General features: G+C 34.8%; 1 protein-coding gene across 1 annotated transcript; it reads right to left on the bottom strand.

Annotated features, from left to right (window-relative positions):
- Window positions 1–100,822: 100,822 nt before the first annotated feature.
- LOC138711636 (uncharacterized) lies at window positions 100,823–103,832 on the bottom strand. Its single transcript, XM_069842768.1, has 2 exons — window positions 102,997–103,832; window positions 100,823–102,678 (listed from the first exon to the last, which is right to left on the bottom strand). Exons 1-2 carry the CDS (start codon window positions 103,340–103,342, stop codon window positions 100,823–100,825), a joined length of 2,202 nt encoding a protein of 733 aa, XP_069698869.1. The 5' UTR covers window positions 103,343–103,832.
- Window positions 103,833–144,179: the final 40,347 nt, after the last annotated feature.

Genomic DNA, 144,179 nt, shown 5'->3' with positions numbered 1-144,179 from the left:
TCTTCATTGCACTAATGGGTATAGTTCATGCACCATAGGACACAGCCCCATTTTCTACACATCCTGCGACAATATCTAACCTAGATATTTAATGACCGATGGATTGGTCAAGGATGTCCAGTAGCGTAGCCTACCTCATCACCTGCCCTTAATCCTTTATGTTTCTGGCAGTGGGAACACTGAAAGACCTCGGTGTGTACCATCCATCGATAACGTACAAAAATCACCAAATACGAGAACAAGTGTGTTCGCAAGAGTAATTGATTCTCTGAGACGTAGAGCTGAAGGATGTGAGACAATGCGCGGTATAGAGTATCTCCTATAGTGAGTATTCAAACAAACAAATGAAGACAATAGACTACAATACAACATAGCTCATATTCCAACTTGTATTTTTTAGGGACAAATGTTCATGAGAACTTCATTTCCTGAGTTGACCAATATTACTCATACCTAGTGTGCAAATATGACATAGGCTACTTCTATTTAAACATCCTGCACTGTACGAGGCGCATCCAGAAAGTAAGTTTCTCTATTTTTTTTTAAAACGAACACACACTTTCAGAAAAACATTTATTGGGAACAGGTACAGCAATGTTTCAGCCATTTTTCAACATAGCCACCATCAGAATTGAGACACTTGTCGTATCGTGGGATCAACTTTTGTATCCCTCTGTCGTAGAACTCTGCCGCCTGTGAATGGAACCAGCGTGTGACACGTCTTCAGCTCTTCGTCGTTGCCAAAACGCTCACCTGAGGACAGGAATTTCTTGAGGTGAGAGAGAGAGAGAGAGAGAGGGGGGAGATAGAGAGAGAGAGAGAGAGAGAGAGAGTGGTTCGGCCCATAGACCTGACAGGGCTGCCGATGAATTTCAATTGGCGCAATACTTCGTGCATTAAAGAACTTTATCACCGACCGAACCTCGCAGGTGGCGGGAGAAGGAATAAGAGCTTCCATTTCGGACCACTGCTGCCACGCTACTGGCACCAGGCGGGACCTGTCAGGCTGGCATATGATTGATACGTCATAGATCTGTTACGCATGCGGAATTGACACGGCTAATTACGTTTACTTTCAAGGGGAAAAAATCGGGAAACTTACTTTCTGGATGCGCCTCGTATATTACCGGAAACTCATCACCAGCTTTAGTTGAAGAATTTTCCTAGTCTGAAACACAAAATTCAAAGAAAATCGGTATATTTTACCAAGCGTGTTTTATTAACGTATAAATATCATGGCAGCTACTTTAAATATAAACATATCCCGCTTAATAGTCACTCAAAACCATACAGATGCTGAAAGTTTTGCGGACACTTGCACGTTGCACTCTTTGCAGGATTTTCTACTTCTTACCCGATCCTGGGGTTAATTTTAAGGGAGTTGTAATTTTACGCGGAATTTAAAACTCGCCGAGAAATAATTAAACTCACGGGAAAAGAGAACTGATTTTTTTTTCTTCCACACTACGAAGCAGAAGGCTGTGGGCAGTGTTAAATAAGCACACGCTTCTTTGTTTTGCTGGAATCTCCTTCTACCTACATCACAAGACAAGTAAGTCATAATTGGAGTTAAGTAAAATTCTTATAAGAGAATAAGTTAAATGCTGTGCGAATTACTTATAGGATTATGTTTTTTTAGATTAATGTAAGCCTAATTGTTTATGCACCCTGATACCGGTTCACGTATTTCTAGTCTCGAAGAAAGTTATAATGAGTCTTTATTCTACTTCCCTTTATTCAAATAACGCAGCAATTAAACATCAAGAATATCTTATGATTCAAATTAATTTGACATCGAAGTTTTCTAAAAATTGCATTTTTCACTCATATTGCGCATACCTGGAATGTTACACTTCATCATCTTCATTATCATTATCATCATTACCACAATAATTATCACATCGGACAGATGACTTCTTCTGGCCCCATATAAGCTCTAATTGTGGGAACCAAATATCTTCTTCTAGTCGATTTTTGTATCATATATTTTCCGTGACTATTACACTTTTACTACGTCATACTACTTTTGACCAATAAAACGGTACCAAAGGATGTGTTTCAACCAATCATGCCTGTTTATCGCTACAATTGTATCACTTCCCTAGCATTTAGAAGAAGAAGAAGAAGAAGAAGAAGAAGAAGAAAAAAGAAGAAGGAGAAAAAGAAGGAGAAGGAGGAGAAGTGAATGATGAAGAGGAAGATTTTAAGGAACTAATAATTAATGAAGATATTCATAATACAGTAAGAAGTTTTTACTGTTATTGAAAGTGTGAAAAGTGTAATAACTAAAGCCAGAAAATGAAATTTCACATTGTAAACTACTCTTGCTAGCGGTACGGGAACAAGGATTTTTACTATTTACTATGTGTAGAACGCAATTAAAGTCCAAAAGCGTTACATATTTCATTATCGTTTGGTAAAATTATCATATTTTATAAAAATTTTGTTATATATATATATATATATATATATATATATATTTACTTACAAATGGCTTTTAAGGAACCTGAAGGTTCATTGCCGCCCTCACATAAGCCCGCCATCGGTCCCTATCCTGTGCAAGATTAATCCAGTCTCTATCATCATATCCCACCTCCCTCAAATCAATTTTAATATTATTCTCCCATCTACGTCTCGGCCTCCCCAAAGGTATTTTTCCCTCCGCTCTCCCAACTAACACTCTATATGCATTTCTGGATTCGCCCATACCTAGTACATGCCCTGCCCATCTCAAACGTCTGGATTTAATGTTTCTAATTATGTCAGATGAAGAATACAATGAGTGCAGTTCTGCGTTGTGTAACTTTCTCCATTCTCCTGTAACTTTTTCCATTCTCCTTAGCCCGTATATTTTCCTAAGAACCTTATTCTCAAACACCCTTGATCTATATTCCTCTCTCAAAGTAAGAATCGAAGCTTCACAACCATACAGAACAACCGGCAATATAGCTGTTTTATAAATTCTAACTTTCACATTTTTTGACAGCAGACTACATGACAAAAGCTTCTCAACCGAATAATAACAGGCATTTCCCATATTCATTCTGCGTTTAATTTCCTCCCAATGCCATTTATATTTGTTACTGTTGCTCCAAGATATTTTAATTTTTCCACCTCTTCGAAGGATAAATGTCCAATTTTTATATTTCCATTTTGTACAATATTCTGGCCACGAGACATAATCATATCCTTTTTCTTTTTCGGGATTTACTTCTAAACCTATCGCTTTACTTGCTTCAAGTAAAATTTCCGTGTTTTCCCTAATCGTTTGTGGACTTAATAGACTATATAATTTGCGTGTTTTCCTCTCTTCGTCGGTTTTTCTAGCACTGACACTAAACTGGAATTTCCACATAATATGTAGACGATATATATGTTTTTTAGGAAACACATGAAAAAAAAAGAAAGCCACCCTCATTCTATCAATATTCCTGGATTCTCAATACAAGTGAAATCTGCAAATTTGCCTTAATAAATTCGAGAAGCCGAAACAAAATTAGTGGTTTCTATTCCACCTTTGTTGCATTTTTTGGAATCCAGTTAAAATATTTTCAATGTTGCCATGTCTAAATTTATACCTGCAAATTAATATTTTAAACTGGTTTCAACTAACAGTTTTAGTATCTACTTAATTTCTCCTCCTTTTGCAGCTTGATACGTTTTTCATTGTATAAGACAATATTAACTGAAAGAAAGTGCAGCAGTTTGTAGAAAATATACAACAGTTACTTGAGTTTTATTGCAATTAATCAGTTGAGTCCAGTGAATGTAAGAAATACGTATTTTCTCGTCTGTGTAAAAAATTGAGTTGCCTAGTTCTTTCATTTAGATCAGGATTTGATCACGCTGAAAATCTGTTTAATTATGCAGATTCATTGTATTTTATTTGCTAGCATATTAATTATAGACAAAAACAGTAATCTCTAAAAACTTATTTTGTAAATAAAGGTGTTAATTTTCTCTAAATGGTTTAGTAACGGAGATATTTTAGCAATGAAATATTTATTTTGTATTCTGCCAAAGAGAGAAGTTAAAGATTTTGGAAAATTTTCTTTATATTTTGCTGGTCTGTAGTAATAATGAATGCCTCATCCTTATGATAATTCGTTTTTTTATGCAAATATGTATAATTATCTCATTACACGAGGTAACAAATTTTGATTGATGCACTCATGAAATTGTGGGTTTTTTAGAATGCTGCTTTAAGGGTTCCACACAGTTCCCCTTTAACCTCAAGTATTTACACGAAGTCCATAAATCCTTTAGGTGTTGGGTGACAAACAAAGGATTACATGAGCATAATTTTGGTTTTCTGCTTATAATTCGATTCTGTTTGACAATAAAGCAAACTTGTTATCAATAATGAATGAGAGAGACTCCACTTGCTTTCAGGTCGCAGGCAACACGCCGCGCAACAGCTGTTGTCCAACATCGACGACGTAGAGTTCTCTCAGAGACAAAAAGTTCTACATTTTACTCGTAGTTTCGAAATGAAAGTAATTATAGGGCATAACTGTATAAATAGTATTACGTTAAGCTACATCAGTATAGTACATGGCCAAAAATTGATTTGAAAGCTCTCTATATGTCGTATTTTATCGTAAGATCTATACAGAGTGAATCGTAAGTAATGCCATTTAACCAGGTGGGTAGTTCCTTTAGAAAAGAGCAATAAAAAAGTCAAATACTATTTTACTTTATTTGGAACTAGCCGTAACCGTGCGCTCCGCTGCACCCGTTAGAAATAAATATAAAGTAATTACATAATTAAAATAGGACATTTGATCCAGGGAACATTCGTGTTTGATAGAAGGATAAATCGTTTAATATGTTACTTAATTTAAATTGCATCCAAATAATTAAAATGCGATCATTTTGGTCCAGAGACACTCATTTGGTGCAATGACAATTCCTTTAACATGTTTCTTAATTTGTATTACATGCAACCACAGCTTAATGAAGATTGACATCATTTAGATTTAATGTGTATATTTTATTTTACTTATAGGTTTCCATTGAATTATGGTAATAACTTAATTTTAACCCTTGCTTTCTACGTATTCAGTAAATGGCGCTTGGCCCACTCTGGTTCTGAACTCTTCAAATAACTTAAATTATATTATATAATATTACATATTATATTATATTATATTATATTATATTATATTATATTATATTATATTATATTATATTATATTATATTATATTATATTATATCAGAGGTTACTGTAATAATATTATATCATTATGTCCATCTAGAGAAACTACACTTTCCAATGGTAAAATAATAATTAATTATACAAATCGGTTAATTTAGCTTCCGATATTACTTCATACAAACACAGAGACATTCTCTGTAGGCTATCTTTCATAGCTTTCGATTGTTGCCGTCCAAGGCCCCTTACACACGAAGTCATTTTTTTTTAATTCATTACACGTCCTTAGATGGCAGTTATTTTAATTTTAAAACTCATTTATCTCATTAAATATCAGTCCTATCAAAATTTTTCAAGGAATAAAACTTATCGCAAAGTATTTTTAAAGAAACTTTTGTTATGTAACATTTTTCCATAAATCAATAATAAGCGAGATATTTCGATTTATTTAATTCAGGCCCCCTTATAACCCCCCCCTTTTAAATAATTTATTTTGAATGCCATATACCCTAAAATCTAAGTTACAGCGAACTTAATTTATATTCCAATTTTCATCGAAATCCGTTCAGCCATTATCGCGTGAAAAGGTAACAAACATACAGACAGACATACAAACAAAAATTTCAAAAAAGCGATTTTCGGTTTCAGGGTGGTTAATTATATATGTTAGGACCAATTATTTGTGGAAAATCGAAAATTACCAGAAAAATTTCGGCTACAGATTTATTATTAGTATAGATAGTTTTCCAGAAAAAACGTGCATTTTAAAGGGCATGAATTGTGCGATCATGCAACGCTGGAATCAATAGAGAATGCCCAATGGGTTCTTGTGTTGCTCTGAACAACCCCTTCACTTGGATTGTTTTGAATAGGGAAGTGGAAGGTCAGTCTCATGTACATTGCTTTTAAATTAGCAAGGATGAAGTGTTACTTTTGTGTTTAAACTGTGTTAAAGAACGGAAACTGAACAATGTTCATTTTACGTTAAAGAAAATACGAGTAACTTAGAATATTTAAAATACAGTCCACAACTTAAAAAATATTTCCACACCCACATTTTTCAATTGAACTAATTGAGCCGTAGAGAGCAGAAGTAGTGTAAGTCAAAAATGGGTAATGAGGGTTAAAGTAAACATTCTGTAAAATACAGCGCAAAGTAGCAATTAATATTAAATTTATTTAAATTATTAGTAGTCAGTGGATAGCACGAAGGAAATATTAATTGATACTTTGCGCTGTATTTTACAGAATTTTTACTTTAAACCTCATTACCCAATTTTGACTCACACACTTCTGCTCTGAACGGATCAATTAATGTGAAAGGAAGGGCCTCATCATCAAAAAGGTTGAGAAACGCTTGTCTAATGAATAAGACTTTGGGCTAGCGAGTTCATGCAATCCCTATCCTGAAGTGCAATCGAAATCTCGCTCCGACAAAGGTAAATAAATAAATAGTAGGCTTAGTAGTAACTTAAGTGCGAATATAGAATAACATAATTATATATAGAAGAAAGGGGGAGTAGGAAAAGTAAGTGGAGACGTAGAGATTAAGAGAAAAATAATTTTCTTTTTTGGCACTTTGTTCGTAGTTTTCCCACTTCCTCTCATATGAGTGTATATCTGTGCGCCACGGTTAGGGTTTTAATCCTCAAATATGCATTGGTAAACATTCCAGCAGCGTCACGCGACTAGAGCAATTGCTACAGGTAGAATATTTAAGTGCGCCACGACTACGTTTTGAACTTTCATTTCTACAGTTGAAGACACTGATGACTACTTCACAGATGACTTGATGGTTAGTAGGGTAAAATTGCCTAATTCCGTGATGTCTTTTTTTCGCTGAATGTGACGGGGTTGGGTATCTTGCTATGAAGTTCACCGATGTCTCAAAAGTAGACGAAAGATGCACATCTTTCGAGAAAGATGTCTAGCGCTATGTCGAACGGCAAAGCTTTGACTCACATTCAATTTTAAAAAAGTATCACGGGATTATATATATCACGGAAATAGGTAATTTTACCCTACATCTGAAAGAGACGAAGTAGATTCCATTTGAGATTAAATATTTGATAACTATTTCTCCAGACGTCTAGTTTGCCCCCGTCCCGAAGATGTGGACAAACGTACACTGTATATGCCGTATAATAGTTCCATTCGAAATTCGGTTCTTCTTTTTATCATAACCATCCCAACATGTTTCTCTTCGTTGACACTCTATTAAATAACAAATCTTAACATTATGTAAAAATCCAAAGCAGTTGTCAGTATGTACCAATGAGAAGAATTCATGAAGTCTGTGACAAGTAGAAGCGAATTACGACGAATCTGAAAGAACAGTACGCTGAAAACAGAATAGGAGCAGATTTTCTTAAAAGTTATCTTATGGAAATACATGTTCTAAACTTAACAAAGAGTAATAAATGGCGTATAAATATGAACAAAAAATATACGCTAAAGCATTTAAACCAGTAAGGGTAATTTCCTGACATGGCTAATTTCTTGATCTGTATTGTTAAATTTACTGGGAAATTATACCAGCCATAAATGTACTGTAACTTCGCTGGTATGCTATAAATGAATCGGTTATTTATGAAAGGGCCTAAGTCGCTAATTTTGTGAAAATGGGTTTGTAATGTAATACTGCTTTTTGGGTGTACGTACATCGATTTAGATATGAAGAGGACTAAGTTTCACATTTTGTAATGCTTAGTAGAATTTATGATACAATTTTTATTTCAGCCTTAATTTCAAAATTTCGACCAGTAAGCAGTTTTTCTTAAACTGCTAACAATTTAGTATTCAAGACTTAGGCCTTTTCATAAATAACCCATTCAAAATGGCCGAAGATGTACTAGCCTATATTATAACACTGCGCTTTTGCAGTATCGTGAACAGAGTTTTTGGAAATTGCTTGACGAGTTGTGAGATCTGTAGCTTTGCGATTTTCTTTGTTAAAATAAGAGTCTTTTGCTGTGTTTTGTGGTACAAATTATTTTCAATCGTAAGTACTGTCAATATTGTTGAACAATATATTCCTTTCAATGAACTGATTTTGTAACAGAGCTTTATCTCGGGAGGTTATTTTCTTAGCGTTTTTCTCATTCCATGAGGTCATTTTTTTTCTTTTAATTATTTTTATGCTATAACAACACACTCTAGTGGAAGAAATACCAAATGCATGAAACGTAAAATATTTGTGTGCATTCATAGCATCTCTGACATATTGTGCATATCGAGAATGTGGCAGATGGCAGATAATCAAATGTGGAAAGAAATACAATATAAATGATATGAATAAGACAATTGATTGTGTTTTAAATAAATGAAAACTGCCGCAGAGAAATCTCGTCTTTTTTTGACAAGTTCGACGAGAACCAGAAGGGACCAAAGCAGCAGTCAATGAGAATGACATTTTCCAGCTTCTCAAGTGAGATAAAGAAGTAGACAAGGAAACAGCATCATCTTAAGAGACAATCATAAAAGATCTATGCTTAAACAAAAGCCGAATGATAAGCCTAATGATTTGTTGCGATCTTGTTCAGGAAATTTCGAGGACGACAAGCATGGCGAAAGATAGATTCAGTGCGTCAGTTGTGATCTCTGGTTTCATGAAACATGTCTGTCGAGGTCTTTCCAAGTACCGAAAGGACTTTAATTGTTTGGGTTGTTTGTATGAATCTGTCTGAGGAATTTAAAATTAGACTGAATATGCCTAATTATGTTGAATGTTAGGACTATCACGAAATCATACCAGTCTTTCTAGAGTACTAGATTTTTTGTTTATACAGGGTGATTCACGAGAATTTACCGTCCCTTACGGAGCTTATTTCCGAAGATATTCTGAACAAAAAAAATGTTATAAGAACATAATTTGTTCTAATCTCAGTATTTTCAGAATTACACTAATTTTAAGTTGTTTGTAAAATACCATTACTCTTGAGTTTTAAGGGTAAAACAATATTACAGATGAAGAATGAATTATTCAGGAGTATCATTTCTTTAATTAGCTAGTATTCTGAATCTAAAAATTTGTTGTGAATTCCATAGTTGCTTCGTAAAGACTTTTTTTTTTATTTTTAACTATACAAAATTACATTTTCTTACGTATTTATCTAAACAATTGTTACAAATCACGCCACTCGTGTAAATTCTTTAATATTGTAGGGTACATTAGGATGCATAATTAAACTGTAAAGAATCAAGTTCCTAAAGTTGCATGATATGTAAATTTTTTTTGATAAGTGCGTAAGAATGATGTCATTTTTAGTTAAAAATTGAAAAATAAAATCTGTGGAAAGCAATTAACAACAGTTTTTATGCTTCAAAACACTAGCCAATTAAAAAAATGAACTTCTGAATAGTTCATTTTCTATTTGTAATATGTATATATTTTTTTACTCTTAAAACTAAAGAAAAAGATATTTTACTAACAGCTTCAAATTAATGTAACTTTGAAAATATTGAGATTAGGACACAAGTTTATATGACTTTTTTGCTCAGAATGTCTTCGGAAATAAGTTCCGTAAGGGACGGTAAATCCTCGTGAATCATCCTGTATGTATTGCTTGTTTGTAAATATTGTATAAATTTATTTGAGGTAAGCTGACCTGTAACTTACTGAAATCTAAAAATGTAAGTGAATTAAAAACTTGGACCAATAATTTTAACTACACCTACGTAATTTCGTAGTCTGGTAAAGTGGAAAGAGAAATGATAAGTAACATTAGCCAATTATGAAACCTTGGCGCAACTAACACTATCTTGAGCCGGGAATCGTGACGCATCTACCACTATCTGAGGTCGGAAGTCGTGGCGCACTTAGCACCATGTCGGAAGTAATTTGAGGTAACCGTGGCGCATCTCGGTGTCTCCAGCTCATAGATGTGCCCACCAAAATTCTCCTACTTTCTACACCAGGGTTGGGCAAAATTATGCACTCTGTGCTTGCACGGTGTACTACAAGAGAAGTTTGCTTATAGAGTGCACGAAAACCGGTTTATTCAAGTTACAGTACGTACTGTATGTTTCAAAAGAAAATGTTATTCTACCAAACTAAATCAGAACACAAAGTAATGAAACACTTCCTTAAACACAAAACAAAACATGTCTGTTGCACATTATTTCATATTACTCAATTTCTCAAGATTTGGAGAAACTGTATTAGCACAAGCTATGCGAAGAACTGCCGTTAAAAGCCCACCACTTCTTGTTTGAGATTTGTTTATTTTCGTAATAGAAAATAACTGTTCACATCTATAAGTGGAACCAAATAAACACAAAACTTTCTCACACAGCTTATGCAGATTGGGAAAGCGTCCTCTTGGGAATACGTCATAAAACTGCTTAAGACTCGACCTTGAATCACATTTCGCTCGCATCTCTCTATCACATCGCAGGTTAATCAATTCACACTATAATGAAGGCGGGACGTTATCAATAATCAGTTGCAATCAGAACATGTAGTAAAAATACGCAAATCCATTTCCAGGCAATCTAAATGGTGGAACCTTGATATAAATTCCTCTAAAGACGGGATAGAATGCATGCGTACATTTCGAAATTTTCGTTGTTCAAAATTCTATGAGCTTAGATAAGGATGGGAAATGATATATTTCGCCCGTTTGCATTTGACGTATCCATAACAGCAATTTCTCCTTAAAAGCTGCAATTCTATCATTAAATTGTGTATTAAGAATTTCTTTTTCCTGAATCTTAAATTTAGCTCCTTTAAAAGCTGTGTAAGATCTGTTATAGCTGCTGGCACACTACAACGCGCTGCAGTGCTCGCAGTTGGAAATCCCCGTGCGCACGGAGAGCAAATGCACTCAAACGCCCATCGCTGTTCTACACCTTCCATTAGAGTGGATTGTTGCGTGATCGAAGCACCCAGCATAATCACCACAGAAATGAATAGGTGAAAAATGAGCACTGATAATAAATTAATTGTGTTTATTTTATTTTCCTGAGACCGGCCTGCATTGAGACGAAGATGTAAAACAAACTTTTAACATATGACGAAAGAAGTCAAGTTCTATAAAGAAGGAGCTATGAACTGTTGGAAAAGGAGTGCTGTACTGTAGAGCAAAGTTAGTCTATAATTTAAAGTTACGGATATTTATTTACCCAATGAGGAAGGCGATATATAACAGAATAAACTGCTGACGATGTGGGGAGAAAATGAAGCCTCTGTCTCGTCTCCCCTTCTTTTCATCTTGCGCCCATCTAAATCCCATTTCTTTCTATGCTCTACTGTACAATATTTGCATTTTGCTACCCCTTCCTCTCAACTCCAAACGACTTATAAAAAGTTTCTTCCTCCTCGTCTTCCGTCTTTCCTTCCGTCCTTCCTCACTCACTCAATGCAGTAAATAGTAAAGTTTTGAAGTCGGGGTTTTCTTGCTTAATTTTAATTCGTATTTCCTTTCCTTGGATGTTAATTAGTTATTATGCATGAACTCTCGTCTAAGCTTACGGGCTGCATAAGGCGTGCGGATCATAGGATACATTCATAAAAAAATCCGTAACGAATGTTTTCAGGAAGTCTTTAAATATCACCTACCACTGTTTAATTCAAGGGTCTGCTCCAGTGGGACATTTTCCTAACTGAAAAATTAATTCCATCTCCGGGAATAAATACAAATAAGTATAATAAAATGTAGCGAAATATTCATAGCCCTTCTACATAGAGAATATACGACAGATGGTCAAATGAAACCCGTTTTTCAATCCTTACATGATTTGCTGCCCTTGAAGTAGCATACCAATGATAAGGTAACTAGAGATTGTATTTTGATAACCTCGAAATTTTCCACAATTACTTTCTTTGTTACATTTGTCCTTCTAGATACGTAGCATGCAAAATTGAAGGAAAACAAACTCTGTGAAATAACACAAAATTTGGATCATTGTGCGAAATAGTACGTGAGTAACCACGATATAGGGTCCCTATATCCACTCTATTGCAAAAACTGCAAAATATGCACCAAGATTTTATTCAACATTGTTAAAAGCATACTTGTGGTTTTTGTTTCGTTTAATTTGTTAATCGCTCAGTAACGCCAACAATGCTATATTTTATATAGGGATATTGTGTGCGCTCATTGGCTTACGCAGAATTTTGTTAGGGGAGACCATTATTAAAATTGTTTACAATTTACATTACCAGTATTTAACATTTTGTGTATTATTATTATTATTATTATTATTATTATTATTATTATTATTATTATTATTATTATTATTATTATCATCATCAAATCAGTTTTCACAGGAGGATGTGAAACTAGTTCAGAGAAGAACGTTCGCGACAACATCGTCAGTTTGCGGCTGGGAAGAAACATTTACCAGTGTAAAATTTTTACTAACCTCGCGAGAATCACTACACGACTTTTTGCTAAAAAAATATAAAATCGAAGTAAGCGATCGCTTAGATAGCTATATCAAAGAATCTGTTGAAAAATTAGAGAAAGATAAGCGATTGTGAATAAAAAATACTAAAAACTAAATATGTACTTTTTTTTTAATTTAAAGGGGAGGGGGTTCACACCCGGTAACCCCCTCCTTGCCTACGCCCCTATGTGCACTCAATTTTACTATCTTTAACTAGAGAAAAACGGTTGTTTTCTACTGTCGATATGTAACATACAAAACACTTCAGTTTTTGCACCAGTATGTTATGCAACGAAGGCTATATTTTGATGCGAAAAGGTTTTTGGGGACTAGTAGAGAGCTACATTGAATTTTTTATGAATTATCTGCAGAAAGTGGACAGTGAGAAGTACTTTTCTTCGTACATACATAAAAATACTCGATGACTGTCGCACAAATTTTCGTACGGACATTGTAGAAACCATGCTTAGCCTACTTTATATTTTAGTAATGCTGATATGTGACATTGTAAGAAAAATAAAGAATTAACAAAACGTTTTATATTAAAAATAACATAATACGATTAACTGACAACTTATTTCGCGGAATAGCGACGACTTAGCAACTTATTTCACGAAATACCAGATTTAACACCGATATCACTTATGTTTTTAAAACAGTACAGAATCACATACCGCTGAAATATACGACAGCATATACGATATTTACAAAGAAAGCGACAGTTCGGACTTCAAAAATCATAAGTTTGTGAATGGCTAGAGTACTTGCATTCGAGTCCTTTCTCCGTACAAATAAGAAAAACAATTTTATTATTTCAGAAATATCGACACTCAATTCTTCTATTCATCTCACCAAACTTTCTGCTCATTCATGGTGAGAGGCGGTTTCTTAGCGTATGTTAAATTCTTCCACTTTAATTAATAAAAAATACAATTTTCACAGGAGAATTATAGTCTTAGGCTATTAGCTTTCTTAATTTTCGTAATGATTAATAACGTATTATTTTTGAACAGAAATTAATGTACACAATTTAAACATCGATTGGCTACTATTTCTCTTGTTTGAAAATTTTAATACCAATCTTGCTCTCATGAGTAATAATAAACTGTCCGAAGTAGGTTATAATATATACATATATTGTATGTAAAACTTGAACTCCTATTTTATATAGAAATGGACCCTACTCTACTCTGCTTCCTTCACAATACACACAGCCCGTTCCTGGAATTCCTTGTCACAGGAAGTCAGGAGCAGTCGGAGTCTAAAATCTTTTAAGTACACTCTATTTAGAAATGTTTTTATTGAACAGAACTAGACTCTTGCGGAAGTTTCTAAATAGTCTTAAATGACCAAGTTGTTATTTTTTTCTCATCTCTCTTCTTTTCTTTCCTTTCCTTTTTTATTATCTTAATATATTATTTAATCATTTGTATTTTGTATACCATTTAGTACGATTTTGCTGTTCAACATTTTATGTCTTTTAACTCACATGTATTTTTCTATTAGTATATTAACCGTATACTATATCTCAAGCAAATTAATCGTCGAATTTATCTTGAGCATTTTATGTCTTATAAATTGTGTGTATATGTGTAGATATATATGTGTGTGTGTATATATACACATATATATACATATATATATATTCCCCTTATGTTATTTAACTGATTTTGATGATGTGTAATTTTCTACTTTATTTTATATTGTCCTTACATTATGTAACTGATCTTGACTATTTGTAATTTTCTACTATATTTTATGTAATTTCTAAGGTATTTTGTTTTGTGTTGTTTTGTAATCTATCACATTATTTTGTATTTCATGTATATTATTGAAACCTGGTTGAGTGGAAGAGAAGCCTTATGGCCTTAACTCTGCCAGGCAAAATAAAACTACTACTATTACTACTACTACTACTACTACTACTACTACTACTACTACTACCACATTGCTGAGTTTATCGGATGTGACGTAAACATTTCATGGTACCACAAAATTCTTTAATTTTTCTTATTGCGATATTGAAATATATATGATACACTTAAAAATTGCTTCAGGAAAGTATCATATAATTCGAAATTACATATCATTTTTATAAAACTTATTTTCAAAGAAAAATGTTAGGTTTTTTAATTTTTTAGTCTGGTATGGAAGACAAGCACCCAGAAATACTGTTGAGATGTGTTATACTTCATATATGAGGAAGTATCAATTTAATGGGTATGTCTCGGTGTTTCGAAGGGAGGCAGTGCTGATGTTCTACTTGTGAAAGCAATGTCTTGTTTAACGTCAATCACTCAAACTCTACCCCAGACAGAATTTGTGTTGAAAGGAATTCTCTGGTGGCTGCCCATTTCGGAGAAAAAATTGAACAAACTCTCACGAGCTCACGAAACCAAAAGGAAATCTCAGAGAAGCTAAAGCTAAGAACTAGAGCATTAGTTTCAATTATAGAGACTCTCATAGTAACGTTCTCTATGAGGTCCGACACAGGCGTTTTGAAGATTTGGTCTTGTCGGAAGATGAGACTGTAAAAAGTAATAATCTCAGTAGCAAATTTTTCTGTGATAAGCATGATACTGTATTAGGCCTACGGGGAAAGATTTAAGTACAATGGTTAACTATTGTTGGGTGGTTGGTCCCATATTGAACGAATTAGACATCGGCGCACATTTCAGGGTTTTCTTTGTTTCTTGGTTTCTTATTCAGTTTATAAAGTATATAAATAAATTTGTGTTTGTGAATCATGGATGAATGATAAAAAAGCAATAAAATTAGTGCGGGTGAAATAAATTCTGTAATGATAGTGTGACTTTCTAATTTTTTCTATGTCTTAAATAAAAAATCATTAACGAATTTCGAAGCTATGTATTGGTCCCATATTGACTGTAGTAGTAGTGGTAGTGGTAGTGATAGTGGTAGTGGTAGTAGTAGTGTAGCTAGGAACGGGTTAGCATGTCGACTCAACACTGGCCTATTGTGCATTCTGAATTATGGGATGAATGAAAATGAGTTCTACCAGCCCAGCGGCCGCATGAGACCCCTCACCCGCTCACCCAATGGGTCCCCTCTAAACCCTCGCCTTAAGTTCATACCGTTAAGTTGACTAAACAGTACAGAATTCATTCCGACAGCCCTTCTAAGGTGTCGAAGCGTCCTCGGAAGTGCTCTTAAGAAATGAATCCTGACAGAGGTATTGTGAAAGGCTTAACATCCAGAGACGGTTTCGGAGAGGACGCCCTTCCTGTGTCATGACCTGAATATGCCTATGGAATGAAATGGTGAAAACGAATGATATGATATGAAATCTAAATTATTTTTCTATAGGAAAGAGGAAGGGAAATGGACCGTAGCAATGAAATTTCCAACTCGACATTTGCCTAAATAACTATGGAAAACCATGGAAAAACCACAGTCAGATTTGTCGGTCCGGGGATTTGAACTCGTGCTTAAACGCATGAGCCATCTCGCTCTGTTATTGGCTGTAACATTATAATTGAATGTAAGATATTTCAGATCACAGAATTTGAAATAACACCTATATATTATCGGGTTGCCGAAATTAGTGAATTTCACATTTTTTCTGTAAAGTAATTTCAGTGTCATACTGTACGTCTTGGTAAAGAATATATATATATATATATATATATATATATATTTATTACTTAACACTCCTGTCCGTCTACAGATTTGAGGAGTTATTCATAAATAAGAACTTATCGGTGGCTAAGAAGTGATATTTACAAAGAAGGTCATATACTTGAACGTCATTGTTGTTTAAATTAACTACATTATTATTACGTTCAAAAAATTGGACAGTTAAAACTAATATCTTGTCCTGGAGTAGAAAACTTGTAAGGCAGAAACATATATTAAAAGTTTGTTTATTTTGAGAAAAAAATAACTTTTAAAACAATCTTTGTTTGAGCACTGTTTCGAGTCATCATGGGGAAGGAATTTTCTCATGAAATTTCGGCCAGTGTATGGGACCGGCACCCACCCATCATCGTGATGAATTTGAGGAACGAAATCCGGTTTCGAAGCCATCTATTACGGCTGGAGGGTTATCGTGTTGCCCCTCCGTACTTGTTGGATGATCGTTCTCCTCTGCTGAGGCATATAGATGTGAGGCTAGTAGTCGACTGGTGAACTTTGGTCTTGCATGGGCTGTCGCACCAAGGTGTTAGGTGTCAGTTAATTTAAAGGACCTCATAAGGTACAGTAGTTTTCTGTTGTCACTACAAAAGTGACAGCGTTATGGGAATTATAGAGACAACGCCAAAAATGACAAAGCAACTTAAGTGCCCAAAGAAAATTTTTGTTACCATTGATGTTATTTTCCCAGTAAAGTTTCACCTCCGGTATGGATAAGCAACACTTTAATCTTGTGTCTTTTGAGTCCTTGAAACTCGAACAAAGCTATAAAACTCATACAGATCGTTTGTATACTTGACTCGTACTCATAGGTCTGGATTATGTTTCATTACGGGCACTGAATCAGAAATAAATAGATTATGAAACAATTACGCGTTTTGCAGGACGGACAGAGGTTTATGTAATGTGATTACGGCCATAGAAATCCCATCCATTTTCAGGGACCATTGCACGTAATGTGACAAGGCTCTCCCTCCGTCGGCCTTGGGAAATCCCTCACTCTTCTTCCGCCCCTATGAGGTTCCTAACTGCCGCAACAACAGAAAGAAACTAACGTAATTGATGAAGGGTCTTCACCCTCGGGGGTAGAGGGTTGTTTGACCAGTCATGAAACTTCTGTTTGTTGGGAAGAACCAATTCCAATTGCTTTCAAGATATCACGACAGTCAAGTAGTTACCATGATTTCTAATTAGTCGAGAGTACGTGGGATCAAAACTGGGGAGCCCATTTATTTTAAGTATATCTATGCAGAATGCTCTGCACACAATTAAAAAAAATTATGATCACTCTGAGCGACCACTATTCCACAGTAGGAATTTTACCATAATATACCAAAAAGCATAATGTGACATTTACAATTACTTTACAAATATTTAATTTATTAATGTTGCTGTTTTTATAGTTCACATATAACATTCATTCATTACTTTTGATGATACAATTTTAAAAAGTTCTTTTTATCGTTCAGGCACAGTGCCACTTTGCACATTGAACACAGACGGCACCTCTATGTATCCTCAAGAGGTGGTTGCATGGTGGTGTGCTATAATTGTAGCGAAAGAAAGAGAACTGTGGTTTTTCTAAACAACCACTATGCTGCAATGGGTTAAATACATAATGTGATTCTAGATTGAGAAAACACTTTGGAAATGACAGACAGGCTTTTAACTATACAAAAAAAAAAGCGCTTGCAACTTCAGTATTGCATCATCCTATTTAGAGTTAGTATCTTGGCTGTCCTTGAAAGATTATTTTCTTAAATATATAGCAAAAAACAAAGTTCTTAGTAATATGTGACGAACTCAGCTCATGTCAATAAAAAAAGGTAAAGGTATCCCCGTAACATGCCATGAAGGCACTTGAGGGGGATGGACGTAGAGCCCCATTATCAGTAAAAATTACATAAGGTGAGAGGTATATTAATGCACGACTAATATCCAGGAATATAAGTAAAAAGTTAAATATTCCTGTTCAAAGAAGTTGTTTCCCAACAATTATGATAGGATTATATGAATATATAAAGTGTTACAGTGGAATACCATTTTTTTTTTTTTCGTTTTGGAACTTAAATGTTTTGAATACTCAACGTATAGTATTGAACTGTTTATTGCTGAATGCCCCTGTGAATGATACTCCGGATTTAGAAGTTCGTAAGATGCTAGGAAATGTTTGAAAAAATAATTTACTCAAAATCTAACACATTTTATTCATAAAAATAAAGGTACAAATAAAGAATACTATTAACAATTTACAAGATTTAAAAATTGCAAAGTCAAAATGACCTCGACTAAGAAAAGCTACTATAAAGCAATTGGAATTTGGTACAATTTCTATTTACAATAGTCATACATACATTGCTACAAACGCAGGTCATTTCTCTTTTTAAGAATATTATATATAAATAGTCCACCGTTGAGGGGTTAGCGAGTCCAACTCCGAACCCAGCGGTCCCGGGTTCGATTCCCGGTTAGGACGAGTTGCCTGGGTGAGGTTTTTTCTTCACTCCTATGGATGAATATCAGATAACTTTATCAGGGATTGGAACTCCACCCATCTTCGCCACTTCCTTCCCTTCCCCATCATCCTTTCCTCTTTACCCCGTTTCTGGGTTTTCAGATCACTCTATAGGCGGCCTCCCGAAGCTACTGGCTCTCTCGACCGGCCTCCATGGAATGTAGTTAAGCGACGTTGGATGGATTCTGCAACGAGCACCCGAGGCAAACCTCTCGGGGGAGGATTTTCGCCTCGGACCGACAGGGGAGCCTTGGGGGAAGTTGTGGAAGCAGGAATGGTATATGGATTTCTGTTGGCTGTAGGGCCCGATCGTTAAGGGAGTCATGTGGTTAGGTCGGTGCGTGTAGGGGATCTGTGGCACACAACTCATTCCATATCGAGGGTTAGCGCAATAGATCTCAACAAGTCGCAGTGCTGGGCCATGCGTGCCCCCTCAGTTAAATTTCATTACATATATATATATATATATATATATATATGTATATATAAGTGGTGCCTTAGTAGTATCACACCTGTCTTAGGACAGTTGACTAAACAAAATGAACAACAACATATAATTAATATTTCTAACATTGAGGAATAACAATATATATTCAAGAAAAGAACTTATCGCCACGATTTTCTAATTACGAACTAATACATTCCCGCTAAAGACAATATCAGTGCTTAGTAATTTGGAAGGCTTCCGCTAGAATACAACACGCCTGAGGTCGTATAACACACTAATTCACATTTGTACCTATTTCATAGAGAGTAACTAAAGTGTGTGTGTGTGTATATATATATATATAATAAAACACAAATTTCAATAATTTATTAACTATGTTCTTGGATTGGAGTGAAGGCGTAATAGATTTTAGTGTTAAAATTGTCTCACATCCCCCGTAAATTTGGAAATTTGTGGAATTTATTAGAAAAGACAGAAATAATTTATTTCCGAAGTAAATCACATTCAAGATTTTTCGCCTTTTAAGATCATTCGTCCTGCGATCCAAGTACTAGCACGGTAACTTCAGGACCACGAAGAACTCCTCATTTTCTGTCGGTCATTGAAAGGACAAACATTTTACCTTCCTGGTTTGCATCTCAGACTTACTTAACTCGCAGATACAATGCAGTCACTTGTTGCTTATGGTCCGTGCCATAACGCAATTTTAAAATTGAGCACGATTCCTGTATCCCCGTGGCACGGATCCCACACGGGTCTACACGATGCGACGGCCCGCGAGGTGAATAATTAGAAAATAGTCTACAGGATATCACACTGACAACGAGGGCAGATCGATACAATGGTGACCACCAAAATGGTCTCTGCGTACATCGCGTCTGTCTAGACTACAGAAATTTGATGTGAAGGTTTGTGCTATGAAGACAGGTCAGGTCAGAGGTGGTCAGTTTAATGTGACGTTCTGCTTCATTTGTGGACAGAGTCACTTGCTTGACCGCCGCGATAAATACGATGAGATCCTTCCGTCGCCGACGCCTGTCACATCGTACAAGTGGCTGTCCCTGCATGCCAGTTGATTTAAATTGATTAGGGCTTAATTATTCTTCTTTAACGACGGCGCGGCTCCTAATTACGCTGGTGATTGATGGTGATAGGATACGATAATTTTGGTTTCGGGTACTTGGAAGAACCACATTTATACAGCAGCTCATTTCTTTATGATTAATTATAGACCTACGTATGTTTATCAGAGATTAATGGGCGTGATTATTTAAGAGACCTAGGTCATGCATATCATGTGATTTATAGAACATTTTAGCATGGAATGTAAGTTGTTGCTGTGGGTCAATTGACGGCATATTGCGCTGAGATTTAACACATTTTTAAAGGACGAGGTGTGAGACTTGTCTTGAACTTGTGTTATATTGTGTTTAAATTGACAATTATAATAGCAATTATAATTTGATCGATATTGGAATTGCACAAGGTACAGTATTAGGACCAATCTTATTTATAATATATATTAATAATTTGTTGAAAATTGATCTAAAGAAATATGGTGGTAATATATTTTCTTTTGCAGATGATACTGTACTGACATTTAATGGGAAAAATTGGGATAACACTTATTTAAGTGCTAGCAATGGAATTAACGTAGTGAAAAATTGGCTTGACTCTAATCGCCTGTCTTTAAATACTAATAAAACTACCTATATTACATTTTCTTTAACAACGAAAAGTTTACCTTCACATATGAATAATTATCACTTAGTAATACATAATATTTCATGTAATTAATTAACAAATAATTACTGCAATTGCCCACATCTAATATCTTAAACACAAGTCAAATATTTAGGAATTATTATAAAACAGCATTTACGTTGGGATAAACAAATTGATTTTATGTGTACAAGTATAAGAAAGACAATTTATAAATTCATAATACTTCGGAATTTTATCACTAAGGAGACATTGAGAATAATATTTTTAGCTTTAGTGCAATCATTAATACAATATGGCATAATAAATTGGGGCGGAGTAGCATCACCTGATTTTTAATAGATTAATTGTATTACACAGAGGATTAATAAAAATTTTGCGTAACCAAAAATATGGATTACCCAACAAATTTAATTTATACAGATTTTAAAGTAATGACAATTGAAGAAATTTATAAATATAGTTTACTAACTTACTACCACATAAATCAAATAAAACGTAAATCTAATCGACATGAATATCGTACTCGAGGGCAAAAGTCTACTTTTCCATTAATTGAGCCTAAATGTCATACAAGTGCAGCTCTTAAACATGATACTACTTTCGGCCCAAGACTTTATAATAAAATTAGAAGCCATTTTCCAAATTTGAAATATTTAAAAATTGAAGCTTTTAAAAAAGAAATTTATAAAATTATTCATGATACATAATATTCACAAATGTGTGTATTTATTTATCCTTTATTTCTGTCGACTATATTCATATTTTTAGTGTATATCACTGGCTTCTGTCTGGTTGTCAATTTATATTAAATGTGTTTCTTTCTCTCTTTTTCTCGTTATTCTTTTTTTTTTTTTTGCTCTTATGTGTTATTTATGAGTTTGAATTAAGTTACTTACTGTATTTAGTAAACTGTCCTTGTAAATTTTATGTTATATTATTGGCTAAGACCACACCCTACACGAGCCTGGCTCTTAGAGTAGTGTCTAGATACATTTTTGTTAAATAAATAAAGTAAATAAATATATGCACACTCCGCAGTTAACACAGGTACCATAATTTATTAACGATTTTTAATTTTAAATTTGGTTATTTAACGCTGTATCAACTAGTAGGTCTGGCATGGGAAAACGAAGAGGGAGGTATAGTACAATCGTTGAATTAATAACCTAGCGGCAGACTTTGGTTATGTATTGAATATATCATTTTTGTAATGTCAAGCGGTGTTGTCACATTTTCGTTGTAAAGAATATCCCTAGTTACAAATACACAAATATATCAATACATTGATTTGTACCGCCAGCATCGACACTGAATAAATTTTAAGCAATGAGATGACTTTTAATTAAAGTCGAAATTAAATTATTACTAACCTTTTTTTTTTCATCCATAAGTTCAAAATATGACAGTGTTGTTATATACTCCACGTGTAGATTATTACTTGATATCGGCACGTCCATTGAAAATGCTAATACATCATTGGTATACATATGTTGCTGCTCTTGAGAATAGAGATATATCTGAGAAAGCGTTATCAATAAACAAATCCTTATTCCTTCAAAAGAAAACGCCGTCTTTGAAACCGGCTGGGTATTAAACGCTGACACTATATTGGATGATCGAGTTCATTTCGCTCACAATATTCCGGACGTAGCTGCTTATGTTTACACTTTATATCAACGTGTAACTACATGGACTAGGCATATCTTCCGCTTAGAGGTGTGCAAAACTAATGCTTCATGGAATAAAATTAGATTAAACATTTCATATCAAGTCAAACACGTATTGTAAGCATTTATATGTTCACCAAGGCTTTAAACTCATTACAAATAAACACCTATGTGCTTTAGATCGTCTACATTGTTTTATCAGAACGAGTTTGTCTATAGTGTTTACATTAGTGAAGCAGATGCAATATGATCGTCTGTTAGACATATACACACAGTATTTTTAATCTTGTTCATTTAAGAAAAAAATCCAAAGGTTAACATCATTTAGCTGCGAAACTACGTAAGATATAAAACTTGTCATTGGGTAATAATTTATACTTGCTGGTTGCACGTGACTTTTAAGAGGGGTATTATTCTGTAACACTCAGCTATGTGTTTTGAAATGCGTTTCCTGACCGCACTGCATTTTGAACTAGTAGTGAAAGTAAAGACTACTTAATAAATGGACTACTTAGTAATTAATGCGCAAACTAACTACATGATAAAATTACAATTGTAAACTAATATTATTTGAAAAACGCCTTTAAATGCATGGCGAATTTCATTGTACATAATTACTAATTTTATCTGGCTCTGGCGGACAATATGCAAAGAACAACATGAACAAAACATGTTCACAAACAAAATTAAAATCTTTGAATTTAAATTAATTTAACTCCTAATATAAAAAATGTGTATTTATAAGCATAATACCATTGTAGAACAGATCTCTAGTCTTAATTATGTACAATAGAATCCAAAAAAGCATGTGACTGAGCATGAGACCAGAAATTAAAACTCTCTTAGTTTTACAGATATTAGGAAGAATGAAACTCTTATTGTCGAAATTTTTAAGGAAAGAAACAGTCTCAAAATTTTACAAAATAATTCCATCCCGATATTTCTGTATGTTGCTGAAGGCTGGAAACTAAACAACAGCGTAACGGAATATAAGTGGCTCAAACTAAATATAAGTTAAGCCACTAGCAGGTTACAAAAGAAATACAGTATATAATCTATTCGATCAGTACTACAAGTACATATTTTAATAGATTTGTTAAATTTGTACAGAAAACCATGGCGTGACTCTTGTGAATGGATCCAAATCGTGAAAACTGGAAGAAGAATTTCGAATAGGCCTGAACTATATCTTAATAAATCAGAGTAGAACTAATAGCCCTAATGAAAATATGGAAATAATACCGAAAGCATAATAATGATGTCAAGATATTATTGTTTGAGTATAAATAAATTTTTAAGTACGGAATAGAAATATATAAAGAACTTCCTGCTAGTTCTGCTATATATAAACCAAAAGTTTTGTTAGTTTTAACATATATTTTTTCCTTGCGTGGAATCAACTTGCATGCAGCTGTACTTAAAAAGATTTATGGTTAGGTACGTTATGCATATTTACTTTAAATTTTTTTTATGACTTTTCAGAACATAATTCTCTTTCTTAGGAGTACATTTAATTTGTTTTCTGAAACGTACTAATACATGTTTTTTCCACGTAACTCGGTGAGTTTGTCTGTCTGCCTATCCTTTTGTCTGTTTGTCTATCATAGTCATTCCATTCTGTCAGTTCCGGCAGCTCAGTTGGCATAATTCAGAATGACGGATCTGTAGCCCTGCTCTTGACTCCATCGTTCCAAATAGATTATAATATAGACAATGAAGATGAAATAATTTTTTCAAATTAGTGGTTCTAGATAAATTGAATACAGTCAGTCATTCATTTCATCATGTCAGTAAGTGATAACATGATAACACTTTACTTTAAACCACTCTACTTCAGTCTGCTTCTTCCCACTTCATCCCAATTCACTCCACTCGATTCTAATCAAATTGTTCACTCTCCCACAATCCAGTTCACTGAAAACAAGTTTAATCCACTCCACTCTACTCCAGTTCACTGCGCTTCAATCCAACCCAATCCATTTCCGCGTCACTCCAGCCCAGTCCACTCCTCTTCATTCCAGCCCACTCCATTCCTCTTCACTCCAACCCAGTCCATTCCTCTTCACTGCAGTTCAGCCCACTCCGCTTCATTCCACTCTACTCCAGTCTACTCTGCTTCATTCCAGTGCTGTACACTTCATTCCAGTCCAGTGCACTCCGCTTCACTTCAACTCAGTTCACTTCGATTCACTCCAGCCCAGTCCATTCTGCTTCACTTCAGGCCAGTCCACTCCGATTCGCTCCAGTCCAGTCCACCCCGGTTGACTCCAACCCAGTCCACTCTTCTTAATTCCTGCCCAGTCCACTCCACTTCACTCCAACCCATCTAACGATAATAAATAGGATTTCTGTTTGATAAGTAGCACAGTAATAATAATTCCAAACATCTCTATTAACACAAACAGCTCATCCAACAGTAACAGTTTAAGGAAATGGATTAAAACAATAAATATCAGACAAATACGGCATTATAAACGAAAACTATGTTTTTGGGAGTTCATTTTCATATTTCGTTCCCACTCCGAAATATTTAAAAGGAAAAGTTACTAAATAATGAAGTTTATTATAACATAGTTTATACACTGCGAACATAGGACGTTGGCCCTTTTGGTAACCAGGTTAACGTCGGTCGCACCAATTAATCTTATTATTTCTCACTTACGGCCAAAATATTGTGAGAAACCTTAGTCCTTTCGCTAATTGATGAAAAATATGGTATAGAATTACGTGATAAACATAACTCATTTTGTGAAAAAATGCTACGTTAGCCCTTATACATATGAAGCGATGATTACGTGCCCTTTTTGAAAGAATATCAAATGTGTAGCTCAGCGTTTTTAAACCTTTTTCAACATGTGGAATATCAAAGGTGTAATTTGAACTCCCGCGGCACACTGATATAATCTAAATCACTGGTTGCGAACCGGGAGGGTGAATTTAAATTAAGGTGACTTTTATTTTTTAAGGTGATATGTGTTTATTTATTTCAATTTTTTTTTCAATTTCAATTTTATTTATTTCAAATATACAGAATAAAGAAATATAATTACAAAACAAACAAAGAGAAATACAAATAAAATAATACAAGTAATATAAAAAGAAGATACAGTAGTATTAACAAAATTTGAGACCGAATGAGCAGCGCTCGTGCTCGGTCGCAGTTCAGATATAATATTAAAATAAAAAATAATAATATAAATAAATAAGTAAAATAAAATAGCAACTAAAATATAATTACAGCGGCAATGGAATTATATAATATAATATTAACACTATAGAAGAATAATATCGCACGTGAAAAGTAGGACTAATATATATTTCAAAATTATAGAATACAAATATAATATAGGTTGATTAATTCATACACATAGGCTATAAATTTATTTAATCAAATTGGAGATATTAACACGTTTCTAATTTTCTTGTTATATGTTAGTGGGTTACATGTTAGAAGTTCTGGGTGTAATTTAGTTAAAGCATTGTACAACCGAGGGCCAAAATTTATGCTATGCTTTAGACCAGCAGATGTGAGACATTTAGGTTCTACTAATGTTGAATTAATATTTCGTCTTGTGTCATAATTGTGTGTCTGTAATACAAACTTATTACGATTTTTATGATAAAATTTTAACAGCGTATACTTATAAATTTGTTCAATATTAAATACATTAAATTCAGAATAAATTAATTTAGTTGGATAATCGAAACGTTTCTTCAAACAAATTTTAATTATTCGTTTTTGTAGTAAATTTAACGGACTAAGATTAATTTTTGTACTTCCACCCCAAACAATTATACCATATTGAATGATAGACTGAAAAATGGCCAAATAAACATTTCGTAGAACTCTAATAGATAAGTAGCATCGAAGATCAACGAATTTATAAATTGTTTTACGAAGCCTCTTACAAAGATAAGTAATGTGATGAGGCCATTTTAAATTCTGATCAATAATGATGCCCAGATATTTGACATACGTGGCTTCTTTCAAAGGTGGACATTTACAACTTTTGGGATCTAAACAATTTTCACTGTGTATTATTAGTCTATATTTATCGCTAAATTTTAAATTGTGAACACTGGCAGCTGTTAACGAAAAAGGAACTAAAGTTGATTCAGATATATTTAAAGAAAGGAAGTTGGAATTAAGCCATTTTTTAACAATGTTAGCACCTATATTAGCATTTCTATATGCTTCCTGCCAAGAAAAACCACTGAAAATAACTACTGTATCATCCGCATATGAATATATAGATCCATTAAATTTTTCTAAATTTATATTTAGCAGATCATTAACATATATTAGAAATAAAATAGGTCCCAAAATTGTTCCTTGCGGTACACCTATATCAATATATTTGTATTCACTAAATTGATCTTCAATTTTGGTCATTTGCCTTCTGTTACTGAAATATGATTGGAATAATTTTAAAACTATACCTCTAACTCCAATAGTATGTAGTTTGTCCAAAAGTAAATTATGATTGATAGTGTCAAAAGCTTTCCGTAGATCCAAGAAAATACCCAAACATTTGTTTCCGATATCTAGTTCATTGATAATTTTCCCAGTAACATTAATAAGAGCATCATCAGTAGAAATATTATTGCGGAAACCAAACTGATTTTTAGAGAGGATTTTATGTTTTTCTAAATAATTTATTAATCTATTCTTTAAACATTTTTCAAGCAATTTGGAAAATGTTGGAAGTAAAGATATAGGTCTATAGTTATTTAAATTATTTTTATCTCCAGATTTGTATATTGGAATTAGTATGGCACATTTCAAAACATCTAGGAATATACCTTGCACAAAACATAAGTTAAAAATATGAACCATGGGTTTTAATATATATTTCATAATAATTTTGAAAGTATTATTCTTAATTCCATCTACACCAGGAGCAACATTATTTTTTAACTTCTTAACCAAAATAATAATTTCATCTTCAGTTACAGGGAAAAGAAACATGGAGGAAGCTAAATGTTCATCTTGTGTCTCATTTTGTAGAGAAGAGTTAAAATTTGACTTATTAATGTTAGAAGTAACTTTGTGTCCTATCTCTGAAAAATAATTATTAAATTCGTTTGCAATCTCTTTTCTGCAATTTAGCATCATAAGTTACTCCCTTGGTTTGAATTGTAAGTTTAGTTTAAATGTAGTTCTGTTTGTAGATATGAATTGTTTGTCTTATTTGAACTGTTGTATCAGTGATGCGTGGTGAGTCAGTGAAGTTATAGTTTTACAGTGCAGTGCATAGTTTCGATCAGTAATAATTTATGTGAATGAAATGCGTTCTATAGTGTCAGTGAAATGTGTTATATAGTGTTAGTGAAATGTGTTCTAAAGTGTCAGTGAAATGTGTCATAGTGCCAGTACAGTGAGAGAGATGAGAGTAAAGTGAAAGATTATCAGTACTAATGTGAAACTTATGTAGGGCCTATACATATGTAGGTTGTAATGTAAAATTAGATTCACTTATGAATTAGGTTATTTTATGTGTTATTGTATTGTGTATTCTAATTGAATTGTGTTATCTCATTGTACTGTTTATTGTATAATTGTATTGTGTATTGTAATTTTAATGTGTATTGTTTATATTTTGTGTACCACTGCCACCGGGTGCTTGTCCACTTGCAGTGTAAATAAGTACATGCATACATACATATTAAATACAAATGTATGAGATAAATGTATTTGCATTAATGTATAAAATAAAATATTTCCAATTTTACATGCATTATTTTTTTAGTCAACATAGGGGGAAATGGCAATGTCATGGAAGATGAAAGGGCGCATGGGGCAGAAAAGGTTCAGAAGCATCGAAAAAAAACATGTAGGGTAAACATTGGTAATTTCGTGATAATTTCATGAAAACTAATTTAAAATGCAAATGTGTAAATATATCCTCATTCCGATTTTTTCATCTAAAAGACGATAACTTGCTGTACAAATTTGGAGACATAAAAGATTGGATGCGTTCTTGAATATGTGCCAAAAACCACTTTTACAACTTAAGCTGAAAGGTTGGTTATTTCGTAATAACCTTGGTAATTTCTTGATATTACATTGATAATTTCGTGAGAGGTAGAAGAATTGTGGAAAAATTCATTAAAGTCAAATAAAATTCTCATTTATTGTTACAAGACTTCAAACATAGTAATTCCGTCTAATATTCATAACAAGAAAACATAGAAATACATATCAACACATAATAAGAATGAAATCAAAGTAAAAATTGAAATTGAAAAGGGATCTTCTTTGCCCTGAAAGGGTGAACACTTTTATTACGGACTTTACTATAGCCTATATTAATAGGGTAACTCCAAAAGTAATGCATAACTTTTGTTTAAAAATTATATTTTTATCCTACAGCTTTGCTATTTTCACAGAATGTAGATGCATCCTTAAGGAACGAAATGTCACTTTTCCACATAATTCCCGTCCCTTTCAACTGCCTTACGTAACTTAGGAACGAGGGCCTGTAGACCAGCACGGTAAAAGTCTGGACCAACACGTCTGAGCCACTCTTTAGCAGCGTGCACAAGGGAGTCATCTTCTAACCTCGTTCCGCGAAGGGATCTTTCAGTTTACCAAAGAGATGGTAATCGCACGGTGCCAGTTCAGGACTGTAAGGCGGATGTTTCAGTGTTGTCTATCCGAATTTTCTGATCTGGTCTGTGGTCTTGTGACTGACATATGCTGTGCGTTATCGTGCAATAGCAGAACATCCTGCTTCTCCCGATGTCGTCGAACACGACTCAGTCGAACTAGAAGTTTCTTGAGATTTGCAACATACCCGTCAGAATTAATGGTGGTTCCGTGTGGCATGATGTCCACAAGCAAGAGTCCTTCTGAATCGAAAAACACAGTAGCCATAACGTTTCCTGCCGAAGGTGTACTTTTGAATTTCTATTTCTTTGGTGAATTTGCATGATGCCACTCCATTGTCTGCCTCTGTCTCCGGTCCAAAATGGTGGAGCCATGTTCCATCTTCTTTTCACAATTCTTGCAAGTAAGTCATCTAACACCTATCATTGACACTTATCATGATAAAAATTCAAACAGAAGCTACACTGAACCCATTGCGTCTTGGTTTTCTTTTTTGTTATCACATCTTGTCTTCAGATTTCTAAAATTCCTATTGTAATACATTTTATACTATTTTAAAAATTGTAACACTTAATGCTCAACAAAATTTCGCCTCAAACAGCTAAGATTTCTATCAATAAAGCTAAGCCTATATGGCGACTACAGATGTATCTAAAATTCCAAAAACATTTCCTAAATTTTCATGAAGATACAATAAATCTTTGTACCAATTATCATATTCTTACCTTTAGTAATAAGCCTGTAATGTAATTACAAACATCCACAAAATTTGTACGCCTGAGACGTCAACGCAAACTTGCTCTCTCCAAACATAAAAGCTCACTGAAGCAACTACAATAGTCACAAAAAGCTTAGCTGTATGTTTCTGGAAACTGGAAAACATATGCAATCCCTTCGCGGAAATTTGGATCTCGTAACACCATTGGTTAGGTGACAAAAGAGGAAAGTTGGTTAGGTCACAAAATAGGAAAGAAAAAGTATCACAAAATAACCACTGCCACGAAATTACCAATGTTTACCCTATTATTCGCTAATGAAACTAACACACTTTTTATGTTATTATTTTAAATTTATGATAGGAGTGTAAAGTTAATGATCGAAAATTATTATAATACAATGTTGGTGTAATGAGTAGATGTTGTTACGCATGTTTTATTTTTTATTCGGGAAAAATGAAAAAAAAAAGAAAAAAGAGTATTATTACATGTTTAGTCTAGATAATTTAATGCACGGTATAATATATATATATATATATATTTTTTTTTCCATAAAGACAAGTAAAGTAAGATATTTCTTAGATCGGTACGATATTCTAACTTTACTGACCTGTCCACCTAAGCTGCGCGTCAATCATCTCTTCTGTGCCGCTCGCACACCTATGTACAATAATGGCAAGAAAAACCGGACCGACGGAATAGTCAAAGTCGCCGAAATGAGCCACTGCGCATGCCACGCCCACATTCACAAGATAGCGAGTAATCTATTGAAATTGTTGCAGTTTCGACTGCTGACGTAGCCCATTTCAAAGCCATTAGAAAATAAGCTAGTAAAATTCATGTTCTGGGAATAAGTTAATTAAGTAGTAAAATATCGCTGCAATCGAAAAGTATTGCGAATAAATTTGAATAAGGAACAAAAAAAGTGTCCTTCCCAACCAGGATTCGAACAAGAAAGTCTTAGTTACCAGTCTGGAGTGAACAAGGCTCTGAAATCAGCTACAAGGTTCGGTCCGGTTTTTTTTTGCCACTACTGCACACTATTTACTCGTACTGATTGTTGATTTACGTCGCGTTCTCAGAAAGCTGACTCTTGTGGATTTTTTTCATTTTTATTTTCCCAGTTTTGCTAGGACAATCTTTACTATTTTAATTTTCTCGCGGCACACCAGCAGATCATTCGCGGCACACCGGTTGAAATGGCTGCTCTAGCTACTATTACACAATATACCATGTCTTATACACGGAGGACATTGCATAAATTCAGTCGTATCAGAACGCTGTTCACGATCGTCGTAAAATTATAAGTTACAAGTGGGGTTCAAAGTGAAGATACCACTCCAGCTTCTAACTGGCTGACTGACGTGTGCCACAGGTTGCGAGATATGCAGACGAGAAAGACAAACTATCCATTTCCATGTAGTACCATGCAGTGGGCTGAGATATAACACAGATAAGCAGTGTATACTCTTCAAAGTGTTGTGTGTGTCTCCATCGATCCATTCCGTTGCTAAGAGAACACAAGCTAACCTAGAAAGAGAACGAGAGAGAGAGAGAGAGGGAGAGAGACCTTACTCTGGTGCCAAACATTTCCAAAAGGAGATTAATTGGTGTACAATGCCAAGTGGGAGAAGTGGCACAATGCTACGAAAATGCCTTAGTGGAAACTTCGTCATTTCAAGACAAAACACTGCCAGCAGTAGAAGCACGGGAGCTAGCGAAATTACACTGAAACAATATTGACTCGTCGGTGGTGGTAGTAGTGGTGGTGATGGTGACGGTGATTTTACACGGAGGGCGGGAACTACGCGCCTGTTTCCAAGTTAACGGATTAGCACAATTATAGATGGCGTTCATATAGACTCCCAACATCTGTTTCATATTTTGTATACTGGTATTCGTTGTATAATTTCGTTCGCATGAGCGATAGCTGTTGCGTATCTCAGAGACAGGTGTCTTCATTCAGGAATTTCATTTACTCTTAATATCTTGAATTTGCTCTCTGACTATGATGCTGTCCGATTAATTCAACCATTGAATGCATGAAAACAAACATAGCATAACACTGTATTAGACTACCTAAGATCAAAAGAGCTTTGACACAAAGTTTGAAGGAAGAACTACAAGTAGACCGTTTAATATGCACTACATTTTCTGCCTGATTTTAGAGGGTTATTCTAAAGTCAGGGAAGATTATTTTATTTCCACAGAAACTTCTGTTTAAATTATTTCAGTATTGTTTCTATAGCAAATGAAATAAATACAGCACTTGAAAGTAATCTTGAGTTAGTCAATGTCCGTTTTTGTGCAAATTTATGACAGAAAATAATGATTTTGCCTCTATAATTGAAAATTGGTCTTAGTCAGTGTTACTAGAGTGATTCCAATGCACTGACAAGATTCATAACTTTAATGGATTCAGATGCGGATTCTGCAATTTGTCGTCATAATGGATCCCGGCCACTTAATCACTCGTAATGAGTGCACCTCTGCACATTAGTGTGTTGGACATTGTGCCACTGTCACACATCTGTGACACAGAGAATGAGGGTTGGACACTAAAGGGAAACTAAGAGGTGGAGCTTAAAATGAGAGGATTCAATCCGGCATCGGAATTGGAATCCGGTATGGCTTATTGGATAGAGCGTCAGTACGTAGAGCTGAAAACCCGGATTCGAATCCCGGAGCCGGAGAGAATTTTTCTCCGCTCCACCGATCCTTCATCATATGATAATGCAGAATTCCCGCACGGAAATATCATATGTACTTCGATACATCGCAATAATGTAATTATGGGAGCTTGTGAAGAAAAATTGAAGATATTCCGCGAGATTTTGTTGTGATTACTGTTCATTCTCTAGGATAGAGGCTACCAACGATAGAGAAGAATAATTGCGATCATATGTAAATGTTTAGAAATTTGTTCATATCCGAATAAACCCCACGTTATTATGCACAAAACAATATTGTATATTTTTTCATAAATTTATCCCATACAAGTTAAAGGGCTTTCAAATCTTTCTTGACTTCTGAATAATTCTAGACAAATAGTGCTCCACAACTAATACAATAATTTTTGCTGTGGACTTAAATTTGTCAAGGGAATTTTTCGCAGTCACAATCCTACGGATATCATTGTCTTCGCCAATTCGCAAGATTCTCAACCTTATTTATGGCAGGTGCACATTGAACATAGTGTTTCCTACTATCCTTCAGATTAAATTGTTTTAGATAATGCTGGACATTTTTAGTTGATTTTTATACAAGTATTCGTATGATCTTAGATTGCAAAGACCGCAGTATGAATCGGGTGCGATTCCAGATTTCTAATATTTTTAAAACTCAAATTTTGTAACTGTATAATACTGTATTATCTATATTAAAATATTTAATCCAAATCTATAACGGATTCGACTTGAAATTTGAATGTGATGATCATAAATAATACCAGAGTGAGTTTCATCTCGTCGAAATTGTACAAGCGCAGAGCGAAGTGAAAGTGAAGTGTGCGAGGGAAATTATATGAAAATATTGTGTCAGTCCATGGATGATATTTTCTAGAACTATTTCGTCAATAAAATATTCAATATACATTATTAACGAAATAAAAATAACGTTTTCTTCTTTTTTCGAAATTCGTACGTTAGAACGGCCTTCTATATGCTTTAGTACTACTTGTCATCTAATTTTAAGAATTTCAATTACAGTTGAATGAGTGAAAAACGGAATGATATTAAGTATTGAATTTTACTAAACTGAATGTGATCTAAACACAATGAAAGTTATAATTTTAACAATAATAGCTCTAAATAAAAGTGCGAAACTTTATAACATAAGTAGGCCTATTAATACACACTTATGCCTGTATCTTCTAAGTAATAGGTAGTACAATAGGGAATTTCCATCATTTAATAGTAATAGATTTTTATTAAGGGAATGTTGATTAGTTGTTTCGTAGTTTGTTTATAATGAGGTTGTGATGTTCCTCGTTAATTTGTAAGGGCTTCAATGAGGAGGAGCTGTTACTGCATTTTAAATACTCCCCATACTAACCAGGAACAATTGCGAATCAGGTGCGATAATATGCTGAAAATTCCGAATCAGATGCAACTAAATTATTTCGACAATTTTACACTGATACATAGACTTCGGATTTTAGATAAAAACCTATTTTAATCCTTAAAAGATAAGTTCATAAAAACTTGCAAGTAGGGGGTAAAGTTGCCTAATTCCATGATACTCTTTATTCCGTGATACGCTTTTTTCACTGAACGTTACCGGGTTGGGTATCTAGCTAGGAAGTTCACCGATGTCTCAAAAGTAGGCAAAAGATGCACTCTTTCGAGAACGATGTCTGGCGCTATGGTCGAACGGTAAATCTTTGACTGACATTCAATTTAAAAAAAAAAAGTATCATGGAATTAGGGGTATCACGGAAATAGGCAACTTTACTCTACACCATGCATGTAAAAACCCTGAACATTATGCAGTCGCGCACATTGTGCACTGGTCTCTGTGCAATGTGCAGTTCCTATTCCCCTAACTGGAGGGAGTGACTCGGCTTGGAGGGGAACGCGACAGGGCTGTACATTACCTTCAGTAGCAGAACAGCTTTGGTTTCAGTAACACAGATCAGTACGGGTGTGCTCATTGAGCTGTGATTGTGAATGCGTTATGAATATAAAGTGAGGAGTCCACAGATATAACGAAGAAGACAAATCACGAATCATATAATGTAAATGTTACGATGTTTTCCTCAGCTAACAGTAGTTATTTTAAATTGAAAGGCTTTCATCGTATCATGTGGAACTAATAGTGATGTAAGAATTTAAATCAGATTAGTAAAGTTCTCAAAATATGATAGCCTATTCGTCAGCTCTTATTTCTTAATTAGTACTCTCACGGCAAGACAAACATGACAATGATGTTGTTTTGGAGTCTGTACTAACACAGTCATAAATCGATCACCACGACTAACAACTTTTATTTGATAAGCTGATAAGTGATGAGAATACTGAGTGAAGAATACATATGAAGGTCTTGAGTTTGTAAGGGAAGGAAGAAAGCATCTATTTGTTACGCGAAAAAATTTTCTGGAAAAATAATACATAATGGCGAATTTTCCATCTCACGTTACTATACAGGATGTTTAAAAAATACGGGGCATAATTTCAGGTATATATTTCCCACATGTAGACAATTAAAATAGTTCATTACTACATGTGTCCGGAAATGCTTTATTTCCGAGTTATGGCCTTCACAACATTGAAATTCACCGGAACGTTTTTCTTTCCGCAGATCGTTGCCGTCAACGGAGACATTAAGAAGGCACTCTGACAGTTAATTCCGAGGCGAAGGTTACATTCAGTGTTGTGTAGGCGTTAGATTGTGCGACATGTATTCAAATGAAGAGCTGGCAGAGATACACTTCATGTACCGTAAGACGGACGGCAATGCTGCGCTGGCTCGTCGTTTGTACCAGGAGAGGTACCCACAGCGACAATGTCCAGATCGGAAGACATTTGTACGTCTCCATTACCGTCTGTGCGAGTATGGAAAATTTAACTCTCCTGGTTTGGGAAGGGGACGACCAAGATCTACAACTCCAGAAGTACAGGAGGAGATTCTGGAGGCTGTGAACATGACTCCTTCTATCAGCACACGAAGGGTAGCGTTGAAAGTCAATGTTCCTCATACTACTATCTGGAGACTGTTGAATGAGTATCAATTGTATCCTTATCATTTGCAACGTGTACAGGCCCTGTCACCAGCAGATTACCCTGCACGAGTTAGGATCCTCCAGTGGTTCTTGCAGCAGTGTGGTGTAAATCCGAACTTTCCTGCCTTAGTATTATTTACAGATGAAACACAGTTCACACGAGATGGCATAACAAATTTCCACAGTCAGCATGTATGGGCGTATGAAAACCCACGTGCAACTGTTCCATCTCACCACCAGGTGCGGTTCTCCCTCAACATGTGGGCCGGTATCATTGGTGATCGATTAGTTGGATCCCATGTACTTGTAAACAGACTTACGGGGCAGGCGTAAACAAACTTCCTGGAAAACACCATACCTCATGTTTTAGAAGACACTCCACTGATCAATCGTCAACACATTCACTTCTTGCATGATGGCGCTCCTGCAAACTTCAGTTGTACGGCTCGCCGGTACTTGGATCGAAGGTTTCCTGATCGATGGATAGGTAGAGGTGGCCCAATTGCTTGGCCTCCACGCTCATCTGTTCTGAATCCTCTCGATTTCTACTTGTGGGGCCATTTAAAATCATTGGTTTATTCGTCTCCGGTGCCTGATTTGGAATCCCTTCGGAATCGAATTGTGGCATGTTCTGAGGACATACGCAATACTCCTGGAGTTTGGGATCGTGTTCGCAGGTCAATGAGACATCGATGTGAGGTCTGTATTCAAGCAGGAGGTAGACATTTTGAACATCTTCTGTAATGACAATGACCTGCGGAAAGAAAAACGTTCCGGTGAATTTCAATGTTGTGAAAGCCATAACTCGGAAATGAAGCATTTCCGGACACATGTTGTAATGAACTATTTTGATTGTCTGCATGTGGGAAATACATACCTGAAATTATGCCCCGTATTTTTGAAACACTCTGTATTATCTTAATATACTTACGTTAATAAATCTTTAAACCTGACATAAAGAAAATATCCTCGCTTCACAGCTTGCGAAGTACTCTTTTAACTCAATTCAGTAACGCTCCTAACTTGCTGATACTTGCTCAACATTTTCCAAATAAACTATATATAAATTTAAATTCAAGCTTAATTTATCCAATTTATTAATAATAATGTGAATTTATATTAATATACAGCAAGGAAATGATTCCAATGTAAAAGCCTCACAATGTCCTATTGCATGTAATTGGGAGTAAAATATTTTCTTTAACATTTGTGCACCAATGATCCCAATAATGCTTGAGGAACAATGAAAGAGTATTACTTTGAAATAATCAGTACCTACTATGAAAAATGAAATACTGTGTTCGTTTTTTGTTGTTTCGACATTACTGCAATATTTAAATTTTCTTCAAATACTGTATACAAATCGTGTAAATAAATGATTCTTTACAAACGACTGCTTTGTGAATTGTAACTGAGTAAGTCTATTGTTTCTAGTGTTACAATTATTGTCAAATATAAACACTGACAATAATTGTGTTTTTTCCTTCTGCTAAGTATGTTTATAATGTCCAAATGCCAATTTAATTGAACACTAGAAGTGCAGAATAGATTCTTGTACTGTACATCCCTCCCGCTAAGAATTGGAAAGAGCAACACGTGAATGACGCAATCTGCACATACCGGCGTTCCGTTCAGTGTCTGATTTCTGACATGCCTGCTCTACACGTTTCATATAAAACTATGTCTAAAATTGGTATTTTAATAGCACCTAAAAACGCCTATTTTGACAACAAAGCCTATTTTGACTTATTAAGTATGTTTCTTCTCTAATAGGTCAAAATATCTGTTTTTATTTCGAAAATTTGTATTCCAAATTCCAAATGTGTTCCTGGTTCTGTTGGAAATAAAGTACGGGATAAGCTGCAGCAAGTTCTGCAAAGATGTGTAGGACTGAAAGACCTGCGTACTGCTTCAGATATCCTAGCAAGAAAGAACACGGATTTACAATGTAACATTTCTGTCCAACTAGTGTCAAAATTGAAATACGCTTCTGTTACTTCAATGGATGTGGAGCGCTCATTTTCAGCATACAAATTTGTGTTGAGTGACAGACGGCATTGCATTTTAGTTGAAAATTTAGAAAATGTATTAGTAATTTATGTAAGCTAATTATGGACATAAGCGGACAAGTTTTGGTACAAATTGGCTATATTTAACTTGTTTGCTTACCGAATTTATGTCAGAAACTTATTTTTCACATTTAATTGTTTAGTTTATGTGTAACTAGTGAGATATTTATTGTTCTTGTACTTTTAGTAGTAGTGGTGGTAACGGTGTACAAGCATTTAAAATTACTAAATACTAGAAGTAAATTCCTGATGATTTGAAACATGTTTTTAAAGAAAACATTTTTTAGAGCCTATTTCCAATTCTTTAGAGACAATTTCCCACACTTTTAAGCTAATTTTAGGCACATAAAATTACATTTTAACGACCTAAAAGTCCGTACCCTAGTGATAGATATCAATGATTGGTTGAAACTGAACAAATATAAGGGATTGATCACTGATTGCATGAGCGAAATGGCCACAGTAAATATTTCCGAGTCCACACCTGTGGAGTAACGGTTAGCGCGTCTGGCCGCGAAACTAGGTGGCCCGGGTTCGATTCCCGGTCGGGGAAAGTTATCTGGTTGAGGTTTTTCCAGAGTTTTCCTTCAACCCAATATGAGCAAATGCTGGGTAACCATCGGTGCTGGACCCCGGACTCATTTCACCGGCATTATCACCTTCATCTCATTCAGGCGCTAAATAAGCTAAGATATTGATACAGCGATGTAAAATAACCTACTAAAAAAAAGAAATATTTCCGCAACACCTAAAGTGTTTCTTCATTTCTGCTTGATTAGTAGGAGTAATGATTTAATCATCATTATCATAATATCATTATACTTGGATTTGGACCATTGGTTGATCGTTCCAGTCTCAATTATAATAGCCGTTCTGGAGATATTCATTGTCGTCTTATTCCTTTCCGATAAATTCACTAATCTTAAAAGATCAAACACTGATTTCAGTTTAGAAAGAGCCGCTATCCGTTATATCTGTATTAGAAATAATCCAAGTTCTGATTAATCTATATCTTGTTTCCCGTTACTCATCAGAGTCGCTTGTTTCAGTAATGAATTGAGCATGCCCGGTCCATTTAAACCTCCATGATTTAATAACCTTAACAATGCCTTGCGTAGCTTCTTATTAAGGTATTTTCTCCACCCCCTCTTCCCCAAAGTCCATTTCTCCGAGGCCCTAATCCTGAGAGGCATTACACAGGTTCCCTCCCTCCTCTCAAACGTGCCAGATCTTAGAACAGAACCATAGTAAAGGGAATATTAGGCGCCTCTTCATTCTATTCAATTTTGAGGTCATTATTTCACTTCCTATGCCATTATGAGGTAGTCTATTTAAGCATTAACAAATTTAATACCTCCATAAAACTAAACATCAGTACTCTTGGAGATACGTCAGCTATTTTATCTACGCAATTACCGATTGAGTGGTCACGTTCAAACTACTACAATTTCGACATTAGAAACACAGTTTATAAACACTATAATAGCAGGTACTGTCGTATTCTGTCATAATATGTCTTAATATAATATCTTCTGAATTAAATTACTAGAAACAATTTTATTAAACACAGCCATCAGAAAACACACATTTCCTTGACCTTGAACAGTTCTTCCCTTCTCTCTATTCGCTTCTTGTGTCCTCTCCTTTTAATTTCTCTCTTCTCTTGTATTCTTTTCCCTCTTATTTCTCCTATTATCTTCTCTCTTTTCTTCTTTCCTTTTCTCTCCTCTTTCATTATCTTTTCTCTTGTTTATCCTCTTATTTTGTCTTCTCGCTTTTCTTTCTCTTCTTTTATCTTCTCTTTGCCCCATTTCTCTCCTCTTTGCATCTTTTTTCCCTTTTCTCTCCACCTTCTCATCTTCTCTCTCCTTCCATTATTCTCTCGTCTTCCACTTTCCTTCGCTCTCCTCTCCTCTCCTCTCCTCTCCTCTCCTCTCCTCTCCTCTCCTCTCCTCTCCTCTCCTCTCCTCTCCTCTCCTCTCCTCTCCTCTCCTCTCCTCTCCTCTCCTCTCCTCTCCTCTCCTCTCTCGTGTCATCTCCTGTCGTCTCATCTCATCTCCTTTTCCTTTCCTTGCCTTCTCCTCTCTGTTTATTTTCTTCTTCCTTCTTCCCATGTCTCCTCTCCTCTTTTCCCCTCTCCTTTCCTTTCCCTATCCTCTTCTCTATTTTCCTCTCCTTTCCTTATTCTCTTCTCTTCTCTTCTCTTCTCTTCTCTTCTCTTCTCTTCTCTTCTCTTCTCTTCTCTTCTCTTCTCTTCTCTTCTCTTCTCTTCTCTTCTCTTCTCTTCTCTTCTCTTCTCTTCTCTATATTCCTCTCCTTCCCTTCTTCTTTCCTTCTCATCCCCTCGTCTTCTATCCTTCCCTTTTCCTCTCTTCTTCCCTATTTTCCTCTCCTTCCTTTTTCCTTCCTTTCCTTCTCATCTCCTCGTCTTCTATCTTTCCCTTTCCCTCTTGTCTTCTCTATTTTCCTCTCCTTCCTTCTCCTTTACTTTTCTTCTCATCTCCTCGTCTCCTCTGCTTCCCTTTCCCTCTTCTCTCCTCTATTTTCCTCTCCTTCCTTTTCCTCTCCTTTCCTTCTCATCTCCTCTCTATCCTCGTCTCCTCTCCTTCCCTTTCACTCTCCTCTTCTCTTTTTTCCTCTTCTTCCCTTCTGTTCTCCTTTCCTTCTTATCTCTTTGTTTCCTTTCCTTCCCTTTTCCTTTTCTTTTCTCTATTTTCCTCTACTTCCTTTCTCATCTTCTCTCTCTCCTCGTTTCCTTTCCTTCCTTTTCCCTCTCCTGTTCTCTATTTTCCTCTCCTCTTCTCCACTACTATCCTTCTCACTTCTCTCTCCTCGTTTCCTTTTCTTCCTTTTCCCTCTTCTCTTCTCTATATTCCTCTCCTTCCCTTCTATCCGTCTATTCTCCTTTTCTTCCCTCCTATCCACCCCTTCTCCTTTCCCCTCTTTCCCCTCCTATCTATTTTTCTCAAAACTTGCTCTACCTACTTTTATAATTTGTGTGTCAATCGATACACTTAGCTCACTTTTCGTTGTTTATCTTTAGCTACATTTCCTTCCCTTAATTTTAGCTTAACTTACATTAAGTTGCCTTCATCTTAGCGTGCTTATTTTTACATTTACCTTAATTCCTTATAAAACTTTGATCTCTCTAGTTCATTTTATACAACCATTCCATACTTTACAAAGCTCTAAACACCTAACCAGTGGTATTTTATATCCAAGAACTGTAGTTACTGTATTTGTTTACATTAAGCCTATCCTTACTATGAATGAAGAGTGGACATACTATGACCAACGCACCTAGAAATGAGGTACGTGTCCTTCTGTGCGTGAATAACACACCAAATACCCAGAGACCTGCAGCGGTTTGAAACAGCATTGCAAAATGAAAACACCAACCTCATGGCGGCCAGTCCCATTACAATCTGTAATTGGATAAAATGAATTCTTTTGATCTATCACTAGAAAACTGGATGTTTCTAAACATATTGGTAATTTTGTGATGCACCTGTAAACCACTCGTCGTCATAAATACGTAGATGAGACCCAGTGGCCTGTTCCGGTTTCAAAAAGTGTTTATTAAAGTTGATGTCTTTATTCTTTCCTAGCTACGACAAATTTAGTTTCTTTCTTTGGTTTTACGTCCTAGTACTATACCATGTGAACTTCTTTATAAATGAATTTACCAATTTATTTGTAGCCTATTTACTAATTCGATATGTTTTCTTTTCGAGATAAAAAATATTTCATGTGAAACATTTCATAGCATGTTTTGGGAAAACCATTGATTTAATTCCCAATATGCTAAGTGAATATAAGAGAGCAGTGTATTATGATAGTAGATAATTGAAAGAAATTTAGTTCTGTATAAATGGAATGACTACAAAACAAATGTAGACATTTTGAAAGAATTAAGAATGACATCGATCTTTGAACAATAAGTCAAAGTGGATACGAGATGTCAATAGGATGTTCCGCAACAGATATCTTTAGATTACTAAAACATTACACCCTAGCAGGTACAAGAAACCCTGGAAGACTACTGAAGATACTTCTCGACCTCTAATAAGAGACCGGAAAGGGTCAATCTGTGGCACAACTCCTTGCAAACTACATGATGATGTTGTTAATTACGAACTTTAGTGGGAATTTGTAAACGATTACCTTAAACACACGAACATGTCGACATATCAAATGGTAACTGTTGCTGCTTCTGTAATATGAACAACAAAACCCACATTATTGTCCAATGGTGCATCGTAATTCATTTATTTCCTATATTTCTAAAAGCAGAAGACTTACAGTACAAGATTCCGTGAATTCTTAAGAAAGCAACTGCGACCCATGATTACTTCTTAAATTATATTTGTGTCGATTCAACCTAGCCTACTATCCCAATAATTTTGTCCACATAAATCCCTTCACAATCTATATTTTATTTCGATCAAATAGCCATCAACTGGCAACTGGAGATATTATTTTCCTTTCATCTCCTAATGCATGAAGTTAAACCTTACGAAGCAAAGATTGGAACTTCCTGAGGAGGTATTAGATGCTCTATAAAATTAAATTAAATGATAAAGTTTCCCTGATTTTGATTAAGTAGGAGAAAAGTTACATGAATGAAGATTAAATGTGTTCCAGAATCTGGCAGGCGACACCAAGACATTCAAGAGTCTAACAAGTTAATCTTCATATGTTGACTCATTAGTAAAACTAAGTTACATAGAATCCTACTGTAAATTTTCCTAATAAGAAAAAAAAGTACTTAAATAGAATAACCATATGGCCCAATAGCCCACATTCGTGTTTATGTTTTATCATACTATGACATAGTAGGCTATTTATTTAGTTTCATATCTGCGCATTGGACATTGTTTTTACATGTAATGTGTTTTATTGGTAACCAATTTTCGCTTAATCTACAAACAGAGGTAATTATTCGTAAATTAAGCACAAGTGTAATAACAAATATGTTAAAAGAAATAAGTTAAAAATAAGCAAATCAATAAAGTAATGAAGTCCACCACTGTAAAAAACGGTTAGCATGTCTGACAGTGAAACGAGTTCAAATCCTGGTTGGAACAAATTACCTAGTTGAGGATTTTCTGGGATTTTCCCTGATCCCGTTAAGAGCAAATGCTGGGTAACTTTCGGCGCTGGACTCTGGACTCATTTCAGCGGTATTATCTATTACCTTCATCTCATTTAGACGCTAGATAAACATAGCACTTGTAAGCGTTGTAAAATAACAAATAAAAACAAAATAATGAAAGAAGAGAAAATATGAAGTAAAATATAAGAAAACTTTAGACACTTCAGAAAATGGATTGACAATTAAATGAGCTTTTGACTTACACCACTTTTGCTCTGAACGGCTCAAATAAATAATATACAAAATACAATTCCTACTTTCTCGATGTTTTTTTTTCTCTCTCTCTCTCTTAATCTCTCTGTTCTTCGTATATACATTTACAGGCAAAATATATACAGTATTCATGTCATTTAAATTTGTATAATAACGATCGAATCATTAACCTAGTTTATATGAGCCGTTCAGAGCAAAAGTGGTGTAAGTCAAAATTGACTTACATCACTTCTGCTCTGAAGGACTCAAATGGTTAATGAAATGTATAAACTTGTAAATGATCGGTAAACCTCGCTTTCAATAAAGAACTGAGTATTTCTGTAAGTAAGGTAGGTGTCCCTGATATGGCCATGCTAAAGCTTGAGAATTTTTCTAGCCGCCATTTTGAAAAAAATGTGAACCACTTTTTTCTTACTCGTTCCCAGTCTAATGGACTTTCTTAAAACAATTTCCTTTCCCCATAAAAGTAGCTTTAATTGTCCAAAAATTCCCAAATTCTAAAAGTCTACCTAGTGGCCATATCAGGAACATGTGCACATGATATGGCCACCCTTGTTCCATGTTATATACAAATCGTGATTGTTTTCAGTTTGATAGCGCAGTTGTGCTAAAATTAAATAAGTTTGGTGTAAAATGAATAAACATGACACTTAATAATCTTTTTTATAATTCAAAAGCGTAGTCAAAACAGGTTTTTTCATAAAAAATTACGTTTTTTTTTCTTAAAATACAAAATTTTTGCGTAATCCCAGCTATGAGGTATGTAAATTTGTCAGGTGGAAAAATAAAAGTGAAATGTACTTGATATGGCCATGGCGCATTTGATATGGCCATATCAGGAGCAGGTAAGCTTTCACAAAAATCGTTTGATTATGAACAACTCGTGAAAGATACGCCATCAACGACAACATCAATCAACAGAACATTAAAAACTGAATGGAGTACGATGGTTTTCATGAAACAAGTCTTTGAAAAACATCCATAAAACAAAGGAGACTTACCAGAGAAAAATAAGAAGAGGTCACATGAAAACCGCAAAACAGGCAACTGACGCCATATTGCTCAACCTGGCTGGATGGAAAACGATCAAGTGACATACCAAGATGCCCTTTAACTGGATGCTGCTGCAATTTAGCGGATTTTTTGGTTAACTGACTCACAATAGGGGGATGGCCATATCAGGAACATGGCCATAACAGGATTATCCACCTTATATTAAAAAGAAAGGCTTAAAGTCAATAAATATGCTCATATTTTAGACAATTATATCTTTGTCCCCTTTGCTATGGAGACCTTCGGTCCATTGAGTCATGACGCTAAAGTTTTGCTATCTCAAATCGGCCAAATTTTGATCTCCATTACTGGTGATCGTCGTTGCACTACTTATTTGCGTCAACGTTTAAGTATTGCGATTCAACGCGGAAATGCAATGAGCGTTTTGGGTACTCTTCCCGAGTCCAGCCCTTTGGATGAACTCTTTCTCTTGTAAAATTTATTTAGTATCCCGTATATAAATATTTGTATTTATGTTGAATCTTTCGTGCGCACCCACACAAAAGGCAGCGAAGTTCGAGATGACGCCGCGATCTAGTAGGCTCTGAGCATGGGTTGAAGAAACACCGAAACAGCTGTAAGCCGCACATGCTTACACAATTAACACGAGTAAGATCGCCATTTAATCAATTATTTGTATTTAGTTTTATATATTGCATTGTTCAAATTGTTTCCAATTTTCAGGAAATCTGTAGCCATTGAAACTGAAAGTACTTTAATGGACATATAAGCATAATTTCATAAATTTTAAGTAAATAATATTAGTATTTATTATATAATCTGTTTATCTGTACCTATATAATATTGCAATATTGTAAATTTGTAATAGTTAATAAGAAAGTAGGAAAAAAAGGAAGAGAGAGGAGAAAAAAATAACTTGGTCATGTAGAGCAAATTGTTTATACACTTCCGCAAGAATCTAGTTCTATTCAATAAAAATATTTCTTAAAAATTAAAGTATTTAGTGAAAAAGATGTCATTGGTATTGTTGGTACTTAATGAATGAAGATAAAAACGGAAGCTTTGATGAATTTGCGAATAAATTAAAATAAATAGGTGAATTAATAATATATTGAACAAGTTTATTCTGAAACGATTGATCCACAGATCAGTAAAGGACATTTTAATTTTTTATATAATTAAAAGATAGGGATGAGAAAGGAAGGCTGCTAAAAATATACAATAGACAGTTCTTTTTTCTTTCCATTTCATCATAACTAAAAATAAGAATTTGTCCATCGTTTTTTAAATTACTAACATTGAGAAATCCAAATAATTTACTATGACCTATACATATAAGTAGGCCATTTGCAATCAGCAGTTTCTTGTCGATCCACAATTTTCTTAAATTTTCTGTTTCTGGACATAGAAAAATTATTAAGCTACTTTATAAAAATATAATACAAATTGTTTGATTTAAATTACTACAATCTGAATATTTTGAACGAAAATTCTGGTTCTCCATTTGCCAGCTCTAACATCAAGTGCTGGAAGCTTCAAGCGCACTTCTCACTTCTGCCTATCCACTTCCTATCCCCACTTCCCCCCCCCCCACGTTTTCAGGTTTTTCGGTTTTATTAATTCTTGAATAACTCTGACCATGACATTTTCTTGTGATATTATGATCTCATTTCAAGTCTGGTGTAAGCACCTATTATCGTGAGAGTCAACTATCGCATCTCTCATGAAAGAACTCTAGCCGTGTAAACGAGGGTTTTAGGCAAGTGGAATCCGATGTCGAAACTTCCGTAACATATATTTTGCATTTCACTCTCGAGTATAAACGTTTCATTTTAAAATATTTAGGAATGAGTCAAATAGAAAACTATATTTATCTTCGCCTAAATCTGCATCGTGGCGTGCATGCGCTCATTTTTTTTTTACTGTGTACAAACAAATATATATGCTAGCAAACATTTTGAATCAATGTTGCCAATTTAGTGATTTTGTCGCTATATCTAGCGATTTTTAACTGCTTTTCAGCGACAATTTCTTCTATCTTTTCTGTTGCTTAAATAGGGATTTAGCTACTTTTTCAACAATCTCTAGCAACAAAAATAATAGTTTATCTATTGATAATAAGGAATCTAGCGACTTTTCAACTACTGTTTGGCGAATTTTCCGGACCTTCAGTTGGCAACATTTATTTGAATTATTATATTGTAAACAGCTTGAACATAAAATCTTACATTAGTAATAAAATTTAGTAGAGAATAACTTACAATCAACACGATACTGTTGCTAAGCTCTAGTTATATCCATATTATTAACATGTCGTTAAACAATACCGAGGATATAAACATTTCATTATCTCTTTTCTTCCAGGAAATCTCCGTGCAAGTGACGAGTTGCTAAGGAGTTCAGAAGGGTGAGTTGAGTTTGATGATGCTTTAATAACATTGTTATTATTATTGTTCTGATCACTTCGGAGTTCGTACGGTTGTGAAATGTTAAACGAGGAAATAAAGAGAGGGGCTCTGCACTGGATCACATTTCTACCAACATCCATTAAATTTGTGCGCAAAGGAGATGAGTGACGTACGAACAGTATTTTCTCTTATCTCTTCATACACTCCGGTGATGGTATATTTAAAACTAGCGCAGCTCTGAAGACGTTACTATTAAAAGACACTAACTTTGGTAATACTCTTATTCCGCTACAGAAGTGGGCGCTGTATACTCTATTTTAGTATTGGATGTATATGCAGTGCTCGAAATGATCCAGCATGCGACAGAAAACGTGGGAAAACTTTGTTTGTTTTCTAATTTAATAACATTTGTTATTTACGAGGTTTAATACTGATGAATTTATAAGTGTTTCTGTATAGAAATCTAAAGTGTTAAACTAAAGGAAGACTAATGTAAAAAAACTGACACTGCGACTTTTCAAATTGGCCGATGCCCCACAGGAGAAGAGGATGTTTTTTTTTTTTGCTCATCGACGCACTTTTTTTTTGTAGAAATATAATTGCTTAAATAACTTAAATTCCAGATTAGTTTCTAAAAGAAAAATTGATGCCTAAATTTTTTAAAATACTCCCAGGATGCAGTAATTCACCTAAATGGATATATCTCAGCCATTCTTAAAGATAAATTGAACATTTCTATAACATTTTCCACCTTAAAGTATGTTATTTTAAACATCTTGAGCACAAATTTGATATTGATTTCATAATCTTAAGATAAACAATTACATTTTAGGAATGGATTTTAGAGGTAGTTTTCTAGAAATGTGGAAACATATTTTTCAAGTGCAATCAAATAAATTTATGTTAGAGAAAAGTTTCCTGATAGCCTAAAGAATGTCTGTTCCAAATATTTTGCATGTAGTGTTAATAGTTACAAAGATATATAACTTTATGTATGAGAATAAAGTAAAAAAAAATTGAAGTTGCGGGAAATAGCAATAAAATTTAGTGACATATAAAAAGTTTTTCATCAAAGTTTTAAAAATACTAATTAGGCCATCAATGCGCATAAAATGTTATGTAATATTTTTCACTTATCGAAGATCATTGTAAAGATTTTTCTTTATTTACCGGTTTTCCACCATATATAACCATGTAAACCCTGTGCATCAGAGCTTTGAAAATAGTTTCATAGCAGCTGATAAGGATAAAATCATATTTCAGATATAGTTTACATTTCAAAATAAAGCCGTTTTTAAATTAGCTGGTTTTTCACCATATAAAAAAAAATTCTCCACTTAAAAATTTAATAAGCATATTTCATAGAATTTGTGGTGTCTAGTTCATTCAGTTCAACATTTCTTTACAAAAGTGTGGTATTCATATCATGAAATTATTCAGAAGAAGGATAACAATACTAGCCTATATGAAAGTTACGCAACTTAGAATATTACACATTCTTGGATACACTCTTTTAACATTGTATAAACACTGATGAACGTTATTGAACAAGTAATAACTAATTCATTGTGTTAAAATTGTACATTTTGGTGGTAAAATACCAGGTTGACTGGTTTCGACATGATTTGCGTCATCTTCTGAGATTGTACAATATTAACGCAGTGAAGTAGTTATTACTTGTTCAGTGACGTTCATCAGTGAGGATATTATAAATCGTACGTAGTGATTCAGTTATTTTAATTGTATTGTGGATAATATTACCTGTTACAGTACACCTTTCTATCCATAAAAGTTACTTCACTTCAGCACAATTTAGGGTAATTACCTCCGATACACACAATGCAGCTGCGTCTATGACTCAAGATCTAGGGTGTTGGTTTTATGTCTAGGCGGACCGGGTTCGATCCTTGGCCAGGTTGTGGTGGAATTTATCGAGGGTTTTCTCGGGATGCTCCGGTTTCACTTCATCGTTCCAATAACTCTCTCCACTTTCTCCTTATCTCATCTGGTATATACAATAGTTAATAGACTGGCGTGAAGACTTGACGGTGGATACTATAGGTTTCCGATGCTGATGTAAGAAGGGTTTGGGGCTCTAGACCCTGAGACTTATCAAGCTACTCATCTTAGGATGAGATATGGCTCTGTCAGGGCTGAGACAGGATATCCCACCTGTCATCATCGGATTCACGAACGCCACTCAGGCTACCTGTCAAACATGGATAATTATGGCATATATAGGATGGAAATATAACCGTGTAGATTGAAGGGTGCAATATAATACATTAAAATAAATAAAAAGAATTATACATTTGAAATTAAGTGCATGTTGAATTAGAAAATTAGACTCAATTGCGTAATTTGGCAACAACGCATTGCCGTCTTACCCTACGATAATACGTAGCCTACACACCTGTTTGGGACAAATTACGTGGTTGAGATATATTCTGGGGCTTTTTCTCTCAACTCATTAAGAGCAAATGCTGGGTAACTTTCGGCGCTGGACTCTCAACTAATTTCGCTGACATTACCACCTTCATTTCACTCAGACGCTAGATAACCATCGCAGTTGATAAAACGACGTAAAATAATCAAATATCTAGTATCAACTGTAGAGTCCACACCTGTGGAGTAACGGTTAGCGCGTCTAGCCGCGAAACCAGGTGCCCCGGGTTCGATTCCCGGGAAAGTTATCTGGTTGAGGTTTTTTCCGGATTTTCCCTCAATCCAATATGAGCAAATGCTGGGTAACTTTCGGTGCTGGACCCCGGACTCATTTCACAGGCATTATCACCTTCATCTCATTCAGATGCTAAATAACCTGAGCTGTTGATAAAGCGTCGTAAAATAATCTACTAAAATAAAAAAAATCAACTGAAGATTAAGAGTATTGGCAGCATTGTCTCTCAGACACAACTGGGATTTAAAACGTCAAAGTCTTCGAACTGCAAGTGACGGACTAGGCTTACCCCAAACTCAGTATTACCTTGAACAAAGATTAAAACTTTTTACTGGAACGTTATTTTATTCTGCGTCAGAGTCGTGTTGCTTGAATATAAAATATGCTTCCTAATTCGAACACAGTACACTTTTGTCTTGGAAACGGGAGGCTCAAGAAGTCATAATAAGGATTGTAAGAATTCCACATCGCCCCTTCGTGAAGGCTGAAGCGTAGCCATTACGTCCATTTTATTAAGTGTTGACTGTAATTGTTCTGCTGGCAAAATTCCAGAGCACGATTCCATTCGGAGTTCCAAAACTGAAGAAATGTTTAACGTATAATGTCCGGCAGCTTATTACAGGGACACAGACTTTTTTCATAAACAAAGGTCCGATTCCTTTGCTGTGTAGAAAGATAATGATGTGAATGATATATCGGAAGATGAGAGTTATTCAGGGGTTTTTCTCAATATTTTCGATACCATTCAATCTCTTTCTGATAAGTTACCCATTAACTATGTAAAAGGATTTAGGCCTACAGCTTACAAAGAACTTAATTGTCCTGAAATATAGGCTAGGATGGAAAATTCTTTTCAAAAACACTTTGATGGATGATGTTGGTAACGGTATCAAAATAAATTGCCAACAATATTTTGTTAACTCCGTCGTTTACACTTCAGAGTGCTGTTTACAAGATGCATGCTCCATCCAGTCTATGGGGGAAGAAATTTTCTCATGAAATTTCGGCCAGTGTACGGGACCGGTGCCCATCGTGGTGCATTGGGGATAGGTCGCGAAATCCGGTTGCGAAAACCAGCTAAACGGCTGGGAGGATCATCGTACTAACCACACGATGCCTCCATTCTGGTTGGATGATCGTCCACCTCTGCTTCGGCATGTGGACGTGAGGCCAGCAGCCGGCTGGTCGGTCTTGGCCCTTCACGGGCTGTTGCGCCGCGGATTATTATTAGTCCTATTATTATTATTATTATTATTATTATTATTATTATTATTATTATTTATGCTCCATCCATTGTATCTACTGTTTGATTTCGAAGATTTGTAAATAAGGCCCGGAAATCCTCCGAACGAACAACAGATTCACTTTAGTACAATTAATGGCAATCTTAGTTTTCAGTAATTTTAAATTCGATGTTTAGTGATGAATTTTGGGAGCTAGGATTATTGGCATGAATTAAAAAACAATAGCTCCGTAGTTTGTTTACGTTCCTCTCTTTTTATATATTATTATTATTATTATTATTATTATTATTATTATTATTATTATTATTATTATTATTATTATTATTCGGCTTCTAGTCGTCATGAAGAGCAGTCGACTTTTTGTGTAGCTCCGCTGTTTTCACAGTGTTCAGTTATTACTACATTCGTCTGTGTCCTCATTTAAGGCGCTTAGCTAACTGCGTAAAATGCCGGCTAGCAACGATATGTGTTCTAAATGTAACGCTGCTTTCTTCAGCAGACAAAAGTTCCTGAAGTGTGCTGGGCCTTGTGGCTTAAGATTTCATCTGGACTGTCTAAATTTGAGTGAAGTGGAATACGATTTTTTCATGAAGGGAGGCTTTTCCTCCTTCAAGTGTGATAAGTGTATCAGTGCTGCGAAGGCGGTTCATGGTGATAACACTCCTGTGAAACCCACCAATAAGGCGGAAAAGAAGATCATCTCGCCCACTAGAGTACTTGATCTACCTAATTTACAAAGTCCCTTTATGTTCAAGTTGAAACGGTGAGACTCAACAGTGAGTCCATTCTAGATACTTTAACAGTTATTCTTGAACATGTTAAAAATCTTGAAAAAGAAATGGGTGAGTTAAAGAGTGAGAATACTGCCCTCAAATTAAAAATGGCTGAGATTATGGTAAAAAAATTCCTGTCCTAGTAAGCCTGATCAGATTGTCTCTAAATTGGGTCAACAGTCGACTGTTAACCCTGTTACTAAATCATACAGTAGTGTTTTGTCTGACACTGTAAAATCTAGCAATCGTGCGAAGTCAGCACCAAGTACTTCATTTCCTCTTAGTCAACATAACAGTAATGAAGTAATCTCTGCTGTCGTACGCTCTGACGATAGCACTGTTGCGTTATCAAATAACGTTGACTCTGATGGTTTCCAAACTGTAACTCGTAAAAAATTTAAGAAACGAGATCCTAAAGTGGGCACTTTAACTAATAGCAACTTAGAAATGGCTCCAGAGAGAATCAAAACCAAATCCCTTTTTGTTTCTAGATTTAGTCCTATTGTAAACGAGAATAATATTAAGGATTCACTCTTTCATCAACGTGAACTTAGGTCTCTCGTAATAACGAAATTGAAAACTAAATACCAGTCGTATTCCTCTTTTCACATATCAGTTGATGAGAGGGATTTTGAGTTAATCAATAATTCTGATGTTTGGCCTGCGGGATGCCTCATTGCACCCTTTTTTGGTAAACTTAAACCTGACCAGCATTTTGCTCCACCAGGTACTTCAGTTGATTCTAGGGTTAATGCCTCTTAATATTATTCTCTAACTCTCAATGCACAGTTCTAATAATCATCTTGAGATATTTTACCAAAATGTTCGTGGTCTTAATACAAACATTGATGAAATTTTTCAAAATGTAGTAAGTAATAATGATATCATTATCTGTCTTACTGAAACATGGTTATCTGAATCAGTATTAAGTACAAATTTATTTCCTAACAATTATTCTGTGTTTCGAGCAGACAGAACCTACGAGGACACCAATAAAAAAAGAGGTGGGGGTGTTCTAACAGCGATTAACAACCAGTTACCTTTTACCTGTCGGCGATATGATTTAGAAATTATTAATGAATGTGTTTGGATTGAAATTAAAATGGCTGATGGTATTAATTTATTAATTGGAAATCATTACTTCCCACCTGATTTCGGTCATAATCACTTAAAATCTTACCTCAATTTTCTTGAAAAAAAAAAAAACCTCGATACTCATAATTTTAGAATAGTAATTATTGGCGATTTCAATTGTCCTGGTATGGATTGGTTAATGTTAATGTTATGTTTTATTTAACGACGCTCGCAACTGCAGTGGTTATATCAGCGTCGCCGGATGTGCCGGAATTTTGTCCCGCAGGAGTTCTTTTACATGCCAGTAAATCTACTGACATGAGCCTGTCACATTTAAGCACACTTAAATGCCATCGACCTGGCCCGGGATCGAACTCGCAACCTTGGGCATAGATGGCCAGCGCTATACCAACTTGCCAACCAGGTAGACGGTATGGATTGGTTAACTGGTTTTAATCTTAATGATATTCATTACTACTCTAAAATTAAGTCCGGTGATTTATATTCCTCGTCTTGCCTTCTGGGATTAAACCAAATTAATTTTACTGTTTCAAGTAAAAATCTACTTGATCTGTCTTTACTAATATCATTAACAGTACAGTAGAACTAGCCAATCATTCTCTTGTTTTGGAGGACTTTTATCATCCATCTATCTCCATTAATCTTGAAGTTTATTTGCCGCTACCTGATCACTGCCAATCTAGTACTTTCATTAATTATTCTCAAGGTGATTACTTGAAACTCTATTCCACTCTATACAATCATGATTGGAATTCCATATATCAGGCTACTGATGTTAACGTTGCTACTAACACTTTATCTCAAATTATGAACAATGCTATATCTCTTGCTGTTCCTGTCACCTTCGTAAAAAAATCGCACTATCCTAAATGGTTTTCAAATAGCTTGCGTATACTTATTAAGAAAAAGAACAAAGCACATAGAAATTTTAAGAAATTCAAAACTGATCATCATTATCAAATTTTTTCCAATTACAGAAAACAAGTTAAAGCTATGGTTAAATATGATAAATTTAAGTGGTTACAATCCATTGATGAAAATTTGAAGAATGAACCCAAGAAATTTTGGAAATATGTAGAATCTTTTCGAAAATCTAATAATTATCCCACTGAATTATTAATAAATGGGGTTCACATTACTGATCAGAAAGAAATTGCTAATGCATTTGCTAATCAATTTAAATCGATTCAAAAACAGTCTAATTCTAATCTCTGTTTGTTGGATTATAATTCTACTGACTTCTTATCCTTACCTAAAATTACAGTTGAAAACGTTTCATTAGCCATAAAAAAAGCTTAAACCTAATAAATCCAAGGGCACTGATGGCATTCCTAATTTTATTATTAAGGGATGTTCTAATATTCTAATACCTGTTTTAACTTTTATATTTAATTTAAGTTTATTAACTGGTACATACCCTATGCTTTGGAAAGAAGCATCCATTATTCCTATCTTTAAGAATGGTAAAAAAAAAATATTGTTTCCAATTATAGACCTATTTCAATATTAAACAATTTCTCAAAAATTTTTGAAAAAATAATCCACAAACATGTTTCATTTTATGTTAAGAATAAAATTAATTCAGCCCAACATGGTTTTACTAAAGGTAAATCAACAACTACAAACTTAGTATCCTACCTTAATCTTGTTATGCCTGTTGTTGAAACGCAAGGTCAAATTGACTCAATCTACATCGACTTTAGCAAAGCGTTTGATGTTGTACCTCACAATATTTTGATAAATAAATTAGAAAACTTTGGTCTCTCTTCTAACTACGTGAGCTGGTTTGAAAACTATTTAACTAATAGACAATGTTGTTTTCGTCTAGGTGATTCTCTCTCGGACCCATTTAATTGTTTATGTGAAGTTCCCCAAGGATCTACATTGGGCCCTCTATTATTTTTATTATTTATAGATGACATATGTAAAAGAATAAGTTCAAACTACCTGTTATTTGCTAATGATCCCAAAATCTTTCGCTCAATAAATAGTCCTGCCGATTGCCAAACTCTTCAAAATGATATTAACTCTATTGAACTTTGGTCTGATAATAATGGAATGAAAATTAATGAAACAAAAACTTTTTTCATTTCGTACTCACGAAAAACTACTTCCATAAAATTTAACTATTCTCTTAACAACGTCTGTATTATTAGGAAAAATTCTATTAAAGATCTTGGTGTACTACTCGATTCTAAATTATACTTTCACGATCATGTTCAATATATTTATAATCATTCAATAAGAATGCTTGGTTTAATAAGGTCTATAACTTATTCTTTTTCTACTCCAAAGTCACTATTAATTCTATACTTTACTTTGGTTCGATCTAAACTTGAATATGCATCTGTAGCCTGGAATTCCATTACTTCAACAGATTCGGTTAAATTGGAAAGTATTCAAAGAACATTTATTTCCTTATGTGCTTTTCGATTTATACCCAATTCCTCTGACTTTAACTATGAGATTACCTGTAAATATTTTAACTGTTGTAGCCTTTATTCTAGACGTCAAAATCTTGATTATCAATTTCTTTGCAAAGTTATCAATGGTGATATTGATTGTGAGTCTATCATAAACAACATCAGCCTTCGTATTCCTACAAAAGGTTTAAGATTTCAAAAAAATTTTTATAACAGAAATTCAAAATCACTTTCTCCAGTCTGTAGATGCATAAAATATGCCAATTTGCATGGGCACAATTTAGATCATTTTAAGGTATAGTTTCGTTTTGATATTAGCATTTACTGTTCTTGTTATCTATTTTATTTATGTATGTTTTTGTTTATGTAAGATATTATTTAATTGTTTTTGTACCTTTGTATCTTCTGTTTGTGTATTGTGCTGAACTATAATTGGCCTCTGGCTGTTGTTCAGCACACAAATATTAATAATAAATAAATAAATAAATAATTAAATAAATTATTATTATTATTATTATTATTATTATTATTATTATTATTATTATTATTGAATTTCCAAGTTTATAGAACCCTATTTTACCCGAAGGTATATTAGGGCTGCAATTAAATCATACATATTATAGCCCTATACAAATAGTTACATAAAATATATACATAATTATGACATAAAATGCACATATTACATTAAATGTGTATGAGAATGAAAATCATATTTATATTATATAAATACAAAGATATAAGATAAATAGATATAATATATAGAAATAGATACACAATATATGAAATGCAGACATATTGCATACAATGCTTTCCCAGGACATATCACACACAGACTTGTTACTTACAAAAAAATAAATAATAATAATAATAATAATAATAATAATAATAATAATGATAATAATAATAATAATAATAAAGTGAGCATTTCGTAGAAATATACATATTTCTTTTAAGGACGTATATGACATAAAAATGACATGAAATAAACATTACATACAAGTGCATGTTCAACACATAAGACATAGACATATTATATACAATACAGAGAAAAGACAAATAAAAAGGAAAATTACATAAAAATATATATGATATGAAACAGTGACATTATAGCTATTATTATCGTGATTATTACTATTATTATTAATAGTAGTAGTATTTCCTTTTATTGCAGCCTGTTTTGCTATGTTGCATGTTAGATTAATGATTAGGGCTAGGATTTTGATGAAATTGCATCTTTTATCTAGTAAGCCAGAAACATTGCTGCTTTAGTATTTATATGTTATGTGATAAACTCAGTGTTTTAAGACGTATTTGTTAGGGCATTTTTTGCCTGTTTCTACTTATAAGAGCATCTTTTGTTTTATTCGGTCATTTTTTAGACATTTTCATTTAATTTTGGCCATAAATCCCCATTATTAATGTAAAATAATGTTTATTTCCTTTGATATTTTCTTTACATATTTTGTCCATTAATACTCATTACTTTGTATGATATTTTAATCGTTTTTCTACACAAATATTGCCATTTTAACGTAGTACACCTCATGTAATGGATCAGTCCGGATAAGAGTGACCTTGTGGTGGACTACATGGAAACTGAAAGTATAGTAAATCAATGGCGCTACGGCCCATGAAGGGACAAGACCGACCAGCCGACTGCTGACCTCACGTCCACATGCCGACGCAGAGGTGAACTATCATACTTGGAAACTATATCAGATAAAATAATCAATTAAAGCGTACTACTTAGAAAAAATTATGTAAAATTTAATTTAATTACTAATCTAAATGTTAAGCAGTACAAAACCTCTTTTCCTACTAAGCCAATTATGTAAGATCAATTTTTAGGGCATTTTAAGGGCATTATTGAAAGATTTTTAGGTCATAAATACATTGTTTTAGGACATTTTTTCATGATTTATAGGTCATCAAAATCCTAGCCCTAATAAAAAAATAGAACCTGAATATATATACAAACATTATTAACACATCCATATACCCTTTCTAATTGCATTAACTACAACTTCTCTTACTATGGCAGAAACACATAAACTAGTTATTTACAGTGAATTGTGAATATGTGATATGAATTTCTGAAATTCTCTTGAACAGCATTATTTTTTATATAATCTATAAAAGAAGGGACTCATTAATAATATATTTGTAGTCCAACTTCATGCCTGGATATTTTTTTGACTTAGGTAATTTTATAGATCAAGTTTCTTTTAATCCTGTATTATTTTAATTGTAATAAATATAATTATTTTTTAAATGATACAATTAGGCGTACTTCACTGATTTCCCTTTTTCTTCTGTTCTTTCACATTAGTTACACATCTAATATTACATTTATCAATATACATAATTTATTTTAAAATCATATTTTTGAAGAAATTAAAATTTAATTAAAGAAATTCGGAGTTAAAGGAGAAACATTCATTTCAGTAAATAGTTATGCAGTGTAATATTAATCTAGTATTCTACTTTGTAAAACTTCTTTTGATATTGATTAGCCTATCGATGTAAATAAAACGAAAGAAGAATATATCAATTTCTTTTGTCACAAACAAATTCAGTTTCCCTGGATTACTAAACAAGTATCGAAATGTGGAGAAAAATAATTAATATTCCGATGTTGGAGTATATAGGCGTGTACTATCTCCAAAAATTGCAATGAATTCATCTTATGAAATCTTAAAAAGAAAATGAAAAATTATCTTGTCAGTGATAAAGAATTCCAGACAGAATCTTCTGAACAACCATTAGTTATAAAACTTCTGAGTTGTATTCCCAATTCTGTCGAACTAGAGAGATTTAGCGGAGTCGGCACAAACACCTGCCACTACCAACCTTGCAAAAATTTATATTATTGCGCATTACATATTGGATTACTGTTCCTGCTACATATCACATCATTACCTCTAACTCTGTTACAGTATAATCTGGATTTCAAAGCAATAACGCGTATACATTTGCTTGTGTGTCTCGCTTGCGTTTCATCGCGATCCCCACTCACGTTGCCTTGGTGAGCTGTTACTTCCTATACAAGTTAAGAGTGACGTAAATATAAACATATTAAAACAGTAGGTCTAAGTGATTGCATGAAAGCCAGTTGTATCTTTGGTAGTCTGCCAGTTGCAATATCAGTTGTTGGATCTGAAGTTCCAGGATTCAATCCCGACCGAAGATAATGGATTTTAAAATCATTAGTTTACATTCCTCTGGGAGGGAAGTAAAATAGAGCGTCCTATATTATAAATTTACAGAACTCAAAGGAAACCTGTTCTAATAAGGGAACCCAGGATAAAGTGAGTTTATTTATAAATCCATTGAATATGAGCAGAATTAAGTATCATTTTCGATATGCATTTAACTGTTACAGCATCGTCAAGCCGGTAATAGTTTGAAGTACTAGAAATAGTGTTTACGTAATATTTCGTGTTAAGATTCATTCACTATGAAAATTAAATATGAACGTCACATAAGCATAGAAGTTTTCGATCACGTTCTTTAGTGGAGTCATTATTATTAACATAAACACTGACATTAACATTATCATTAGATGATAACATTTAAGTTTGGAAACTCGAAACTTTCATACAAATCTGACTTTACCAGGTATAGCTCCCTGTAAAGATGACGAATTATTTCAAGGGAATAATTGTTCCAGTGCCGGCGGGTATCGAACCCGGGACCTTTCACTTAGCGCGCCAACGCTCTACCGACTGAGCTACCCATGAACTATATCAGACTATACTAGTTTTGTATAATACACGTTACTGTTTCGATAATAGAAAACCACACATTTAAGTCACACAGTAAGTGTGCACTCAATGCTGGACTCTGGCTTTCTGTCAACCCACTGGAATGTAAGGGGGAGGACTGGTATAGTTCCTGGGTAGCTCAGTTGGTAGAGCATTGGCGCACTCATTCAGATGTCCCAGGTTCGAACCTCGCCCTGGAACAATTTTTCCCTTAAAATTATCCGGAACTTTCATGTTTATATAATATGCTTACGCTATTTTAAAACAGCACACGATCTTATGTTGCCGAATTATACAACATAATATGATATAATGACGTCATTGTTATGTTCCCATCAGCGTATTCCGAATCTCACCGGACCGGTAGACGTCAATGACGTCACGCTGCAGCGAAATAGGATCAAAACTGCTGAAAGGTTCGATGGCTATCATGGCGGCTGTACAAGTTGTTGTCTGTGCTACGCTAGCAAGATTTTGTGAAATTTCCTTACTGTCATCTCGTTCAAAGAAAAGAGAGCATAAACAATTTATTTCTTGAACCGGTAGTAATAACTGGTCCGTTGACATGTTCATTCATAAGCCTTTAACATATTGTTTTTACGTTGTGCTCATTACAAACAATACAGCAGAACCAAAGCAGAACACACCGCCATGACACAACAGTGCACGATGTCATTCGTGTGCTAAATCCCGCCCTATACAAGAACCAATGATATTCACTGATGGAGACTGCCATCAACTCTGCAAGGTGATGGAACCGGTGCGATACCGATGGAGCATCAGTGACGTCATCGTTGAAATTCGGAACACCGGGATGCCATCAGATTGCTCAGCCCTGAGATTCGGAATACGCTCATAAGTACCAAGTATTTTTGCGGTTAAGTTGATGGTTCCATGGTGAATGATGTTACGATTTTTAAATTTGACGGTAAAGTTTTGCATTCTAAAGTTAACGCTTGCGTTTTCATTTTGAATGAGGCATTATTGTTGCATCCATACTGTAGTTCTATTTGCATTGTTCTTAGGGTGGTATGCACTGGTTTTGAGTAATATTATTATAATTGTTTTCGATTTTAAAGAAATTTGCCATTTTAAAATAGGACTGGTACGACAGTGAGAGGTCGTAAATGGAATCTTGCTCAAAAGTGGGACATGCCTTCGAAGAGGTTGGGAACCACTGTTTACACTGATTGACATATGATTGAAAACAATAAATTCGTTAAATATACAGAGTGATTCACGAGGAAAGGTGAAAAATTTAGGATACGATATCTTAGGCCATTTTGAGTGAAAAAGTTCATATGAACATAGGTCCGTTTTCGAACGATGGCAGAGCTAGATGCAGTTTTTGGTAAAACGTCTCGTCCCAATGTGAATCAGACGTTACCATATACTGCTGAAGTGAGACAAGTTCACCGATGAATGAGGTAACATTGGAATCTGCATTGTGAGCGAAGAGTATTTACTGTCTATGGGGTTGGATGAAACACTTGGTATAGCAAAGGAAGGTGAAAACGAGAGAGGCGCTAATCGACCGTATTTTGGATGCAGCATAAAGACAACCACGTGCAACTCTCCCGAGCGATGAGCGCGATTCACGCCCGAGCGCAAGAGTGCACTGAAGCAGAAGTAGGTACCTTTGAAAATGTGCGAAAACATCGACCCCCGACTTCTAGAGTATTAGGTATGTATGCAAACATGAATATAAACTTTAAATTTGTCCGTTATCTGTCTCTAAATGCGAGTTCGTACAATGGAATCTCAGAAGTTTTTGTAAAATCAAAGAGCCATACCTCCGTAACCGTTCGAAAACGGACCTATATTCATATGAACTTTTTCACTCAGAATGACTGCAGAATTCACATCCTAAATTTTTGACCTTTCCTCTTGAATCACCCTGTATAGCTAAACTTGTTACAAATAGCTTGTAATCAAATTAATTGAATTTAGATATATCTCAAATTTGTTTGAGATATTGATCTTCGGGATTATTGAATTAAGAATTTTATTCGTCTTCTCTTTTATTTGTCGTTTGTTTTTTTTTCTTGCAGCCGATCACGTTTTGCAGAAACTTCATTTGTGTAATCTTGTCGATGATGACAACGACGATATTTGTCTTTCATTTTCGGAATACAATCTGGATTATCATATAAGAACTTGTTCACATCAACTTACATTACCTCGCCTTTGAACATTAAGATATCATTATCTATTTCAGTGCCAATTGAGGAATGAGATGCAAGTCATAACACGACTCCAAAGACAAGGCTTACGTTCACTTAAATACAAATTAAAGAATCGGCAGACTCCTCCAATAGATTAGCAAGTTAATGCTTGAGGCGCTCCGGGTAATTTCACTTTATCAAGATATACAAGTGCGAAGCCCTCTTAAATAAGCTAAGACCCTCTTCCCCCACTAAATAACCGCGCACCCAATAAATTATCCTCCACTAACTTGTGTATGTTACTTACATTGGAACCAATCGTCAGGCACGTTACTCAAGTTATTACCAAGAACTTCATCTTTCGTGACGCATCGTAAAGTATTTGATGTCATTTAGAAACGGTAATTGAGAACTGGAATTTAACGACAAGCTAGTAGCAGGGAGTTCTACAAGACTATACATACAATTAAAATCTTAAGTCTTTAGACGTAATGAACTCGAAGCAATTTAGGGGGACTTATTTTTGTAGTTGCACTAGGAGTTTTATTCTGAATGGATTGATATTGATTAGTTGCAGGAAATGGGACCTAAAGTAGGATTTTCCATTTTTTTGTTTCTTTATAGTTTAAAAAAGAGGATGAAATACTGAGCATTAAAAAAATTCATTGTTCTAGGTGCTATAGATTTTATAATACTTTACTTATTGAATGTCGATATTACATTATGTACTTTTCGAGAAAAATGCAATTAAAATTTTTATTTGTTTTCTAAGCAACTATAAGAAAGATTTAGGTATTTAAGAAGCATTGTGTAAAACTACGTCCGAGTTTAGTGTGTAAAAAAAAAGCCTACAGGTAGCGCAAGATATCAAAACATACAAATCCAGTTTTTGCACAGCAAATTCGTTATTTTGTTCTCCTGTAAAATTTCCTTTCACGACTTTAGGTCTCTCTACGCGCAACGGGTCACATTAGATTATGTCAGATTTCCTTTTTGTTCCAAAATACACGATTCCATTACAATTATTTATTTATTTATTTATTTATTTATTTGTCTATTGATTTATTTGCTTGCTTATTTATTTATTTATTTATTTATTTATTTATTTATGCATTTATTTATTTATATATATTTATTTATTTATTTACTTATTTATTTATTTATTTATTATTTATTTATTTATTTATTTATTTATTAATACCAGCAGACTTCAGGCCATAAAACGTTTTCTTCCATTCGATCTGAATAAAAATATATAATAAATAAAAATAAGAGCGAGACAGAAAGCAATGAAATAATAATATCACTTATTAGAATGATATTAATAGCAGTCCACACCTGGGGAGTAACGGCTAGCGCGTCTTGTTGCGAAACCAGATGGCCCAGGTTCGAATCCCGGTCGGGGCAAGTTACTTGCTTGAAGTTTTTTCCGGGGTTTTCCCTCAACCCAAAATGAACAAATGCTGGGTAACTATCGGTGCTGGACTCCGGATTCATTTCACCAGCATTATCACCTTCATCTCATTCAGACGCTAAATAACCTAAGATGTTGATACAGCGTCGTAAAATAACCCACTAAGAATGATATTAATAGCAAGCACAGAATGAAGATAAGTTTAGTTAGTAAATGAAATTCTAAGAGTTGAGCAATGACAATTGTGTTAAATAAGAAATTTTGCATTACACATTTTTTAAGTTGCACACCACTTCAGCGGGCCACGCTGTGCATGATGTGTACCTGTGGAGTGTTATGCTATGTCGTGTACTAGGGTGAGTGTATGTGCAATTGTTCGTGTAAATGTAATGTAGGGAATGGATGAGGATATTGATGAAGATAAGGAAGGGAGAAGGGAAAAACCCGGTGCCGACATGTAGCCTACGCCTGTCCAATAGCAGCAAAGGGGCCGTCAGTCTTAATGTTCCAATCCGACAAACAAAAGTGGGATACATTTTCTCTTTATATGCACTGCGGAGAGAAGAAGTCGTATAAGAAAAATATATAATAGATACATATTCAATTATATATCTTTCTTGCACTCTATGAAGATTAAATCGGATGTTGTTATGGTTTCGTTATCTTAAATAAGCACATATTCTGTTATTGACAACTATTATTGATTATTTTCATTTTGTATGATTCTCCGATAAGCACGTTGTAATATAATAATATTAAATTGGGCTAACCGTCTATACTTATCTAGTTTATATTTGGATTAAACATTCACGTTTTCGGCACTTATGTGCCATTTTCAAATGTATGGAATTGCCTTATTACATGATCAAATAGATACTCCTTATGTGTGTGAAATATAAGGTATGTACCCTTGATGATCTACCATCGTTTACAAAATAATATATAAATTAAATTAAAAACACTTGCTAATAATTAAAATCTATACTAATTTATTGTAGATGTAAATTAGTATAGATTCTAAATATTAGCAAGTGTTTTTAATTTAATTTATATATTATTTTGTAAACGATGGTAGATCATCAAGGGTACATACCATATATTTCACACACATAAGGTGTATCTATTTGATCATGTAATAAGGCAATTCCATACATTTGAAAATGGCACATAAGTGCCGAAAACGTTAATGTTTAATCCAAATATAAACTAGATAAGTATAGACGGTTAGCCCAATTTAATATTATTATATTATAATTATTATTGAGTTTTTCATTATAGGCGAAGGCTTTTTAAAAGCAGCACAACTATACCATACAGACATAACAAAAATTCAAGAATAAGTGATCCATGGCCTAGTTATCTAAAAATTGGGGGTCTATTGTATTTCGGTAATTGGAAATCACTGGGTTAGGCAATTCAGTGAGAGTTCCATGAAAGGCTATTGAAGTATTATGTCTAGTTTGTTTTCAACTGTAACTCTAGCATATTAGGTTTATTGATAAATTTAGATGGTTACTTAATTTTCTCGTCGGGAATTATTCTGCTTTCCTGTAAATCTCAACGAGAACAACAGACCCAATTAAACTATTGTCAACTATTCTTACCTGTATACACGTCCTCGTCGGCCTAGTTTATCAATTTGCTGAAGGAACTGAGATGCATAGGTTCTTTCTCCCTCAGGGCGATGGATTTTTAAAGAGAATGAAACCTTTAGCATAGCTTTTTTCTTAAGAGAAGTACAATTGGAAGGCCTATGTCTTATTATACCTAGTATACACAACGTGTAAAAGAACTCTTACTTTAAGGAGGATTTCAACCTAAATTTATCGATCACTTCTCGCCCACAACTAAATGATTTGCTTAAACTCTTGTGAGTGTCTCCCATCCTTTAAAGATAACTTAAGACATTTTTAAATTAAACACAAAACTAATCAGGCCTCCTGTATCTTTGAAATAAAGCAATATCGAGTGCAAGTATTTTTAATGTTTAAACTTCATTCTGTAATTGTGTATCCATTTGTCAAACATGTAGATCTCACAACTTACGAAATGCTAAGTAATATATGTATTTACGATTGCATCATAGTTTTAAGTTAGGCAGGACTTATGTATCTATTCTTTTAACATAGGCCTCCACAAGTAAACGCGAGAGAGTAAATCTTTGCAAGATAGATTAAAACATTTGGTTTCTGTTTAATCACTTCATTTCCCTTGCAAACCCGTTAAGTTTATTTATCTCTGTAGTTTGTCTTCATTATTTACTTTAAAATAATTGTACTACTACTAGTAAAGATTTAACAACGATTAATTCAAATCAAATTGCTGGTTTTCACATATTCTCTGTAACTTCCACTAAACAATGTAGTTGGTGTAAGTGATCTCAGTCTTTCATAGTTTTCTGCCTTACGCCAGGTCTTTCACTGTAAACCGGGCATTCTCCAATCTTCCATATTATTAGCCTTCCTCTTAGTCTCGGCATAAGACCCATATAATTATCTTAATGTTGTCTATCATCTGATATCTTTTTCTGCTCAGAACTTTTCTCCCGTTCACATTCCTTTCAGTGCATCCTTTTGTAGTTTTGTACGCAGCTTCTTCTCAGGCTGTGACCTAACCAAATTCATTTTCTCTTCCTGATCAGTTTCAGCATTATTCTTTCTTCATCCACTCTTTCTAGCACAGCTTAATTTCTTATTCTGTATATCCATTTCACAAGTTCTATTCTTCTCTATATTCACATTTCAAATGTTTCTAACCGTTTCTCTTCACTTCGACGTAATGTCCAGATTTCTTTCCCATACAATGCCACACTCCTCACAAAGCAATTCACTAGCCTCTTCCTTAGTTATTTTTCCAGATATTCGCAGGAGATGATCTTTCCTTTTGGTTTATTTTAATGAGTGAGATAACTTTTAGGTACACAATATTGTACTCATTATTGCATATTATTTCAAAATTATTTTCCAACTAGCATATACGAGAATCCGTGCACACATGTAGAATCCAATTATGTAAAATTATGTTCTAATTGTAGTTCTTAATATGTTAATTTAGCACAGGTATAAACAAATGTAGTAGCGAATATAATATGATAATTCTCAGTTTTCCTTCGATGCTATATTAGGCTAAATGGAATTGATCTCAAAGGATCTGTAAGCATAAACGTCATTGGTTTGGATTAGAACGAACTATAGTTTAAACTGGTAAAAACACACAGAATATTATGTTACTTCTAACTTGATCCCCGACTTTTATGTATTAAAATCGTCGACGAAGTAGCTATACATAATTAAACCGACATACTTTGCATAGGGTCTACTGTTCATGATTTTATAATCAGAATAACATGGAATAATATTCTAGCCTGACTCGTCTGAAGCTATAGTTTACATATGTTTCTTTCACAAACGAAAGCCCCAAGAATAATGGCGTGAATAGAGTAAAAAGACATCCCGTAAACAAATATTTGTTTCCAAAATTTGGAAAACTTCACCTTAAATTTTGGGTACATTCTTCGTACATTATGTTTTATTTTCACACAAATCAGATTTCTATATAACCTCTGTTAGCTTCAGCTATTATAAAATGAGTTCAATATTCAGATATCATGGACTTTAGTGATCTCCCTAATTACCTTAAAAATTTGAAGGGCCAATAAAAAATGTTTAGAACAGAATTAACTAATATTCCTAAACTCATACCTTCTTCTCAACTGATTGACTCATCATGCTTATATATTAAATTAATCTAGTAACTATGTATTAGTAATAAAATTATGTACTTCATATTTTTGTATACCTTCTTTACTTGTTCCACATCTCAAAGCCACAATGACTATGTGAGCTTAATGGAATACAATAAAATATCTAAATATAAAATTCTTATTTCTAGTAACACGAAAATAATGAGGAAACCTATTTGTATGAGTTTGTATTTATTAGCACTGCAAATGGGTATATACCCGGTGGCAGTGGTAACTAATTACACTCAATAATGACAATTAATAATAAACACAATTAATAAAATATACAATTAATAAAAATTAATAATAATAATAATAATAATAATAATAATAATAATAATAATAATAATGACAGAGAGCATCCTAAATTAAATGAAGCACGATCACTTAAAACAACATTTAAAGTAAATCTAATTTGTGTCTTAACCCACGAGTATCGTATGTTCATACATGTACAAGTAGTTTTCAGCACTAAACTCATTTCGCTGACAACTCATTCACTGCACTGGAACTACGACACATTTCACTGATTCTATTCTGATTTCACTAACATTTCAAAAACATTACACTGTTTAAATACTTTGCACTGCCACTGTAAACAATAAAACTTCACTGACAGAAACACACTTCACTTACACAACCCACTTCACTGACAGAACACACTTCACACTTCACTGACACAACACACTTCTTCATTGATATAACACTTCAAATAACAAAATATCAATTACACCCTCTAAATAGTGTGTATAATATACTCGTACTACCGGCTATTAATAAATTCCTTAGGCCTATTTTAAAATACATTTTTGGTTATTGGCAAAACCTTTAGTAAGTCTGCAGGTAAAGCATTCCAGTCCCAGATAGTACGATTGAGAAAACAAAACTTTCCAGTGTCCGTCCTCTGTCTTCTTTCCCTTAATTTATATGAGTGGTTGTTCCTTGAAGAGTAATTTGGCAGCTGAAACCTATTTTTTTATTTCTCTTGAATTAGATCTTCATTGTATATTTTTAAATTCAAATAAAGACTCGTTAATTTTTTAATGAAATTATTATTCAGTAATTCATGCCTATCGGCACTGAATATGAACGAAATCTATAAAACTATTTAGGAGAAACTCCTATCTAAAGATGGTCAGAAATTACTACTATCTAATAAGTTAATTACAAAATTAAGGAAATCTCAAATTTGACTGTACAACATTGCAGTATGTTTCCTTTACACTTCATTTATTTATTTATTTATTTATTTATTTATTTATTTATTTATTTATTTATTTATCTACTTATTTATATACTTATCTATTTATTTACCTATATCTTTTTTGTATTTATTTATTTACTCTGATGGAGATAAGGCAACCAGCCTACCCTTCCACACTACCAGAAATATATAACTAGAAGAAAAAGTGTACATAATCATCGGCATTACCAACATGTAAATTAATCTAATATAATAACTTATAACAAGAAAAATAATGTAAAAAACAACTGCATATAATTTTATTATCCATACGGTAACTGCCCTTAAGAAAAGGGTCGCCCAAAGGACACAGCATATTCTGAATATAGAAACAGCTTCTAATACATAACAATATAATATAAAAGTTTCCAATATAAGCCAAACAAAATATACATAATATCAGAATTTCTGGCAATTCACTCACTGTTCATACAAATAATTCTTGAGAGTTCATTGTTCATATAAGTTGTTTCTGAGAATTTGTACTGAATACTTAACAGCAGCAAAGGCCATCTGATACTTTTGTATATCGTGAAGCATCAATACCTCTAAGAAAAGTTGTCCTTCGTCAGTGAATTTATACAATGTCTGTATTTCCCTTCTGCAGCTTTGTATAGCCGCATTCCTGGGTTTTATCTCTGAATTAAAAGTCTTGTTAGCATGCTTGATAATGGAATAAGAAAATATTCCAGCTGTGTGAATTATGGGACGGCATTGTTGGCAGTTTTAACAGAGGAACAGCGGCCCGCGTCAGATCTTACAGTTCCACCTCTGCCATATCTCACCTCGCAATCCCTGGCTTGTATGCGGTGATGCAGTGTACACAAAAGCGCCTACCGGACTAATAAATTACACGGAAACTGGCTGTTTCAAGCACGGGGCTTCGCGACCTCTGTCGCTCAAGCTTCCAGATTTGCTACGCTCTGGACGTTATTATATGAGTTGAGTGGCAAAATGATCTATCTCCCACCTCTCCATATTAAATTATACGCCAAATGTCAAATTTTATTCTAGCAGACATCTTAGAAATAGGCTACAAGAATTGTGCCATTCAGGAGAGATTGAATACTGAAATGACTCAAACTGAAAGGTAACAATTTACATTTTTATCATAGAAACTATTCAATCAATAATTACTAAATTTTCCAAAAATCTATGCTTGTCTTCCATATCCCACATGAATGCCATTCTTATTGGATGAACAGTGTAGCTTTATTTATGTGTTCTTTGGAACCATTATTTTTTCGTTACCGGCAACTCAAAACATTTCAATTAACATTTCCTCAAAACCTAACATGGGCAATCCACACCTGTGGAGTAACGGTCAGCGCGTCTGGCTGCGAAACCAGGTGGCCCGGGTTCGAATCCTGGTCGGGGCAAGTTACCTGGTTGAGGTTTCTTCCGGGGTTTTCCCTCAACCCAATACGAGCAAATGCTGGGTAACTTTCGGTGCTGGACCCCGGTCTCATTTCACCGACATTATCACCTTCATATCATTCAGACGCTAAATAACCTAGATGTTGATACAGCGTCGTAAAATAACCCAATAAAAAAAAAAATAACATCGGCACAAGTTTGAATATTTTTTCATATGTGTTATGGGTTAAAATTTGAACAGAGAATATTAGATTATCAACAGTAATCTCACTAGAGGCTTTGATTTATCTAGAGAAAATCAAAACTCGAGTGGGATTTAATTGACTATTACACGATTAGAAGAAAGTATATAAAGATTAGAAGTAACGAAGTACTCCAATACAATAAAATATTAATTGATCTTACGAAAATACAACTGTCTTCAAAATGTATTATTGTACCATCTCAACATTACAAATATTACGCTAGATGGCAGTAGTGTGTATGATTAGCTGTTTTCTTGTTATCACTTATGCCAACTATGGAAACTTCATTTTCATTTTTATTAAAACAGTTGCATTCCACTTCAATTATCCGGACCCCAGTAATCAACGTCACTTGACAGATGATTTTCAATAAATCTTAATATTAAACAATCTCTGATACGTGACTATCCATAATAAAATAAAATATAATAAACAAGAAAAGCTTTAATTTAGGACAATGAAATAAAAAATAAGCATGAATATTTTTAAAAAGAACAATTATTATTGAAAGTACAATTTTTAAATTTGAATGTTTTAGTGTTTGATGGTTCAGTTGATGTTATATTGGACGTGTGCGTAAAAGAGTGGAACTCGTTGATGTACATGGTTTATTCCTCAACTTATTCAGGATTTCCGAATGGTGCTCTTCATTTATTTGTAAATAGGGTTTCAGGGAAGATGCATAGCTATGACCAGTGATCTTTATTAATTCTTTTTCTTGAATGCCAATGCGAGTCATATTTGAAACTGCTATGCATCGACTGGAGTAGTTTGTAATTTTCTGTTTTTTGACGTCGAGATCAGTGCAGTTTGAAATGTTAGCAAACAAAGAAACAAATGCTAGGGTAGTGATAAAAACAAAGTAGGGAAGCGATAAAATTAAACAAATGCTAGAAAAGCGATAAAATTATGAGATAAGCAGCCATGATTGGTTGAAAGACGTCCATTCGTACCGTTTTATTGTGAAAAGTAGTATGACATAGTAAAAGTGTAATAGTCATTATAATCGTATGAAATATATTTCTTTGTCATTACATTAATCTATTATCAATGTTTTATAGATAATAAATTCCGCCATACAGGTCGTACCAATTTCATGAATAAAATCCTATACAATATCGAATCAGCGAAGTTCAGAAATAGCATTGTTGTCATATCTGAAAGTGTTGTCATAAGTACCGTATACGATAAATAAATATGAAAATGAGTATATAGACTACTATGTGTATATAAACTGTATAATTACATATACATATACGCTTATATTTCGGTCAATATTTTATTGCGAAATAACGTTACTGCCTGGTCATTAACGCCATTTCCCGTTATTACTAACCATTAAATTCAATGGCCCGAGATTTACCTACGTTATTCACCAAAAATCTCCTGACATTGTTGAAAATGGAAACTAAACATTATTTGTTTTATTTTAGTCTGTTATTTAATAACGCTGTATCAACTACAAGGTTATTTAGCGTCAATGAGATTGGTGATAGTGAGATATTTGGCGAGATGAGGCCGAGAATTCGCCATAGATTACCTGGAATTCACTTTACGGTTGGGAAAAACCTTGGAAAAAACCCAACCAGGTAATCAGCCCAAACGGGGATCGAACCCGCGCCCGAGCGCAACTTCAGACCGGCAGGGAAGCGCCTTAACCGACTGAGCCACGTCGGTGGCCAAAACATTATCATATTCAAGATATTTTAAAAGTGATGGTCAAAATTTAGAGATGAGAAGTAAAAGACGAAAAGAGCGAAAAAAATCCAGTAAACAAAGGTAAGAAAATATACTGTTTACGAGATAATACCATTTCTTGCTGGTTAGGGTCGCCAGTGAACCGAGCGCCTGGATACGGTAAAGCGGCAACATTCATGCTGTGTACGTATGCCACAATCTCCTCATTCCATATCCTTTTAAGTATGAGATAATTATCTAAACAGACGATATGGTGAACGGCGGATACGCAGAGGAGAACCTGTACTTAGATCTCCGGATTAAAGTCCTTTGGATTTTTTGTATATGGTGTTTTGCGAGAAGCCTAGTTTACACAACAGACATCACCACACCTGAATAATTGCATCATCGGAGTGTAGATGCCTTCCAGCAAATAGTTTGATCGAACGCATTCTTGGGTCTTTCAGGATAAGACTAGACAGATGCATTCAGGTGCATGCATGGTCAGCATTTTAAACTCTTGATGTAAAATTCTTCACTTAAAACGTTAATACTGTGCTACATCTTGTTTTCCACAAACTTTACTGTTGTTGAAACAAAAAGGGTTTATTGTGTATATTTAAACACATTTTTGTAGTGTTGAAGTCAAAAGTATGAATTTTAATAATGATTAATAATATAATAATGATTTATTTTAGCTGGCAGAGTTAAGGCCGTAAGGCTGATGATTTAATCAATCCTTCTCTCTTATGAATTAAACAACAAAATATTAAGAACTATTAATTAAACAATAAAATACAAACTATGTAGCAGAATTAAGCTAAAACACATAGAATTTTAATATGTTTCAAATAATGTTAGATAATAGAAAGAGATAATCATGAGAAAATTTTGAAAATACAGCACTATCAGGATGATGTCTAAAAGAAGAAGTAACAATGCAGTCAGTGATAGTTAAGTCAGTATTATTGGAGTGAATTATTAAGAAGGTTGTCCTTTAAGGCGATTTTAAAAATGTTCATTGTCTTGCAGCCTCTAATACTCTGTGACAAGGAATTCCATTGTCGAGAGGTGGATACTGTAAAAGATTATGAATAACAAGATGATCTATGAAGAGGTATACTTAGCGTGCCACAGATAAGTGATCTGGTATTTACGTCGTGGTTAGAGTCTCGTTTAATGTCTCGTGATTAACAATTAATTTAATTAAAAATATTGATTTTATTGGAACTAATACTTAGTATTTAGCGTGCTTCAACAAGCACAGAATGTGCGGACTCTGTCTATTCAAACATTTTTGCACGTTTTCGTTTTTACTTTTCATCTCTAAATTTTTTACAATCACTTTTGAAACACGCTGTATTGCCTAGATAATTACATTAATAGCCAATTCTACTTGGATAATGTTCATAAATGAAGGACCGAGGCTAAGTAATAGGTGTGCTAAGTGTTTCCTTTTTTCGGTAAACAGTGTGTTGTTTGTAACTTATAATTGTTTTCACAAAATACTGGCCTTTTATGAATATGAGTTGAAGCAGCGAAACAGAACACTTACAACTTGGTCACGAAGATATGAGAAATTAAGTAATTGCCCGTGGTAATAGTATTATTATCAACACCGTCAAACTGTCTATGATGTTGTCGTTACTGATAGGATATTAACGTTATTTCCCAATAATGGTGAAATAGACGGACTGTAGAAGTCGTATATTATATTCCTATTTATTTCAAAATAGGCTATAACTCACATGGTTATGGATCTTTGTGTCAATGCAGTTATGTTTATTGTCTGATATATACAGTACTATATTCTTTGTCACAAAATAAGCGACTCTTATTTGCACACACTTTCCTTGTTTCTTGCGGTGAATTGATAAGATAGAGGGGGTGAAGTTCAAATAATATTTAAAATTACGGCGAGCCGCAATATCGTTAAGTGAAGAAGGGAAGGGGGCAAATATGTATCTCAAAACAAATTGAAGAGGAAAGTTTTGAAACGAGGGGACATTCAGTGTGTCTTGAAGCTGCCTTTAAGTACAACATAAAACAGAAAAATTACATAGAAGTGAAGTCCTTTTATTGCTCAGCCAGTCCCTATGTTATTCGCCGAGCACCTGCTGCCTACGATGATATTTCTCCAAGAGTGTGTGTAATGTTTTCGAAGAAATGTTCTGCCAGCGAACAAAGACCGAAACACACAGCATTCTCCCAGGTAATGGTTCTTAAATTGCTTGACTTTGTCGTCGTATATACAATATATTTGAACTCTTATTTGGGAAAGGAAACAGAAAGTAAAATTTGAAAATAGTTTTAAAGTTCTTTGTGAAAAAGTAATAACGATTATGAAAGTGATTAAAACAACATCAATAACAACAACAACAACAACAACAACAATAATAATAATAATAATAATAATAATAATAATAATAATAATAAGAATGAATAGTGGTATTCTAATAATAATAATAATAATAATAATAATAATAATATAATATAATATAATATAATATTCTTAATTTCTGGCTTTTAAAGAACCTGGAGGTTCACTGCCGCCCTGACATAAGCCTGTCATTGGTCCCTATTCTGAGTAAGATTAATCCAGTCTCTATCATCATATCCCACCTCCCTCAAATCCATTTTAATATTATCTTCCCATCTACGTCTCGGCTTCCCCAAAGGCCTTATTCCCTCCGGCCTCCCGATTAACACTCTATATGCATTTCTGGATACGCCCATACGTCCTACATGCCCTGCCCATCTCAAACGTCTGGATTTAATGTTCCTAATTATGTCAGGTGAAGAATACAATGCGTGCAGTTCTCTGTTGTGTAACTTTCTCCATTCTCCTAACTACATCCCTTAGCCCCAAATATTTTCCTCAAACACCCTTAACCTATGTTCCTCTTTCAAAGTGAGAGTCCAAGTTTCACAACCATAAAGAACAACCGATAATGTAACTGTTTTATAAATTGCAATTTTAGGTTTTTTGACAGCAGACTGGATGATCAAAGCTCCTCAACCGAATAATAACAGACACTTCCCATACTTATTCTGTGTTTAATTTCCTCCCGAGTATCATTTATATTTGTTACTGTTGCTCCAAGGTATTTGAATTTTTCCACCTAATATAATATAATATAATATAATATAATATAATATAATATAATATAATATAATATAATATAATATATTATAATGTAATGTAATGTAATACAATAGGCTATAATATAATGTAATATATAATGTAGTGTAGTGTAGTGTAGTGCAGTGCAGTGCAGTGCAGTACAGTACAGTACAGTACAGTACAGTACAGTACAGTACAGGGCAGTACAATATAATATATCCTCTGATAGAGATTCTGGCTCATATGTATATCTGTTATCAGGCAGTACATCTCACTTCACGATATGTGTCAGAGGAAGAGCAATTGTTTGTATGCATCTGATGTCTGACTAGTGTAATATGTATCTAGTCGGCGAAGGATGTATACAATGGAGGGGGAAAGGAACTAGGCATCCTACCCCATTATCTCCTGGCTTAGTAGCCTCATAAGTTGTGTATTCTTGGTATCACTCGTGAGGTTCAGATCTGTCTTCAGACAGTTGACAAAACAACAACAATATAATTTGTTCTTTATTTTACAAGACTTTATCATCTGCCATGATTATATAGCATCTGAGTGAGATGAAGGTGATAATGCCAGCGAGATGAGTCCAGGGTTCACCGTCGAAAGTTATCTAGCATTTGATTTTAAAGTTTTGAGGGAAACCCCCTGAAAAAAACCTTATCCAGGATTTGAATCCGGGTCCGCTCGTTTCACGGTGAGACATGCTAACCGTTACTCTACAGTGATGGATTATTATTATTATTATTATTATTATTATTATTATTATTATTATTATTATTAAAGTTTCGCTCGGGCGCGGGTTCGATCCCCGCTTGGGCTGATTACCTGGTTGGGTTTTTTCCGAGGTTTTTCCTAACCGTAAGGTGAATGCCAGGTAATCTATGGCGAATCCTCGGACTCATCTCGCCAAATACCATCTCGCTATCACCAATCTCACCGACGCTAAATAACCTCGTAGTTGATACAGCGTCGTTAAATAACCAACTAAAATAAATAAAAAAAACTATTATTATTATTATTATTATTATTATTATTATTATTATTATTAAATGGAACGTACATTGTGTTAAAAATTTGCAGTAGTTATATTCAAGGTGTAAATTAAAACAAAATACGTGTATACTGTAATAATGTAATTGAAATTTGGGATTAATACGGTCAATAACTTTGTTGTTTTTCTATGCGTAATTCACTTCTAATACTTTACATTAGTGGGATGGGGACTTGTGTGTGAATCTGTAGTGTGAAATTCTGTTTCAAAAGCTGACACGGCAAAGTTACGACGTATCCAATGAAAATTCTTATATTCATTGTACTATTGTATTCATTTGTATATTTATACTAATGCTATATTTGAATGAATATTCGTACTGTATCTATGATAGTTTAACCACATAATATGTATTACGGTAGTAATAAATATGAATACTGGTGGTAACATGATAAATAAGGAACGAATATCGATGATTTTGCATCTTTGTTCTCATGATACTAGAAGGATATTTTGTAGAAAATAAATGAGGATCATATCAAGAGCGGTGAAATATAATTTTTTGATACATACTGTACAAATATATATATATATATATTGCATTTGTTTCCATTTTTTCGGATTGGCATTTTGTAAAGTTTATAATAAATTTTAAGTTTATTTTAAAGAAGAAGAAAACAAAATTTCTCTCATTTTAGCTATTTTTAATGCACTATGATTAAAATATTACTGTAGTAAACATCAATTTTCATAATCTTCAGAACTAAATAGCCATTCTTGAGAATCTAGGACACTCCTTCTTTTCCTATATATTCATAGTTTATATTGCTTCAAAGTTGGACTGGTTTAACCACAACACAAATCTTAATTTGTGAAAGACAAAACACTCTTTTAAACGGTGTTATGGAAGGTGTGGTGTAATTCAATCTTGAAAGAAGCTTCTCGATGTATAGTTGACAATTGCCAGACCCCCACCTTTTAAAATCCACAGAATGTGTTTATAACTAACTGCAATGTAATATTGAGTGGAAAATAATTTTTTACCAAGATCAATTTAAAGGTACCTAGTTTTAAGTCAGTTTTAGAGTATTTTAATTGATGTTTAGGTCCGAAAGTTATCTGTTTAAGGCCATTTTGAAAATAGTTTTAGATCATTAAAAATCCGTGGCCTACTGAAACAGCTTAGTTTTTACAAAAGGCTTAAAAATTATGAGATGGTATCTTATCTTCTTTAATGTGTTTCATGTATAACATTACAGTGTTATCACTTTGTAGGCCATCATTTTTGACTTGCTACAGTGCTTCTTAAATAAAATGGAGATAGTCCCGTCTCGTCTTACAGTCGACTATTTCTACCCTCATAATGAGGCGCAACAAGACTTCTACACATAATGTCTACTGGCGAAAAAACCAGTAGGAAGGCAGGAGGGCCTACAATTAGTCAAGTAGTTGTTTGTTGCTTGCATATCTGCTTCCTAATCTCTTGGTACAAAGACTTGCACCGCGATATTCTGGGCTCTTTTGTAATCGGAGGCAATAAATTTTCCAGGCTTCTCACTTTCTGACGAGTTGTAAATGAATGCGTTGCCAGGAAACGCGTGTCTGCATTCAACATTCCGGAGTTATTAAATTGTTGTTCAGGTGTTGAGTCGGGCCCTCCCTTGAAGGCGTTAAGCGTCAAATGTCACACAAGTCGTTGAAAAATGTTATCCAATTTTCTTGTCCTCTTCTCCCACTTCACAAGTAATTGTTTGGATGTTAGAAGCCGGATATTTGTGTTAAGATTACGTTTACGAGATATGTTTGTACTGTACTGTTGCCTTGTATTGTTAATTATAATGTGATGAATAATAGGTGGCTTTTAGTTTTGTCAAGACAGTGAGCGTAGAAGAAAGAAGCGCAGAAAAATGTAAACAAATCTACAAGAAGTATTGAAAAGGAGGAAATAAGAATGGAGCGATGGAAGAGAAAAAAAGTGAGAGGAGATTCATTGAATTCCTATCATTGCATGAACGTTTATGCTGTTCGTGATTGTTATTGTGAGCATGGTTGGGATTGTAAGGATCTGTGCAATTTTAAATACAAATTTGATATTTCATTTCTGTCTTCATACTTATATTTAAATCAACTACTTCATAATAGCTTCTTCATTCCATGAGGTCTAGTCACAAAACAACAACGCAATTGATAGCTAGTGAAAATTTTTCACATAGAAGAGATAATTTTATTATACACTGTAGGTAACTCATCAGTTGTTTTTTTTTTATTTTTTTTTTTTTTTTTGCTCCGTGATTTTAAGTGTTTATTTTAAGAGTTAAGTTGATGAATAGAGTTGTGATAAAAATACGTTGTGAGTTGGTTGAAATGTATGACGCCACTGAGTTGTTTGATATAGTAAAGATCATTATTACAGAGAATTGGATTCATTTGTAAATTATGCAAATCTGGCTTTCAGGTAGTAGCTCCCTGTAATGCAGGTTTGAATAATTTCAAGGAAAATTTGTTCCGAGGCCGGGTATCGATCCCGGGACCATTCGCTTAGTGCACGAATGCTCTGCCGACTGAGCTACCCCAGCAACTATACACAACACTGTCATAATTTTTCTTTTATATCCACACAACTCGAATGGGCTGACAAGGCGCCAGAACCGAACTTTGAATGCACAGAAATTCTGTGTGATTTAAATTGTGGCTTACTGTTAACATACTCCAGTAACGAATATATTATGCAAATTTGGCTTTCAGGTAGTAGCTCCTGTAAAGCAGATTTGAATAATTTCAAGGCAAAATTGTTCCGGGGCCGGGTATCGATCCCGGGAGCCTTCGCCTAGCACACGAATGCTTTGTCGAGTGAGCTACCCCAGGAACTATACACGAACCGTCCAATTTTTCCTTTATATCCACACAACTCAAATGGGCTGATAAGGCACCAGAACCAAACTTTGAGTACACACAAATTCTGTATGATTCAAACTCGTGACTAGTGAATCATTTGTAAATTGATACCACATTTAATAACTCAGAATTAGACCACGTTAAATTAACATTTTCTGTGTTTATACTTCGCGCATTTATTAATAATTCTCATTTCTGTACGAATAATTATTTTTTAATAAATTACTATTAATATATATTCATCGTTAAGTTTTCAGAAGTTAAAAATGTTTCTCCTGAATCTTTTCCTTTTCATCTGATACTGAAATCACAGATCTACAGAAACTGTTTCTAACGTGCCCCCCTTGTATAAAGAGGTAAATCACTGAAATAAAAAGCACCAATATACATTATCCGTTTATTAATTAATAGGTCGTACGTATTAAAAAATGTGAGGGCCACCGTTACAGGATATAGTTCCTGATGACAATAAGTATAATATCATCCTATCGTCAAAATCACTGGTTGGGAAAGGGATTGGGTCTCCTTGAAAGCAAATCTTGACTCTGAAAGGGACTTACTTGAGGCTATAATGGGTTCAGCTCACTGAGTGGGCTCTATATTTTTAGAAATTAAGTGCTTACAATGGGGCACTGTGATGGAAATCTCCAGTTATAGGCTTTGTACTCCATTGTCCTGCCGCCCATTGTATAATCCTCATGTAAACTCAAGCACATAGGAAACTTGCATGTGATTGGCTCCTAATAGAAACATTCGGTACTTCTTGTAGAGCTCAAGAAAATACTGGGTGTTCATTTCAAAGTGTGTCATGACGTCACTGTTGTGAGTCAGCGATTTGAAGCTAGTTTCACCTTTTATGTCAGAGAAGTTGCCTATTAATCAAGGTGTTCAATCTGAACTTGAGAACGTGTACGGTATAACTTGAACGTCGTAGCAACAGATGGCGGTGCTACCATAACCTCTTTCGAACTGTGTTTTGCGCGGGCAAGTCGTACGCAGGGTATTTGTTATCATCGGTTGCGTACGGCAACATTCCACAACACAAATCAAATGCTCCTTGTTCATGTTGACCGTCGAAGTTAATGTCAACAAATACGCAAGTAATCGTCTTAACCCTCTCCCCATATCCCGACATTAAGGAAAAAACTTACCTCAGTACGTGTTTCCAAACAGTTCACATTCCTGCCACTACAGGCGTTACAGTATGTATCGGCAAGTACTCTTCAGAATGAACGCCGTACTTGCTAGGCAACTTCTTTGGCACATAGGTAATACACCTCTGCGGAAGTGTAGGACGATTGAATTCTCTAGGCGTATCGACTAGCCACATGACGGCATACAGCGAGCCATGACACACTTTGAACTGAACACGCAGTATATACTTGTAACAACCTTTGAAGCTCAATACATATTTGGAAACTTTGTTTTGAAACATACTGCAACTGGTTATAAGCTGTGTCTATATATTATATCTCTACTCTTCATATAGACAAATTGAAATGTTCTTTTATCGGAGTGTTATGATACAAGACCGGGTCCTTTTCACACTTTTTCTGAGAAAAGCCAACCAATGACTGTTTCAGCGTTCATAGTATTTTAAAATGATTTAAACGTAGTTAAAATATAGCCAGTAAATTTCTCTGGAACTTACACATTCAAGAATAAATCTCTTTATCTGTAACTTTTAGGAAGGAGTAGCAGGTAAAAATGTTTTCTCATTCTGTTTCAGAAATTAATTTTGTTGTATTTGAGAGAAATATATGACAATAAAACTATCTAAATTTTTCTGAGTTACAGATATCATGAGTAGCCTATAACTTTGAAACCCTCCATAAAATTACAATAAACTTGACTCAAATTATATATGACGTATTAGCAATAACTAGTTACATGTTATACATACATACATACATACATACATACATACATACATACATGTTCTGCCCATGAACAGGTCTTTAACTGCAAACCCAGCATTCTCAAATCTTTCCTATTTTCTGCTTTCCTCTTAGTCTCCGCATATGATCTATATATATATATATATATATATATATATATATATATATTAATATCGTCTATCATATGATATCTTCTTCTACCCCGAACTCTTCTCCCGTCCACCATTCTGTCTAGTGCATCCTTCAGTGGCAGTTTCTTCTTAACCAGTGACCCAGCCAATTCCTTTTTCTCTTTCTGATCAGTTTCAGCATCGTTCTTCTTCACCCACTCTTTCCAACACAGCTACATTTCTTATTCTGTCTGTCGATTTCACACGTTCCATTCTTCTCCATATCCACATTTCAAATACTTCTATTCGTTTCTCTTCATTTCGTCGTAATGTCCATGTTTCTGCCCCATCCAATGCCACATTCCATACAAAGCATTACACTAGGACTAGACTCTTCCTTAGTTCGTTTATGTTGTTGGAATAATGAATTTCCAACAATCATTGACAGAAATTCACCAAAGATTCTCCTCTGTAATTTTTTCTTCCAAATTCATATTTTTCAACTGTTCTTCCATCTTGTCCTTCTTCTAATACTACGTTCCAGTCGCCCATTAGGATTATGCATGCTCCCTTCTTCTCCTTCTCAACTATCTCTTCTATCTTGTCATAACTTTCTTTATCTTCTTCGTCTGCTAATCCACTATAGGCATGTAAATTTGCACAAGCACCAAGTCTATTTTCTTCACTTCAAGTCTCACCGTTATTAACCGGTCATCTACATAACGCAATGATCTCGCTTTTTCTTTCACACGAGGTCCCAATAATACACCAACACCATGACTTCCTTTATACTCACCACTTGAATAAAACAACTTAAATTCATCACTCACCAACTCACCACTATTTTCCCACTCACTACCTGTACTTTGAAATAATATGACAAAGCAAGAATTATAATAACAGAAATGAAATGTTTAAGGAATATAGCTAAACACACATGCTGTAGCCAACATGTACGGAATGAAGAGGGATAGAAACCCCTTGATGACTTGAGTCCAGAAGAGTCATACGGCCTAACTACGATAGTATAATGAGTGATGCAAATAGTGACTTCTAAACTTTCACATTCATATTATTTAAGAATAAATATTTCTGAAACGAGGGATTTAACCTATTTATCCTCAGAAATAAGTCAATTTCCTTTATTATTAAGTGCCTAGGAAACAGTACATCCCTTTCTCGCACTCAACAACGGTAGACTCACCAAATTTAATGAAAATTCTTCGGTGCGTTTTCATGATAGAATTTACTTAATTTAACCCTTTAAATAAGTTTTCCCAAAGTTGAGACTTTCATCCCACTCCGTTAAAATTCTTCGGCCTGTTTTCAAGGGAGAATATACAAATAATATTGTATAAAAAAATTGATCGTTTAATTTAACCCTTTAAATAATTTTTCGCAAAGTCAAGACCTGACTAAATCACTTTTTCTAACCCGAAGACGGTAGATTCAGTCCATTTCATTAAAATTTTTCTGACCGTTTTCAAGAGAGAATTTACAAATAATACTGCATACAAGAATTGCTCGTTTAATTTAAACAATAAAATGAGTTTTCCTAAAGTCACTATCTATCTAAAAGTCAAGACCTATCTAAATCGCTTTCTCATACCCGAAAACGCTAGATTCATTCTTTTCATTAAAAGATCCGTTTTCAAGACAAAATTTACAAATATACAAGAATTGCTCTTTCAGTGCTGCTCATCGGAGTGACTACTACCGCGGAGGAATCGGAGATTACGAATAAAGCTCTCCACCGGTGATCTCCGGTACTACCGTAGGTGGAACAGGGGACATACGGAGGGATGCGGGGCTTCGGAGCGAAGCGACAGTTAGCTCAAGGACGACCGGCGCGTACGGACTGACGGTAGTTGTGAGTGAAATAAAATGGCACCAAATCGGATATCCGTCGCATGGAAATTCTTTAATTTAGTTGAAGGTAATAATAAAGTCGCACATTGTAAACTTTGTGGGCGAATTTACTCTAAGGGTGGTGAAACTTCGAAATTGTTAGACCATTTGAAGCGATCGCACAATCACGAACTTGATGAAAACAATTACACAAAACATTTGATACGATTTCTTTTTAAATTGTTTTAGTGCTGTTGTTCCCAAAGGCTCACAGTTTATGAAAAAGTCTTGAAATTTCTCTAAAACGTAACTTTCAAGGCAATAAAAAACATATGAAATATTTACAAGACGACTTGAGTTATATTTTACTGTTTAGATAACTTGAGTTATATTTTACTGTTTGGATTAAAATATTTCTGAATGAAACTAAAGAAACATCTGATAATAATATAATTACTATTATCCTTAAGTTGATATCCACTTATATGTTTATTACAGAGCAAGAGTGGCTCGTTTTAGAAGAGGCAATTCAAATACTGACACCCTTTAACACAATAATCACAATCCTGTCCGGTGAAGAATCTGAATAAATTATGTTGGACAGTAAACTTTATCCCATTGATAGCCCACGTTTCTTTTGTTTCATTCTGAAACTCCCTTAATATATTTTACGTTAACTAAACCGATTAGAATAACAACCCTGTTTGCGATTAAACGAGAGTTTGTAGGAGAATTAAAGTACAAAATGTTTACATTAGCTACTGAAAAGCTTTACTTTTGCGTTAGTTTTGCAGTTAGATTGAATGTTATTAATTTGATCAATGACATAAAACTAATACGGCTTTCCACATATAGGCCTACTATGAATTTCAAAACTGGAAAAAAAAATCTGTCAGCTAACGTAGCACTTTAAGCAACACAAAAAAAAAGACTCGAAGAAAGAGAGAGAGATTAACATAAAAGAGAGATTAAGCAACAACTAATTAGAACTTATTTTAAAAGATACGCGGACGTCAGCGGACTCGAATCACTACCTGATCCGATTAAAGGAATGCTAAGCGGAAAGTGTAGGCCTATGTATGCGCCACAAAACATATACAAGCTGCGCGGCATCAATCGGAGGTAACAGGAGGTCTCCGATTGAAAGCGCGCAAACAATCGATCCGGAGAAAACCTAATCATAAGCAGCACTATGCTCGTTTAATAGTGTTTCATAAAAGTCCATCTTTTTCGCCAAGGACAAGAGCACTATGTTTATATAGAGTATAAGTGAAATAAACCTGCAGATTTCCAGAGCGAATAGCTCATGTTGTATGTGCCAAAACTTACTTTTATCAACAGTAATCTCACTAGAAGTTTTGATTTATCTAGAGAAAATCAAAAATCGATTGGGTTTTAATTGACTATTACACGATTAGAAGAATTATATAAAGATTAGAAGAACTAAAGTACTCTAATACAATAAAATATGAATGGACTTACTAAAATTCTATTTCACTGATGTTAGCTTCACCAAAATTTTTGAACGGAGCCGCCATTTTCAGTTGACTATATGCGGTAAATAAATGACGTTCGCAAAGCATGTTTTATAGTACCGTAAAAAATTTGCAGTTTGAAATATTGGCAAACAAAGAAACAAATGGTAGGGAGGTGAAAAAACGAAAAAAAAGTATATAAAGATTAAAATAAATAAAGCAGGCCTACTCTAATATAATAAAATATATATTAATTTACTTACTAAAATTCTATTTAACCAATTGTTACTTTCACCAAGACGTTTGAACGGAGTCGCAATTTTCAGTCTGCTATCTATGCGGGATACAAAAGACGATCGCATATTTTATAGTACCGTAAAAATGTTGTAGTTTGAAATGTTGGCAAACAAAGAAACAAATGCTAGGGAAATGATAAAAACAAACAAATGCTAGGGAAGTGATAAAAATAAACAAATGCTAGGAAAGTGATAAATTTATAGTGATAAACAGCCATAACTGGTTGAAACATGTCCTTTCGTACCGTTTTATTGGTCAAAAGTAATATGACGTAGTGAAAGTGTAATAGTCTTTTTTCCAAATGTTTAACACTCTATTGCAAGTAGGATCGTGATTTTTCTACATATCGATAGAATAGGCCTATCTGATAAAGAATCATTTTTTCCTGTGGCGTATTTTCTTAGCATGGACGGTTTTCGTGTACGAGTAAATTGAATTTAAGTAACACTTATTTCGAGCCACTAAACAATACGACAGTCAGAGAGGGAGAGGTTCACCTAAGGAGATAGATCTGAATTCGTTCACCTCTTACATCTGTATTACGAGAAGAAAGAGCAGTGTGTTAGCGGCGATGTTACCAGACTGCTGAAACTAGCAACTTAATTTTCTAATTGACCGTGCATTTAATCACAAAACGTAATATAGGTTTTCTATTAATTTAAGTCTACTCTATCGTCCCTTTCAATCTGCAGAGTTATTTCACTTCCATTCTGTATATATTTGTTATCTAGTGAATAATCAATAATATAAGAGACATTTTAGCTACAAAATTCGTTATGAAAGGTACCTGGCAGAACTGTGACAGACAGTCGCTCTGCATTTACCGTCTGTACCAGCCCTCACTACTCTCTGTTCCGTGGGGCCGGGTAATGAATTATAACTCGGTACCTGAATAGACACTTACTGCGATGAGCCCCACTCCCCCTTTACCCTCCGGAAGCCCGTGTTTCCGAAGCCACAAGTGACCGCCGGGACGGCGCGGAGTTCAAGAGTTTTCCTCTCGGCAGAGATCCTTTCTCTTTCGACCGATTGTTTTGCTGTTCTCATATTTATTCTCCTCTCTGAGGAGGACAGACGAGGAAGACATCGATCTGTTGCTTGCTTGCTCGACTCTTCTCTTTCTACTTTGAAGTTTCTTCTTGTGTTTGATGTTCCAATGTAAGTCTTGTTACACCAGTTGGTTGCCCTGCTCGAAGTCCTCAAAGAAACTTGTTTATTTTATGTCTTACATTTAATATTCAGATCTAAATTTCATGGTCCTCCGCTGTGTATCTGTGGTAATGTTGGTGGCTGCCAACACAGCGAGCTCCAAGAGTTCAATTTCAACGTAAGGGAAATAGTTAATTATTCAGAAGACATTAAGGGATGTGTATGTAAATGTATGTCAAAGTGACGGAATTCATAGGATCCCGTTATTATCCATATAAGGATTTTGAATATGAATAAGGTTGAAATAAATCTAATCCAATTTATGAGTTAAATTTTAATCATAAATATTTATTTATTTCTTCATTGAATATATAAGGTAAAGGTTGGTAATATTGAGATACGAGTAATATTGTGATAGTTATTTTTTAGAATTTATTAAAATTTTACTGATCGACAGAAGGACCGGTTTTGTGCAGAAACTTGTCCATAAACATTCCCTTAATATGTTGATTCAATAAACCGATCTTCCTCTCATTCAGTAAAATTGTAATAAATTCTCAAAAAGAACTATCACAATATTACTCATATCACAGTATGACTAACCTTTACCCTACCATATATATACAATTGCTTATGATGGAATCACTGTTTTTCATCTGAATTAGTTTCTTGGAGAGCCGTTAGTATGAATCTACGATATTTATTTATTTATTTATTTATTTATTTATTTATTTATTTATTTATTTATTTAACAAAAAAACAGATTATTAGTGGTAAAATATTATATACAAAAATTATAAATTAACACACAAATGTAGTATTATGCAATCATCTAACAAAAACAAAGTAGGTTTACTGTAGATTTTTTTCAAAGTGTGATCCTCCTAATTGAGCGGTCATCAGGACAGAGCACCCTGGGGCACACGGGACTGTTCCGCTTATCCTTTACCCATTTCAGCGAATGCTGACGACCACTATTCTAATTGAATACAGGGTCTACACCTCATAATTATTGACTGCCTGACCATCGAAAACATATCAGGAATTTCGTTTAACTCAAAGGCTGTAGTAACATCCAGTACCACAACATCTTCTGCTGAACCAACTGCAGTACGATAAACTTCAATCCTCACAAGAAAAGCTTAAAGGGCTTAGATCAGGTGACCTAGCCGGCCAGGATATTGTACTTACTTACTGGCTTTTAAGGAACCCGGAGGTTCATTGCCGCCCTCACATAAGCCAGCCATTGGTCCCTATCCTGAGCAAGATTAATTTTTTATTTTATTTTAGTAGGTTATTTTACGATGCTTTATCAACATCTTAGGTTATTTAGCGTCTGAATGATATGAAGGTGATAATGCCGGTGAAATGAATCCGGGATCCAGCACCGATAGTTACTCAGCATTTGCTCATATTGGGTTGGGGGAAAACCCCGGAAAAAACCTAAACCAGGTAACTTGTCCCAACAAGGAATCGAACCCGGGCCACCTGGTTTCGCGGCCAGACGGGCTAACCGTTACTCCACAGGTGTGGACAGCAAGATTAATCCAGTCTCTGTCATCATATCCCACCTCCCTCAAATCCATTTTAATATTATCTTCCCCTCTACGTCTCTGCCTCCCCAAAGGTTTTTTTTCCCTCCCACCTAACACTCTATATGCATTTCTGGATTCGCCCATACGTGCTACATGCCCTGTCCATCTCAAACGTCTGGATTTAATGTTCCTAATTATGTCAGGTGAAGAATACAATGCGTGCAGTTCTGTGTTATATAACTTTCTCCATTCTCCTGTAACTTCATTCCTCTTAGCCCAAAATATTTTTCTAAGCACCTTATTCTCAAACACCCTTAACCTATGTTCCTCTCTCAAACTAAGAGTCCAAGTTTCACAACCATAAAGAACAACCGGTGATATAACTGTTTTATAAATTCTAACTTTCAGATTTTTTGATAAAAGACTAGATGATAAAAGCTTCTCAACCGAATAATAACAGGCATTTCCCATATTTATTCTGTAGGATATTGTACTATGTTACCTAATCCATCTAACATGAAAATCATTGTCAAGATATTCGAAACCACTGCACTGTTTGAGTAAACGATTTGTAAACAGAGTGCTTTATGGTCTGAACTGAATTGAGGTACAGTGTGAGTACATACATTGTGCAGAAAGTAATTTTATTATTGGACATTTCCCTAGACAATTTCGCGCCCTGTTGCTAAGACACATATCGTTTCCGTATTTCTGGTACAGTATATGAGCTACTGTCTCAAAATACTTAAAATGATGTCTTTCAGTTAACACAGTTGAATTTAGATTCATCTTGTATGTATAGGCGCACAATGGATCAAAGCAAGCCTAAGTGCTAGGATCCGTGCCGGGGCCAGACTTCGGTAAGGCAAGCCAAGGAAGATAGTACGGCCAGCCTTCCAGCCCCGGAAAAACCAGGAAGGCGGCACAAAGCAGTTCCCTATCAGTAGGGCTAGGATTTTGATAAATCATGAAAAAAATGTCCTACAAACAATGCATTTATGACCTAAAAATCTTTCAAAAATGCCCTTAAAATGCCCTAAAATTGATTTTACATAATTAGCTTAGTAGAAAAAGAGGTTTTGTACTACTTAATATTTAGACTTAGACTAGTAATTAAATTAAGTTTATGCTCGACCATGCCGAAATGTAGTAATTATACACCTGGTAGTAGCCCTTTAATGGACCTCATTAAAGTACACCTATTCATTAAAGTTCAGGTGTTCCACCAATCAGAAAATACCATTGTAGCAATATGAAAGCGCAAGTATCGATTATTCTCGGATATGCAATCGAAAGACAACTAGCGCGAGATTAGACAAAGTAAAAATGGCGGACACTAATGATAACGAGCTGTAACTTACACCGCCGGAAATTTTGGCAAAAGCACTCGATGTGACTAATAACTTATTAACTTATGGTCGAGCATAAAAAGTCGTATGAAACTTGACTATAATGGTGATTAAGACGCTCGTATGAAAATTATGAAACTCGCTTGCGCTCGTTTCATAAACATACTCGCGTCTTAATTACTACCATTATAGGCTCGTTGCATAATGTACTACTGTATTATTTAATTTTACATACTTTTTTCTAAGTAGTACACTTTAATTAATTATTTTACCTGATGTAGTGTCCATGTAATCCACCACAAGGCCACTCTTATCCGGAATTAGCAGGTATAAAGGAGTGTATATTGAAGGGGTGGTTGGACTGATCCATTACATGGGGTGTACTATGTTAAAATGGCAATATTTTTGTAGAAAAACGATAAAAATATTATACAAAATAATGGGTATTACTTACTTACTGGCTCTTAAGGAACCCGGAGGTTCATTGCCGCCCTCACATAAGCCCGCCATTGGTCCCTATCCTGAGCAAAATTAATCCATTCTCTATCATCATATCCCACCTCAATGGGTATTAATGGACAAAATATGTAGAGAAAATATCGAAGGATATAAACATTATTTTACATTAATAATGGGGATTTATGGCCGAAATTAAATGAAAATGCCTAAAAAAAAAATCAAAAGATGCTCTTATGAGTTGAAACAGGCAAACAATACAAAAGATTCCCTAACAAATATGTCTTAAAACGTTCAGTTTATCACATAACATATAAATACTAAAGCAGCTATGTTTCTGGCTTACTAGAAAAAAGATTCAATTTCATCAAAATCCTAGCCCTACCTATCAGTCTCCAGTCTCCAGTTGTAAATACCGTCGAGGAAGTCCACTGAAATTTGCTTGCTGTAGAATTGTGTTTAAATCTGCGAATATCATATCCAGTGCAAGTACGTACTTAAAGTTACAAAATTTGCCGGGGAATAGGTAGCTAATAGAAAACTTAGTTCCCTCTTCTCCTGAAAGTTTGTGACTCCCGTCCTCATCATGTGGAAAACCACCGGCTTATCTGTATGCATCACTAGAAGTGCAAATATTGATTAATTTTTTGAACACCCACCAGGGAGTACGCCTACAGGTAGTCTCGATTTTTTAAATCCTTTATGAAACCCTCGTCATAGGGGGATACAATGTTTACACGGAACTGAATATCGGGCTCAAAATGCTGTGGAAATATGAGGGTGGTTGTCCACGACTTATTAGAGAGTACTGTTTGTTTACCGTGGGAGGCACAGAATTAAATGTGGCATCGTAAAATTTTGACGTATCGGCCACTTTTTGATATGCTCTTGGTCAATATTTGGGTTTACTACATACAGGGGCTTCAGTATATAATTGACAGCATGCGGCAAAATGCACGCTCAATTGCTATTGTTTTAATTTAAAAATGGTATTGTGATCATATTATAAATACCGAAATATTGATTAAAAAGGAAAAGGAATCCCTCGCATTTCATTCTCGCCAACCACATACTGTCTGACACGGAAAACTGCTTTATATCTCAACAATATTTGAATGTACAGTAATATTCCATAAAGTTCATAAATAAGCCTATTTTGACTTAAAACGTATAATTTACTCTCTACCTGCAAGGATGAAAGATTATAACGTATTGTCATGACATATTTTTATCAGAACTCTTACATACAGTACTTCGTGGTACCGTAACATGGAAACAGAAGTGTAAGATTAAATTAGTGCCTCGTGGTTTTTACACGCTGCGCTGTACGTCTCTCTCCATTCTTTATTCAATCTGTCATTCGCCACGAGGTTTTTCACACCATCTGTTTCACTTTATTTATTGAATAGGTGTACTCATCCTGCCTATAGTAGTATTTAATTCTTAAATCCATCTTTACCCAATCTAAAAATTATTTAACAAGAATAGAGATCATTCACGCAGTCCAAGAGTTTTCATAAATACACCATCAATTTTAGTAGGCTATTTAACTAAGCCCTATTTATATCTAAGCAGTCCAAATTTAAGCTATACTGTACTACAATAAGACTGCAGTAACTTATTCCAGTGAAACATGGGTCCTTAAAAATTACATAAAACACAGACTACTAATTTTTGAAAGAGCAATACTAAGAAAAAATGTTGGTCCAACTAAAATGAATTATGGTACATGGAGAATTAAATATAACAGAGAACTGAATGAGCTGATAAAGAAAAGGAAAATAATGAACCATATAAAATCGCTAAGATTAGAATGGTTTGGTCATGTAAATAGAATGGAGAATAATAGACTGGTCAAACAAATATACAAATGGAAACCAATAGGCCCTAGTTAACAGAAATCAAGGTAGACCAAAAAATAGATGGGAGGATGATGTCCTGAATGATTTGAAATTGATGAAGGTGGAATATTGGACAAAGATAGTTGGAAGCCGTAAGGAATGGAAGAAAGTTGTTGAGAAGGCCTAAACTTTCATCTGAGAGTTGTAGAGCCTGAAGAAGAAGAATGTAACTAGGCCCCACTCTATATTAACTACAAGGTTATTAGCGTCAATGAAATTTTATTGGTGATAGCGAGATGTTATTTGGCAAAATGAGGCCAGAGATTTGCCTTGGGATTATCATCATTCCAGGTCCCCAAGGGACTCTACATTAGCGGACTGTACATCGGAGCGAGCCCGAAAGTTAGGAAAGAAACGAAGATGATGACGAAAGAGGGAAATTTACCAAGCAGTTCTGCTTCATTTGCTTCAGGAAAATCCTGAAAAAAAAAATCTTCAACCAGGTAACTTGTCCCGAGCAGGATTTGAACCTGGGCCACTTGGTTCCACGGTCAGACATGCTAAAGGCTGATCCACAATAAACCGGGAGTGTAAACGGCAACGAGAACGGAAATATTTTTAAAATAAATGTATTTAAATGTGAGCATTCACAATTAACGAGAAACTTGCCGGAGTCCGGGAACGGGAACGTGAAAATTAATTGTCAATTCTTACATTTATTTTAACAATATTTCCGTTCTCGTTGTCGTTGTTTCCGTTCCCGGTTTATTGTGGAACGGCCTGAACCGTTACTACATAGCGGTGGACATGCTACTGCTGCTGCTGCTCCTGTAACTACGTCCTGTTCCCTTTAAAATCCTATCGTTCTCAGCCAGGTTTGAACCGAGGAACTTCGCATCAAGTGGCAAGTACTGTAACAAATAAGAAACCAAAGACGAGTTTGTTAAAGAAGTTGAAAGTATGAAACAAAAGACGAGAGGAGAAGAGAAAAAGAGGTTTTAGAGTTCTATACAGTCTTACTTATCCTATTTGCACCCTCTCTTAAATGGTTTCATCCTATTTATATAATTCTTCTTAGTTAAGAGTGCTCCTCCTTTTTAATACCTGGCAACTTCGAAAGAGAGAAGATTAAAAAATAAAAAAAGGAAGAAAAGGTGCAGAAGTGGGAGAACGCTGAGAGAAATTAGCTACCAAGCATGAATAATGTGCTTGAGATAATAGCGCAAGAGTAGAACAACTTTTTCCATCCGTCTTTTCATTGTTCGCTTGCATACTCTCCAATTTATGCCGTCATTAATATAATTATTTCAGAGGGAAAGAAGTAATTATCAGAATCCCATTTTCTCCTCTCCTGTAAAAGTTGAATAAGCGTTTTTCTGGATTATCAGACACAAACAAGAGACTTTGGAGAGACAGTAAGGGGCAGAGATATCCTCATTTCCTCATTTACAGTATTTAATATTGTTAGCACCGTGAGCGCATGGATTAGGCCGTCGGCTTTGAAAGTGGAGACCCAACTTCGAAACTCAGATAGTCCATATGGAGTGCCAGTGGACAGAAAATGTGACTGGACCGATTATGTGGCATTATTCAGTCTTCCTTATCATTGAGCAATCATTATATTATAATAATCTCCACTGTTGAGAAGAATTGAGTAGCAAATTGTATCCGATCCAACAATAAATCGTGATGTGAGAATAAAAATTTGTATCTGCATTTTCTATAATTTTCAGGAGAGAGACTTCAAGTTTGAATTAAAAAATTTACTTGCCATTTCTAATTCAATTCTTCTGAAATATGCTTACATTAAGAGAAGATAGTCTATGATAAGATTTTCATAATCAAAGGTCCGCTATATTCCCGTTTCTGAACAAATTATTTTCCAGATAGAATCTTTTTATGCCGAAGAAAAATTTAAGTGATGAGTTGTCAGGTAGAACCTATGACGGTTATAACTTAAAGAGAGCAGACGAGAATAAAAGTGGAAGTTAATATAAATTATGATATCGCAAGACATAAATTAATATTAGGATTAACATGATTTTAGTGTTTAATTAAAAATTAATACTTGAACTAAATTGGTATCATCAAGTGAATTGAGCAGGGGCGTAAAAACGCTGTAAGTGACAAATTTGTGAAAAGTGAGATTTCTATATACAAATACACTAACTTTACCTTTTGTTTAGTCTTTCATTGTTTTGTAAACCATTTAAAAATTCTACTTACAATATTGTTACAGCCCATACTTTAGTTATTATTATCAATAATAATTTGAACTGAAATTAAAATAGTATATTATGCAACGAGCCTATAATGGTAAATTTCCATACGAACGTCTTAATTACAATTTATTATAGGCAAGATGGATGCGCCTGTTTTTGTTCGACCATAAATAAATGCCTAAGTTTTGAGTTTTCACAAATATCTTACCTTGTTACTTTAGTGATAACGAAATGGTAAACATGCGTGCATTTTCAGCGTGTTCTCGATTATTGCAATAGATGGCACGATTGTGACTGTCTTTTCAGCGTATTCCGGAGTAGTGCAACAGATGGCAGGCGTGTACGCCGTATTTATTGATTGTGGAAGGGCTTGGTATGGAGATTTTAACCTCAAAGCAACACATTAAAACACAGGAAATGACATAAATTTATTAGAATATTAAAATTAACATGAACAGAATTTATTTTATTTTAAATACCTACATGTTGTTGACTGTGCAGTTTGTGAAATTTATCTGGGGAATGGCTTCCAGTGGAATATTTGAAGTTGGGTTAATGTTTATTTGAGTGATTCGATGAATGTCACTTCCGAAACTCGCGCCTACCATTTTAGATTAGTTCTCTCAAGATTTGCGGGATGTTGCGCTTACGGTATTAGTCAATATCGCTTAGTTGGAAATCGATAGTTGCAATAATATAGTAATGAATAGTAACACTTTAATGTATGTAATTATGTTACAGTTACGTCACATGTAATGAGTGTATTATATACAGTATTATGGTCGAGCAAAAAGATAAATAAAAATGAGGTATATGTATTATGATATAGAAAACCCTAATTGTTAAAAATAATTTAGAAATAAATTTAAGAATGCTTAATAAACCTTAGGTATGACCATGTTAGAAGTATAGTTAGTGACAGAATTTTACAAAATGAATTAAAGAGTAACAAATAGAAGAAACTAGGTACTTATTCTTAATACGGAAAGTTATGTACTGTTTTAATAAACTTTCATAATATTTTATGTCTTTCTGAGGCTTCAATTCAAAATAAAATTGATGTCTGTAGCCTTCTCTTCACTGATCTTTATTTTAAAGAATAATTCCATATTAAAGGAAAGATGCAATAAGTTAAGTCATTTTTAGTTTCCAATAGACACAATACTCGATACATCAACTTTGTTTTCACTATCGCAGAGGAAATGATTGTAATAATTATTGCTATTTAACTTAATGATAATTAATGAGCAGGAAATGTCATCTGCTGTTCAGTGTCATAATGATATGAGATAGATGTACCAAACTGACTGCATTAAAATAATGACTTCAGATGTAATTCATGAGACTAGAAAAACATTTATATTCCGAATACATTCAAAGGTACTAAATTCAAATGATTAATGTTTTCGTTATTGAAGGGTTATACGTGGTAAAAATGTCATTCTGATAAACTGTTGAAGTACTTCGTTTCATTAGCAGACAATGAAAAGTCTGCGGTCTGTCTGCATAATCTAGATAGCCTATAAACTTTTTTATTCGAAATTGAATCTTCTTTAGAGTTTGAACCTTTTCCACCGATCTCCACACAATAAACTAAATTAGTTATAGATACAAAATTTGCTGTAGGAAATAATATTGAGTCTCAGCTACAGTATATGATTTGCTATAGAACTCAATTTAGATAAAAATACCATATAGACGGAAACGTTTATTTCACATATCACGAAATGCCAACACTCTCGACGTTTTCCTGAATATCTCCTTGTAATTCTGAGTTCCGGTTATCTTCCAGGACTAATAATTTGAGTAAGAAGCAACCGAGCATGGCACTTAATACACTCACCACCTTCCAGTGCCGAAATCAAGAGTATGAAAACTCTAACTCCCTGCTTTCTAACTCAAAGACGCGGCTTTCTCCTTCCGTGACTGTGTCTCAGATTATTGAAATTTATAGATTAAGTTCAAAGAAGTGACATATCGCCTTTAAACCTTGTCACTTTAGAGCATCGAGCTGAAATTTGTCAGAACTAACTGTCGGCCATTGTATAATCGCTTATATATTTTTCATCTTTTCGATACTGAATACACCTCTGTTCAGTCACGTCCCTGTTGTAACATATTATAAGATTTGTTGTTTGATACTATTATTATTACTGGGACTTTATTACAGAAAACTGCGAACTTATATAGATCATCTGTGTTAACCTCCAGTTAGGCGCACTGCCAACCACAAAAGCTGACTGCCAAGGTTTGTGAAGTAGCTATCTAGGTTTGCAAAAGGCAATCCCGTTGATCTCTAGATTAAACCCATCCGCGTCCCATTCTATGCATATTTGGATACATACATACATACACACATACATACATACATACATACATACATACATACATACATACATACATACATACATACATACATACAAACATACATAGACATGAAAACTCTCGTACTTGAGCACACACACATTCACAATTCCGCACATACAATCTAGTACTTTCCTGCATAAACTCTCGTACTTACGCACATACGCCCACAATTGAGCGCATATACTCTCGTACTTATTACTTGCTTATGTACATACAAATCTCTTATTATATATCTGCCGGGGAGTGGTTTTTCTTGATCGTGGGCGTCAGAGAATTAAAAATTATCATATTCTGCTATCTCTGTCCTCCACCGCAGACTGTGACGTTGCATAGAGGGAAATCATAATAAAATACCTGTACACCCGTACTTGCGAGCGTACACACACACAGACACACGCACACATTACCAGAATTAAGAGAATACAGTCTAGTACTTGTTTGGAGAAACTCTCGTACTTGCGCACACACATTCTCACAATTGTGCGCATTCACTCTAATACCTGCTCGCATAAACTTCCATAAATGCACGCATACACCAGCGGCGGATTTTCAGGGTAGGTAAAGGAGGCCAGGGAGGCCATACCTCCCCTAATATTTTACCAGAATACAATATCACAGTATTCACTGCAGATAAATTAAGATCATAGACAAGTTATAGCGAAAGGCGGACATTTTTTTATATTAATTTTACTATTCAATACGGGTAAGATGTAAATTACATCAATCCGAATACATCAAGTTGACGATGCCCGCTGTAACCTGTACAATCGGCGTCGATCAGCAGGCAGTGTCAATAAGGGAACGGGACAACAGAGGCAACATATTATGACTCTCCTTCCCGATAACCATGACAACAGCCGTTCAGCCAATAGGATACAGTAGTTGGTTAGCGGATTGTTTAAACCTAATTAGAACCCGCGAGAAGAGGCACATTTGGAGAAAAACTGCTCAATTTGTGGCTAGCCGCTGACAAGTGTAGTGCTAGTCTCGGCTGATTTCAGCTAAGTCCGGCTGTATTGGCAAGCTCTCTCACACTTTGTCCTTGATTTTAGAAAATCGCGTCATGTATTGTTAGTTATTTCCCTCTGCTTAAATGTTTAGTTTTATGTCGGTAGATATTTTCTATTGTTTGCGGATGTCCCTGTTATTCTTTTCCCTTCTTACGAGATATATTTATTTATAGTTACATCATACAAAATGCTTTGATAGTTTAAAAATAAATGCATTTTTGTGTCTAGTTTCATATAATAGGTCTAATAGTTGTTCACAATGTTGTGACCTAATCTGTTGTAAAAGTATGCTGTGGCAATGAGACAGTAATTGTTGTTCAGAATGTTGTGACCTAATCTGTTGTAAAAGTATGCTGTGGCAATGAGACCGTAATTGTTGTTGTTCAGAATGTTGTGACCTAATCTGTTGTAAAATTATGTCATAGTAATGAGACCGTAATTGTTGTTGTTCAGACTGTTGTGATCTAATCTGTTGTAAAAGTATGTCATAGTAATGAGAACGTAATTGTTGTTCAGAATGTTGTGACCTAATCTGCTGTAAAAGTATGCCATAGTAATGAGGCCGTAATTGTTGTTTAGAATGTTGTGACCTAATCTGTTTTAAAAGTATGCCATAGTAATGAGACCGTAATTGTTGTTGTTCAGAATATTGTAACCTAATCTGTTGTAAAAGTATGCTATAGCAATGAGACCGTAATTGTTGTTCAGAATATTGTGACCTAATCTGTTGTAAAAATATTCTATAGCACTGAGACCGTAATTTTTGTTGTTCAGAATGTTGTGACCTAATCTGTTGTAAAAGTATGCCATAGCAAATGAGACCGTAATTGTTGTTCAGAATATTGTGACCTAATCCGTTGTAAAGGTATGTCATAGTAATGAGACCGTAATTGTTGTTGTTCAGAATGTTGTGATCTAATCTGTTGTAAAAGTATGTCATAGTAATGAGACCGTAATTGTTGTTGTTCAGACTGTTGTGACGTAATCTGTTGTAAAAGTATGTCATAGTAATGAGACCGTAATTGTTGTTGTTCAGAATGTTGTGACGTAATCTGTTGTAAAAGTATGTCATAGTAATGAGACCGTAATTGTTGTTCAGAATGTTGTGACGTAATCTGTTGTAAAAGTGTCATAGTAATGAGACCGTAATTGTTGCTGTTCAGAATGTTGTAACCTAATCTGTTGTAAAAGTATGTCATAGCAATGAGACCGTAATTGTTGTTGTTCAGAATGTTGTGACCTAATCTGTTGTAAAAGTATGTCATAGTAATGAGAACGTAATTGTTGTTGTTCAGAATGTTGTGACGTAATCTGTTGTAAAAGTATGTCATAGTAATGAGACCGTAATTGTTGTTGTTCACAATGTTGTGACCTAATCTGTTGTAAAAGTATGTCACAACCGTGACCGTAGTTGTTGTTCAAAATGTTGTGACCTAATCTGTTGTAAAAGTATGCCGTAGTAATGAGACTATATATTTTTATAATACATTCATAAGTCACATCTTCGCCTCCTCTGTTTTTATACCCACCGTCCGCAAATGGAATACGCTCTCGTACTCGCCCATATGCACTCTCGCACTTAGGTTTACGTAGCCTACATACACTCTCGAATTTCTGCACATACACAAACTTTCACATTACATACTTACTATTTTACACTTCTCATCATTTTCTCGATTTTAATTTGACTTATCATTCTTTCATGACTCTGTCATTGCTGATTTATGTCCACATTTCAATACATTTAAATAAAGTATAAGTACAGAATGATTATTTTTATATTCAAATTTTCCTTAAATTCACAATTACCTCCAAGATTTTTATTTCTATTTTTTTTAATTCTCAACTATTTAGTTTCATCTATTTCCTTCCTTACCGTTAATTTCTACAAATCTTCATTATTAGGCCTACAACAGTTTACAAATTTGCACTTGCGATCAATTTGGTAATTTTTAATAGGTATCTGTTGATAATTTTGAACAAGTTCATTCGAACAGATGCACCCGCGCAAGTTACCAAATTGGCTTCATAACAATGCCCTAGTCTGTAATCAGATTCTCATGAAACAGAAAGATGTAGATGAAGTATTAACACGTCCTTTTATCAGAGCCGCGACTGGAAACAGTACCATGTGACGTCACTGGGATCAATCGCCCTTGTACTGGTCGCTTAGCTCTCAACTTCAGAGAGGCTTATTATAACAGGGAGAGAAAGTTAAGTATTGACTGGAGTGCTGGGGGAAGAGGCCCACGCTCCCGGAATACGTAATTCGGCGGTCCATTCCGGAGTTCATTGAAGTGCCTCGCAGAGGCTCCGCCCTATATATTAATTTGGAAGAGGAGCGGACATAATTCCAGGGGGGTGATCAAAATGTTAGGGGAGTGCTTATGAAGGAGATGAGGTTCAAATTATCACATTTTTGTATTTTTTCTACACCAAGAACAGCGTTAAGGACGCAAACCTGTGCAGAGAAGTTTTCAGACGAATTGGGCGACTGTCGATTCATCCCTTTTAAGAGGAAAAATTGGTAATGACTTCAAAATATTAGTTATGCATTTACCTTCAAGCACTGGAACAGTTTTGATTGTATACATTTGTGGCTTAGTGGTAGCGCGCTGGTCTTCAATCAAGGCGATCTGGGTTCGATCTCCGACCTGGCCTTAATTGGAAATTGTGATGGACAAAAGAGAAGCTTCATATACCAGTACTTATATAGAATGTACGAGGGAGAGTCAAAAAGTAACCTTAATAATTGTGTTATTAATTGAATATGTACAATAAGACTACAAACACTCTATCACTTTTCAACATAGTCCCCACTACGTTCAATGCAAGTTTTCCTGTTATATTATATTGAAGTATTTGTAGTCTTATTGTACAAATTAAATTAATAAAAGAATTATTAAGGTTACTTTTTGACTCTCCCTCGAATAAATAAGCTGCAAAGTTTTTTTCGGTTTAATCCCGTTTCCCTCTTTCATACTACTAACACACTATACCTCTTTATCACAGTATGATATAGGCCTAACTAGTAATATGCTGGGATGAAGTATTGGTGTTAATATGAGTTTTCGTTACTGATACAGGATTTTGGGTCTTAGGGCTCTCATGATTATCAAGCACTAGTCTGGAAATAGATTTGACGGTGTAAGAACTGAGACAGGATGACCCATATGCAGTTCGTAATAATGAACTTACCTGAAAGTTCGTCTATTCCATAAATCTTAATATGGGCTTTGACGAAATGTCGTTTAATATTGAAATGACGAGTAGAAATAAATTGGATGAGACACAGTAAAGAAACAATTCATTCATCTTCTTCAACAACAAAATAATCATATTCCCATTTCCTTTTGAAGTAGTATTTCTTCACGGGTTTAGATTTTGCCATGTTCCAGTTCTATTCTTGACTCGAGAATTATCGCAGATACAGGTGGAACTGAGGGCCAATGAATGCCCACGTGCACGGATCTTTCCTGATTCATGTCTCAGAAAAGCCACTCCTGCCTTCATTGTTATAATTATAGGTCGTCTTGTATTCGTCGTTACTATGATGATAGGCCGTCACTATATTCTTTATTATTATATTCTTGGTCATTGTGTTCATCATACACTCGTTATCATATTCGTCTTCATTATATTTATCGTTAATATCTTCGTCATTAAGTTATTACATTTGTCTTCAATACATTAGCAATCGTTGAATTAGTGGTCTTTGTATTAGTTTACTATATGTTAATCGTACTCATATTCTTCTTCATATTCGCAGTCTTACATTGACGATCTTTTCATACTTACTCATTATTTTCGTCATATTCGTCTTTCGTATTATTTCAGTCATTATATTTCCGTTCATTATATTTTTCATTTAATTCGTCTTTATTATATTCGTCGTCTTTATATTTGTTGTCATACTCGTCTCCATTATACTTGTCATCTTCTTCACATCCGGTATTACATTCACCGTCCTTATATTCCTCTTTGTTACTTTCACATTTACAACGTTCGTCTTCATAACATTAGTGTTTATTAATTCGTCTTCTTCTATTCGTTGTCATTATATTTGCATTCATTATAATTTTCATCATTACTGTATATATTTGTCCTCACTACATTTGTCTTCGTTATGTTTATCTTCATTATACTTAATTATTTCTCCTAGTTTATTTGTGTTCATTATATTCGTCTTCTTTATATTCTTCATTATGTCCGTCTTCATTAGGTTCGTCTTCATTACATTACTCTTCTTTAAATCAATCTTCATTACATTCGTCTTCAATGCGCCTTTATTAGTCTTCATTATATTTTGTTTTCACTATATTTTCCTTCAATATATAGCATGTCTTCACTATAATTCGTATTCGTTATAATTATCGTCAGTATATTTGTTGTCTTCATTATATTTGTCTTCATTTTATTTATCTTCAATCTATTTGTTGTCTGTATATTCGTCTTCATTATGGGTATTAAATTTGTCTTCATTATATTTTATCTTCACTATATTTGTTGTCTGTTGCGACGGGTTTTACCTGGTGGTGGCCTCTTCTTGTTCTGCCGCGTCGCCGGCAGAGGAGAAGTCCACTAACTCAGTCATACGTCGGTGGGTGATGGAGGATCTTGTCCCCCGGTAGAGGAGATCTCTTCTCAGGGACCTTGTGGTTTTGTGGGCGTAGGATGTAATGTGATGTTGGTAATTCCCACGAAAAGAAACCAAGGAGTAAAGTTCCACTATGTGTATTTATTCGGCTCACTTCCCTTGCTTGAGTCCAAGCGACGGAATACTGGCTGTTGTCATTCCGTGTGTTTTCGGCGTCTCGTCTAACGCCAGTTTAAAATCGCTGCCGTCAACTTATTGAGTAAATCACAAAGCTAAAAGGTGCGAAATCTACACTTTATCACTTCGTTCGGCTGGGAAACGGAGAATGATAAGATATACACGATCGGAACAAGTGCCGGAAATATTATTAATACTCACGCGATCGGCTCACAGGCCGTAGACTATATAAGTGAGTAAACACGCCACTGGCCGGCAGTCTTCTGACCAAACACACGATCGGCTCACTAGCCGGTAATATTCTGAGAAAATACACGCTCGGCTCACAGGCCGGTAATCGTCTCCGAAAATACACACTCGGCTCACAGGCCGGCAATCGTCTGGGTGGGCACGCTCTCGGCTCACGTCCTTTTAAATGCTCACTAAGGTGACGCGCTCACCAGACGCTACTATTGTTTGCCAGATACAAACAACGCTACCAACGCGTTCCTAGACAGGAAAAACCCCTTTATGCTATACTAAAGTTCAGTAACCTACCTCGCGTCTACTGGTTTTAAATGCGTTAGGCGCCTGTCAGACTGAGTGAATAAAGAACCTATTACGCGGTTCGCTGATCCCTGTGGCGTAGGTTAAACAGACATCTCAAAGAAATATAGAAATATCAAAATGAAACTATACTATAACTTATATAGGAGAAAAAATATCTTACTATTGCCGGACCACCCGACTACAGCTTCAAATGCCCCTTTCTCAACAATGGAAATTCCCTTAAAGAATTTTCATTGTTGGGAAATCTCGCCTTCGACAATGCCATTCTACCGTTATTCCTATCGCGATCAGCCAGGATACACGCCATCTTGCTCAGCTATACAAATTCTAAAGTAAACATGACATATATGTTTTTAAACAATCTCTCTGTGCACACAGTCATTATTCAAGCATACTTGTTAATCATCCCTCACACTATTTACATACATTATCTACAAAATTCATAAGATTCTTATTTACAGTGTCACACATTATTCCATCACGCATCCGCCTTGCGTACGCAGTTATACTGCGCCGCACTGTACATTGGTATCCTGCCTTTACACAATAGAGTCTAGCTCACCGTTCCAACTTACGTATCTATATTTACATTGTCTTGCCGGAATGGTCTTAGCAGCTGTTTATGGTATCTACCTAGAACCTTGTTGTTGTCTAGGTCCTTCACTTCGCAGGTATGGTCTCCAAACTGAAGGATCTCTACCCGGACTTGCTGATCTGTCACACTCGTCGCTACGCGTGGCTGGCATCCTATTGTCTACCTGTTGCGCTGCTACCATTAATGCATTTCTGCGGTCCCTTCCTTGTTCTTGTCTCCGCCAGTCTCTCCTATCATTCCAGCCCCTACCAAAATTAGGCTGCCAGAATCCTTGCCTATATCTCCTATTTCTAAACCAGTGGGGTGGGTTGCTGTCCCTAGGGTGCATATCTGCCTCTCTATCCGGATACCATCTTATGTGATTGATTCTGCGGACTGGTCCGCCCCCATTATTTCTCATCCTATTTACATTACCTCCGTTACCGCGGTCAGCACCAGGATTATTGCGGTTGTACATATTTCTGACAGGTTGAATATCCCTCCTATTTCGGTTTGGACTGACAATACCACTTTGACCCCGACTATTATTATTATTATACCCATAGCCTGGTTGTCTGTCAACTGCCCAACTATTTACATTCATGTTTCCTCGAGGTGGTGAGAGGGCGCCATGTGCCCCTCTCTCCGCCTTCGAGTGGCTGGAATAACCCTGTATACTCTTCTCTGCACAATTAGTTGCGTCATAACTTTCGCCTCCATTGTGTGTCATATCAGAACTGTCTAGCGCGGTCAGGAGGTCAATTGTCTCCCCAAAATCTCGTGGTCCCGCGATAATTAAATTATACCTAATATTTTCCGGGTAATGGGATATGATAGTTTGTATCAATTCAGAATCTGGCATTGGTGGATTTAGACTCTTTCCCTTTTTGACAAGCTCCATAAAGTAATCAATCATCGATATGCCTTTCTTAGCATCAAACCTACTATCATTGATTTCTTTTCTAATTTTCTGCTGTTGCCTCTGCCCCCAATACCGGTCAGAGAACTTTGTTTTGAATTCTCCATAACTAACTTGTGCGTCTAAAGCTACGAGAACCCAATTAAGTGGCCGTCCTCTCAGACTTTTTCTCACGACGGTCATTTTTAGTTCCTCTGGTACCCCTTTCACGTGAAAATACGTTTCCAATTCGCGGATATAACAGTGAGGGTTTGAGAATTCCACCTCATCAAATACGGGATAACCAATTTCATTAATGATATGCGTGGGATACTGTGGGCGACCTAAAGATGACCTCTCGTTTACAATATTTAAATTACATTGTTCCTGATTTCGTGGGTCTTGGTTCTCTCCTACCACATGATTACTTATGTTACTACCTCCTACTATATTTCCTAATCCCATACTATTGCTCCCGCTAGGCGTTCCGCTCACGCTCGGTTCGCTAATTGAATTATCGACAGTGACTCCATGGATCCTATCTTGCATCGAATTCCATCTTGATTCTAAACTCTCTAAGCGTTCTCTCTCTTCCTTTCCCTGGTCTCTCACTACTCGCCTAATCGCCTCCATCTCTCGATCCACCCCTTGTAACCTCTCATCTACCGTTCCTTCTATGGCCGATCTCGTCTTTTCGTTCTCAGCAATTGTGCTGTTCCTCACCTTCTCCTCTAGTTCCCTCATGTTCTCTGCCATCTTATCTACTACGACGCCTAGTTGACTTTCTATTTCCGTATTATTGTCTGCTATCTTTCCCTCCAAGTTTTCTATTCGACTCTCTATCAGCTGGTTTACCTGTTCCCTAATCTCTCTGGAATTTTCTCCCATCCTACTCTCCATTTCTGATAGTTTGCTGTCCATCTGCCTCATCAGTTGTTCAGTCTTTTGGCCTAGCCTCTCATCTATTTGCTTTATTTGTTCTGAAATTTGCTTCGCTTGCTCAGTACTTTGACCTAATCTTTCATCCATCTGTCTCAAACTCTGTTTCAATTGCTCTGAATTATCCTGTTTCATTTGTTCAAAATTTTGCTTAAACTGTTCTGAACTATCTTGTTTCATTTGTTCAAAATTTTGCTTAAACTGTTCTGAACTATCTTGTTTCATTTGTTCAAAATTTCGCTTAAATTGTTCTGAAATTTGCTTCGCTTCCTCAGTACTTTGACCTAACCTCTCATCCATTTTTTTCATTTGTTCTGAGTTATCTTGTTTCATTTGTTCAAAATTTTGCTTAAATTGTTCTGACATTTGCTTCGCGTGCTCAGTACTTTGACCTAACCTCTCATCCATTTTTTTCATTTGTTCTGAATTATCCTGTTTCATTTTGTCGAAATTCTGCTTCATTTGTTCTGTACTCTGTTTCAATTGCTCTGTAATATGTTTCATTAAAATTCCTATCTGTCCTAGCATCGTCCCTTCTTCTCCCTTTTCCTTCTCGCTACATTGCTGGGTTTCTTCGCTATTTCCTATGATCTCGTCGTCCCCCATACTGCTCTCCAATTCTAATCTTCCCTCCATTTCGCTGTCTCCTACGTTCTCCATCCCTCTATTCTCTCTACTTATTATTTTCCTCTCACTCTCCGTCCCTTCGGTCTCAATTCTTCTATTCCTTAATAACATCTGGATATGCCATAACCTATATACAGATCACACAATAACAATCCCCTCCAAAATATTATACACACACAGACATAAATATACGTACAACCCTACACAGAATTATGCGTTAATAAATGTTATCCTCCCTACACACAAAGAAAGTTCATACATGTATAACCCTCCAAAATATTACCATCAACGTTGTCTTCCTCCTCGATGTAGCGTCGACCCTACTCGTCCCGCGTAGCCGTGATGATTTCGCCACCCTCGGTGTCGCCGCTCTCGTTGTCTCGGCGGGGATGCTGCGTCAGCCTCTCTGCTGTCGTCTAGTACTGACGATAATCACGTTGCTGCTGCTACTGTTGTTCTCGTCCCGACGCCTCGGTGTTATTGTTGATTCTCGTAGCCACGCGTTGTTGTTTTTATTCTCGTAGCCACGCGTTGTTGTTTTTATTCTCGTAGCCACGCGATGTTGTTTTTATTCTCGTAGCCACGCGATGTTGTTTTTATTCTCGTAGCCACGCGATGTTGTTTTTATTCTCGTAGCCACGCGATGTTGTTTTTATTCTCGTAGCCACACTGTCTCGGTGGTATTGTTGATTCTCGGGCCCCACACTAGTATTGTTTTTATTCTCGTAGCCCCACGTTGGGCGCCATTTGCGACGGGTTTTACCTGGTGGTGGCCTCTTCTTGTTCTGCCGCGTCGCCGGCAGAGGAGAAGTCCACTAACTCAGTCATACGTCGGTGGGTGATGGAGGATCTTGTCCCCCGGTAGAGGAGATCTCTTCTCAGGGACCTTGTGGTTTTGTGGGCGTAGGATGTAATGTGATGTTGGTAATTCCCACGAAAAGAAACCAAGGAGTAAAGTTCCACTATGTGTATTTATTCGGCTCACTTCCCTTGCTTGAGTCCAAGCGACGGAATACTGGCTGTTGTCATTCCGTGTGTTTTCGGCGTCTCGTCTAACGCCAGTTTAAAATCGCTGCCGTCAACTTATTGAGTAAATCACAAAGCTAAAAGGTGCGAAATCTACACTTTATCACTTCGTTCGGCTGGGAAACGGAGAATGATAAGATATACACGATCGGAACAAGTGCCGGAAATATTATTAATACTCACGCGATCGGCTCACAGGCCGTAGACTATATAAGTGAGTAAACACGCCACTGGCCGGCAGTCTTCTGACCAAACACACGATCGGCTCACTAGCCGGTAATATTCTGAGAAAATACACGCTCGGCTCACAGGCCGGTAATCGTCTCCGAAAATACACACTCGGCTCACAGGCCGGCAATCGTCTGGGTGGGCACGCTCTCGGCTCACGTCCTTTTAAATGCTCACTAAGGTGACGCGCTCACCAGACGCTACTATTGTTTGCCAGATACAAACAACGCTACCAACGCGTTCCTAGACAGGAAAAACCCCTTTATGCTATACTAAAGTTCAGTAACCTACCTCGCGTCTACTGGTTTTAAATGCGTTAGGCGCCTGTCAGACTGAGTGAATAAAGAACCTATTACGCGGTTCGCTGATCCCTGTGGCGTAGGTTAAACAGACATCTCAAAGAAATATAGAAATATCAAAATGAAACTATACTATAACTTATATAGGAGAAAAAATATCTTACTATTGCCGGACCACCCGACTACAGCTTCACTGTATATTCGTCTTCATTATAGGTATTGAATTTGTCTTCATTATATTTGTCTTCATTTTATTATCTTCACTATATTTGTTGTCTGTATATTCGTCTTCATTATAGGTATTGAATTTGTCTTCATTATATTTGTCTTCATTTTATTTATCTTCACTGTATTTGTTGTCTGTATATTAGTCTTCATTATAGGTATTACATTTGTTTTCATTATATTTTCCTTCATTTTATTCGTCGTAATTATATAGGCCTATGTCGCGACGTGTCGTCTTTATATGAGTCATTTTTATATCTGTTGTCATATCCGTCACCATTTCATTCGTCGTTCTTATATTCATTTTCAGTGTATTCGTCGTCTTTATGTGAATATTCATCTGTATATTTGTCGTCATTAAAATAGTCTTCTTGGTATTCTTTGTTATTAAAATTGTCGTCTTGATATTTGTCACCATTTTAATTGTCGTCTTTATATTCGTCATTGAAATAGTGATCTTTAAGTTCGTCATTACAATATTCAATTCAATTTAATTTATTAGGCCATTAGACATACATAATAGGCTTGATCACTGATACATTTAAAAAATATAATACATTCGAAAAACACACACAGTAGGCTATATAATTGAATCAATGTATTAATTATTATAACAAAATATAAATAAATTTATTTATTAAAGAATAATTTCATGCGAATTTATGTTAAAATACTTACCAGCAGAGTAAAAAAGGATTAATAGATAGCCAATAATAAAATCTAGTTTTAAAGCTATTGATTTCTAACTTATATTATTGACTGGAAAGTATTTTCATAACTTATTCATCGTAGTTGCAATAACTTGATCGTCTTTATATTCGTTGTCATTATAATAGTGATCTTTATATTCGTATCCATTATAATCGTTGTTTTATTATTCATCGTCTTTACATTCACCTACGTATTCGTAATTATTTTCGTCGTTTTGATATTCATTGTCATGTCAATCGTCATCTATATATTCGTCTTTGCAGTAGTCATCATTATATTATTCGTCTTTGTCACAATTGTCTTATTAATTGTCATCTATAAAATCGTCGCCTTTAAATGTGTTTATATATCTAAGCCTATATATTTCATTTACACATTAGTTGGCATTGCAGTAGGCCTAGTCATTACAATCATAGTTTTTGTATTCGTTTTAATATACTATTTCTTTAAATTTGTCAGTGCATTCGTTGTCCTTATACTTATTATTGCTGTCATCACTATGTCGTAATCATCTTATTGTTCATCGTCATTATTATTGTAATATTTAACAACTGAATTATTTTCGTGTTTCCTGTTTTCATCACACTTGCTATTACTAAACACTTACAATTATTTATATTTCATACCTTCTGGTCAGAATGGCATAATGTAAGAGTTTTATGCAAGACAAAAAATAAAATACGGGCTATACTCCAAGTCCCTAAGGAAAGGCGAAAGGTCTAAAACTTTACTGTAGAAGATCGAACCTATGTCCATTGGATTTGCAGTCGTGAATGTTGGAACATGGTACTTATAAAATTACTTGTAATGGTTGTTAAACTTGCGATTTAACAACGTAAAATTTCATTATTCTTTTTTTTTTTTTTTTTATTACAGGAGAGAAATGCAATGCAGCTTTTACAAAAGAAATAGCATTAAGATCTCCTTTTGAACTATGCAGTATAAATAGTTGGTGAGATATTTTACCAAGCATGTACTTCAAAATAGCAAGTAAATATGGAAATTAATAAAATCACGATTCCATAACACGTGTTATTCTTAAAAGAAAATTGGATTTGACAAGGCAAGCAAAAAAATTTCAGATCCCTTGGACATAAAACATTCATCTCTGTAAATAAATTATTACACTTGTTCTTTCAGTTTCTTCAATTCTCTTCAGCTTCCAGATCACGTTCCTCAGTCACTTCGGTCCCTGGAGTTTCTTAATCCTTTGTTACCCGCAACTGTCACCACAAACCCCCCTGCCCCCAACTTCTACTACCCTTCGCCACCACCAAAACAGAAAGAAAACAAGTGACTGCGTCTCTGTTCGCAGATTTCACTTTTATGTCTCACAACACAAAACTGACCTCACTGTCTGTCGGTGTTGTAACAAAATATTTTTAGTTACTTAACATCACTCAAGAGAGGGATGTTAACAAAAAGACTGACTACTACGTTTTCCTATGTCGAAGAATGAGGTTTTATTCTTGATCAACACATGATAGATTTTGTAGTGAATTGTAATGCTGTTGGTAGATGTTTTATACTGGCATTGACATTATAAAGTCGCCATTTAACATCAGTAATGAACGAGGGATATTCCATGACGAATGAAGGTAAAAATATGATAGCATAAATAATGGAAAGAAATAATGAGATGAAAGACAGAAGTGCAAAGACAATTAAGTGAAGATTGAGGGGTGAGATGAAAGGTGAAAATATACACGAAAACGATTAAGATAAAAAGAGACTAATGTAAAAAGAGGAGCAAAGGAAAAATATTAGCAAATTAAGTGTTCCTAACTACTAGAACTACCACAACCTCTACTATCACAATAAATATTAGCAGTATGACCACAACTAATAATACTAGATACTAGGCCTACTACTAACAAAACTGCACCTCCTCTACTACAGGTAGCGCCATCTCTACTAACATAGCTGACACCATCTATACTAATACATATGATACCATATCTGCGAACAGAACCTAATCTTTTGCACTCCACAAAGCATCATCCTCACTGCTATTAAACATAATCTGATATTTCGATAAATTTTTAAAGGCCAATTTACAACGAAAATTAAATATAACGTAAGCGTTAAGTTGGAAATGTAAAGATTACCGCAAAATGAAAAAGTCATACCATCAATCACGATGTGAACATAAACATAACCGCAAAGATAGTTGGTAACCATGGAAATATAACAACGACGTCATTTCGTCATATTCTGTAGTATACTTCACCGCTCTGCGATTTTGTACTGTTTCCATATCTCGTAAACATAAACATGAAAGTTTGGAATTTGTGAACTTTTATGTTAACGTCTAATGATAATATTAATGTCAGTGAATATGTGAATAATTGTGAATGATCTCATTTGTTAACCTGTCCGCAAACTTGTGTTTATGTTCAATTTTCATTGTGATTGAGACTTGAGACGTTCCTGAAAATGAATTACTTCTGGTAATCACATGATTCATATCATAACTTCCATGAACGACCTTTCCATTTAGTGTCATATTATGTTCCTTGTCAGTCTGTCATTGTAGGCCTATATATAGCTAATACCAAATAATCACGGACACATCCAAAGGCTATATAAAACAAAATGCGTTACATGATCGGAAAAATATAAGCCTACACCTTTTACAAAATTCATAGCAAACCGTAAGGCACATGAATTAAGCGATTTTGTGAGTTGTGTAAGTACGGTAGTATATTTCTACGCATTTTTGTTTTTCGTTTTTCGATATCTCTCTTTTCTTTTGAACTGTAAACGTTGAGAAGTACAGAGTGTAACAAGAGCGCACAGACAAATATTGGCGAACGTTAGATTATACTTTTTGTTAAGGAAAATATCGATGGCTAAAGAGTGATACCCCGTATCTACAAATATGACCATTGAGTTTATTTACATTATTATGTAGCAAAATTACATTATTATTATTATTATTATTATTATTATTATTATTATTATTATTTTCACAAAATTGGTCAGTTAACTAATATTTTGCCCTCGAGTAGAAGATCTTGCAAAGCAGAAACTTGTGCGTATAGTTGGTCTATTTGGAGAAAAATTAATTTTTAAAACTTCCTTTCATTCACCTTTAAATTTACAGATACGAAGTATCACTTCTTACCTATCGATATGCTCGATAACACTCTTTTCATAAGTTATGCGCCCTTTCTTAAAAGCACATTTTGCATCGCGCAAGTTGCACAAGTAGAGCAGTTCGCAAACTTGTGGCACCAACATGCGCGAGCTTCTTTCTGGGGCTTCGGTGTGGGGGGGTTCTGTGTGTGCAGGCGACTGCTTACTCATAGAGCGTACTGTTCAAACATCCCCCAGCAAGACTTTTGGACGAGTCCATGTAAGTGGATGCCATTTATTCGTCTTTCGCGCAGGTGCCACGAGTTTGCGATCAGGTTCTAGCTGAATAATCTCCGTTACACTGCACTGGTGTAGCTTTTTGTTGGTCTGTGTGGTGCACCTTCAATCTCTATTATCATAGCTGTCACACTGCAATGCGTATTGCCCAGCAAGAAGAACTTCTGACTTGGCCTTGTAGGTCAGGGCGCTGCAGTCTACCGGGCGACTATTTAAATTAACAATAAGATGACGTCACAGGGTGTTGCACATACTTTCCGCGTCGAAATTTCGCCTTGCCTTAGGATTATTGTTCTGTGTAGTGCGCCTTCAGTTAGTCTTATCATCCCTATCACACTACACTACAGTACATACGTAGGTTTATTGTTCTGTGTGGTGCAGGGCTGGCACCAAGAGCGAAATTTTACTCTCTCACTGGAAACCGTAGGCCTATTACTTTTTTTCAACCCCTTTCTTCCACGCCGAACACCGCGCAGCATTGATTCCGATCGGATGAATATTAAGCTTTCCCGTTTAGAGTATGGATTCGCTCCCGGTGCCCAGCCCTGGTGTAGCGCATTAAGTTCGTCTTACCAGCAGTTCTGAACACAACCTTGTAATGCTTGACAGAGTTGGACGATAAATGCTGTGAAGGTATCAAACTGTAATGAAGTAAAGTTTGTTCGAATTCCACATTAACATCTAAAATCAAGTGCAAGACAACCTTGGAGCCAACTGTTAATTAAAGGCGGTAAGGTGGAAAGTACAGCTCCGATTTCATTGAGCCCAACAATGAGAGCGCGTATTGCTTTATCTATTCCAACAGAGTATGTGGAGTAGGTGTTGCGAGAATCTATGTAATGTATGTATTTAATATCTGAGAATGTCTATGTCTTAATCGCATCGCGGTAGCTGTCTCAGAACACGAAGGAAGACAGCGGACTAAATTTCCATTGTCGCTAAATCAATGGGTTGTCGGTGGTTAACGTGGAATTCGAACCTACTATACAGGGTATGGAATTTGAACAGCTACTGTAAATTGTCGAAACATACATGGAAAATTAGATTTCATTTGTGCATAAAAATTACCGAAGATATGACTTTTGGATGCATTGATCCTTCAGGACGTGTCATCGAGCATAAGTTCCAAAACAAAAAGAAAATTCTCTGTGTGATCTAGCATTTCTCAAAGTTTATCGGTTACGTTTTGTCACACCCTGTATAATTTTAACTGAGTCTGTAATGAGAATGAAGTCAACAGTATCGGCTACATTCTTAGAGAGTGCGAAATCGGGAAATGCTGCGGATATTTGAGATAGGGAATGAGAGCAAGTGAGGGGGTGGGGAAATATTGATCAAAGGGACGTTTCATTTTGAGCCGACTGCGAAGCGATTTTCTGAAATGCAACACCTGCTGAGGCCATGACAGGCGAGGAAGACACGTGGAAGTGGATAATATGCGACGAGGGGTTGGACTCGTATGAATCATGATAAGTGTCCAATAAGAGATTTTATATGCTCCGTAATAAACCTCTTCTTCTGCACCAACTTGTTCTTCCGCAGTTTCTTATTTTCTCCTGCATATTTTTCTCCCGAAAATTCTATTCCCACGACTGCTTTTCTCTATTATTTTCTTTACTTTATAATATCATCTTTATTTTCTTCTCCGACAATTCATCCTCTTCTTCTTTATTGTCTCCATACTTGTCATAATTTTCTTACATCTCCTTTTCCTATCGTTCCTCTTCTTCCTGTCCATTAGTTCGTCATTTCCTACGTCTCCTTTACTATGTAATTTCGTTTTTCTCTTTCAGTTATTACTCCAGGATCCTTAACCTTCTTTTACAATAAAATTCATATCGCCTCTCCCTTCCCCTTCTTCTATAACTATAAGTCTGCCTTGATCACTTTTATTTTCTAATCGCTTATTTTCCCCCTTTATTCTATCTTTTATCTCTCAAATCTACCTCATCTCCTTCTTTCGTCTGATCCTTGACAACATTATTCTTTTCCTTCCCTTCAAGTTCCTAATTTTCTTATTATGCCTCCCACTGTCGTTCATAATCTTTTCTTTAATTTTCTTTTCTTCCATATCAGTTTGTTTCTTCTGTGTATTTCCTTGACCTTCCCCACAAATTTTTCTTCAATTTCTCTTCTTCAACTTTTCTCTATTTATCAACCTGTACCCTTTGGATTTTATCAGTTGTACCTTTCTTTTCATTCTCGTCTTTAACGCCATTCTAGTCAATAGGCCTAGAATACATTTTCTAAGTTATTTTTTGACAGTATCTTTCTTTGGTCTCCCTTCTCGCCTTTCATAGATCTATTCATCCACATTTTCCCTTCAGGTCTATTATGACTCTTTCATTTCTCCTGCGTTGCTCTTCTCGTTTTTCATGTCTTCCTCCACCTTCTGTGAGTTCGTATGGATTTCCATGCCTTCCTGAAACTTTCTTGCGCTATCCGTCTGTTATTTCTTGATTTCATTTACTTTCTCCGCTTTATCCTTCACTTTTTCATGTCTTTCTCTACTTTCCATGTGTTACTCTTCACGTTTTTCATACATTCCTTTACCTTCTCTGCGTTAACCTTCACTTCTTTCATGCCTTTCTCTACTTTCTATGTGTTACTCTTCACGTTTTTCATACATTCCTTTACCTTCTATGCGTTAACCTTCACTTCTTTCATGCCTTTCTCTACTTTCTATGTGTTACTCTTCAAGTTTTTCATACATTCCTTTACCTTCTCTGCGTTAACCTTCACTTCTTTCATGCCTTTCTCTACTTTCTATGTGTTACTCTTCATGTTTTTCATACATTCCTTTACCTTCTCTGCGTTAACCTTCACTTCTTTCATGCCTTTCTCTACTTTCTATGTGTTACTCTTCACGTTTTTCATACATTCCTTCACCTTCTCTGCGTTAACCTTCACTTCTTTCATGCCTTTCTCTACTTTCTATGTGTTACTCTTCACGTTTTTCATACATTCCTTTACCTTCTCTGCGTTAACCTTCACTTCTTTCATGCCTTTCTCTACTTTCTATGTGTTACTCTTCAAGTTTTTCATACATTCCTTTACCTTCTCTGCGTTAACCTTCACTTCTTTCATGTCTTTCTCTACTTTCCATGTGTTACTCTTCAAGTTTTTCATACATTCCTTTACCTTCTCTGCGTTAACCTTCACTTCTTTCATGCCTTTCTCTACTTTCTATGTGTTACTCTTCACGTTTTTCATACATTCCTTTACCTTCTCTGCGTTAACCTTCACTTCTTTCATGCCTTTCTCTACTTTCTATGTGTTACCCTTCACGTTTTTCATACATTCCTTTACCTTCTCTGCGTTAACCTTCACTTCTTTCATGCCTTTCTCTACTTTCTATGTGTTACCCTTCACGTTTTTCATACATTCCTTTACCTTCTCTGCGTTAACCTTCACTTCTTTCATGCCTTCCTTTATATTCCCTGCTTCCCTTTTCTCGCTTTTCATACATTCCTTTACCTTCTCTGCGTTATCATTCACTTGTTTAATGCCTTCTTTAACTTTTTCTGCGTTCCTCTTCTCGCTTTTCATGCCTTCCTTTACTTTCCCTGTGTTTCTCCTCTCGATTTTCGTGCCTTCCTTTACACTCCCTATGTTACTCTTCTAGTTTTTCATGCCTTTCTCCAACTTTTGTTCGTTCCCCTACTCCCTTTCATGCTTCCCTGCAATTTCCCCATATTCGTCTTCACAACTTTCATTTCTTTTTCCAACCTGCGTTCGCCTTCTAACCTTTCACACCTACTTCACTTTCCTTGCTTCCCTCTTTTCTCTTTTCTTGCCTTCTTCCAACTCCTTCTCTGACATTGAGTTTTCATTCTCACCATTCACTCTTTTATTTTTTCCTGCGTTTCCCTTGTCACCTCTCATACCTTCTTCCAACTTTCCTGAGTCTTACTTGGAACTTATTACTTTCAGTACCTTTCCTGCGTCTGCTGTCTCTCTTTCATGCATTTCTCCAAATTTTCTCGTTTTTTTCTCATTTTTCATGCCTTCTTCTAACGTAACAGCGTTCCCCTAATCAAAGTTCATACTTCTTTTCACCTTCCCGTTGTTTCTTTTCTTGTCTTTCATGTCTTCCTCGACATTCTATGACCCTCCAAGCGTTCCTTTTATCGTCTTTGATGTTTCTATCCTGCCTTTCTTTCTTTTCTAAGTTCTTCTTTCATGATCTTCCCTTCTTTATCAATCTTTCTTTTTTTGCTTTCCACAATCTCTTATGCCTTCTTCTTCTTCTCTCCTTTCATTCCATCCATCATCTACTCTGCGTGCTCTTTCTTGCTTTTCATTCTTTCCGCAACCTCTCTGCTTTCTGAGGTCGTAGAAGAAGCGAAGACATACGCCGGCAATTAAATGTAACAAGTATGCTGTTAAAGATTAGTCAATATCAATGAAATAATCTCAGTGGAATGGATCACTGCCGAAGTTACTAGTAGACCACGCTACATACCAACAAAATGAAGAAACGTGCAACATTGGAAGAAGCCTGAACTGACAAATTTAGATACCGGTATTCATAAGATGAGAACAAACTAAGTGTGATTTAGTGGACGATGATGATCATGATGATAATGATGATGCTTAATTGTTGCCCAGAATGTGTTTTTACATCCTTAGTGATACTTCCAAGAATTCTAGCAGTAATCAACAGACAGGATATGTTGTCACGTTGGACGTACATTCCACCTAAATATCGTGAAGTTCTTGATACGTTTGATGGATTTGGGACTCTGAAAGTAACTAACACTGTAACCAGTTATATTGATATTTGAAGTGGAAAAAAAGTTAATTTAAAATCTAGGTAACACCAATAAGTAGGTTTTCACTTCTCCGGAATAAAATAATGAAAGTAGTTTTAGAATATCTTCAAATCTCATAGCACTACGAAATTTGCATTAGCTATAGAACTTACTTCGACTATTGAGCATGTATTGACTTCGGGGAAGATTGAGCTCCTTTACAGAGAGTTAGTAGATCAATGGCTGATAGGAGAATGAGCCCTTTGTTACGAGCAGATAGGAAGCCATTTTGTATGAAAAATTGTATGCGAACAAGGTCCACAATTAGCGACAAGTACGGGAGACTTCCATATCCCCGAGTTCAAAGGATTGAACATAATAAATACTTGCAAGGTCTCTCTCTGCTGAAGAAAATTAAATGCATTATTGTGCGACAGGGATAGAAAAGGAAGAGGGAGATCAACAAGTTTATATCGGGCCTCATAAGTAAGCGGTTCCCAGAATTCGGATGAACTGACAAGAGACACAAAATGGATAGCACAATGCTGTGTGTCTCTGCCGAGAAATTCCAATATAATAACACGTAATTTAACAGACAAACACGATTGGTATATTCATTTATTCATTAATCCATTCACTCATTCATTTCCTCATCAATTCTTAATTTCTTCTTTCAATCGTTTATTAACACACAGTTTATTGATCTGCAAAGTAAAATTAATATTCTTTATTTAATTAACTCGTACATGAATTCTATCATTAACTCGCAAATTCACTTTTTAAGTAGTAAATTTATCCAATAACTCATAATTTCAATAATTAATTTGTTAATTCATTCGGTAAATTTTAAATTACTGTAAGTCAATTAACTCATACACTAAAACATTAACTTGTACATTAAAACATTAACAATTAATCATTTTTGCATTCAATTTTTAATTCGTTGATTCCATAAATAATTCGTTGATTCTATCATTAATTCGTATATTCCATCAATAATTCGTTGATTCTATCATTAATTCTTACATTCCGCCATTAATTCGTACATTCTATCATTAATTCTTACACCCCAATAACTAATTCCTAAGTTCAATGAATTTATGAATTCGTACATTAATTCGTATATTTCATTCATTACCTCACACATTTCAATCATTAACTCGCAAATTTCAATCAGTAACTCTTGTGATTCTAGTCATGAATTCGTTCATTCCATCACTAACTTTTGCATTAAATCATTAACTCATACATCCATAATTAACTCGTACATCCCATCAAAACCTCATATATTGAACGAAGAACTCGTATAATCAATAAATAACTCCTAAATTCAACCAATAAATCGTACAGTTATCCTTAAAAAGAATGAGACGATTCTTGGTCGTCGGAAGTTAAAGTTCTACAGCGCGGTTCACTCGATATCGACGTAACGATACATAACATGAGAAATAGTACAAGAATTGTTACAAGGACCACAACAAGGACAAGGACCAGAATAAGGATCACGAAGAAGACTGCCATTTAAGGCCAGGATTTCACAACATAGCTCGAGTCACAAAATATCACTGCTTCACTGTACCGAATGGCAAATGCCTGCTAAGGGATCTACATTCTGGACTGCTGCTGTCACTGTCTTGTCTCGGTAGCTCATATAGTAGCGTGTTGGTTCCGCTGTATAGCCGAAACGTCTCGTGTTCGATCCCGGGTGAAAATTTTTTTTTTATTGAGGTGTAATTAATTTGTTCAGAGTTCCTCGACTGTCTAATTTGTCGAAAAATATGGAATAATTTATGCCCAGTTTCTGGGTTTTACAAGTTGGCTGAACCTCGTCAAAAAAAATAAAACTTACTTGGAAGTTAAAAGTATTCTTCCTCAGACAAAAATCATAAGAAACAAAAAGAGACCTGTTAACTTAAAATCTTGTCCACTTGCCATCAGCTTCTATTACAGATCTAAGTCGATCCGGCATGGATGTCACGAGATTGTGAAATAAGTTCTGATCCCCGGCGAGATCTTCCCAGGTGTCAACAACTTGATCCCACAATTCGTCTCGATTTCGAGGGCGTCGGTGGGCATAGGGACTATCCTTCTCTTTTTCAATTCCACCCATAAATTTTCGATGACATTCAAATCAGGTGACTTCGGAGGCCAATTAATGATTTCGATCTCGGGTCTCCTTTGAAACCATCTTTGAATGCTTGCAGCATAGTGCACGGGATGGCTATCCTGCTGGAAGAGCAATGTCCCTTCGGGAAAACGTTCTCGGGCGAAGGGAAGGAATATATTTTCCAGAATGTGCTCGTAAGTTCCCGCATTAAACCGGCCATAGATGCTTCTATAACGCCAGGTCCATCGTAAGACATCCACCCCCAACATGATATGCTAAAGCGCCCCGATCTTTCACGTCGGTGCACATAGCGCTGGTCATGTCGGAGACCATCCTCACGATAGACACGGACAGGACCTTCGTAATCACTCGAGATGGTTGTTTCGTCGGAGAAAATTACATTTCTCCAATCGAAATCCACTCGATTGGTAGCGAAGGCAAGACGGTCGACAGCTTGTGCTTCCCCCAATATTTCCATTTGCGCAGCCCTCCGGCCCCTAATACCGCGGTTCCTCAACCTGCTGATCACATTCTGTGAAGAGCCGGGAAAGTTAGATACTGCTCTTATTTCGTTAGCAGTCAGAAAGGGGTCCTGTCGAACTGTCTCGAATAAGAGAGCATCCTCTTCCAATGAAGAAATCCGCGGACGCCCAGGAATAGGGCGATTTTCGACCTCCCCTAAATTTTGGTAACGATAACCCACCTCGCGGCTGTACTTCCAGAAACACCGACCAAACGGCCAGCAGATCTAGCCTCATATCCAGCCTCAACTAGAGCTATAACTCGCTGTCTCATGTCACGTCGGTTCGCCATTACAATGAGAAATGAGGGATGACGATAATACTTTAGTGTAGACAATGACTATTTAACGTGATGTAGAATTATTGAAATAAGAGGCATCTTGCATAGTAAGAGTTAATAAATCAACCATAAATTAAATATCTAAATAACAGGATATAACAGGAAGTCCAACTGTTGCGAAACTAATCAAATTAAATCTAAGCTGAAGTAGCACAGCCATTGATAAATGTTTTGTACACAGAATTAGACTGAATTCCTATTCGACAGAACCTATAATCAATGGCTTGTCTGAACATGATAAACAAATCCTAAGTGTTTCCAATGTCACTGAACAATTTCAAAATATTAATTTAAAAACTAAGAAAGGATCGTAAATGTTGTATCTAATGATTATTTACATTTATGTCTACAAAATGAATCTTGGAAAAACGTATATGATACTGGTACTACTGATATTAAGAGTTAATGTATTGCATTTTTCACTTAATTTCATAATCACTTCAGTGGATTTTCTCCACTCAATGTTGTGAAAAAAATTCAAAAGTAAAAACATGTAGATAACGCAGGGACTTCAAAATCTCATGTATTAAAAAGAAGAATCTAATGTAATGAGTTGCAATGTAATGATCCTCATGTTCTTAAATACTGCAAGGAGTACAGTGTAATTTATCAAAAATTATGAAAGAGAGAACTAGAGTATATTTCAATAGAAAAGTACAAAATTCAGATAATGCAATTAAATCTATTCGGAATATTATTACATTTAAACTTGTAGATATCCTAAGAAAGAAAATATTTTTTCACTAAAACCAATGATTATAAAGTAGAGGATCCCAAACCTATTGCAAATTCTTTTAACGTATTATAGTATATAGTACAGAAATATTATTGACAACTTAAACATTCAAGATTTTGCAAAAGATACTGCAATTGGTTACTTAACAGATGCATTTAATAATTAGTATTAATATATGTAATTAGTCAATAACTGCAACAGTGCTTTTCCATTCAATCATAACATGAATAAAATTGAATGCATACTAAATTAAACACTATTGCAAACACGTAGATAAAATAGTTAAAATTAACTGAAGGTCTGAGAATGAAATAATCTAAAGCCATACTTTTAACAAAAATTGTTTTGTGCGAGTGCATTTCTTACACATATGGGAAAGCCATTAATAAAATATTGTAATAATTACTCAACAAATTACATAGCCTAAGGACTCTAAACCTTTGGAAAAGTTTGTCTATTATATATATATATTTTTATAATTTCATTTTAATTGTTAGTTTTGAATATATATGCATTTACATTGCATATGTGTGTGTATAAATGCATTCATTAGATTAACGTTTATAATATTATAACTTGTAATTTTGTATTGTTTGCGATCATTAACACTTAAGCTCAGGACTTTGTAAAACTCTATTTCAACGTTACTGAGCTATTTCAACATTATTTAGACAAAAAAAATAGTTGTGTAGACTAAGAATCGAACTCGCACTCTTCTACACAACACGCAGAAGTCTTACCGTCTGAGCCATTGAAACGACATGAAAGCTTTCCTTTCTGTGTGGAGTGTCGATCTAGTCATGAAGGTCCTTTGTCGATTTAACTACACGATTTATGTATATATTTATCTTTCATTTACGTAATATTATCATATTTTTTGCAGTTTTTTAAGTGAATTTCGGAACGATGCTAGTAACAAACCAAATAGTCTGAATTTAAGTAACTCAATATTCGTTATCTTGTGTATCAGTGCTCTGGTCTCCGATCATGCGCAGTGTCTCACATCTGAGACTTAGGAATATTCAATCGTCTCATCCTTTTTCAGGGAAACTGTACATTAAATCATTAACAAAAACATACCTATATTCAATAACGAATTCGCACATTCAATCATTAACTCGTACATTCCATAATTAACTCCGACATTTAATGGTTAAATTATTCACTCAATCATTCATACATCTTAGCGTTAGAAACGTGTGTTGTGTTACATGACATCAATTCATTGTTAACAAATTTAATTACTTTATTGAGTCTTAATAATAATAATAATAATAATAATAATAATAATAATGCTTATAATAATTATATCCTTGTTTTGCACGTATGCGCTAGGTTATTTATACTACTTTAGTATTATCTCTTGAAGAGTTGTTTGCAAAATTTTTGTAACTTTTTTTTTAATGTCTCATTCATAGAAAACTTTTTCTGAAACTTATAAATGTAATCTTTGATTAGATTCCATCCTTTCATTTTCAATTGTCATTATCGTTAATTGTCTTTATTGATAATTATTGTTCTTGGTTACTTTTATTATAATTTCTATCATTGTTATTATTTTGAAATTAAATTGTCATATGTTGAATTGTTATTGGCCTCTGGCTGTTGCACAGCACATTAAATATTAGTAATAAGTAAATAAATAAATATTATTATTATCACTATTATTGTTATTATTTTTTCTTTGCTGTTATTTATACTCGTTTTAACATTATTTTTATTATTTTTATTGTTAGTCTGCTATTAATATTACTGTTATTATTATTATTATTATTATTATTATTATTATTATTATTATTATTATTATTATTATTATTATTATTATTATTAAATTTTTCTTTAGTTTTGTCGTAGATATTTTACTCAGCAATAGCTTTGTATTTATACTTCTATTTTTAATATTATTTTGTCTGAATGTATTTTGACTCGTATAAATTCTACTGAATTCTAGTTTTATGTCTGTTTTCGTATTTTATATATATTTCTATCTCTGATATTGTGAAAGAGAAGTAGTGACGGTCTCAACTCCAAAATGAATAAATGATCCAACATGACGAACGTCGAAGACAATGTATTTGGTCTAGAGCCGTAGCTGATGAAAAATTGAAATATTATGGATAGCCATGTGAAACACGTATGCTCCAATAGTCTGACAGAATGGTCACTCAAGTGTAGATTTTACCTTATTTTCCGAAGCTGTGTGATGCCAGACAGTTTGTAATTGTAGTTAATTTTTGTGCTTAAACCCCTATTTAGCATCTACCCGTGTATGAATGTTCAAAGTTAGTCTTGTTCCAATGATTTCTAAGTTTCTCCTTGTCAGTTACCTCTATTTTTCCTGTTTATCAAGCCACTGCCAGCAGCAGTGCTCAGTTGGAAGGGAAATATCCCGCGGTAGGAATTCAGTGAGTTTACAATGTATATCATATTTTTTACTAATTAAATATTACAGAAAATTAACAGATTAAACACCAGAAATTATAAAATGAAATTCATTGCTTAGAACTACATGAATTGCAACATTTTTTCCTCGTCTCTTACCCATCCGCGAGTATAAAAGGATTTAAAACCACGGGTTTAGATTGGGGAATGACGATTCACTATAACTCCTAACCTTGCTGTAAACAATGTAACAACAGAGTGTAGCAGCCTTTCTGTTTGTTTTTCGTAAAGTCTGCGAGAAGTAGCTGTGATTATCTCACGCTGTTTTAAAAGAAAGACGAACGGGTCGATGTGTGTATAAGGAAGGGAGAAGTGGTGTTGCGAGTCTCCGTTGTAGCGTGGATTCCAGCCTTTTATCCGGTCACTAGTCAAATACGGAGCAATTTATCATCTCTCGCAGCATCTACGACGCTATTAGCAAGTGTGGTGAAAGATTTGCTGTTGAAACAAAAGATCTCTAGCATTAATCTTGTGGGAGATCTTCATTCTGTGCTGAATCCACTCCGCATCAATACTCAACCGCCCGCCCGCCCGCGCCGAACCCTGCCACAGTTAATTAATTATGTCCAGAGACGAGAGTGATCCCTGTAACTAATTACCAGCGCGTTCCTCCCTCCAACAGAAGGTTCTAGGTTCGATGCCGTTCACGGCATAGCCATAGCTGTGATATTTAGGTGACAGCTCTTCACTTAAGGGAGCCATAATTCGAATCCGGATACATTATGTTGGATGTATAATGCAAGTTGTGAAAATAATAGGACCTATGAATTTATATTTATCAGAGGTCTGCATCGGACGTTTCCGCTCGAGCGCCAAGTAGTTCATAGCATAATCCGATAGGTAGCGCACATGCATGATGGGTAAATTGTCACGAGCGATAAATCCTCGAACGGTCTAAGCCGAGCGTTAGACATTTCGTTCTTGTTACAGTGATGAACTGTGTAGTAACATAGATGTTCATCATTTCAAAACTTTGCAGTGTTTAACTAACCTCTTCATAGTACAACCACAGTCTAATATATACAGTCGCGCAACTTCAACACTTTTTTTGCCAACATTCACGACACTAGCGCTCAAGCGGCAGGCAAGACACTGGTCATAGGGTTGATATAAAGGTATGCGAGATGTTATAATAACGTTTTAATCATGCGTCGGAATAAAAGCAATGTGTGCAATGATGAAAATTGCAGTAACAACAAGTTTAAATCTCCGAATTTGTCGTCCTTCAGACTCCCTAAAGACCAAGAGAAAATCATAACTCAGTCATAACTTATAATCCACGCTGTAGGTAGCCTACGTATTGTGTTCTATAAAACATTTATTAGTTATCAGTTACCTATTTGTATGTCAGGAAGGAGAGTTTAAATAAAAACATAGTAAATACCTGTTACAGTATATTATTGTTTTGCAGAGATCATATGTGTAAATGTGTAACCATTCCGATTTTGGATAATGTATCTACAGTTTTTAATGCAAGTAATTCCATAATTTTTGTATTCGTGTTTTTTTCTTTATATTTTTCAAAAGTTGAATGTTATATTGCATTCAAGTAGGGATTATGGTGCTAATTTTTTCAAGAATTCATGGCGTATTATAATCCTTTTGCAAAATATTCACTTCTTGAATAAATCCAGACTGTGTCGATAAATTTCTGATGTATTGGTGTAGATTCATGTGGCAGACGTATTAAGTTCTCAAGAAATAAAAGAGCCTTTTTAAATTTAATATAAAAAGCAATCTTTTCTGTAATAATTTGCATGACTGTTATTAGTGTTGATTTTACATTACCAGTGATTATTTGAGCCGTTCAGAGCAAAAGTGGTATAAGTCAAAATTAGGTAATGAGGTTTAAAGTAAAAATTCTGTAAAATACAGCGGAAAGTAGCAATTAATATATCCTTCGTGCTATTCATTGACTAATAATAGTTTAAATAAATTCAATTTTGACTGCTACTTTGCGCTGTATTTTACAGAATGTTTACTTTAACCCTCATTACCCATTTTTGACTTACACCACTTCTGCTCTGAAAATAAAATTAGGCCTACATTTTCTGAATTAATTGAAGTTACAATTTTTTCAACAAAGTTGTGTATTCATTTGTTCTCACCTACGTCATAATAACAGTAAGTGCACGTAAATTACGTATTATATAGATAGGGTAAGTTAAAATTAAGCTTATGTGTGAAAACTGGAAATGTAATGTAAAATGCGGTAAACTTTCCATAAAAATTTAAACCATAATATCAGCACTATTAGCGACTCAAAATAATAATAAAAAAAAAATTGAAAAATAATGAATTTCATAAATCAATGTCTGTCAAATTAAGGTTTAAATCTTCCCCTTTTTTATTTTTAAGTTTACCTCAGCGGCCGAGTTTACCCCAATTTGCGGTATGGAAAATAGTTAATTTCTCAGGAAATAGGGATAGAAGTTCACCACGCGATGTACCCTACGAGATATGCCCTACAATTTTGACTCTTCTCACAGGAAATATAGAGTTCCAATGGTTTATAAATATATTTAGGAATGAATTGAATTAACCGTCCACGTACAAACAATTATATTATTTCAAACCATGATACGTGAACAGGGCCATGATTCAGTTGCAAGGAGCAGGAAGAATTACGTTTATTCCCAGCTTCTGAAACTTGTAGATTAACTGCGTGTGAAGTTCTTCCAGAATTCTAAAGCAGAATTAGTAAGAACCATATACACTTATTGTATAGCATAAAAATATAAAATAAATTACGCAAAACCCGTTTTCTGATGTGTTATCATGTGTAGTGTGCACACTTTTAACTTGCCTGCCGCTAGAGGGCTACTGTCGCGCCAGCTGTCAAATGTTGGCATATTTTATACGTATGAGTTGCGTGACTATATCTATTAGACTGTGGTACAACTACAAAACTTGCTTTAAAATGTAATATAAATGTTGTAGGTAAATGTTTTTTTTTCTTCCCACACAGGAGTGATTTTGTTTTTGCCACATCTGATAGATGTTATTGGATGTAAATGTAATTATTATAAACGGAGAACACAATCACGATAATGCAAGAACTGTATCAAGTTTTGTAATAATAATAATAATAATAATAATAATAATAATAATAATCTCTAATAATTAGTGTATAAATCTTTGCGTCTGTAACAGTTGTGCAGCAGAATTATTCGTTTTATTATGTTTTCTGTGACGTTATCTCTGTACTAATATTGTTATTAATCTACTGCTATATCAATAATATTTTATAAAACGTTTCTACATTGCCGCAGTATATAGGCGGAACTCTATGTATGGACCTATATATTATATACGTGGTAAATAAAATATTGAATAATTATTAATTAGCAATAATAACTGTATATCGAAGTTTTTCATACTATTTTATTTATAACTTCATGTTCCAGTTTTGGTACGTTCCATTGACTGTTCCATTAAACGTTTGTCATAAACGCAGAAAATAAAGCCTTATTTTTACCGTGTGAGCAAAACATATGTGTATCTTATCTGTCGCCTTCCATACAAGATAAGACATGTCGGTGAGATGACCTTGTACTGTGCTTCTATTTATTACGAGCGTTTCACGACCGATCGTATCTCACTCGAGGGTGCGACACTCGACCGAGTTCAAGCGATCCAATGCAGCACTCTGGTATTTATGGTCAAAATAGTAAATATTTAAATTGTTGAGATCCTAAACACGTGGCCAAAACTGAAGAACATAGAAATTACTAGAGACAAGCAAATTCAACTATACGTTTCGCAGATGATCATCTCGCAATAACAGGTCCAGAAGATAATTTACAAATTACGGGTCACAAATAAAAAAGAAGTAAAAGTCTATTGTTTAACGATTTAAACTGCAAAACCTAAAATAATAGTGTTTCGATGTAAAAGCCTAAGAAGAGCTAACATATTAACTACAAAATTATAGAGAAAGTAGACATATAACTTATTCAGCTACCTAGAAAGTATAGTTTCGTATGGAAAGATATTAAAATATCTGGAATTATTTATTAATACAATTTTCAAATGCAATAAAGTACGAAAGAGTACAAGAATAAAATTTTACATCGTTCTAACACTTCCTTTCTTATTACATTATGGTAGTAAAAATTGGAGTATTGGACCCAAAGATTACATCAGGACTGAAATATGCCGAGATGAAATTTATGTCAAGAACAACAGGGTTCTGTTGTCAGGCTTCAAGCCAAATGAAGAAATTTTGCAAGAACTTTTTGTCATCTAGTCTACTGTCAAAAAATCTGAAAGTTAGAATTTATAAAACAGTTATATTACCGGTTGTTCTGTATGGTTGTGAAACTTGGACTCTCACTTTGAGAGAGGAACACAGATTAAGAGTGTTTGAGAATAAGCTTCTTAGGAAAATATTTGGGCCTAAGAGGGGTGAAGTTACAGGAGAATGGAGAAAGTTACACAACACAAAACTGCACGCATTGTATTCTTCACCTGACATAATTAGGAACATTAAATCCAGATGTTTGAGATAGGCAGGGCATGTAGCACGTATGGGCGAATCCATAAATGCATATAGAATGTTAGTTGGGAGACCGGAGGGGAAAAGATCTTTGGGGAGGCCTAGACGTAGATGAAAGGATAATATTAAAATGGACTTGAGAGAAGTGGGATGTGATGATAGAGACTGGATTAATCTTGCACAGTATAGGGACCGATGGCGGGCTTATATAAGGGCGGCAATGAACCTGAGGGTTCGTTAAAAGCCATTTGTAAGTAAGTAAAGATATGGTCGCCATTTTCGCCTCTATCATTAGTAGTCTCTCTTGTTCAGAAATAAGGGCATTCAGAAGGAAATCTTGCGAAATATCTTTAAACTTGTTTAAAGTTTCCACATCAACAACAAATCGCAAGGTTCATAGCGCAATCCACTTAGAGTTCTGAATGCTTCCAGTAAGTTGGAAAAATATTACACTTTATAATAACACTGAATAAGGCCATTTCTCATTTTTAGAGACATAAACTCTTATTTAATTTGCTATTTAATTACTTCAATTGCAATTTCAACAATAGTGAAACATTAGAAGCAGTAGTTTCTATCAAATAAGCCTACAATAATTATCTCTCTTGATTAACAAATTGCATTATAAGGCCAGTTTTATATTTTATTATAATATATCTGCACTTAAATATTTGCTATTCTTTTTCAGTAATTATCAAGCATTCTTTTAAATTTTTCATTTATTACTTTTATTATTATTATTATTATTATTATTACTATTATTATCATTCTTCTTATTATTACTGAAATAAAACACTATATTGAAATATTCAACTTCTTAGAAGTCATTTTAAGATTCTCCGCAGCAATATTTTGATATTTATCTGCGATTGAAATATGTAAAGGTTAGTCAGCTGTCATTTGTCGCAGTGATGTTGCTAGGAGACGTAATGGGAGTGGGGGACAGAATATCAAAACGACCTTTTGAGAATCAGATTGTGATTATGCGGACTGAATTAGGACAGGATGACTGAAGGGCAGAAGAACTCGCTAAAGGTGCGAAAGAAATAATAACTCTTTTCTTCTGTCTTTTTTTAATCTGAGAGCCGACCGAAAGTTGTAAACTCATTTTGCGAGGAAAATATCGAGTTACCGTCTACGAAGTTCAGCACGAACCTAACCAAGAAGTGTACAGAATGTAACTAGTATGGCATCGAAGGCAAGTCTTCCTCTTTGTTTTGGTGTGTGTGATAGAATGATATTGTCTACTCCTAGAAAAGTTACAAAATAATTGGTTTCAAAAGAAACTGAACTTACTATAATACGATGCCATTTCTTCTTGCTGTAATTCAACATTTACGTCAATATAATATCTAAAATACCTATATACAGTAGTCAGAAATTTATTCCGGGCAAACAACGTCAATTAGTATAGAATCATATTTATGGGTATTAGCGAATATTTGAGGAAAATAATTATGTGGATAATCTTGATGATTATGGCATGAGTGAATGTTTGTCACTCACTATCTGTCGTGCGACAATTTTCACGAGTGCCATAATAAAATTATCCACGAGTTGGTTACTGCACTTACTGACATCTTAGCATTATCAATTGTAGGAAATAAATTATGAAAGGAATTCAATTTGGGATCGATAACTGACAAATTGTCTTCATATGTTCGTATCGATTAGGTGTGCCTGACCTTGGCATTGAGTAAAGAGTAATGGATAACCTTGCAGGTTATGTTACAAGTGTTCCTTTATTTTGCTAATATAGTTCTTTTGCCCCACAGAACTGTTTTATGTGATATTACAAAAGTGATAAAAAAATGTTGGAGATTGGAAATAAATGATATGTTACCTTCTGTCCTGCACTTTCATTTCTTGTTACGTCGCAAGTAGAAGCGATAACCAAGATAGCAAACTTTCCGGTATTACGTCATAGCAAATACATCATTGCTTTTATCGGCACGCGTGCTATAATAAGTCAATTATGCACGATTTTCAATGCCGTAACAACCTGTTTATAATGCTAGGATGGCATAAAATAAAATTACATTTCTTCTGCATGAGTGAAATAATAATAATAATAATAATAATAATAATAATAATAATAATAATAATAATAATACACCTATTCCTGAATAATCCAATTAAAGACACACCTGTCTCCAACACGTCCACAGGATGAATCTCAGATTGCATCGATAAAACCCATTAGTAGACTCCTCCAGAAGAAAGATCCGTGGGTCGACTTTTGGAAAAATGAAAGGTAATCGTAACAGGGCAATAAGAAATTATTGTTTGGATGATGATAATAATAATAATACTTACTTACTTACTTACCTACCTACCTACCTACCTACCTACTTACTTACTTACTTACTTACTGGCTTTTAAGGAACCCGGAGGTTCATTGCCACCCTCACATAAGCCTGCCATTGGTCCCTATCCTGAGCAAGATTAATCCAGTCTCTATTATCATATCCCACCTCCCTCAAATCCATTTTAATATTATCTTCCCATCTACGTCTCGACCTCCCCAAAGGTCTTTTTCCCTCCGGCCTCCCAACGAACACTCGCCCATACGTGCTACATGCCCTGCCCATCTCAAACGTCTTAAATTTATTAATTTACAATTAATATACAAGCCTTTTCCTGTTATTATTGTTAATAATTGAAGCCCAGTTGTTCTATATTTATTGTCCAGTTTGTTAATGTGTGTTCAGTTCATGTGTTAAACATATACTGATGTTTAGATTACATTAAAACATGTTTTGAACTAAAAAGAGTATTCTTGAAAATTGCACAAGTGTTACTGCGAAATTGCTCGAGCAGTACTGCGAAGTTACACGAGTTCCTGAAACACATATCATCTCATGTTTTAGTAGGAGCTATTTCCCTGTTGAGATATACTTAAAAATAAAAGTTTTAAGCCAACCAATAAAATGATGTCTAGTGATTAACTGCGGCATGAAGGAAGTTTTTTAAAGCATTTTTGGGTATAACTATAGACAGAAAACTTTAATACTGCGAAATTGGCCGAGTTTGCCTTACTGTATATACTGATATAAAACACTCATTTGTATACTATATATATGCGATCGAGAAGTCTCTCCGCAGTGCTTGTGTAGCCGAGAATCCACTAGGCAGAGAATTCAAGTTATTTGGTACGGTACAGAATTCAAGTGGCAGCACTGGCCGCTAAACATACGATGGGCTGGGGATGTGAGGTTGTCAAACAAGAATGAATGAGGGAGTGCCAACTTTCTACAGGGTTGTATTCTAGGGTTACTAGAACTAATAGAGCTGCGGAGGGACTTTTCGTTCGCACTGTATAATCTCTTGCAATGTGTATGGCTTACTTGTGACGTTCTGGTAATTTTTCAATTCCACGCCTGAATAAATCCCTTTTTTTGGAGTTCAACAAATCGTCAAACCAATTTGGAGAACATCTTCTTTATTAAAGGAGATTTTTCGAAAGTAGAGAGCGAAAATATAAAAATCTGATGGAGCAGAAGAATGGAGAGTATATGGAATAGCCTCCCAACCGAGCTCTTAAATTACCACATTTGTAAAGTTATCAGTATGAGGTATGCTGCAAAACAACTGATGAAGTTTTCCCTCTCGTTCTTCTTGAATTGCGGCCTCAAGACTACTGAGTTGTTGGCAATAAATGACAGTAGTTTTGGCTACACTCCTAGGACGTAACATATAAGAGATGATTTTTTTCCCCCATAAGATGCACAACATTAGCTTTCGTTGATAGATACGAGTTTTGCATGAGGAATTGCTTTTTTATTAGGTCTTAGCCATTCTTCTCTCTTCTTGATGCTCAAGTAAATACACCATTTTTCGCCGCAAGTAACTATTTGGGACAAAACCTACCTATGTTGACGAGCTATATGATAGGGCAAGCAAAGAAACTTTAATGGTCATTCACTGATATTTGTTATTTTCGCTCAAAATATACAATACACATACAATAAATTACAGACTTTGATCATGAAATGCAAATGTCATACGATGGTTGGCAACATAATTCATCATACTGGCCAATTCCAGATTTGACTGCTGTGAATTATTACGAAGTAAGATTTTTAAACAGTCTTCATCAAAGTTTGACTGTCTTCCTGAACGTGGAAAGTCATTCATGTCAAAATGGTCCTTTTTGAAACTAGAAAACCATTTGACTGTCGTACTTTCCCGAACAGCGTCCTCCCCGTAAACAATATAACTAGTTCTAGTCGCATCGGATGCCTTTACTTCTAGGTTAAATTCAGACGGAAGAATATGTCTGAAATATTCGTACTTTCCTATTTCACACTCCATTTTCTTTAGTCCATAATTAACATGAAATTTCAGAAATTGAAAAATTCATTACCTATAGTCGCGACGCTGTTATTCCCGGCGTGACTCCTCCTCTTTGCTTACGTCTTAGGAAGTGAAGGCTCTAAAAAGTCTAGGTAGGTAGTATCGTTTGCCATTTTTGTTCTTTCGTTGCCGAGCTACCTTACGAGAAATCTATTCGCCACACCGTTAAACATTATCATGTCGTAGCTCCTATGATAATAAATCAAACGCACTGTAATTCAGCAAATAATTGAGCGGCAAATAACGTCTTCGTGTGCTTTCTGCGAACGTCAACGAAAGAGCCAAAATGGCGGGCGATTATATTAAGCATTTATCGAGCCTTAAGAAATGAATAACGTCTTCATAAGCGAATCACAAGACGCACGGTTTAAATGTAGCTGACCTGCAACGCGTTTGTTTGCGGGAAATTAGAGCGACGGGACTATATGTGTTCAGTAATATAATACTTCGATATTAAAATGACAATCCCAAAGAAATCTCTTAGGCCTATTGCCATGGAAACAAAACGCTTCGAAATATGCGTCAACCTATTAGTATTAAAATGTTTCATTTTATTAATTTTATTCGAGTTTTTTAAGCTACTAGCCGCCTCTACTGCATCAATACACGCTTTACAAGCCTTTTCACAAAGCGGCCAGGCAAGATATTGTTAAACCATGGTCAATATGAGCGACCGCGGACAGGTAACTTGTGGGAGGATTAATTATATACAGAAATGAGCATTTTTAAAATACATTGGGGAGGATTAATGGCAGAACCCTTCCTGTTTGAAACGTAGCTCAAATTTAACCCCACACCATACCTCAGCACCGCCCCTCATTTATCGAAAATCGGAAATCAATCTGCATTCCGCTAATGACCTTGTCCATATCAAATACACATTCCATATCCTGCCACTGCGGTTCACCCGATTGTAATGACTCCGATAACTAAACGGTAGATCTCACGGTACAGTTACCTACCTGTTTCACGTCGGGACAGGAGAGTGATCGGATCCCAGACAGGTCGCATCTTGTGAATAGAAATAAAATAGCCTATAGCTGGAGACCGCATAATTGCGCAAAACTTTTAAGTCGTTGGTAGTTGTATGATTGTGTGGGTTTGTAAGTTTTTAGGTTATGATGCGTATGAAGTAAACTAAAGATCATATGATTGTTGCACTATTAGGAGTTATTTTAAGTGTATACTCCATGGTATGTTGCGGGTTGCATCGGCCTGCTGCCGCTAAGGTCTGAGTCACAGCAGTCAAGCGCTTGTAGCCTCTAAACTTGACGCCATATTTGTGATCACATAGAGACACGTGAAACCATGTTCCACGCGTAAAAAAAAACGCGCGTTGAATGTTGTATGCTTGGAGGTACACTGTTCTAAGGTTTTTTACCTTTTTGAATTAGTGTTTTGGACACTTTGTCTCATAACAAGTTTTTGAAATAATACCATCTCTTAATGTTAATTTTTATTAAAATTATTGAAGTATTTCTCATGTCATATTTCACGGAAGTTCGCATATCTCATGCACTTCTAAAAATGTTACAATAAAATCAATATATTTATTTTTATTAATAGGTCAATACATTTATTTTTATTTACTTATTATGACTTAGGGGAAAGTACACAGACTGGATGCCTATCAAAGCACTTTCTTCACATAAATATATATAAAGAATTCAACTTATAATTATTGATAATGATTCACATGAGTAGCAGCTATAAAATAAGTATATGCAACTAATTAGCAATAGAAAGAAAATAAATGAAAACATGAAAGAAATGTAGCTTATTATGATTTATTATTGACAAGAAATTAGACATTTAATAAATCGATAATAAATTGCAAGGTTAAAACAAGGGAAAAGTTTTGATATTTTTCTCGATATATAGGTATTAAATACCAAATTTCTTCTAAATATATTTGGAGGGATATAAAATGCAATTACTTTAAGTACTTCAACGGAATCAGTATTATTGTTTTTCATAATTTTCTGAGAAAAATCATCGATTAAGTCGTTCTTCTATCATTCATCTCAATAATCTGGATGAGACCTGAAATGAACAAGATATTATGAATATCTTATAATAGAGGAACCAATGGAATTTATCCTGTATGAACTTGATAGAATGAACGTTGTTTCTGTAACGAGGATTCCAAATTATTGTAGCATATTTCACTTGCTTCTAACCAGGTATAGGTTTAACCTTAAAACAGGTGGTTGCTTAAATAATTTCGAATTACAAAAATCCAAGTGATTTTGTAAACAGTATTGTATTAGTAATTGTTAAAATGTGGGGTCTGAAAGTTAAATTAATCTCAAATTCAATATCTAAATTAATTGTCTATTAATTTAAACAATAAACTATACACACACTACCCTCAATATGTGCTTGCAACTTGCTACTTGATACAAGTTAGCATTCACACGAGGAAAGTGGTGAAGTCAAGTTGATCACGTGATGGGAAAGTTGACAAGTCTGCAACTCAAATTCTGCTTGACCGCCAAGTCACAATTCGATTGTCTCGACCAGATATCTCCAAAAGCGTACTCGCGAGTAAGCCCCTGAACAGAACCGAAGCCAGTACGTAATGAGCGCGCTCCGCCTCACTCGTCCCCATCTGTACTGTACTCAATGTTTATGCGCAAACGAAGAGCAGTGGTGGGCTGCCATTATCATTGTGTTGGTCGGAGTGTTCGACCGTTTCATAATGTCTTCTAATCATAGACGTAGTACATTCAAGGATGAAAGGGAAGAGAAATATTTTTTTGTGTTAGTGGGAAGAATATGAAATGTTTAATTTGTTCGAAAAATCTTAAGAGTGTATTAAAATTCAACATGCGACGATACTACTCGACTCTTCACAAAGATTATGATACAATTACAGATATGCTGGACATGTGAAAATAATTTATTTTGGGACGCCTGTATAATTGTTGGTCATACATAATAATCTATATATTACGATACGTTTACACTCAACTTCGCATGATATACTTATAGTTTTTCGTTTAATTTTAGGTGAAATACATACAAATATTTTGATAAATTTTAAAGAAGAAAATGCAAACACAAATCACACAAGTATCCTCAGTCTTAAACAAAAAATCTTCTTGCTAGCTATGTTCTAACTTGGAATATTGGAAAATCAATGAAGCCCTTTACAGAATGAGCATTTGTAAAATTGTGCATACAGAATGTCTTCTAGATGTAATGCGAAATGAATTATTACATTGTTGGATATTCCTCAATCAAAAGTGGAAGCTTCATAGTATGTCAAAATAATATACAAACGTATGATATTTCTTGTCCTTTTGATGTTATTATTTGTAAACATAAGGAGATCGTTGCCGCAATCCCTCACTGACCGCTCCCATCTGTTGAGGTACGAGTCTATCCCCCTTCTCTAGCCTTACAGTACACTGTGTTCGGCGGGCAGCATTGGGATCACGAATGACTATACGCTTTTTGGAGACCTCTGTTCTCGACCATATCACACGAAAGTCGAAGGAAAGTTGGCTTGCTTCAAGCACTTGACTCCTGTAGACTATCCCTGTGTGAATTGGACTTAAGGGGCGCGCTCCCTCCAAAGAGGAAATTGCGCATAGAATATTACAGAAATAGTAACGGGCATTTTTCCGAAATAGGTACCAACCTAAACGCTCCAGGTTAAAAGTTTTATAGAGAAGAAGAAATATTATTTGATAAAATAAATTACGGTATTAAATTAAAGGTTGTATCTACAGTTCATTTCACTTTCATCTTGAGTATTCATTCCCCGATGCTCTGAAGGCTACAATTTTCAAGTTGATATTTGTAATGCGGTAAAGTGGTTGTAAGTTCTCTTTGTTATATATGAGTGAATTTTTATAGAAGAAATTAATTTTACAACGGTCTGAATTATAATAGTGTAGGAATGTACTGTGAATCCGATTGTTTAATCACTGTCCAAAGGCAGGTTGGAATCTCAAATGTAACACCAATAAGGCATCACTGATGAGGCAACTAAGCCAGGAGATACTGCGGTAGAGTGCCCAGTTTCTTTCCTCATCTGTTGTATATTACTGACTAATATTTCACTAATCAGATTTAAGATGTTTACAAACAAATTGTTCTCCCTCTGACACACAGACCTATCGTTAGGTGATAATAGACCGCCTGATAATAATGATGTACATTACATATCAGTCAAGACTTCAGTCAGAGGTTTTGAATCTGATTAAACTACCATAAGTATATTTTTAACATATTCATCACGCCTCTTAAATGGCAATTTTCATGAATGTAAATAATGCTGGGTAACTTTCGGTGCTGGACCCCGGACTCATTTCACCGGCATTATCACCTTCATCTCATTCAGACGCTAAATAACCAAAGATGTTGATAAAGCGTCGTAAAATAACCTACGAAAAAAAATGTAAATAGTAATACATGATTCAAATAAACGAATGGTTATTTTGTGTATAAATGTGCAAAAATAATTACCTACTCTATTTAAACAATGATAATGTGTAAGTGACCTCAAATATCTTGCTTTTGGTTTTACACAAATACTTGATAATGTGCAATCCAGTAGACCCTGGAGAGATGTAAAAATTATACAAAGATAAACTTGAGAACGTGGTCTTATAAATGTAAGACAATGCGATTATAAATAAGTTAGCACATTATATGATTTACATTACCTGCTCTTTGATGATGACAAAACAACGCAGAAGAAGATGGAGATGTAGCTAAACGAATAATTTCTTATTATGAAGGAAGGCTGGACTAGTCGTAATAAGCAGAAACGTAATCAATAAAAAGATGATAACACTTTGTTCAGTTTTACGTAGAGCGAAGGCAAGGTTAATGAATAATATAAAACTACCAAATTACTTGCAAAGGTAGATTTCTTGAGATCATCCAGAAAATCAAGAAAAGGAAAGATAATAAATACAGAAATAGGAAGACTGATTGAAGAGAAAGAAGAAATAATCGTTGTAACTTAATAAAAGAGACTGCGATAATGTACGGAGTAGGAGAATTAGGGGATATCTATTCTAAGCTAATACAGGAATCAGAAGTTAAAAGGGAGGAGACGTGGATGACTAATGTACAGATATGGAAATAAAATTCGGAGCTTCTTTATTGTATAACTTTTTCTTACAACACACTGCGCATACGTAATAAACAAGAGACTCTGTATATATGCTACTTATGTATAGTCGTGCGAAATTGTTACCTACATACAGATGGACTCTCATCAAAACACGTTCCAAGTTTTAATTCCGTATCTGTAAAAATGCAATGGAGACATTTAATGGAACAAAAGAGGATAAGCTACACATGATCGGAATGGAGGATCATTTAAGGAATGAAGAAAGGGTTTTTTAATGCAATTACTCTTTTCTCTATTCTGTAATATATATTTTCTCGGTTGTAAAATAGTGTGTTAACGCTCTACATAATGCAATAAACTTATTTAATATAATTGTATAATATTAAGTATGTATCGAGGATTTTTAATAGTCCTACTCTTGTCATGGTCAGTGATGTTTTTAAAAGGATTAGTTGTAACACAAAATATATTATGTAGCTTTTCTATTGTTTCAGGTGAGTCCATTCAACTGACTACAGTCCTCATTTATTTCGATTTCATAGACATCTAATGGGTAAGAGTTAAATTGAGCAGATATGATTAAGTCAGAATGCATTAAATTTCATCTCAATTCGTTATTGAATGTCACAAAATATAGCACAGTATTGAAGATTCTTTATCTGATGTACCAAATTACCAATGTAATAAAAAAAATTACTTGAACTAATGAAAGTCATTTATCACTGTAATATTGTCGATTTCATATTATGTAATTTTGTCTTCTTGCTGATGATTACCAATTGTTTTCACAAATCAACGAGGAACACCACAACCTGATTATGACTGAAGTCAGATAATCAATTAGCATCAATTTCCTCAACATCAGGTATATTCAATAAATTTAATTTTTCGGGACGTCACTTCAATAATAATTGAAGACCATCCTGGAATAAGGATGTAACCAACAGAACTGTAATTCATGTTTCAGGAGGAAGGAAAATAATTTCATGGGCATATTTCAATAGACTTATATGTATTATCACAATCATTTGACTTAACAAAGATATAAGTTTATTCAGGCATTGAATGCAATAATTTATTGTTGTAAATAAATGCTTTAAAATTATTTTTTCCATCTACATCACATATTTCAAGAATTTGATGTCGCATTCTTTTTCCGGAGAAGTCTTCAATTGGACAATGTATGTAATTCAGATATCTTCAAATTTAATTACGTTTATAAGAGTAATAGTTCGTGTGCATTAAATAAGTTAACGCTAGATGACTAGTCTTATTTGTAAATAAATATTTTGCTTTTTCTTTGCGAATGAGAATTAAATGCAGTTCCTTAAACGAGCATAATATAGTGTTGCTGTTATTTATTTACTATTCATTTATTTAATGTTATATTCGAGTAACACTAAGTATAGCTCGAAGTTTTCATTCTCTTTGTATAGCCTAAATTCCCTTCCACTTCGCGATCGTTAATTTATCGACAAAAATGAAAACCTTTTGTGATATTACCTTTAAAATTTTGATAGTAATAGAATATACTCTCGAATCTCTGTACGCGATTTATCCGGTTGTCACTTACCCATGCATAGTTTACGCTTTAATATAATTTATTAGTTATTACTTATTAATATAAAGTGACAAGAAATCATGAAAAAAATCATACTCTACTTCAAATTGAAACTGTGGGTTGTAAACTATGCTTTGCTGCTTCGAAGTTAACGGTTCCCTGTTGAGGGGGTGTGGAAACAAATTTACATTTGTTTTCTACATTATTATTATTATTATTATTATTATTATTATTATTATTATTATTATTATTATTATTATTATTATTATTATTTTAAGATTACAGTATTATTACAGTAAATATGAAGTTAAATATGGATTTAAACACATTTGTTCACTGAATAGACCTATATACTACATGGTACATGCAAAATAATGAACTTTCGTAGTGTCCTTTTTTTCGCATTACTCGGGTACCCTTTCCCAGTCATTAGTCCGGATAATTGAGAGTACATGATGCAATCACATCTTCGCATATAACTGAAATTATAATTCGATCTATGGTGTCCACATCTGTGGAGTAACAGTTAGCGCGTTTGACCGCGAAACGAGGGTTTCGAATCCCTATCAGAGTAAGATACCTGGTTGAGGTTTTTTCCAGGGTTTTCCCTCAACCCTATATGAGCAAATGCTGGGTAACTATCCGTGCTGGACCCCAGACTCTTTTCACCGGCATTATCACCTTCATTTCATTCAGACGCCAAATAACCTGAGATGTTGATACAGCGTCGTAAAATAAATAAACCACTAAAAAAGCCATGGTAACATATAAAACTATCCTTAGAGGGAATTGTTCCTGTTTCTCTTAATGTTTTGGGTACGTTAAATTTCACGAGAATATTTAAGATTTCTCATGAACGTCTTTAGAAAATGTTTGAGATGCGCAATTCATCGGTATATTAGCTGTAGGTTTACGTTTACTGTTGCGATTTTACACGGATGTCACAATATAAAACTGAATCTTGTGATGTCGAAATGTTAGGTTTGCGTTTAAATGGTGTATTTCGGAAGTTGCGAAAGTGATTTTTAATAATATCAGTAGTTTATGAGTTTTAGCGAGAAGCTATGATCATTAGATTATGAGGCTCCTGGTTTTTATTATTTGTTATTGTTTACAGTATCATTAGAATTGAAAAAGTAATCTATGTGGTCTATTATATTTCTCTCTTCTTGTCGTGTCTTAGAACCGTGATTTCTTTCCAAATGATTGTTTGAGAGTCTGTTCAAAGTTTTATAAATGCTTTATTTGCCTTAATGCTCCTATATAACATAATTTAATACCGAACTTTTAAAGACGACTTCTAATGCTTCCACGAGTATAATCAGATATTGAATTTGCCTGCGATAAATACCTGAGACCACAAATAAGTCGTGATGTTAGCCGATATTAAGGAGAGATGATGATGATGATGACGATGATGATAATTAGTATAATATACTACTACTACTGCTACTGCTACTACTACTACTACTACTACTACTACAAATAATAATAATAATAATAATAATAATAATAATAATAATAATGATAATAACGAATACTAATAAGAATGTTAAAGGTGGAGACTAAACAAAGGGAGGAGAAAGAGTAGACCAACGGTGTGGTAGATCGATGGCGTAACTAAAGACCTTGAAAGTATGGGAGTGAGAGGTTGGACAAAAATATGATGGGCGAGAGAGTAAGATGGAAGAACGTTGTTAAAGAGGCAAAAACCCACTCAGGATTAAAGCGCAAAACGATGAATAATAATAATAATAATAATAATAATAATAATAATAATAATAGTCTGTTGATTTGCTTCTCGGAAAACTAAACGCAATACGAAGTGAAGTTGATAGCTTTAAAATGTGATGCGATACAGAGCAAAATGTGAGCCGCTATATCTCATAATAGATTAACACTAAGTCGTTACTTTAAAATGTAAATAATAAGTGTGAATAAATGTAAGTTATAAATATAGATAATATATAAAACAACAAATTGTAGTGATAGACAATTTGTTAGCAATGAAAAAATCTAAGCTACACAGTAATAATAATAATAATAATAATAATAAAAATAATAATAATAATAATAATAATAATAATAATAATAATAATAATAACAAAGCTAGGAGATAAGTAGCTGATCTCCTGATCCGTAGCTGCTATTTTCTGTCGGTTACAAATCCTCTAGGTTTTAACTGTAAAGAGAATATCAGGTAATTCACAGTGAATACTAAGTTTCTTTTCGCCAAAGTACTATCCCAGTATCACCAATTCCAACGATTCTAGAAAAGCTTACAATTGATACACCATCGTTAAAAACAACTAAAAATATGAAATCAATAATAATTTTCGTCGTCTGATATTTATTTCTCTGTTGAAATTTGGCGTAATACCAGAGCAGCAAAGAGAGTTTATCTTGCAACTGGCGGACCATCGCCACAGCTGCAGCTTGCCGGGGTAATTAGTAGCAGTCAATATCCATCCGGGGAAAAGAATGGCCGCTCACTTTGTCAGTATCGACAGCCCGCAACGCATTGACTTCGGCCGCGGGTAAGGGGGAAGAGATGCTCCTAAAGAGTTCATCATGGATTCTCTCGAGGCCTCGAGAGTTTGTTTTGGTATAGCTGGCTCAAACAAAATAGGAAATTAACGTCTACCAACTCCAAGTGTTTTACTGCTACTGTTATTTTCACCTTTTTTCCTGTAACATTTATATAAATAATTCTCAGTTCCCACTCTAGACATTTCAGAATTAAATGCAAAGCTTTAAAATTCTCCAAAGAAATATATTACCCTGGCGGATAATCTTTTAAACCTGAACATCCACTGATTTGCTATTTACTCGTGCTTCATTAAACGAGCTTTGATTTTGGATCTTTGAAACTCCAGATATGAACATCCATGGATTAGCTATTTCATCGTGTTTTATTAAATAAGTTTTGCATTTTAGATTCGTTATATTCTAGACCTGAACATCCATGGATTTACTGTTACTCTATGTATCTTTATTAAATAAGATTTGAAATTTAGATCTTTGATATTCTACACCTCAACGTCCACTGATTTCATATTTACTCATGTTTCATTGAACACATTTTCTGTTCTGGATTGCTTTATATTCTGTACCTGAGTATGCACGGATTTACTATATATTTACTCGATGCGGTCATATGGAAGAAGTTGTCTACTAAGAATAATTGAGTTTGCTTAAATTTCAGAAATACTTAATTTGTCTTTTATTTTAATGCGAAATATGTAATGCTTGGAACGGGAACGACTAGGAATTTTGAAGTTCGGCGTGAACATCTAGGAATTCTGCAGATAAAGTTTTCCCTGTGGATAAGATGAGCCATTAGGACCTTGACATGCAAGTTAAACATACAGAATTGCGAACGAGTGATGAAAAAGTGGGAATATAAGAAGAAGTGTGCTAATAGGTTTTTGAAGTATATGTTTTAATTAATTTAATGATAAAGATTGCAGATTTATTCTCTACTGTTGTACAGTGTGTCTGTCTTAAGCCGTTCAATTTTGCTTAGGCATCACAAATAACAGTCGAGAGATGTGGGGGGTATTTACTGGTTTCGTAGGCGGAATCAGGGGTGCGTATAACGTTCACTGACATCACGTGAATGTTACGTACGAATATTTTATTCTTCGTATGGTAATTTGATGTTAAACACGTACTGTAAATCTATTATGTTAATTATTTAATTTCTTTCTCGTTTCCTACGTTTATTCCAGTTCTGGATAATGTTTTATCGAGTGACGTTCGTTTCTTATCCAGCACTGATCCAGTTGTACGAAATTTCTTCACTAAATTGTAAATCATTGCTTTGGCGAATCAGGGAATGACTGACGGAAGTTTGTTACGACTGTTCTCCAAGATTCGTATTTGGCAAAAGTTGTCGTAAATAAACACTCGTTGTTCAAGGCTATATTTCATAATGGACATACTACTGCACTCTAAATCTACGGTATACAGCTGCACCCTCACTGTGTGAACGTGTTTACGTAACTGGACACGCAACGTACGCGAGGAAAGGGCCTGGTCACTGCGATGGTGCGGTAGTTACTACTCATACGACTTTTCGCTGACGCCGGTCTAGCCCTGGCTGGCTAACCTGTAGATATTGTTTCAATGATGCCCAAAGACAGAGCTATAGTTTTAAGCTGGCTGTTGAAATAGTGTGTGTTTAGAGTTAAAAATTAAGAGATTGCGTTTTCTAAATTAAGACAGAAAAAAATGCATGTTGCGAAAAAAAAAATGATACGTGCCAGAGAATATCTGACTTCAGTTTTGGATTCAGCACCCGAAGAAACCATAAATGTAGCGTAAATTTTCAGAAAAGTTTTTATGACGATTTTGCAGGCTTGTGTTATTATTTATTTATTTATTTTATTTATTTATTTTATGTATTTATTTATTATTTATTTACTTATTTATTTTTATTTATTTGCTTATTTATTTATTTATTTATTTATTATTTGTTTAATTATTTATTTATTTAATTATTTATTTTATTTATTTATTTAATTATTTATTTATTTAACCTGGTAGAGGAGAGGCCTAACTCTATTTAAGTCGAACATATATTGGTCTTATGCAAATGGCGCTGAAATTTTTTTTTTCGTCGGATATTTTACTATTTCGTAAATTTAGTACCTAGTGCAGAATGAAACAGACGCAGAAATATTACTCTTCCGTGTGTATGCCTATAGCAATGGTGCTCAGTACAGAGAAGTTTATTGACAAATGTCTATTCATAGTTGCTTAGTATCCATCATAGGTTACTGTTTTCAGGGGATCAGTTGAAAAGTTGCTACCTGTTACATTATAGGTGTTTTCACTATTTTTTTTACATTGTTATGGTCTTCCGCTGTGTCTTGAGTGACGAAACCTGCGGCAGAAAATAAGAGTAGGCCCTACATAGAGGTTTCTTTCACCGAAGAGAAAGTGAAATAAATTCTCTTTTCATACTCCCTTCTGTGAGTTCTCTTATCTTCTTTTTTATTAGTACGAATTCTGACTTTAGTTGTGTTCATTTCTACTGATGTTATTGATAGGAGTGTAATAATTAATTATGATGAAATCTGACTTAATAGCACTGATACAACCCCAAGACTTCTCGATACCCGCTGTGTTCGAGAAAATTATATACTAATATTTAAACTCTTCTTCATGTATGGTACTGTACTATAGCAGTTGATACGAGCTTCTAAATTAGGTACAGAATGTGAGAAAACATTGGTCTTTTGGTTCCTGTAATTAACTATGAATTAGACTAAATTAACGTTTTTGTCCCAAATACCGTCTCTTACCATCTCCTAAAATAAAGACATTCAATGCCCTCACTCGCTGTAAATGTGAGTAATTTGATGTAGTTTACTTTTTGTCCCAGTTTAGGTCAATTTTTCTTACGAGTATACAGGAGAAAAACAAACTGAAATACATAAAAATATGAAGAGAACATTAAAAACGAATTTTCTTAGAATATTACTTATTCTTAAGATTTTAAACATCTTTGAGATAAGAGGGTTAGTCTATATACCAATATGAATGGTTTACAACTTGTGCGAGTTTATCTTGAAGTTAAAAAATGAGGGGTGTACAGGGTGTTTCTAAAGTGATGGTAAATAATTTACAGATGAAAAGTAGAAACTAATACAAGCAAAAAGAGCTCCAATACACCTATATCCGAAAATTAAGCGTTGTCAAGATAATGCATATTTTCTGTTGAGATTCTTTGCTGACTTAGAGCGGACGTGTATATGTCCCTAATTGAATTCTACCTAAAGCAGGTGTTCAAAATGTTGCCCATGCATCTGAACGCAACTTTGTGCTCTTCTCTTGAATGGGTTGCGGATATTTTCGGGCAGTCCTGAATCATTCCTTATTTGCTGAAAGGCACGTTTAATCCGAAACCGCAATTCCTCAAGTGTGTTGACCACAGCAGTGTAAATCAGGATTTTTACATGACCCCAGACACAGAAATCTAATTGAATTTAAATCGGTGACCTAGAAGGTCACGGTATACGCCATCTTCTACCTAAGGGAATATCGCATGGATGGTTAATTTCCGGTTAATCCAATCTCTATTGGAACTTTTTTGCTTCTTTCAGTTCGTACTTTTCATCTGTAAATAATTGACCATAACTTTTAAACACTCTGAGCGTATTCCAAATCTCAGCGCTGAGAAATCTGATGGCATCACGGTGTTCCGAATTTCAACGATGACGTCACTGATGCTTCACCGGTGTCGCACCGGTTCCATCAGCTGACATCGTGCACTGTTCTGTCATGGCGGTGTGTTCTGCTGTAGTTCTGCTGTATTGTTTGTAATGAGCACAACGTAAAAATAATATCTTGATGGCTTATGAGCGAACATGTCAGCGGACCAGTTATTACTACCGGTTCAAGAAATAAATTGTTTATGCTCTCTTTTCTTTGAACTAGATGACAGTACGGAAATTTCACAAAATCTTGCTAGTGTAGTACAGGCAACAACTTGTACAGCCGCCATGACAGTCATCGAACCTTCCAGCAGTTTTGTTCCTATTTCGCTGGAGTGTGACGTCATTGTTGTCCACAGGTCCGGCAAGATTCGGAATACGCTGTCTGTATAGCTATGAGAAAGTACCTGTGTGATGTATATTACACCATTCTCTAAGATCGTAAGTAAGTGAATTTTTAGCATAAAGATGTAGAGCATGACAAACTGAATTAGAAAATAGATATACTATGCACGGACATTTCTACATTTTAGGTCATAATATTCTATGTCCCCACTATTAACACCACTTTGTCCAGTATGCAAAAGATACTCGTATTATAATATCTGACAAACCATTTTAGGTAAAAATTGTTTAAGGCTGCTACTCGAAATCTCTTAGCAACCAATTTTATTCTTTTGCCTACGCCCCATATTTGTTAGCAAGAATACCAAAGCATGGAAATTTAACTTGCAGACGATAACACTTGCGCTTTAACTTCCCCTCTTGATCCCTTTAGATGCAATAAACATAAGTTAACCTTCTTCTGGAACGGGGCGGGAGGAGGAGGGATTTTTAATCTGAGATATCTATTGTGAACGGGCGAGGGAAGTACAATAGACGTTGTTTGAAAAGAAGGTTCGACATATGGCTACATAGTCCGTTTATTTGTTTCCTTTTTGTTCCTCCTTACGTGATTGGAAAACATCTCTGCAGTCCGCTTGCGATATCATTGTCGTTTGGTCTCGACTCTCATCCGGGGCTGCGCGGTTTATGGTGACATTTTTTCGTTCGTGAGTAGAATTGAAACGGGATATTGCCCGTGGGAATAGCAGCATGGTTCCTCAGGTCTGCTTCCTCTGCTACTCTCTGTCTCCCTCGGAAAAAGGGAGGTAAAAAGGGTGAGGAAATAACCTACTCCAAGAATTGCAAGGGTAAAAGTGGCTTTACCCCTCCCCATCACCACCCCCTCCTGTCTGTTGTAAGTCTAACAAGAAAAGGCAATGAGGAAGGCACTGATAATTTTTGACGCGCTCTTAGCATTTCTATCTCCAGTGGTCAGTAGAAAATTTAAAGTAGTTTCCACTTCTTTTCTCAAAAGTGTTACGAGGATTCTGTGGAATTGGTTCTTAGTTGATAGTTAAGTAATTCTGGCCATATGCTATTTTGATTGATCCCAGGAAGGTTTCTATATTAGTAGAATACAAAACAACTTACCATGAACCTAGTATTATCGATCAACTATTGCTCCACTATCGTCATAGCATGTCATCGCATTTAGGGGAGAGTTGGGTAGTATCGGACATCGGGTAATATCGGACAGTCAGTTTTTTTTTCATTTACCGCCAGATAATAGTACCTGAATGACATGGTTATGTTTCTGTGATGTCGTATACAGAAACGTAACCATGTCATTCAGGTACTATCATGTGGTGGTAGATGAAAGAAACGCACTGTCCGATATTACCCGTTGTCCGATACTACCCACCTCTCCCCTAACACTCCTGCTACCAAGGTTTTTCAGTACTTAGTGCTACCAAGAAGATAACACAATTATCCCCATAAAATGATATATCAATCTTTGTTAAGGATTTGAAATAGCCTATAAACAATTTTTGTGTTATTGACTACAGACTTATAAAAAATGTAAAATTGCAAAATAATCACCTTATTATTAAAATACAAGAAGATTCAAAAGTCCTGTTTCATTTTGCTGAAAAAGTATACCAAAATTAATTAACTTCAGACTTGTTACTGGTGACACTATAGGGTAACATAATATATAGTAAATTTAAACTGTCAAGACTTTCATATGACATTTGTTTTTGGAGAGGGTGTTGATAGTAGTAGATTTTTTTTTTATATTATAATATTCTTACTGTTTATGGTATATATATTTTTTATGTATTGCAATTAATTTCTTCAAATATTTCTGACTTTTACCAAAATAGTGACTTTCATACTTATGATACTCGCAATAAAAATAGTTTAAGCATTCCGGTACACCATCTTACAAATATTAGTAGAACTTGTTTGGTTTTTGGTATTAAAATTTACAATAGCTTCTCTGAGGATATTAAATATACAAATAATACTCTTAAATTCAGGATTTATATAAAAAATAAATTGATACAATTTTGTCCCTACAGTCTAGAGGATGCACGTGTGGGCCTTTGAACTCTTGCCTAATGTATATG

Source organism: Periplaneta americana, chromosome 13 (genome assembly GCF_040183065.1).
Source record: "Periplaneta americana isolate PAMFEO1 chromosome 13, P.americana_PAMFEO1_priV1, whole genome shotgun sequence".
Classification (NCBI taxonomy): Eukaryota; Metazoa; Arthropoda; class Insecta; order Blattodea; family Blattidae; genus Periplaneta; species Periplaneta americana.
Note: the sequence above shows the minus strand (reverse complement) of the source record. Positions and strands in the feature narration are given on the sequence as shown.

What these genes read in the sequence shown, in the direction of transcription:
- LOC138711636 (XM_069842768.1), bottom strand. Translation starts at nt 103,342, where the DNA reads ATGTTATTAAGGAATAGAAGAATTGAGACCGAAGGGACGGAGAGTGAG. An exon ending in AAAAATGGATGAGAGGTTAG is followed by an intron (nt 102,679 to 102,996) that starts GTCAAAGTACTG and finishes ATGAAAGATTAG; the next exon opens with GTCAAAGTACTGAGCAAGCG.